The sequence below is a fragment of the Mirounga leonina genome, unplaced genomic scaffold, assembly GCF_011800145.1.
Source record: "Mirounga leonina isolate KUSES-001 unplaced genomic scaffold, KU_Mleo_1.0 Mir_174, whole genome shotgun sequence".
Classification (NCBI taxonomy): domain Eukaryota; kingdom Metazoa; phylum Chordata; class Mammalia; order Carnivora; family Phocidae; genus Mirounga; species Mirounga leonina.
Genome location: NW_023270451.1, coordinates 25,751,248 through 25,888,255, shown reverse-complemented (window position 1 = coordinate 25,888,255; position 137,008 = coordinate 25,751,248). Strand labels below are relative to the sequence as shown.

Below are 137,008 nucleotides of genomic sequence, written 5' to 3'. Positions count from 1 at the left end.
ATGGATGGATGGATGGATGGATGGATGGATGGATGGATGGATGGATGGATGACAAGAAGGGAGAGAGAGAACAACAGACATTGTATCACTAGATGAAAAGAAAGCAATCCTAAACTAATCTCAGGGGTTGCTCCTCATGTCTGCTGAGCTGTACTAAACTTTAGATTCAGCTTAGATTTATTGGTGGCCTGCTCTCTAGCCTCTGTGCTCCCTGGTTTCACCTACAAGATCCCATTTTATTCATGCAACAACCTAATGAGGCAGGAATTTTTATCCACCCTTTGCAGATATGAAAATTGGGGTCCAGAAAGGGAAATGTGGATGGCAGGGTGGTGCTTGACTACCATGATTGTGGTGTTCCCACTTTCCCCTTCACTGCCAACCCCAACTCAGTGTCCCCAGGCTGTGATCATCAACCCAGCCCGGGCTTTTGCTCTCCCAGCTAGTTAAATTACATTCATGGTAAAGTGTTCCTCTGGATGGTGTTTTTTTGGCTTCACTTAACTGCTCTAGCTGGCCAGTGTTATTTCTGGCTGATTTATATTTTCCCTTATGTAAGTAAAGGGGGCAGGATTGCTCCAATAAAATTTTATATGTGTTTCCTGCAAATGGGTAGCACAGTTGACATATCAAAGGTTCTGTGAGCTAGAATCGTCATTTTGTTCACAGAGCTCTCCGCGCTTGCTCTGCGGCCCCCACCCTTCACCACCCTCTCCTGACACAATTACTCAAAGATGGGGAGACATCTTTCTAGCCACACCTTCATGTTAAAAACACCTCAGCCAACTAACACCAACTAGAGAACAGTTGATGGCAATTACAGGAATATTAGCTACACTAAGTTCTCTTTAAATAGCATTTTTTTTCCTGACAGAAGCCAAGATATTTGAAATCTAACTTGGCATTCCATCCATAATTACTCTCATTGCACCCCTCCCCTAAATAATTCCCAAAGTGATATGAGTAAGGATGACATTGCAGCTGAGCTTGGTGTTTTCTTTTCTTTTTCTCTTAGCTGGTGTCTCGGCCATACCATTTTCTCCCCTCATGCACATATAGTCCATTGTTAGACTTACACTTAATAGCTGTTCTAAGGAAACAATGTGACTTGGCAAACTAGCCGTTGTTTCTGCCTCTCACTATGGGGCAAGGGAATAATGATACCCTGTGTCTTTGTGAAAATTCTGAGGTATGCTGTCCCCATTATCTTAGTCCCCAAAGAGGGCATATCTTCAGATTCATCATTCTTCATGTCCTCTGCTGCAGAGAAGCCCTCAAATCCATAGATTCTAGATGTTACTTGTATGGTTCATGAGTGTTTAGGCGAGCAATTAAATTAAATTAAATCATCCATAGTTACAAATGAATCCAATTAGAAGTCATTTATTGTCTTTATAAAGGAATATGCCATTATAATCCTTGAAGTGATGGGCTTGAAATATGATTTATATTTCTGGTACTTTTAAAATATGGCTTGATATAAAGACATTTTATTTATTTATAACTTTTCGGGAACATGCTCATTATGTAAAGTGAGGGGAGCTCCATTTTGACATGTGGATTGATTTCTGCCTCCTTTAGGAATGTGTTCCATTTTATAGTCCGAAAAATACAATGCTTTGAACCTGCCTTGCTTTTCGAACATTATCTGCAACCATTTTAAAAAATGAATGTTGTGCATATTTTTGAAATGGGAAGAATTATCTCATTGAGTTCCCACTGTATCAAATAGCATACAGAGATCAGGGAGGGTTGACTTCTATACATCTCATTTGGCTTTGCTCTGAGTCAGTTCAGATTCTATCTGGAAGTGTGGGCCTCCTTGAACTCAGAGAGCTTCATGGGACTGAAGAGCTTAAAACTGCAGGACCTGAGAAGGTGGGGTTTTGAGACAGACCCCTCTGTTTCCTAGGAGGGCCTCTGTCTTTGTCTGGCTCTGGCCTCAGCCAAGGTGTTGGACCTTATCCTGATGGACATGATGAGCCTTGCAGCCTCCTTGGAGACCACTTATGACAGTGCTTCCCAAACTTGCACTTGCATAACAATCACTGGGGGGTTGTTAAAACAGTTTCCTGGGCTCTGCCCCTGGGGATTCTGATTCACTGGGTCAGGGTTGGCCCTGGGAACTTGCATTTCTAGCCAGCTCACAGGTGGTGCCCATGCTGCGGGTGTGGGCACCACAATTTAGGAACCACTGCTCTGAGAGATTGAGGTCAGGCTTGCAGGGGTTGGTGGAAAGGTTCCATGGGTCTTGACTACTTTGGTGTTGGGGACAGGGTTGTAGGGAAAAGGGTAAAATTTACTCAGTTACATTCTACCTCTTTCAGCTTTATTTGGCATACTGTGGATCCACAGCTCTAACTTCCCACATTTACCACTGTTTTATGTGATTTGTGCTTAGAAGTAATGCTCATGGGCCAGTTATCTAGGAACTAGGGAAGTTTTGTTACTCCTGGATTACACAGATATGTCAGTTTTATAACTTTTTTTGAACTATAATTTACATACCATAAAAATCAGCCATTGTAAAAGTGATTCAAGGATTTCTGGTAAATTTATACTGTGCAATAATCACTGTAGTCCAGCATTAGAACATTTCCATTATCCCAGAAAGCTCCTTCAGAATCTGGTGCTTTTGACTGTTTATGAATTATGTTAATGACATATTCAAATACCTTTCCAATGCATAGTAATACTTTAAAAAACCCTCTCTATGTTCGCATTGTTTTAGATCCAATAGATAGATCGCAGGCCACCTGTTTCATTTGTCATTGGTTAGTCTTCATAGAGTTTTTTGTATGCCACTTGCCCAAAATAAAATAATTCAGCCAGTATTATAACATCTACTGTGCCAAGCATTGTTTTGCCATCTCTTAAAATAATGCTTCGTAAGTGTACTTCTCATGGTTTAAGAATATTCTCCAAGAGGGCGCCTGGGTGGCTCAGTTGGTTAAGCGACTGCCTTCGGCTCAGGTCATGATCCTGGAGTCCCGGGATCGAGTCCCGCATCAGGCTCCCTGCTCGGCAGGGAGTCTGCTTCTCCCTCTGACCCTCCTCCCTCTCATGCTCTCTGTCTCTCATTCCCTCTCTCTCAAATAAAAAAAAAAAAAAAAAAAAAAAGAATATTCTCCAAGAGTTTATCATAATTCAACAGCCATCATGTGCCAGAAGGTACACTAAAGGATGGTAAAGATGAATAATATGTGATTCCTGCCTTCAGGAGGCTCACAACTCTAGGGGATGACACAAAAATGCAAACTAATAAATATAGTAAGATTCGCTAGTTAAGTCCCCTATTACGCATCTTAGAATGATGGCAGGGGAAATGAATAGCATGAAATCCTGTAATTTTTTTGGCATAAGCTCCGTGACTTTCTTGCTCCAGAAATTGGTTTCACTGGCCCAGCTGAACTGTGCCATCCAAACATGTTGTCTCATGAGGGCCTTATCAGAGACAAAACCTTTTCTGAAGAAAATGCTATAACCAGAGCATCCCAGTAAAAGGATACAGTTTTAACAATGCTGGACCCGACAGTGGTGCATCATCTGATGGTCTGTGTTCCACAGTGAGAGTCAAGAATGGATTTAGTCCACAACACCTTTCCTATACTGCATTAGGTATTTTGGGGCACAATGAAGAAACAATTTCTTGTCTCACTGAGAAGACAGGACTTCTACACCAAGAATTAAAGCAGACGTGCAAACAAGTATTTGGTAAAGTTCTAAATTAAACGTAAGCCATACCCAAACATCTAGCACACATAGTGAATGCCCTGGGAAACGAGGCTTGCTTCCCCCAAAGCAGGACTGCCGAATGCAAAATGCCACATACACATCAGGGGCGGGCAGAACGCAGGGACGTTACAAAATGTTGGGTTTCACAGGCTAAATGCCACTGTAAGATAAAACATCAAGTTAAGGGGGGCTTGCTTTCCCCTCGTACATTTGGACTAGACTACCACTTATTTCTGTGTATTAACTAAACTTCTCAATTTAAATTAGCTGTATAGAGAATAAATGAGCTGGATCATATTAAGTAGAGAAGACTTGCAGTTTATTAGTTATATTGCTACATTTACTGGTGGTCACTTCTTTAAGCTTTCTCCATTTATGACAGAAAGGCAAGGCACTTAATTTCCTTGGAATGCTATGGATAATCTTTGGTGTGACCATGAAATAATGCTCTTTGAGAAGAAAAATGGGGATAGAGCTAAAAGAAAAAATGTCTTAACCTTAGCAATTTCACAGTTTCTTTTTTCAAAATCCAGTCTTTTCCCTAATTTTCCATACTTATGAATTGGGCATGATTATACATATCTACTGTCCCCTAAAACCTATCCCAGGTATGAGGATTATGGCGGTAGGGCCTGTCACACCACCCTCTTCCCTTTCTTTGGAGGCCACTGTGGGTGAGACCGTGTGTGCGCCCAGCAACTGGCGGGGTGGTGTGTCTGCTCTTCCCCAGACCTAACCACCTCTGGTTTTGAACATTAGGCTGGTCAGAGAGCAATGTCAGTCCTCCTCCTACTCCATGGCCAGCACCACAGGCACGCAGTCCAAATGACAACAGCCCTGCAATGAAAAGTAATACAGTGTTTTATTCCCTGGAAATGACAGTTGTCTTCCTTTCCACTGGCCTATTTTCTGTCTGTCTTTACTAATTTCTGTTTGAGCACCCAAGGGTGCAAATCAGGGGCTACAAGGGTGTAGGGTTTTGCATTCTGACTTTTTCTGGCATAGTGTCCTAATTCATAATTCCCTTTATCAAACCAAATGAGGAGGAATCAAATTCCCATCTCCACGTGACTGGGTGCTGCCCGACATCGGGTGGATACAGCAAGGTAGGAAAGACCACTGAGGTCTGCTATCTTTAACTGAAAATACCATTGCCACCAGCAAACAAGGCGTTTAATTAGTGCTCCTTGGAGAGAGCTGGCTTTCCTTCGTTGTCACGGGAGGGCCTTTCAAGCTCATGGGACTGTTCTTTTTTGAGATAGGCCCCCAAAGAGAACATGTGCTCTACTGAAGATCTCTGTGTTTGCAGCTGCCTCTCTCTTCCTTTGGTCATCACCCACTTTCCCCATGTTGGTCACAGGAAGTAACAGGTGGTGTCTTTATCATCCAGAAGCATTCCCATGATGTTCTTTTAGGTATTGCACAGTTGCACCTGGTTTCCCAAACTCCAGCAGTGGAGGTCTAGGGAATGTGAAGGCTGCCCCCGAAGTACAGTCACCTGACTCCTCCTAGCAAGGCCGTAGCTATCTCTGAGGGCTGCCCTAGATCTCTGGGAGGTTAGGGGGAAGGGGGAGTGGGTGTAGCGTATTTTTGCTGGAGATATCTTTAAGATACCTTGATATTCCCTATCAAGACTAGAAATAGGCTCATCCTCTCTAAATCAGTCTTGCTCCATAGTTTCCTGTTATGGCCTCCTACATGACTAAAAATGAGTTATTCCCTTTTTTAAAAGTTGTTCCCACTCTACGATCCAACCAAACTATATTGAGATCTCTTAAGTCTCAGTTTATCATGTCAAACTAAGCCAAGTGTTCTGCAGGCTAATTGCCCATGGAATTCAATTAATGTTAAACAGTAATAACTTGCGCGTTATCAACTCGCCTTGCTTGCAGTAATTTTATGTCTATAATAGATGCATTGATTATCTCATGATAATCTATGAGAGATTATGTATTAAAAAAACGGGAATCAGAAGTATACCACGATTGGCACATTATCTTAATGTTTCAGTGCCATTTTCATGAAAAGACTAAAGGCCTGTTGATGTGGGACAATTCCATCACCACTCTTCCATTACCCTGGCATAACCTCTTAGCAGCGTGTCCCACCAACATTTTCCGAGACGCTTTAAGCCAGATGGCAGGCACGTTCCTAGCCGCTCTCAGCAAGGAGGATAACCTGTCAGACATTTTCTTCGTGCTTTTGATACTCCCACCTGTTGGGGAAGGGAAAAAAGCCTAGGTCATCCAAGCCAATCCTCATGTGGAACTTCGATCCTCATGTGGAATGATTTATATAGAGAAGAGCCCCCAGCTTATGTAGAAATCACTTGCATCAGGCACTCATTGGCAAATATTCTCATCTGGAAAAGAATGTGGTTCTCTAATTGTTGTCATTCGGGAAGTTAGGGCAGGTGGTTCAGAGAAAGAGCAGCTGAAGGGGAGGCTCTAGTGAGGGTGAAGTGGAAGGGGGGTGTGGGGGCGATTTAGAGCCCAGCAGGAGGAGGGGGGCATGTCAAAGGCCTCCTTCCTCTGACGGGAGAGGGTGGAAGAAGGCAGGGACCCTGAGAAAAGAGGAGTGGCCAGGCCTTAGGTGCCAACCCTCCTCTAGGCCTGTTGCTTTGAAGCCTGAAAAGAGTGGCCACAGTATTTCCCTTGACCCGGCAGATTTGAAAAGATTCCTGCAGTGGGCACTGGAAGGCAACTTGCTTTCTCAGCCATTCGGTCTGATTTCTGAAATCACAGTGTTATGTCCTGCTTGTGTTGAAGCAGTGCGGTCTGAGGTTTGGGCAGCTTGGTGGGCCGTGCCGTCCATTGGAGCGGGGTACAGGTGTGGGTTAACACCGGGCTCGTTCCTCACTGAGCTTTAGGCCGTGGTTTAGAATTGTTCATCGGCCAGCCCACAGGGAGACACGGAATTCCCTAACTAGTTTTAGAGGCAGAGTGTAGTGGGATTTGTCTGACTGAGCAGCACGGCATCCTCCCTTTTCAAGAGGAGCTTGGACCCACCTGCATGCCGCGTGGCAGAGGTGGGTGTTTGGAAGGGGCCTGCATTCATGTTTTCTCTTCTCTCTCCAGAGCCTGTGAAGGCTGCCTCGGACCTGACTGCCTGGTTCAGCCTCTTTGCCGACCTCGACCCATTATCAAATCCTGACGCTGTTGGGAAAACCGATAAAGAACACGAATTGCTCAATGCATGAGTCTGCAGCCTCACGGTGGGAGCCCACGTGCCACTCCTCGGCCACACCCTGGGGGCACGCAGACGTATGAAGTGATCAGTATGCTGTTTTAATATTTACGTGCCATTTTAATAAAATGAGAGGGTCAGAGGCCCTGTTTATATTGGTATAATTATTTACTCTTATTTGGTATAAAGGGTTTGAGTGTATTCTCTGTGTGGATCTAATAATACAGGATTGTCCAGGAGCACTTTCCAGGCTGCCTGCTCTCCTGCCTACATCTGCATCATGGCTGCTGATGTGTCACTGGGATACCGTGAGATCCGAGCTCAAATCATAAGCCTGTTCTGTGTTAGGTTTAAATAGTGAATCCTGTCGCCTTAGATGGGCAGCGGGAGGCTAACAGACCTTAAATGCCTCCTCATGTACTCCCTGCCTCTGTGGCCCTTAGAGGGGGCTGCAGGAAGAGCCTCCCTTCCCGCCAAGCCACCTTCCAGTGAGCTCTGGGTGAAGCCCCGGCCACCACAGACACTCTTCCCCAGCCCTTGCCAGGTGGGCTGTGTTCTCACGTGGGCAGAGGGCTGGGCTGGAGTCCACTGCACGGACCTTTCTGTGGGAAACAGCCATAGCTGCAGATGCTAGTGTCTCCTGTCTTCTCCATGGCTGGAATTCAAAAGCATGTATTTCTGGAGTCCCTTGTGATATTAACTGTTTGTTTTTTTAATTAAACGGCAGAGATATTTGACATGCGAAGGCAAGTTAATAGAGTCTGTTGTGGGGACTCAGTGGGGGAGGTGCCATGGGCGTGGGGGCTGGAGAGGAAGAGGACAAGGACTAGTTCCACCTGTGTGAAGCTATTGACATGATCCCATCCATCGCCCACATGCAGTCCAGGGGAGGAGGGCATGGACTTCTGTTGGCTCAGGCAGAGATGGGAGCAAGTTTTGCATGTGGGCATGTAAGCGGTTCAGACACTCCACCCATGTGGAGCCCCCGGGGCTGGTGGCTCTCCTCCCTTCCCTGTGTCGCCTGTGGCCCTGAGTGGGGGCAGGGTTGCTGATTAGCAAGAATTGATCCTACATGCCCAGCTGGGCCAGGGAGGTCTCTGCTGCACTCTTGCTAGCTTCACTCTCCAGCTCTGAAAGGGTCTCCTGTGGCCACTTCCCCCAACACAAGAATGCGGCTTCTCTGCTCTCTGCGGTGTGCCCTCATGGAAGGACCTGGCCCCAGCAGTAGCCACTGTCCTCTGCAAGACAGCCTTGGGGAACTGGAAAGCACTCTCCTCCTCCTCCTCTGTGCAGGAGTAGACCTGAAGGCGAGTTGGGGCTGGGACTCAGTGTGTTATATGGCTGGTGTAGCTCTGCTCACTTCCTGGCCAGCCCAGACTGTCCACGGAGTCTGTTTGTAAGAATCTCACTGAATGACTCCTTAGCCTGGCACGCGTGGTCTTTGAGGATATCAGGATATAGTCCTAGGGCCCCCACCCACCCTCCCACACATACCCAGGAAAGCTTGCTGGATCCTTAAGCCCTTCCTCTCGATTCTTGGCGTATCATTTGCTGCACACTCCACCTGGGATGGCCCCCTCTCCTTACCCTCAGCTGCCATCACACTCCAACTCACCCCTCAGGAGCTCCTCACATCCCACCTCCTTTAAGTGTAGCACGCAGTTTTCCTTCAAGGAACCACCCCTCATCTCTCCTTCCTGCCCTTGTCTGTCTCATGATTATTAGCACATGCTGGGTGCTCTGCCTGGCCTGGGAGGCCTATGCGTATGCATCTGCCTCTAGCACAAGGTGTGGCAACCTCAGAGAACAGGGTCCCTGTTTCCCCAAATCTTCTGTGTCTCCCTAGTAATAACCACCCTGGAGTCACCTGGCAAGCACTGGACTCATGATTGCTGAATGGAGCTGCCCTGTGTGGAATGAGGATTAAGGACTCATCATTTCCTCCTGGGTCACATTTCCTTACAGCCATGGAAGCCCACAGCAGCCGCAGGAAGGAGACAAGCAGCGAAGCAGGAGGGGTGGACTTGCTCCATCCAGGCTGGAGGCACAGGGAGCTGGCTGGGGGGGGCTGGGGGGGGCAAAGGGTTGTGGGGTCCTTCTCTGTTGAATGGATCACTTTAAACACTAGCAGGTTGCATTTTAAAGTTGATCTGTGGGTGAAGGGGAGTGGAGGATTGTGGTAGTTGAACAGGCTTTGCTACAGGTAAAAGGAAAGTACTGCACATGGAGGCATTTTCTCCCTGAATTTTCTTTACCCATTTTTGTTTAAAAAAAAAAAAAATTCAATTCCGGTTCCCATCTGCAATGCACTTGGCCAGGCTCTTGATCCCTCTTGATAGGCATGTTTTGATCCTGGCTCGCACAAAGCCCCCTCGGCCACCTCTCTAGTTTAAGGAGAAGCAGCTGCTGGCTTGTTCTCTTATAAGCAGTCTGTGTGCCGTGCAGCTGGGGGACTTCCTTGGGGGCCCACCTCGGGGCCCCTCCCCAGCCGCCTGTAGAAGGGACTGTCTCTGGCTGGAGGAAGACAAAAGTGCCCCATCCCCTTCATGCCCAGTCTCACTACTCCCTCATTTTCATCCTGTGTCTCCAGGCTGGTCTGCACCACAATTGCGCTGGAACCCTCGGGGAAATTCAGAGAGCACCTGCTCCTTGAAAACTTCCCTGCCGTTTTAGGTGGTCTGCAAGTTTCCCTTCCCTTCTGCTGCCCCAGCCAATATAGAAAGAATATTCACATTTAAGGGAGGGAGCCAGAAACATTTCTTTCCTCCTTTTTTTTTTTCTCCCAGCTGGCATGGGCTTTGGTGCACTTTATAGATTCATTGCCTTCAAAATGTAATTTTAGAAATGTCAGGTTGATTTTGAGCTGTGTGAGAGTGAGAAAAGCATCCGTCAGCTTCAGAATTAGAAAGGCACCAACTTAGAATTTTTGTCGGAGGCTTATGCCCAAGGAAACGTGGTCTGCTCAGAGTTGGCAGCCCCGAGAGCCCTGGGTTGCCAGTGGGCATGTAGAGGGGTCTCCCCGTCATGCCGTGGCCAGTGTTACGTGGGGTGTGGCGCCAGGGCCGAGGCCCCCGAGGTGCCATGGGAGGCTGCCTAGCCATTTGGGTCAAGATGCCTTCTGCCCATGCCTCAGCTCCAGGAGTCAGTTAACTGAGCTCCATGCTTCCCTCTCTCAGACGCCACCGCCCAGAGACCCCTCCCTCGGGGCCGACCCTGGCAATCGCTCCGGGTTTAACTATTGGCACTATTGATTTTGCCAGTATACCAAAGTGCATCTGTCTTTGTGATTAGTGTCCTCCAGACAGGCCATGGCAGTCAGTCCTTTGATTCAAACCATCTCTAGTCCTCTGACTGGCACCATGCACAGTGCAGTGATGCTTTGTTGGAAAATAGACTTCAACTTGGAGCCAACTTCAGTGATTGGCAGTGGCTGCCAAGAATTCTGCACAGAGAAGAATCCTGATAAATGAGTGATGTTTGTGCTGGGATTAGGGCAGGGAGTGGTGGTAATCATGCTGTGTGTTTCCCAACACCGCATTAGACCTTGTCTTTCGTGGGGCTTTTAGAGTTTACTATTACTACTACAAGTTACAACTACTCTCCTCCTTCTCCTCGTCCTCCTCCTTTTTAAATAAATAACTAGGATTCCGGAACCCTGAGAGAGGGTTCTCAAAAAGTCTCAAAAAATGCCTAAGTGTTACAACCTAATTCAACTTAAATTCATTTAAACAACAACAGAAAATGAGGGTGGATTTATTTGCTCAGTTAACTAAAAGGTCTAGGTGTATGCTTCAGGCATAGGGGCTCAGGTGGGGGTCTCAGCAATTTCCCCCTCTTCAGCTCCCACCTTTGATTACCTCTGTGTTGCTTCATTCTAACAGACTTCTCATAAGGAGGCAGAATGGCCACCATGGTATCTCCAGCCAAAGTCTTGGAGTTGAGCCTGCCTTGAATCCTGTGTCCAGTCTTCAGTCAGCCACTGGAATCAAGGTGGGTGGGGGTGGGAAATAGGCTGTTTCCCCAGCTTTTCCTGGGCCTGTCCTGGAGCCTAAGCCTGAGAAAGGATGGTTCCTCTAGGGGAAGCTGTGCAGCTGATACCAGAGGGATAAATGGATCCCTGGGCAGGAAAATGCCATGGTGATCCACTCCAGTTTCCCCTGGAATGACTTTGAGGACACACTTGTGTATTGTTTCTGGAGGGGGTGTGGGTCCAGGAGGCTGAAAGAACTGGAATGTTTTCCAGAAACCTGTTGGAGGCCACCCCCAGCCCTGGGACTAGAAGGCCTGGTGCCTACTGTGCAGCTCTTTTATAGCTGACAGCCAGGACATGAGAAGGGACCACAGAGCTCTTTGCATCCAACCTGCTGATATCCAGATGAGAAAACTGAGGGACGTATTTTAAAAACTCTAATTTAGTGGGAAACCGGATTAGAACCCACATTGCCTAACTGCTGGGCCAAGGCTGCTTTTACTTCAAGGGGTTTGCTAGAAACGGAGAGCTGAAGAAAGGAATTCAAAGACACACAAAACTCCTTTAAGAGCCCACATCTTTTTTCTCCTCCCAACTCTGTCTCTCTTTTTTTTTCCTTGCCAATTATTAAACACACCTTGGGGGATGCACTCCAGGACAGTAGTGTAGGGCACTTGTGAAGAGTTTGGGTTCTGAAGCTGGAGAAATCTGTGGCCAAGCCTCCCAAGTTGAGGCTCCACCAGCTATTAGTCACAAACCCTCTCTGCACTTCTGTTTTCCCTTCCTCCCTAGTAGCATTGCCTCTAATGGAGTCATTACGGGGACTGAGTTGATGCCCCAAAGATGTGGCGCTGGGCTCCCACACTGCAGCACACAAGGGTGGCCATTCCCCTCCCAGAAGGTCACTTGCTTGGTAAACAATACTGAAGATAGGGAATGAGAAGCTGCTCTCTCTCCACGGCTTTCTGAGAGACTCTCCAAGCCCCATCTTCTGTCCCCATCCCTTATGAACTCGTTCCTAAGCATCACGAGAATGGCAGAAGCTAGTAGGAAGGGACTAGAAAGTCTAATGAGTAAGGTGCCCCGGATTTTTCCACAAAGTTGGACAGAATTCTGTGCGGAGACCAGGAGAAATGAAGTGGGTTCTCTGCCAGTTAGAAGGGACATGCTGCAAAACTTGCCAAACTTAAGGGTATTTTTAAAATGAACCACTACCCAGAGCACTGATCAAAAGGAACTGGGATGCAGAGCAAATTGGAAGTCTTACACACTGTTGATGGGAAAGCAATATGGAACAGCCACTTTGGAAAAGTTTGGCGGTTTCACATAAGGTTAAACACACCATACAACCTGGTCATCCTACACCTATGAATTCACCCTAGAGAAAAAAAAAATATATATGTTCACACAAAAACTTAGATGTGAATGTTGGTAGCAGCTTTACTCATAATCTCCAAAAACCAGAAACTCAAATATCCTTCCCCTGGTGAATGAGGAACCATGGCACATGCATCCATTGAGATCTTATTTAGCAGTGAACATGAAGCAACTATTGATTCATACAACCACCTGAGGATTCATGTTGCTATCATGTACCTCTGATATGATGCAATGAGAAGGGAACTTCACCTCTCTTAGTATTCTTTCCCAAAACTCATAACCCAGTCTCGTCGTAAGAGAAATATCAAACAAACTCAAATTGAGCGATGTTCTATAAAATACCTGACCAATGTATCTCAAAAGTGTCAAGGTCGTGAAAAACAAGAAAAGACTGAGAAACCACCACAGATGGGAGGAAATTAAGGAGGCAGGACAACCAAATGTTGTGGCACATCCTGGAACAGAAAAATATCAGTGGAAAAATGGGTGAAATCCAAATAAGTCTATAGTTTCATTAATAGTATTGTCCTAATGTTAATTTCCTAATTTTGACTACTATGTCAAAATACTATAGCTGTGCAAGATGTTAGCATTAGCAAAAGCTGGGTAAGGAACTTTGTACTATCTTTGCAACTTTCTGTCAATCTGAAAGTATTCCAAAATAAAAAGGTTTTTTGTTTAAAAGGCTATATCTGTGTGGTTCCATTTGTATGCCATTTTGGAAAAGGTAAACCTATAAGGATAGGCCTCAGGTCAGTGGTGGCCAAGGGTTGAGGCCAGGGGGAGGGCTGGACTCCCTCCAAAGAGGCCCAAGGAAAAGTTGGTATTGGTTGGAGCTCTTCTTCTTCTTCTTCTTTTTTTTTTTTTTAAGATTTTATTTATTTATTTGAGAGAGAATGAGAGAGAGAGAGCATGAGACGGGGGAGGATCAGAGGGAGAAGCAGACTCCCTGCTGAGCAGGGAGTCCGTTGCAGGACTTGATCCCGGGACTCGAGGATCATGACCTGAGCCGAAGGCAGTCGCCCAACCGACTGAGCCACCCAGGCACCAGGTCGGAGCTCTTCTGTAAATTATATTGGTGGCTACACAACTGTGTGCATTTATCAAAATCTATGGAACCCTACACTAAACAGGATGAATTTTACGTATATAAATTAATCCTCAGTAAGTATGGTTTTAAAGAAATGAAAGAAGGAAAGAAATTGAATTCTGGATCTTTCACCAAGTGATGCTGCTCTACCTGGTCAGTGAGTCTCTGAAATAACAAGGGAAGCAGAGAGACTCCATGGGTTTGCAGAGTTGGGAGTCTGCTCAGCTGGAAGGTCCACAGAAGATCACTCTATTCACAGTGTCCTCCTGGGAGGTGTCCACGATCCGTCTGCGGGTAAGTCAGGATAGGGCAGGCTGTGCTTCAGCAGCAAGTACTAAAAATCTCAGTGGCTTATAACCAGGAAATTTCCTTCCTTCCTCACTTATGCTCTATGTCCAGTGTGGGTCAGTGGGACTGTGCCCCACGAAGCCCCAGGGATGCATGCTGATGGAGCATCACCAGCCTATGGCTGATGACACAAACACTTGAGCTGCTTGGGCACCGCAGCAAGGAAAGGTAGAGGTGGAGTGCCATCACGTATTGGCTGTGCTGTTTCATCTGAAGAAAAACCCACTTTTCTTCCTTCCACGGCCCCCTGGCCAGAAATAGCCACATGCCTCACTGCCGGGGCCTGGAAGATGGGACAGCATAGATGGGGTATTTCATGAGTACTTCTATTTCTGCTTTAAAAAGGCTCTTGGGGGGCGCCTGGGTGGCTCAGATGGTTAAGTGTCTGCCTTCGGCCCAGGTCATGATCCCAGGGTCCTGGGATCGAGCCCCACATCGGGCTCCTGGCTCAGCGAGGAGCCTGCTTCTCCCTCTCCCTCTGCCTCTCTCCCTGCTCATGCTTTCTCCCTCCCTCTTTCTGTATCTCTGTGTCTCAAATGAATAAATAAAATCTTAAAATAAAATAAAAAGGCTCTTGGTCTTTAAAGCTGACTTTGAAAACCTTAAATCTAGTTTGGTCAAAAGAAACAATATATGTGTGTTAAAGGAGGGGGTTTTTTGGTGGGCTGTTTCGTTTTCTTTGTGGCAGACCAAGGTCTGGTAATAGTAGCAGTTCTGTCTTACGGGAGAAGAGGACAGTTCTGGGTGAGTGTCCTGACGAAGCATGTCAGTGACACGCACGTCCCACCTCTAAGCAGTCCCAGCTCCCATTCTGCTACAAGGGACATGGTCTTAGCTGGTAAGTCACGCTGTCAGACACAGGCCCTCCCGGTCTCAGCTGACTAGCTCAGGAAGCCAGTGTGGTGGGCCTGGCACAAGACCTTTTCACCCAGAAAGGAGTCAGAGTTTATCAGCTTCTCCCGCCTTTGATTCTGAGCTGGCGATGATATGAAGCAATTTGTCAGTTACAACAGCATAGATACCCAGATGAACAGAAGCCATGCACAGTTGCTATAAAGTGATAGGAGCCTTCTGAGTCATCAGAAACCGAGCAAGCAGCAGCAGAGGTGCAGTGTAGACAGATAACATGGGGGAGGAGGGAAGATGGGTAGTAGAGGCCAGACCGCAGAAACAGCCCAAGTCGCTTCGTCAGCACGGGCATCCCTGCTCAGCTGCTGCTCACCTAACTTTCTGGAGCCAATGGGACCTCTTTGTATTTTCCTCTGAAAAGAGAACTTCTGGTCTTAATATAATACCTATGTCCTGCCTTCTGATCATTAATTCGTAGAAAGCTGAGCCGAGGGCCCTACTGTTCTCAACATGCCCAAATGCTTGCTGTAGAGTGCTCAAGCATTTGGCCATATTCCTTGAACCAGTGCTCCCCTGGAGAACAGGATTAACCTCAGTTGAACTCTGAGGCGCCACAGACGCCTTGACCAACGTCTTCCTTTCTCCTCTACTCCTACTGCCTGACATTCTTGTAGCACTTCAGTGGTCCATCCAAGCACAATGCGATGCCCCTTCTCCCACGTCTGGAATACACCCCCGGGGAAAGATCTCAATGTGGATAACTGCTGGCCTTTGCAATTGGGTGAGTGACTTTTCTATAACTTGCCCTAGCAGAGAGCTGATGCAAAGTGCTCAGGAAATCTCTGAAGCCCGACAGGGGCCTGCATCCAGAGCCTCTGGCATCCAAGGAGGAGGCAATTGATTTTAGAAATGCCTCATCAGTAGAGGCTGGATCGTGTATCAGCTCTGGGGCTTCCTTTTTCAGCCACTTCCCAGGGACCTCTCTTACTGATTTTGGTCTGGGGTGTCTCCTTGCTGGTATTTCTGGACCTGGTCCGTGGTGCCCCAAGGGTCATTACCACATTTAGAGCATCGTCTGCTGTCCCCCTGTCCCCGGCACAAACAGAAGGCATTCTCAGGACACAGCACTTGACAGATCAACACCCTTGCTTCCATTCTCTTCCTACACTTCATTGCTATTCCGATGGCTGGGTTATAAACTCTTTCATCCCTTTTGTACTCTATTCTGGTCTAGGGATTTATGGACCTCTTAGCCTCAAGAGTTCTGTACATCCTCTGAGATATGTAATTTTTGTGTGTGTGAAAATGCACCTCTGTGGATTTTTTTTTTTTTTCCTGAGGAAATGGTCTAGAGCTTCCATAAATTCTCAAAGGGGGTCGATGAACAATAAAAGAACCACGCTAATCACAGGTTTCACGCTAATGCTGAGGGCACCAATGTGACTGGAACCTCCCTGAGCACTAAAAGCCTGCCTCATGCATGGGCCAGTGAGCAGGAGGTTCCTCTGGCCACCTTTCCCTGTGGGGAAGTCACAACCATCCTGGACTGTTCCCTCTCTCCTTGCCTTGAATGGCGGAGTTGGCCGGGCGCGGGCCTCCGCAAACTGAGGGCTATTTTTATCCTGCCAATAGGAGCTGCCATCCTGGGTGAGCTGTGACTTGGACTCCAGCTGGAAAGGAAGAAGCTAGCAGGGAGAGAACAAATCCTGACAACACACGACCCCGAGCTCTTGCTACCTGCATTCTGCCGCCCATCTGTTACCTGCCCTCAGAACCAGCCCCAGGGGAACCCTCGCTGCTTTATCTTGGGCTTCAAGGCAAGCCTGGGGTGAGAGAAGCCCAGAACCAGACAGGCTGGTTTTTCTGCCCTATAAACCAGGCCCGTGGTTAAAGACAAAGCACCTGGAAAAGACAGGAGTGGACCCAGGCTGGAGCCTGAAGTGTCCTGTCCTTCTGGCCTTGCCTTCCGGGTGTGGGCAGGTAAGGAGAGCTGGGCCCACAGGCGCGGTGAGCAGGGGAGACGTGGGGGTCTGTGGGAGAATGAGGTGGGAGGTGCACACTTGGGCTTTTTACATGGCAGCCAGGGTGGTGGGTGCCTGACTGACCCACCTGCTGAAGGCAAGGAGAGATGCAAATGACAGACAGTGAACAGCACAGGAAGAAGTAGGGCCATGCAGTGAGTGTCCTTGAGGACATTAGAGACAGAGATTTTTGGCTCATGGAACCATGTGTATGGTTTTACCACCTTCACATTTTCTGACCCTACATGGACTATAGAAAATAAAAATAGCTATTATCCATGGGGTGCTTTATGCCACACACTCTGCTACATGCACCTAAGTCCCTTTCATCCTCTTAATTACCCTACACAGTAGGAACTTTTGGCATGTTGAGTTCTATTTTTTGAATTACAATTCACATACCATAACATTTGTCCTTTTAAGGTGTACGACTCCGTGATTTTTGGTATATTCACAATGTTCTGCAACAATCACCATTATCCAATTCCAGAACACTTTTCGTTACCCCCAAAAGAAATGCTGTACCCATTAGCAATGACTCCCCATTCCAGCCTACCCCAGACCCTGACGACCACTAATCTACTTTCTGCCTTTATGGATTTTCCTGTAACAGACATTTCATATGACTGGAAGTATATATGGTCTTTTTTAACTGGCTTCTTTCACTCAGCATGTTTTTCAGGCTCATTTATCCCATCATTAAATTTATGGACATTAGAATTCTTTCCATTTTTTGGCTATTATATATGATGCTGCTATGAACATTTGTGTACAGGTTTTTACGTAGACACATGTTCTTACTGTCTTGGGTCCATACCTAGAAATGGAATGGCTGGGTCATATGCTTAACTGCCGGACTGTTTCCCAAAGTGGCTGCATTATTTTGCAGGACCGTCAGCAGTATGTGAGAGTTGCAATTTCTCCATATCCTCACCAACGCTTGTAACTACTTGTCTTTTTGATTATAACCATCTTGGTGGGGACAAAGGGATATCTCATTGTGGTTTTAATTTGCATTTCCCTAATGGAAGGCAGGTACTTGCCCTGCACTAAATTGTGTCTCCCCAAAGATTCAGATGTTGAAGCTGTTGGTTCAAATGTTGGGAACCCTGAAGACTCAATGTATTTGGAGATAGGGACTTGGGAGGTAATTAAGGTAAAATGAGGTCCTAAGGGTGGGGTCTTATCCAATAGGATAGTGTCATAAGAAGAGACAGGGGAAAGGCCATGTGAGGAGCTGTCTGCAAGCCAGAAAGGTTTTCCTAGAAACCAGACACTGCTGGACATTGATCTGGGACTTCCTGCCTCCAGAACTGTGAGAAATAAATTTCTCCTGGTTAGGCCCCCCAGGCTGGGTTCTTTCATTACGGCTAAAGCTGACTGAGAATGATTATCGCTATATTTTACAAATAAAGACTCCCACGCTCATTCTTGTCTGAGGGCCAGTCCTGGACCATATTGCCTTATACCACACTGCCTCTGGCTTCCAACACGCCAGAACAGGTGTGGCCTGTCAGCTGACCGAAATCACAAACAGCAACGTGCTGAGAGTCAGTTTGGTGCGTAAAGGGGAGAAACGTACCAAGAAAGAGAAATAAGCAAGTGTCTGAATCCCCAAGCGGCTTATGCAGCTACAGATTCAAAGATGAATGGGAGGAGCCAGATGCTACACTGGTGATTCTCGAGCCAAAGGACCCACTGCAGCCTGTCGAGGGCCTCGATCCCCAATCTTCTCTAATACAAATTCTGATGACCTCCATCTCACGTTCATCCATTTCAGACAATCTCTAAAATGAAACTAAAGAGCTCTCCATCAAGAGTGTATTGAGAAATATGGATCACATTCAAGAACAATCTCTTGGCCATTTTCAGGTTTCTGTCGTTTTCTAGATGAGGCAATTCAAGAAGGATAAATGACAGGACAGATTTCTGGGCTCTCTGGTGCCCACTTCATAAATCCATCTCAACTGATGGAGGGCTGGTGGAGGGCCACACTCCAGGGAATGCTCTGTCCCCTGAACTACAACTCCAGACTTCCCCAAACGTCATTCTAGACTTAAATAATTCAATCCTGTCTATGGGAGTATGAGGGTGTTGAGGCCATTTTTTTTTTCTGAGAAAGTGGAAAAGGCATGAAACTATATGTACATTTGGATTCTTCCATTGAACTGAGTTTACTCTTCCAGGTAGTCTCTCCAGCCACCTTGACTTTAAGAGATCTGCTGCTCATTTCCATTAAAACTCTATCTTTTGCTGCCATATCCTTTCTTTCCTACTTTTCTCCCCCCTCCCTTGATATCTGGAAATTAACATGCATTTTTCTCTCAAATTATAAGGTTTCTGAGAAAACTTAGGAAAACAGAAATGTAAATGTTAAGGCAAAGTATCCACAATCAAAGCATAACCACTTTAATTTTTGTACATTCATGTCTTTTTTTTGTTTTGTTTTTACTCACATATATATATTTTTACAAAACCAAGAGATCACACTAGTTTGTGACCTGCTTTTCACCCCTAGGTGTAAGTGCTACCGTGTTCTTGTTCAGAAAGGATGTACCGATTTATCCTTCTAATAGCAGATGTGAGAGTGACCCTATCCCCTCCACCCCCTTAACACTATCATCCTTTTTAATCTTTGCCAATTTAAAGGCAACAAATTATTGTTTTAATTTGCACTGCTTTGATTACTAGTGAGGTTAAACATTGATTTTCATGTTGATCACTTCCCTTGAATTTCTCCTCGTCTTTATAGGGACTAGGAAAAGCAGTCAGCCCAGTGCTATCCAGTAGCTGTTGCAGGCTGGTTGATGGGTGGACGGTGGGTGAGAAGGGAAGAGGATTGCCAGCAATGCTGCAGCAAGAAGGTCAGGCTGCTTCCTTGTCTTCTTTTATGAAACGTGACAGCAGGAATACCTACTCATTGGCAGGAAAAAAAAAATTAGGTATTTCAAAAGGACATATGAATATTGTGAAAGCTCGCCTCACACTCTCTTCCCCTTTCCCACAGGCCCTATTTCCCAGGTGTAACCATCTTCAGTCCCTCCTCCCTGGTTGTCCCCTCCCCCTGTGACCGTCCTCCTGCACGACCAGCTGCAATGGTCGTGGACTAAGGGGATTGATGGGGAGAAAGGGTCAGGGATTGGAAAAGGAATCCGTTCCCCATACAATAGCTCCCAGGGTGGTCACAGGGAAGGGAAGCAGAAGAGACCACACCAGGCTTTTGTTGGTAATCAAATGGGCAGATTAAGAGTGAGTTAAGATTACCCCGTTTGCCTTGATTTCGGTCCATATGGAAAATGGCAAGCTGTTTATTGCAGCACCTGAGCCGTGTCCTTTGTTAACTTTTGTCCCTTGAGTGTAACCCTTTTCCTTTACGAAGTGGAAGAGAAAACCTGAGAAATGGTTTGACTTTCTTGCATGAAGCCTCCTCCCCATTTGGCAGGTCCTGTGGAGCCCTGCATCCACCTTTTATCCCCCTTGCTTCCAGACAGTGGTTTGAAATAACATCCATTGCCTCCGGGACCTTACCCAATTCTTTCTAAAGGAATCATCAAAGTCTTGCTTAAAACTGATGCCAAGACTTGAGTGGAATTTATAGTGTGAAAGGGGACCCATTCCTTGTTATCAGAAAATCGTCTGTAGGAAAAGTGATCTAATTATTCAAATTCTTAGTGTTAAGAAAATGGCTGTTTTAAATGGGAGGGTCCATCACCAAACTGATCTGGAACCTTTGAAACAACCTTCCTCTCTTTGGGAGACGCAAATGCTTGTAAAATGGAATAGGCCATTTTAGAACCAGTGTGTCACCAGCCTCCCACTAAGGAAAAAAACTAAGACATTCGAGGTGGAAATAATTCTGTCTTGAGATTCTGCTTTTTCTTTTTTTCCAGCTTTGAAAACTGATCACCTGTCCCACCTCTTCTTGTATCATTTTCCATAGGGAATGCTTTTCTGCAAGGGTTTAACTTCTCCCCCTATTGTCTTCGATAAGATGGTTTAATATTAGACAAGATAACTTTTAGGCACATACAGTATATGTAACGTCGTGAGTTGTTCAAATAACAAACTCCTGTGTGAGGAAGCTTTGTCTTCAACCTAGTCCAACAGGGCTTTTTTGTGTGTGTTTTTTTAAGATTTTATTTGTCAGAGGGGCGCCTGGGTGGCTCAGTCGTTAAGCGTCTGCCTTCGGCTCGGGTCATGATCCCGGGGTCCTGGGATCGAGCCCCGCATCGGGCTCTCGGCTCCGCGGGAGGCCTGCTTCTCCCTCTCCCACTCCCCCTGCTTGTGCTCCCTCTCTCGCTGTATCTCTGTCAAATAAATAAAATCTTTAAAAAAAAAAAAAAAAGATTTTATTTGTCAGAGAGACAGAGTACAAGCAGGGGGAGTGGCAGAGGAAGAAACTGGCTCCCCGCTGAGCAGGGAGCCCGACACAGGACTTGATCTCAGGACCCTAGGATCATGACTTGAGCCGAAGGCAGACGCTTCACCGACTGAGCCACCCAGGCATCCCCCAACAGGGCTTTTTTCAAGAAGCGTTCATTCTAAAAAGGCACGCCTCACTTTCTGGACCCAGGGGACAGGATGGCATAAACAAGACCCTAGGTGAGACCTCCATGGCAGTAATGGGTCCGATGTGGGTGGAGAGAGGCACGGAGGGCACTGCTGTGTCGTATTAGTTGTCCAACCCTATGTAACAAATTGCCCCCGAACTCAGCACCTTAAAACAACAAACTGCTGATCTCACACGGTTTCTGAGTGTTGGGAACCCAGGTGTGGTTTAGCAGGCTTGGCTCAAGGTCTCTCGTGAGGCTGCAGCCAAGATACTGGCTGGGGTTGCACTCATCTCAAGGCTCAACTGGGGCTGAAGGATCCGCTTCCAAGCTCACCCACATGGCTGCTGGCAGGGCCCCTCAGTTCGTTAGCTGGCAGCCAAAGCTACTTGCCATGTGGGTCTTTCTCCACAGACTTCCTGAGTGTCCTCACAGCAGAGCTTCTCCCATAGCGAGTGATCCACGAGAGTATACGCCCAACACAGAAGCCTGTCTTTCCACAACGTGATCTTGGAAGTGACAGCCCATCACTGCTGCATTCCATTCATAAGTCCAGCCCACACTTCAAGGGGAGGAAAATGAAGCTATACCTCTGAGAGGAGTATCAAAAGAATTTGTGGACATATTTTAAAAACCACTGTGTGTATGATCCAAGTTGCCTATATCCAGTTTGCTCTTTGGTCTATAGCAAAGGTCAGTACATTTTTTTCTGTAAAGGACCAGATAGTAAAATATTGTTTTAGGCATCGTGGGCCAGACTGTCTCTATTGCAACTACTTAACTCTGCCAATGTATTGCAAAATAGCCATAGGTAATACGTAAGTGAGTGTGGCTTTGTTCCAGTAAGATTTTATTTACAAAAATATGCATGGGGCAGATTTGGCCATGGGCTATAGAGGTTATTAGAAGTCTGTTTCCTTGCCATCAGAATTCCAAAAGAAATTCATCCACAAGACATAGCTGTCTGAGCTGTAGCTTGAAATTTAATAGCAAGATAATAGGAAGACAGAAAGGCAAATGTGAGAGATTTAGGTGGAGAAAAACTTCAGGACATGGGATTCCAGTTGTTCTCTGGGGAAAAGGAAGAATTGGAATATAAAGGAAAAGAGCTGATTTGGTACAACATGAGACAAGACAGTGTCTTCATTCCATTTAATCAATGAAGCGGAGATGAGACAAGAAATCTGAGAAGAGATGTCCTCTAGACAACCAGAACCGGGGCAGGGGGGCTGGATGATAGCGTTCCGGTTCTGACTCAAGGTGTGAATTAAAGGACCCATCTTCACAAAGCTCCTCAGCTCCAAAGAGCCCAGAGTTCACCAGAGATGTGTGTGTGTGTGTGGGAAAGACTTGTGAGTCCCACAGATGGGGTCGAAGGGAGGAGCTGCTGGGAACACGTAGAAATAATGGAACTTCAGAGGGGAAGGGGTGGGGGCAAACATTTAATTTTGCACTGTTCACAAATAAACTTTAAGTGATTAGTTTTAGCTAACATAAGGCTAAGCATCTATAAGTTCTTGGACCTAATTTCCCCCTCCATGTTCTTTAGGTTTGGTTTTGGTTTGGTTTTGGTTCCTTAGGTTTCATTTTGCACATACGAACTTGTTCCCTCAGGGCTGTTTATATTAAGCTTATATGACTGAGAGTCAAGCAGAGGCGGAGCTGAGAATCCCACTTTTCCTTAACAGTCACCTGTAATGGAACTTTTAACCTAAGATAGTTTCCTGACTAAATTATATATCATCCTCAAGAAGGTGGTTGGTAAATCTCACCATTAAAAAAAGTTACATTTTACTTTTTTTTCAGCCCCAAACACAGCCACTAGTCATTTTTAAGTTAATCTTAAAGGTAAAATCTTAACAACCTCTTTGATGAGATGTGCTTTGGAAGGAACACTCTGCTGGTAAATTATTTCTCAAAGCGGTTTTTGCTCTCGGGCAGTGGCCCGAGACCAAAATGGGGCCTATCATGACCCTATTTGGATAACTGGGTATAACATCAACACTCCTTTGTTCTGTTAAGGTTTTCTCCCTCTTATCTCGAATCTAAACCTAAATAATGAGTAAAAAATAAAAAAAAAAAATTTTTGCTGCAGTTTTCTTTGCGAGAAATACCCTACTTCCTTTGAGGTGATGTCACTGAATTTAAACAAATTACTTCCATAAATAATTCCTGGGTATAAAATAAAGAGGTGCGGACAGTGTTTCCTCTCTTTAAGGTGCTCATAGCTGGGAGAGCAGTACAAAGACTTGGAACTTTAGTCATCCAGCTTCTTACCTTGTGATGGAAAGCATATAAATGACATGTCCAGAGGAAACCGGCTTGGAAGTCTGATCCAGTCAGAGTCCCTCTAGTGCCAGAGATGCAGGTCAGGAATTCAGTGAGCACTGGATATACTGCCATCACCCTGATCTGAGTCCATCTCTGTCAAGGTAAGATGCTAACAACCCAGTCTTTCCGAAGACATATGTGAACTATTCCAGTTTTACTAATAACTTTATTTAAATAAGACACAGGAACTTCTATACTGAAAAAATACAAAACAAAAGCCACACATTTCCTTGTGTAAAGCCATATTGTATGGTAACTCGAATACTGTTCCGCGCAGTGGCTAGAATTAAACAGTACAACTATATACAAAATTTAAACAATTTCTGACAAATTTCTACAGCTGGATGTAGGATACATTTGAGCTCAACAACTTCTGGGAAATTTACATGGCAAAGCATAAGCTTTAACACATTTGGTTCAAAACTTTAATATATGCTAAGAACAAATGTACAACACAATTAATATTTAGTTTCTCATGAGAAAATAAAAGCACATGTCACTATAAATACCATACATCAGATTTCATCACCAAAAAAGCATTCAGTCCAACTTTCAGAAATTGATTCTGATACTATTGCATCATATTTGGACAAAAGCAGAGCGTAAGATCAACACATTATGTAATGCTAAACCAGATATCAGAAGTTAATGGAGCTCATATTTATCTTACAGAACTAATAATTTTCTCCCTTTAACCATAATCTACAAAATATAGTATTTTCATCAAGGCCTGAGATTATTAGGGTTAAAGGTGTCTGCTGCTGAAGAGATTGTTTTAAAAGGTTCCCCTGTGAAAATGGCAAAAGTAAACTGAGTCCTTTTCCATGACAGTCTCCTACAATATAACACTGACTAATATAAAGGAGCCAGGATGCACCTTCAGGAGAGAATATTACTGCAAACTTTGGTGGAAAGAAGATAATTGGGATCATAACAAAATAATACATAGAATACATACACACGCAAACATATACATATATATATATATATATCACTTCTTAAAAAAATCAATGGTGTTGCTTTCTTCTCTATCACCTCTTCCTTCTTCAGCCTCCTTAGAAAATAAAACCAAGAAACCCCGAGGAATGACTGAAGGGAACTGAAACGTTCCCGTGACTGTAGGCACCTTATTCCCCTAATTCTTAAGAAAACGGTGCCATATGCTGTAGGTACAGATGAAACAACTCTATGCTTTACTGAACTAAAAGCAATGGAATAAAAATACAAAAACTTCCCTTTGCTTTTGGAAACTCTCTGTGCTGCAGAAAACAAAGTTTGAGAGTTGGGCTCTTCCACTGACCACTCGGGATTATCTAGGGCTCTCTTCACACAACTTCGTTGAAAATTCAGGTCTGAGTCTGCAAGTTCAAGGCAATTTACTTGGGTTTTTGCTTTACTTTGCACATCTGAAATACAGAACCATCCAAGATACTGTGAGGAGAGGCCTGAAGAGACAGCCGCAAAATGCTGCTTTTCTAAGTCCCCAAACAGCCAGCTTCCCGTGCAGCATTACTTCTGAGACCCACACATTCTCTCTCCACATGAATGCAACTAATGCACCTCAACTGCTCGAGAAAAACAATAACCAAAAGCGTGTCATTTGTAAAACCCTCAAATTAAAGAACTTCCGAGAGAGAAACTGAACAATATGCCTTTAGCTGAAACAGCATTTCCTGATGCTGATGGCCAACATAAACAGAAAATCTCACCCATCCCCTGTGAAAGTTCAGTTTTACTGTTAAACCTAGACTTTCTTGTTAAATTCCATCACACACAATTGGAATGTTTATGTACAGTCTGGTACCGGAGACACTTTCTTTGCAACATTATAAGTCATGAACTGAGCAACACCTGAACTTGTTTGAAAAAAAAAAAAAAAAAGCCACATTTACACATGTTGAAAAGTGAATTCAACAGTTGTTTTACTTGTAACCGCATGACAAAAATGATGTCAGACACCACAGATTTGCTGGTTCTCCTCATGTTCACCCATGTCCAGGATTATTGTTCTCCTAGGGTTGAATGCACTTCTTATTCTAAGAATGTGGAATGTAATGAGGAAAGGGAAATGCATAAAATAAGGAAAGGCAAAAGAGTGATGTTCCCTCTTTAGCTTTTTAGCTGTGAAATATTTAATATCCCAATATGATATACATTCCAAGTTACCTGAGTTTAGACTTCAACTGAAGTACCTGAAGCTAGGCCATAGGGTGGGCCCTGTGCAACTGTTGTGGCCATTTATTATTATTATTTTTTTGCATTGTATGTATTACAGAAGTTAGAAACAAACACCTGGATCAATTGTAAACATAATCCTGAAGTACAGTATTTTCCATAGGACAAAACACAGCAAGACATTTTCTATTTAGACAGGCAACTTTTTGATATAGAGCTTATTTATACTGACGAATTTGGAACAAAACACGGGACACAGTACTAATCTGTCAAACATACTATGAAATGCATAGTCTCCACTTAAAATGCTGAATGACACACACATTTTGCAAGCAGTACTGCTTTCCACAAAAACTGCTGAATAGGAGTTCCGTCCCTGCCAAGATCAGTGTTAAGAGATACTTTATGATGCTGATAAGTATTCTGTTGGTGGTGGTGGTGTTCCGAAAGTTTGTCACTCCATGCAGATAAGATGTCTGAGGTCTAGTTCCTAATCCGTGAAGGTAGGGTAGAGGCCAGCTCCCCCTTTGCTTTAGATGATCACATAGTTCTGAGCAGAGATGTGTTCCTCACCCTGCAGGTCCTGCAGGAGCTGCTGCTGCTGGGATGGCTGTTGGACGGAGGCCTCCAGGGCGCCCACCGAGCTGGTGTCATCAGAAAGAGACGTAAAGGAAACCCGGGAGGAGAGCTGCTCGACGGTCAGGGTGGCCAGGGCCGAGCTCTGGCCTGAGTTAGGAGAGTTCTTGAGCATCAGGTCGGAGGCAGGTAAGAGAGGGCCTAGAAGTTTTACAGGACAGAAAGCTGATCCGGTTGGGATGAAATTAACCTTGTTTTTGTCAGGACATGAAAAGAGAGGGGCTGAGATAGGCTGACGAGACCTAAAACCGTAAAACAAAATGACATTCACAATCACTAAAAGCTTCCAAGCTTTCTGACTTAGCTGGAGTTCTCTACAACAGCTACAATGTGAATGGCAGGGAATGAGTTAAGTGTACACAGAGGGGTAAACATCTTCCATAGCACAAGTCAGCTGGCAGACCAGGGACGTACACAGCACCAAGTGATATTTGAGACAAAATGATTTTCAAAAGGACGGGGCAAATTTTTTCAGAGATCATTAGTTTGCTTTCAATCATTTAGGAAGATGGAAAAACCTCCTATGCTTTAGTTAAAGATTATGCCAGGGAGAATGACCTTTTCTGTTAAGGAAAAGTATAATGGGAGAGGGATTACCTAATCATGTATTTGGTTTTAAGCATTTTCTCCTTTTTCTGCATCACTATACATACTTCTAACAGATCAGAAAAAAAAGGTTTCAGTAATTTCTCAAAGAGCCAGTCAGCCCAACAGAGCAGGGTTCTCAACCTTTCCTCCCTTCCCATTCCCAGGAACTAAGCCATCAACTCCTGCAATCCTGCAAGACCCGTCTCTGTCCCCTTCCAGGTCGCAAGAGTACAGCGGCCTCCCCCAGGCACCGCACTGGCACAAAGGGATGAGTGAGTCCAACAGCTACACAGCCTTTTCTTTTTTTTTTCCTGAGCCACTCTGCCAAGTATTTACAGCATGAACTTCGTTCCCTTTAATTTCTAATTTACGCACACTGAAATTTCAAAAAGAAAAAAAAAACACCGTGCGAATGAGAAGTCTACATTAAACGAATACACATGCTAGATGTGTCTACAGGGAGACAAGTTAGTTTCCTTCTGGCCTGTGGGATCCTGTCATAAGGCCGGCCACACTTGGATACTAACTTTGCCGCTCAACGCCTTCTCGTTAGCCATCCAAATTAATAGAGCTTTTGAAAGGAAAATTTGTCGTGATTAAAAAATAGATCTTTTAGGTCGTAGGGATGAATTTCCAGGCTTCTTTGTACTAGCTTATGTATTTCCAGCACACAGGCTCCAGTTGCCCACTAAGATCCCTCCTGCCTATTCAATTCCCTTTTCATAATTTGGTTTTGAAACACATTATCAGCTGGATGGAGTAGTTGATTCATCCGTGATCAACTGGTCTCAGTAAAAAGCTTTACAGCTTTGCGGATCCCAGCTGACAGAAAAGACATTACTTACGCCATTTCCTCAAAGACCTTCACTCGCTCACATCCCTCTGGGGGCTCCCGTTTGAACATGTAGCTGTTGTTTGGTTTGGGAGATGAAGCGTACTTGGGTAACGGTGAGCTACTCCCACTGTCTGTAAATTTAAAGCAGTTATATTAACTAGTGATTGAAAGCTCTTTTAAATTAAGTTTGACTTCCAAACAAGCAGCCTTTTGCACAGTTTATCCACTATGGCCCCTCTGCTTCCACCACAGAGCTTCCTTTATTGCAAAGCTATTACTAACACCCTCATGTAGTACATTTCTTAGAAATAAAAGCTTCGATGCAACAGCAATCTGCCATACCACAAAACATAAAAGGAGGTTATTTTGGTCCAGAAACTGCATTTTGAATAAAGTAGAGCTATAATCTGGAAAACAAATACAGTAGCATGTATTTCAAAATGTAAATGAATGGGGTAATATGTATAAATCATGCAAAAGAATTATAAGAGATTGTAATACAGGGTCCTCTAGGTTTTCTCACTGTCCCACCAATTTTAATTGAAAATTTTAGTATGTGGAATAATCATTACAAACGTTCTTAGCAGAAACATTATTTTTACTAAACACCATGAATAAATATATGCAGGGGAAAAAGAGGTTTACAACACATAATGTCTTTTTCCCTTAGCCCACTATGAAGAATAAAATTTGCTCAGAATTTCGCCTTTAAAAGATCTATAATAAAAGAATTTTTCCAGCAGTTTGTATTTTTGCTACGAGAAGCATGAGAAGTCTAAAAGCATCACTACCTAATACGTTTTCTTCATATTTTTGACCAAAAAAAGAAAATGGTCTATTCATGAAAAGCCATAAAACCTATATGTAATTTCTCCCTTTCCTACCTGGCAAAGGATTTTGGAAATTCAAATCCACCAAAATGTGTCATTATCTTTGTAAGATGCCAAGTTGTAAAGTCAGTCACATACCTGTATAAATACAATAGTCCCATTTAAACAAATTCTGACTTAATGCAAAAAAAATCCCCACTGCTAAAATAACTAAGCACATGATCTATTGAGATGTATGATTTTTATGTGTATTTTTGAAAGACAGCATTGCTACCATAATTACGCTTGTCACAATTTTGATGAGTTGCTTTAGTTTAGGCTACAGAACACAGCGCAACATTCAGAATCGGAGTAATAGGGATGTTTTTATCATCATTAATGAACTATAATACATGCTTAGAAAGTAGACTCTTGAGGCACATTTGGTGTCTTTGGTGAATGATTCAAAGAGCATCTATGTTAGTCTTGGGACTGGAGATGCGTGCTTACATTTAAATATGGCCATAACTCTGTGAAATCAGTGCCTACCAAATAATGAGGCCACACCACTGGGAAACCTAGAAAACCCCACAGTTTCTCTGTCACTACTGTTACGGATATTCCTACGGATTATACGCAGTCCTGTGGAAGGAAATGGGTCTTAGAATTAAGTTTGGTTTCTTCACGTGCCATTCGGATGTCAGGATTTTCTTAGATTAGACATTCATCTTACATTACTTAAACAAATGGGAGGCGGGAGGGAGAATATAATTTTCTCTCGTAGGTGGATGCAAAACATCATTAACCTGGCTAGAGTCTGAGTTTGCTGCTCTCTATTTGAGCAAGGCTAGACCGAAAAGATCGGTCCACAATCAAGCGGCGAGAACGAGGCCTTGAGCTCGGTGTAATACAGCCTGACCCCACTTTCCCATCCAAGCAGCAAGAAGGCCCATAGAGGCCACACAGGACAAAGGAGAGGTGACGTGTGATGCCTCCGTGGAGCTTCCTCTTGGTGACGGCACAACTGGCCTGAAGCCGTGGGCTCAGTGGCTGTGACAAGCCTTTTTGGACTGTTGGCGGGGGTGTGACCATGTCAGTGGTCGGGGACTCTCCCCATCAGCACGTCAGAAGAGTCATCTTGGCCACAGCTGCAGTCTTCGGGGCTCTACTTCTTTACTACGTCACTAGGCCGACCATAGGATTTCTCTGCTGACTCCAGTAACGGCTTCAAGGGCCTCTCCCAGAACTGAAAGCTAGATGTGAGTTGGGCAATCTGTAAAACGGATTATCTTCCTATTAACATCTACACTACATTAGTGTTTCTTCTTAAATGTGTTTCTAATTCCAGAGGTTTATATTTTGAGAGTTTTACCCACTTAAACATTCTTGTTCTTTTTTGGGGGTGGAGGGGGCTGATTAATGTTAAAAAATAAATAAACATACTGCTATCCTAGAAAGATAGTATTCAATACTATTATCTCTCTTTGCCTCTTCAATTTAAGAAGTTGGGTTTTGTTGTTGAGGATATTTATATGTAACATTTATTTGAATGTTTGGTGGTCTGGAAAGACAAAGCTTGAAAAAAAAATTGAAAGCATCAACCATTTTGTTCAATCTGGAGTTTTTTCCTCAGGTGAGTATGCAGTCTGTTAGAGGACGAAGAGGAACAGGGAGTGGAGACGCCCCATCTGAGATTTCAGCTCTGTCACTAGTTGTGTAACTTTGAACACAACTGCCTTTCTGAGCTTCTAGATAACTAAAGGAATTACCACTCCTAAATTCTGTGACATTTTAAATGGTTCTAACATACAAGGTATTTTTTTGCTTTACAAAATGGCATGATATAAAAACAACCCTCATAGGGGTGCCTGGGTGGCATAGTCGGTTAAGCGTCCGACTCTTGGTTTCAGCCTAGGTTGTGATCTCAGGGTTGTGAGATCGAGCCGCGCATTGGGCTGTGCTCAGCGCAGAGTCTGCTTAAAACTCTCTCTGCCCCTCCTCCCATACTCTCTCTTTCTCGCTCTCTAAAGTAAATAAATAAATCTTTAAAAAATAAATAAAAACAACCCACATGAACAACCTATTCTATCCATTCCAGACTTGGAGTCTAACTGATTCATTTGAAACTCTGTGTTGAATTTAATAAACATTTCAGTAACAGAACATAAATGTGAGGTAAGCATGCCTGCTCAGGAGATTCAAGATGAAAAATCTCACAGTAATCTGAATTCAATCCCTCTTATTCACACGCATGGTAAATTTTCACATTCTGTTATCTCTCAGTAGGAAGTAACTAGACCTGTAGTTCACATTAAGTGTTACTTTATGTTCTTACATCATAGCCAATGTCAATTAATAAAATGAAATGTAACAAATATGATTCTGCCTGTATTTATAACAGTCTTATCTATCTTTATAAAGAATCACCCAACTCTGAAAATCAGGAGTATGGAAATATTTTATTGGCTATTATAACAGATCATACTTACATATGTGTACCATATTTACCATTAAAATACAAGTAGCTTGTCAAATATTTTTAAACTCATGATAATGAATTAAAGCTTGGAAAAAATTAGAGACATTTTAAACAATGAAACTCCATATAGAAACAGTATTTTTTAAACTACATGTACTTTTATAGTTTAAGAGTTTTCTGAATTTCTTCTTATATACAGCCTTCATTATTTCTGGTATAAGTACGGTCCACAATTTCAGTATTAAAAAAATCGTATTATTCAGTTGTTATTCTGTGGGTAGGTATGTAAAATCTTTGCCATGGTTCTATTCTAGCCCGAAGTCTTTAGATGTGCTCTATCTCCTACTATCAGATCACTTTATCAAATTAAGTGAAATTAGTACTAAAACAAGCTATGTAATTATAGAGCAGCAGTTCTTAAGTCTGGTTTCACATTAGACTCATCAGGAGATGTTTCCAAAAATACCAATAAATACCACTGTCCAGACCTCATCCCTAAGATATTCTGATTTAATTAGTCTGGGGCTCCTCCCCAGCATGTGCTTCCCCTCCCTTTTTTTTAAAGCCCCTAGATGCTTTTAAAGCAGAGCCAAATTTGAGAGCCAATCATGAAAATGTCAAAACACTGGTTTGGAGTCAGGCTACCTTGCATGACTTCTACCAGGCCTGACACCATGACCTAGGAAAAGTCTGATCCCTTTTTTGATCTGTAAAATGGGACTAACCACTGATATGATAGCTATGAAAAATGGGTATAAAAGAATCAGGATAGCACCTGAAACAGTGAGCTCTCAATAAATACGACTGTAACAGTAGAAAGAACACGTCATTCCTAGTTTGCAAACTTAAAATGGTGAACCATTCAGAAATTAAGCAGCTATTCTACTTTCTCTCGGCAGAAGAGAAGAAGGAGAAAGTTATTCTTAAAAGATCCACACATTCTACTTCTATTCAGGTGCATAAAGGTAAGATTTGGTGTCTGGTGGGGAGGCAGGGTAATATCTGAATACCAGATTCCCCAGGTTAGATTGCCTAGCATAAACTCTACTGCTCATAAGGTCATCCTTCAGCATATAGAAATCTATTATCCTGAAATTCAAATTAATGTCTAAAGCACAGATTCTATAGATTCCTCTATGAAGACCTAACCAGGAGAATGTCCTTCTTATTCTATCTTCACAGCAGAGTAAGAGCCTGGGTGAGTGAGGATAGAGTTCCACCAAAACTATACTCAATGACAGATGAGGAACATAATGAAAAGTTAGCCAACAGAGTTAGATTAGAAATATGATTGACCAAATAGGACCTAAACAATTACCACTCTAGTATTAAAATTACTTCTTTTGAAATTATCAGCTGTAGTGTGGTTCAATGGCCTAATGTAATCAGGGGAACACAAAACTGTATAGCCTTTCTTGGCAACAAATTTTGGAAGCAGCCATCATTACCAATTGTATTGAAAGTGTGTTCAGTTAACTCCAAGACCAAATTGGGAACAAGTAAGGAGAAAATCTGTCTTTTAGAAATAGTCTCTAAGGTGTCTCTCAAGTTTCAAAGTCAACCTGTTATGAGAAGGTTACAGAATTTTAGTAAAACAAGACATCAGTTGTTGCTAATAGCTCCCTTCGACCAGCATGCAATAAAGGGTAAGGAGGAAAACTACCATCAGAACCTTCACTACTTAAGTTTTTGAACTCTCTTTCAAATAAGATTGTGTTGGGAATACTGGGCTTGACTTACATTCCAAATGTTTGGTTCCATTAATTAAATATTTGTCATATGGGGGGAGATGTTTTAATCACTTACTGTTCCCTTAGTATTCACTGAATTGATAACAATTTGTAAATTAAGCATACAAATCATAGCTGCTCCTTTATTTTTGTGTACTCACAATAAGTACAATCCTTCTTCCACAAACATAATCCTGATATGCAGAACAGGGCTTATTATTACCTCCAAATGTGAGCTGGAGTCGTTAATATGCTAACTACTCACTCTGAATTTGACTATCTTGACATGGCAGTTAAAAATGAAAGCAAATTACTGTATTGAACATAGTCCTCAAACCAATTTATGGACTAAAATCCTGCCTCTTGTAAATATAAATCACACTGGCTGTACTGAAAATAAATTTCAGATTATACAGAATATTTTATAGGTTGAAAAGTAAGGTTCTCAGGAAAATCATTCTGATATAATCTTAGTTTTCATACTCTTGAGCTTTTTAAATGGAAATATTTCCAGGGACATCAGTTTTCAAAAAACTAAAATACACTGTTCATATTAAATTGCTCCTAAAGTATCCTAACGGGGAAAAATAAACACTTCTAATAAATGTTTCACTCTGATTTTAAATGCTCACTTAAATATTTACTGAGCACTTAATTATGTGCAGAATAGAAGGCAAAGCAAAATGCTTTAAATGTTGTCTTACTGTATTAGGTAAAACTCAGTATTTACGTTTTCCCCCCCAATTCTTGCTAAAGAAAAATGGTATTATAATGTCTTTGGGCAGAAACCAACATAGAATCTTAAACTTACCACTGTTTTCTCCTTAAAGCCTGTTCCTTCTCTGATACTCAGTGCCTAATTAATGGTAGTAATCACCTTCTGCATCTCTCATACTAGAACTCTGTTAGAACCTGGCCTTTACCCTTCTTCACCTCATCCGTCCATCAGCCACCAGATGCTGCTGAGTCCTCTTCAGTCCCTGTCCTCCCACTCCTCTGTAGCCCCCAGTCTTGCTCTGTCCTGCACCTGTGGTTTCCCAGCTCAGGGCACAAAACAATCTGCTGACATGCAGGAATATTAGAACATTTATACATACTCACTTTCTTTCTTTAAGAATAAGAAAGTATGCTTTGCTAGTATATGTTTAGTTTGTGGACTGAATTAAATATATACATAACTTAGAAATATATGAACAGATTAAACACTGCTGAAAGGGCGTGTGATAAACCAAGTTTGGAGACCACAGGACTAGGCTATTTAAAGAGCACCTTACCTTGTCCTTCTACTGTCTCTCCACTTCTGTAGTTCCACCTGCATGTGGCCCTTAAAGATAAAGCTGGTCATGTCCTTTAGCTGATAAAGCTCTGTGCTTGGTCCTTCATTTCTCTTCACAAGGCCTACAAGGCCTCTTATGAAACAGTGGCCTTTCTACCGCTCTCCCCTCACTGCTTTCTGCTCCCCACCATTCACCCCAGAGTTCCAGCCACACAGTTTCTGACTGTTCTCCACACACCAGGACCTTTCACAGTGGAAGGCCTGCATGAGGCTATTCCTCCTGCAAGGGCAGCAAGTAGTCGTATGAGGTTCCTACAGAAGATCACTGTTGGACTCCAAAGAATTTAGGAAAGTGACTTCATTTTCTACGCCTCAGATTCCCCTTTCTTAAAATAACAACACTGTCCCTACTCATAGGATTATGGTAATATTATAGATGACAAAAGTAAAATCACCTGAGCACATTTAATCACTGTAACAATCCTATGAGGCAGGTACCATCATTATCCCTAACTTATAGAGGAAAACACTGAGATAGAGAGGTTGAGTAATTTGCCCAAGGACACGTGATTCAGTAATTGGCTGAGCAGGGATTCAACCCAGCTGTACCCGAGTTGGAGCTCATTACCGTTAGGCTCTCTGTCTCACTAAGTTTTGATCTATCTCAACTCTAGTGCCCTCACTGGAGATATGAGGAGGGGACTAGATAGATGATCGATCACATTCCTTCCAGTCTCACGTTCCATGCTTCTAACTAAAATCTCATAGCTCAAGTAACAGCCTCATTGGGCTTGCCTTCTATTAGTCTCACAAGGAGACACAGTGTAAGGAACGGCCTCTACGTGTTGATACTTCTTCTTAGAGGAACACAAAAGATAACAGGGAGAAAATTAAATAGATCCCCTTTTCCTCTAACTGATACCCTATTTTCTCCCCAGTCATGAACAGAGTGGAAGATGAGATGGATTTTAGCAAAGTTACTTCCTTTCACATCATTTCAATAGGGGAATTTGAACTTCATGGCTTCTTTTCCACCAAAGGCCCATCACTAAATTAGTATACTCTTAGTTGTTTAGTTCTATTTACGGTCTTGTTTTTTTGGTGATGGGGGGGGAGGAGGACATTATCACACCCTTCCTGAACATTCAAAAGCCTAAGACATACAATTTAATAACCTAAAGAAAAAGATACTGATATTCAACACAGCTATAAAAATATACCCTGAAAAATGGACATACCATAAAGAAAGGTCCTAAAGGAATACTCAAAAGACTCTCCACTAGGCACTACTCTGTGCCAGGCATTACCCTATTCGCTGAGGAGAAAGCAAGGAGCAAAATGAAGTTACCTGCTCCTACTGGAGCTTATATTCTGGTAAATAGATAATAGGAGATTAAGTGAAATATATATATGCAGGCATGTTAATAAATTTTGGTTTGTTTCTATTCTAGACTCTGGGTTGTCACTACTAGAACTGAGATGCATACTTACTAATTAGTTTTGAATTATAAATAATTACTCATCATCCATAGACCGCTAGCACAGCATCTGCCCTCAGGGCAACAGTGAACATTTTCTAAAGAGGGAAATAAGCATTTATTGGATGCTTCTTATGTGCTGTCAGACAATGGGAATATATATGATTTTACATATTATCTTGAAAGAGAGAATCAGGGAGATGATGTTAGGGACAGGATTCTAGATAGGTCATCATTAACCTATGGAATAATTCCAGTGTTGTATCTCTATACTCTTTGGGATTTTACCACCAAGAGGTTCTTCTAAGATAAGGCATCCTAGAACATCTCCTCCTATACATGAGGAGATTCTTTTGATAGAGAAAACAGACTCAGGCTCAAAAGCAGTGATTTTAAGATATAGTGGCTAAAAGCAGTATATCCAACATATTTATTTTCACAGAATAAACACAAAAAGTACCACAAAATCTCGGCTGATTGTAGGCTCTCTAGAAGATAGAGGGCTAAAGTCTGTTAAGGGCAAAGGTCAAAGAAGAGCCCTAGAGATACATGAGCCCTAGCGATAAATGCAAATAGAATTAAAATGTATGTAGAAAGGAATAAGATGATGTCAAAAAGAGTCTCTTTCAAAAGTCTGACTAGGGGCGGCCCTGGACCCAGAAAAGACAAGATAATACTTTATTTTTTTCTCCCCTACAACCAACGGATACTCAGTCCTAACACCCGAAGTTTAAGAATATTAATGAGTTCATCACAGTATGAGGTAAATAGGCCTTGGGAAACTCCATCCACATAACATACGTTGTTCTTGTGGGAAAATTCAGTTAAGTTCCAAGTACCCAACTTATGGACTCTTGGAATATGACGGTTAGTAGCTGGCCTGGGTAGAATGGTTTAGTTGACTTCATGATTAGAATAATCAGTGTTTCCACAATATCTTGCAAAATTGCAGAAGGTAGAACAACTGCCTAAGCAAACTGTGCCAAAGATCAACTCTAAGTGGCGGGTTCATGTCTTGAGCTTGTGGCTCGCCCAGCTCCACTCTGGCCACCATCAGGAGTGCTGGCAGAGCTGCTAAAAGAATATTCTGATGCTGCCATCTGTATTATATAAATGACTGTTTTCCTCCTTGCATTTTGGGTATGATAATGTAAAAAAAATTTAGGCTAACTCTTAGGGTATATTCTGAGGATGTCAAGATGAGAGCTCTTATTCTGGATCCTGAATTCTCCACATGGACCATAATGTAGGAACTGTGGTGGGTACTAGGTTAGTTAGCCTGACAACTTTATACATGTGACCAGGCTGCCTAGAGTCTTTAGGTCACTGGGAAAACCTAGCAAAAAAAGAAAAAAGAACAAAGGAATCCCAAGTCTGAAAACAGTCTCTTAATGGCTGGACCTTTCTCAATAGTCAGAGTGTTTTTGTCTTGGCACTGCAACTGAAATAGCCAAAGGAAAAAACCAATATACTAATCAACTGAAATTATTTTATAGGTCCCAAACTGTACATGGTTCATGGAAAAGAATATATGTTAGGAATAGGAAGAAGTATTGTTATCAAAATCAGAAAAAGGATAAGTATGTCACAGATGAGTATTAGAAAACTAATGAGCTCACCAGCACATCGCTCATGAGAGCATGTGTTCACAATGGCTACCCCTTCCCCTCTCGGGCATGCCTATCCAGGGGCCTAACAATGTCTGAGCTAGCTATTCTACCACAGAAAAAGTTTCTCTACAGGAACTGCAGAATATGTAGGTACTCCAAATATATTCGAGTTGATTACAAAATTATAGTATCAATGCTGTTTTCATAGTTAATAATACAAACCTATTCAAAATCTATAGCTTCCATTTTTTTCTTTACTGTAAAATGCAAATTATAAGACAGAATGAGTATCTTTAAAAAACACAAAATTCAGACTGTACATAGAGAAGTAATGAGTCAGAGACTATTTCTATAGTTTAAATGATATAACATATGTAGGTTTCGAAACTATAAAACTAACAACTCCCTCTTTAGTACCTTTGGTATTCTAAACCTACTTGTATAATAGTGTATTATTTGTTTACATTACTATTATTCCATATTAGACCATAAATTCCTTAAAAACAGATTTCACATCTTATTCATCTTGATTTTTCCACTCTCTAGTGGAGTACCTGACATACAGTCCACGTTCAACAAATGTTTCTTAAACTGGAAAGTTAAATACATAAACCTCCATTCCTGATCCTAAAATCCATACGTATGTGTACGTATAGACATACATGCATATATGAGAGGCAGATGTTATTTTAATTTTTTCTTCATAAAGAGGGGACTTGATTTATTTAAGAACTAGAAAGTTCACACTGTAATATACATATAGACATACATGCATATATGAGAGATAGATGTTATTTTAATTTTTTCTTCATAAAGAGGAGACTTGATTTATTTAAGAACTAGAAAATTCACACTGTAATATAAGGTCACCTATTTTTCCAGGGAACAGTAACATCAACTTAATCTTAATCACAAAGTAATGCTCAAAGCTAAATATGGTCAATATGTTAAGAAACTAGTGTCTTTTTTTTTTTTTTTTAAGACTTTATTTGCGAGAGAGACAATGAGAGACAGAGAGCATGAGAGGGAGGAGGGTCAGAGGGAGAAGCAGACTCCCTGCCGAGCAGGGAGCCTGATGCGGGACTCGATCCCAGGACTCCAGGATCATGACCTGAGCCGAAGGCAGTCGCTTAACCAACTGAGCCACCCAGGCGCCCCAAGAAACTAGTGTCTTAATTCCCAAGCTGAAATAGTCTTGTAGAAAACAGAAAAATGTCTAAAATGATTCTGAGATCTCCATAATTTTTACAGAGATTTTTAAAAAGTCACAATTAGCCACACCCAACACAATTTATTGTTTACTATGGACGAATGGTTGTGCTAAGTACTTTGCTACAATATCTCGTTAACCCCAATAATGATATGAGGTAGGTATTATCACCCCACTTTACTAAGAAATATTTTTTTAATTAGGAAAAAAACTGTTGGGTCTTAGAGATGAGCTGGACCAATGTTCTCATTTTACATCAAAAAAAAAAAAAAAACAAGAGGAACATAAGGGAAAAAAAATTTGTGTGATGTGGGCAGATATCTGGTATGGAAGAATAAAAAGACATAGAGGAAAATATACAAAAAAAGGAAAAGTCTTAGAAAAAGGTCTAACTTATCTAAGAAATGGTCAGAATTCAGATTCTTACACTATCTTGAAGAGACACCTACATTCCTATGTTCATTGCAGCATTATCCATAATAGCCCAAACATGGAAATAACCTAAGTGGCCCTTGATGGATGAATGAAGAAAATAAACACACGTGCACACAAACACGAACACACACACACACACACACACAGGAATGTTATTCAGCCATAAAAAAGGAAATCCTACCATTTGTAACAACATGAATAGACCTTGAGGGCATTATGGTAAGTGAAATAAGTCAGAGAAAAATACTGTATGATCTCACTTATACGTGGAATCTTAAAAAACATCGAACTTACAGAAATAGAGAGTAGGATAGTGGTTGCCAGGGGCCAAGGATAGGGGAAGATGACAAAGAGTACAAACTTTCAGTTGTAAGATGAATAAGTTCTGGGGATCTAAGGTACAGCATGGTGACTCTAGTTAATACTGTATTGCATACTTCAAAGCTGCTATGAGAGTAAGACTTTAATGTTCTCACCATAGCAACAACAACAAAATGGTAATTACGTGAGGTGAAGGATATGGTAACTAAACTTATTGTGGTAAACATTTTGCAAATCTATACATGTATCAAATCATTACACTGTACCCCTTAAGCTTACATATGTTCTATGTAAAAACATATACTGGCTTAAACTTGGATCTAAGTGAGTACCTTTTCTGAAATGCAGAAACCATGTATTTACCCGCCTCACTGCATACTGGCACACAGAGGCCCCGAAGGCAATCTCACGAACAGTTAACCAGAGTGGAACTCACTCATCACCTTCCTAATACACTTCCTTTTTGGTTCAGTGTCTCTCAGTTATCCACAATATTAAACTTAGAAAGAAGAAAACAAAACTCAAGAAATTAACTGCCTAGGGCGCCTGGGTGGCTCAGTTGGTTAAGCAACTGCCTTCAGCTCAGGTCATGATCCCAGGGTCCTGGGATCGAGTCCCGCATCGGGCTCCCTGCTCTGCGGGGAGCCTGCTTCTCCCTCTCCCACTCCCCCTGCTTGTGTTCCCTCTCTCGCTGTGTCTCTGTCAAATAAATAAAATAAAAATCTTAAAAAAAAAAAAAAAAAGAAATTAACTGCCTAGCCTTATTATTACTGCTATTTTTTACTTTTCCCAACTACACGTACTAATAAATAGCAAGAGTGGTCAACCTGAACTGCACTTATCCTTTCTACTGATATAACAAACACAGAATACAGGTTTTGGAATCAAGACAGACCTGTCTTGCCATTTACCACCTGGGTAGCCTAAAACAAATAACTATTCTTTAAATATTTCCAATGACCTTCAAAATCCTATGAGAAGCAAGGTGTCTTCTTGTTTGTTTAACTGTGAAACATCCATAGTATATGTTATGAGGAAGTGACTAAAGGTGTTTGCGCCAGTAGGATGATGCCTCAGTGAAATCAAGGTTCCCTCGTCTGACATTCTATGATCTATCAGGACTTCCCACCCGAAGCAAAGAGATGCCTGTGGTACTGCCTTCAAGACATCCGTAATGGAGACAGGAAGTGCACAAGGCTTGTCAATCAGGAAAAGGTGAAAAGCAAGCGGAGAACGGCTGAGATCCACCACAGAAAGGAAAGCAGAAGACAAAGTCCAAAGTAACTTCTATTTAACATCTCAGCAGAGTTAGGCATAATGATGAGTGAAAGAAGCCAGACACAAGAATACACATGCACCATTCCATTTCTGTTAAATACAATAACATGGAAAAATTAAATTATGGTGGTGGAAATCAGAACAGTGGTTACTTCCAGATGGAGAGGGAAGGGGGCCCGAGGGAGCCTTCTGGGATGCTAAAAATGTTCTGTATCTTCAGCTAGGTAGTAGTTTCGTGAGTGCATACATATGTAAAAATTCAATGGGCTGAGCACTTAAAATCTGGCCATTTAAATGTAATAATACCTCCAAATAAAACAAATGAAGGGGAATGACAGTCAAATGAGGACAAGGACCACAAAAATCCTACAAGATTCTGTCACCTTTACCTTTTTAAGTTTTAAAAGTCTGGTCGCCTACGGTGGACTTCTCTATGGTGAGAAGCAGTAAATGTGTGATACGTTCAGTGTTTCTTTGGAAGTGGCTAGGGAGGTAGAAGCTGGGCTATCTTTGCTGCCTTCTGTGTCTGGGTCTGAGGGGGCCAGCAACTGAAGGGAGAGAGTAAGTGGTGGCCAGGTGCCTGACACAGGGACAGGAGAGTCAGGGGAGACAGCTGAGGCCCGACAAGTAACAAAAATCCCAGAGGTGCCGCACTCTCGTTGGAGTTAGTTAACGATTCTTTTACATACCCCACCAACACGTGATATCTGGTAGGTACTTATCAAACTACCTACTTGGTTAAAAATATCCCCACCCTTCCAACAGAGTATCTAGAAATTACTTCCTCCTAAGTCGATCTGGGATGACGACATCGACCGTTAGGCATGCGCAGTATAACCTCTACCACAAGCATCATCAGCTCGGACAATACCCCGTGTGTCATGGGGTGTAACGCTGTGGGCACTGCATGGGATAGCTTTCATCAGCGGTCAGAACCATGCGCTGCGCTCCTGACACATTTATGGAAGATGTTTGTGAGAGTCACAAAGAAGGGGGCACGGGAAGCCGATGAACGAACCTACATTAACCAGTCCTTTACGACCCCACCCTTCCACCACAGGAAAAAAGGGATGCAATGGTCTGAGACGCAGAAAGGATAGCGAGCACGGCCCTACGACGAACCGTCTATCCCAGCGGCTGACTCCCGTCTCACCTTTATCACGCTCATAGAGCAAGTCTTCTGCTGAGCAAGGGCTACCGTCCTGGGACCCGGGGGGGCAGAAGGGGGAGACGCAAGGTGAGTGGCTGCTGCAGCTACTGCTGCGCTCCGGCACCGAGGGCGTCTGGGTGTCGATGCTGCGCGTGCTGCTGCTCCGGCAGTGGGCGGGCAGCGGCGCCCTCCGGCCGTCCGGGATCTCCACGGGCTGGAAGAGAAAGAGGCGTCACGCGTGGGAGCGCCAGGGCGCACGAGCAAAGGGCCCACAGCGGAGGCGGCACGCCGCGCGGCCGGCCTTCCACCCTCCACGACCGCCTCGCCGCGGCCGGGCTTCAGACGGCAAAGACACCAGTCTCCGACTGCGTACGCTGCCTCGACTGAGCGCGAAGCTTCCTTCGAGCCACTGGGGAAGGATAAGCTGTCCTACAAATTCCGTAGCTCTCTGGAGGTACCCGAGGCTAGCCCTTCCCGTAACGCCCCTCCAGGGTAGGGGAGTCCCCAGCGCCTACCACCGTGTCTGGCCCAGGCAGACACCCATCCAACCACCAGGTGCCGCGCGAAGTGCTCGAACTGCAAGAAGTCGCTCGGACTTGCTAGTAGGAAAAGCAGAATCGCATACTCGCAGGTAGAGATTTTTCTGTCTGTTCATTCTTTATATTTTTTAGAGATCAGAACAGAACCATGTTTTCCACTTCCTTTACAGATTACCCAAAATTTCTAATAAAGACATTTATTCTATTACTATTCCATAAAGGATGTTAATGTAACCCAAAACAATTCTACTGTTTTGGTATCCATCTATGTAGGACAACTCATAATTTGGCTTGGTTCTAATGCACTGTTCTGCGCGGCAAAAATAAGAAATAGAAATGAAACTATAATCACAGAAACATATATTTTAGACCCGAAGAGACCGTAGAGCTCTTTTCAGCCTCCTTACAAATAAAGAACCTACAGCTTAGTGCAGCTGATGTCATGCTGATTACATGGCCTCAGGGCTTCTGTCACAGCGGACCCTCCCTACTCTGCTTCGGCTGTAAAGATAAATCTTACTCCATTTTCCCAATCTGCCTACTAACAAAGTTCAATGAGTAAAATTCTATATATTAATCACTTAAAATATTTTGTTCTTATATAGGCAAGATTGCAAGGCTAAGAAAAAGTACCAATATATTCCTATACTCTTAGTTTATTTACAACTTATTTTCACTATTTACTGTTTTTACTCTGAGCTTTGTCATTTCAGAGTTTTCAGAAACACTGTCAGAGAGAAAAATGGAGTAAGATAAAACTAGGCAAGACTCAAGATGGATAATTTTTTCTATAACAAATAATCAAGTTAAGTGAAGGCTGAAACCATTAACTACTGAAATACAAACTGCATTTATCTACACAATGCTATTAAACCAAACCTATAGCATCGTCACAACCTGACAATGACTACTCTACTATAAAAAGAATATTCAATTATGTAAATATTAGTTCATTTTGTAAACAAATAAAAAAGTAAAACTTTCCAATTAAGGAAAGATATATTCCCAAAGGAATATTACTTTACTTGGTCAAATGCTAAGAAAATGTTACTTTATTTAAATTTTTTTCTTTCATTTAAATAAAGTTAGATTTTAATTACAACTCTGCACTAAACCTTAGAATGAACAAAGAATAAATCATTGGTGCAGGTGTTTTTGGACAAAATTGCCTAGCAGTATAAGATGTGTGAAGTTCCAGGGTAACCCATGAGCAAAGGGCATTTTCAAAAATGTATTTGAGGACTTCAGGACAGAAGTGTGTCTTAAAATTTAGATATATAAGTCAAGGAAAATGTTACTTTTTATAAAAGCGTCAGTACTGTTAATCAGTAAAAGAATGATGTATAGATTTGTAGTTAAAATACTTAAGAATCTGAGTTCTCTTTCATTTGTGTCCTTTTTGATAAACACAGTCTTTCTGTATTCCTTTTTCTTAATCTAGAACAGTAATATATATATATCCATTTCCTTAACCAACTTGTTTTGTTGGAAGGTTACAAGAATTGTAAGAACGAAACAGATTTTTAAAAACAACTATTCATACAAAATAACAATAGGAAATATAAAGGCTTAGAACACTGATACACTTAACAGGACAATTTTCTTTTTTTAGCTCCTGGCAGGTTCACTAATGGTGACATTTTGTTTATTAAAACTTTGGGGCACACTTAATTGTCAATCTAAAAAATTCTAAAAATCAGTATTTTAGTTGTAAGTGTGAAGGTTACCCTAGAGTAATTCTGAAATGGCTACTATGAAATTAGAATACGACTTATTTAAAAGCAGAACATATATATATACAAAATTTCATTTATTAAGTATAATGTACATTAAGTAAAATGTACATTAGTTTCAGGTGTACAACATAGTGAATTGACAACTCTATACATTATGAAATGCTCACCACAAGTGTAGCTACCATCTGTCACCATATAATGCTATTATAATACCACTGAGTATATTCCCTATGCTGTACCTTTCATCTCTGTGACTTACTCGTTTTTTTTTTTTTTTTTTTAAAGATTTTTATTTTTCAGAGAGAGCCAGCGCACAAGCAGGGGGAGCGGCAGGCAGAGAGAGAAACAGACTCCCCACTGAGCAGGGAGCCCGAATTGGGGCTCGATCCCAGAATCCTGGGATCATGACCTGAGCCGAAGCCAGATGCTTAACTGAGCCACCCAGGCGTCCCTAACTTACTGGTTCTATAACTAGAAGCATAGACCTCCTAATCCCCTTCACCCATTTCGTGCATCCCCCTCCCCCCTCCCCTCTGGCAACCACCAGTTTGTATTTATGGATCTGTTTCTGTTTGCTTGTTTTGTTTTTTAGATTCCACATATAGGGGAAATCATATGGTATTTGTCTTTCTCTGACTTATTTCACATAGCATAATATTCTCTAGGTCCACTCATTTTGTCACAAATGGGCAAGATCTTATTCCTTTTTATGGCTGAGTAACATTCCATCGTGTGTCTATTATATAATTATATATGCTTTTCGTATATTTTATTTTATGTATTAAGTTTATACATATTTAAACACACACACACACCACATCTTCTTTATCCATTCATCTATCAATGGACACTTAGGTTGCTTCTATATCTAGGTTATTGTAAATAATGTTACAATAAGCAAAGGCGTGCATGTATCTTCTTGAATTAGTGTTTTTGTTTTCCTGAGGCTATATTAGTAAGTTTTCTATCCTAGTACAGTTTTGTTTTGAAGTTCTTAAGGAATCAGCAAATATGTGACAGATTCTTTCATCCTCAAAAAATTAGATTTTTCACTAAAGTGAATTTTTTTGGAAAATTTCATTTCCTTACATTTAATGCTTTTAAACATTACTTAATGAATTAAGGAAACATTTTAATGATCAACAGCTAAGAGACAGCATAATTTCCAAAGAGCTCCTTTATAGTATGATAAGTACAAAATAGAATGTTAACATGAAACATCTAGGAAGAGTAAATGGCACAAATTTTTGGTAAGATAATTTTAGCAATATTCATCAAAATTTAAAACATACAAATGTTTTGATCCACCAATTTCACAAGAGTACATGTTTTCTAAAGCACTGCTTCTGATGAGAAAAACTGAAAACAATCTAAATGCCCATCGACAGAGGACTTCTAAGTTATGGTGCATTCATATAATGATTCACTAGATATTAGAATACACACAATTATCAGGAACGATATACAAGATATTTCCCATAATGCTCATATCTGCTAAGCAATACTGAGAGTTGAAAGAAAGTCTTACTTATTTTAATTGTATAAATATAAAATTGAACTGTTTGGATTTTGAAATTAAATCAGTTTTAAAACCTGCACATTACTTAAAGGAAAGACACACATTTGACATAAATTAAATCATTATTTTGGTTACCCCCCAAAAAATCACAGGGGTAATTAAGTCAAAGGCTACTTGATGTTTTCTTTTGTTGAGTATACATTTAAGATGTGGTCAAATATAGGTTCACATGCAGTAGTGTCCAGATTTCTTTTCTAGGATATAGGTAATTTATAAAGCATTTTTGGCAAATTCAAAATGGTTCAATGACCTAATCATAAGGGAATGTTAAACTAAAAAACTCTTAGAAAAAAACACAATTATCATTGTGACCTGAGATTAGGCAATGGTTTCTTAAATATGACATCAAGGGCGCCTGGGTGGCTCAGTTGGTTAAGCGACTGCCTTCGGCTCAGGTCATGATCCTGGAGTCCCTGGATCGAGTCCCGCATTGGGCTCCCTGCTCAGCAGGGAGTCTGCTTCTCCCTCTGACCCTCCCCCCTCTCATGTGCTCTCTCTCATTCTCTCTCAAATAAATAAATAAAATCTTTAAAAAAAAAATATGACATCAAATATACAAATAACAAAACAAAAACAACAGGAGTTCCTGGGTGGCTCAGCCAGTTAACCGTCTGTATTCAGCTCATATCATGATCCCAGGGTCCTGGGATGGAGCTCCCTGCTCAGTGGGGAGTCTGCTTCTCCCTCTCCCTCTGCCCCTCCCCCTGCTTGTGCATGCTTGTGCTCTCTCTCTCAAATAAAATCTTTAAAAAAAAAAAAAAAACAATAAATCAAACTTTATAAAAACTGAAAAAGTGTTTGTTTCAAAGGACATCATCAAGAAAGAATGAAAGACAACCCACAGAATGGGGGATATTTTCAAATCATACATCTAATAAAAACTTATCTAGAAAATAAACTTCATAAAGAATTTCTACAATTCAATAATAAAAGGACAAATAATCCAGTTTTAAAATGGGGCAAATGATCTGAATGGACAAATTTCCAAAGAAGATATACAAATGGGGAGTAGGAGACCTGGATTTTGTCTGGTCCCAGGAATTCAGCTAGATAGGGATCACACCATTCTGAACACCTACAAACTCAACAGGAGATCGAAGAAAAGAATAGCAACAACTCTCTGAACAGAAAAGTGACCACATTCTGGAAGGTAGGACATGCGGAGAAGTGACTCCGAGGCAATATTCGGGAGGATAGACGGCGGGGGAGGGGCCTCCGTCGGCCACTTCTGGCAAGTGACAGAGCCTCGGAGCACAAAATCAGAACTTTTAGAAGTCGGCTCTGCTGAGGGATGTCACTCCACTGGCTAAGCAGGGGGTGGAACCCTTGTGGGACAGTGTGGTCTCAGGACCCTCCGGGTCACAGAAAGACCGGGGGTGCCTGAGTGAGGCAGAGCTCCCAGGTATCGGAGCAGGGAAGCCAGCTGCAGAGACCGGAGCCAAGGCGCGGGCTCTCAGCTCGGGGTTGCCAAAAACTGTGATCCGCGGCACAGTCTGGCCACTGCTCCTCCAGCAGGGACCCAGCAAGTGACAGATCCAGGGAGACTCCCCTTTCTCCCCCAGGAGGAGCGGCGCGGGAGCGCACCGCAGGACTCTGCTGGGATTGGAGACTCCACATGGGGTCGTGTGCCAGAGAGAGAAACGCTCGGTCACAGTCTGGGTGAGCACGGAGTGCGGCTGCAGACAGGGAGACGGGAGTGATTAAATGCTTTTCTCTGGGGGCTCACTGAGGAGCGGGCCCCGAGTTCTCGGCTGCTCCAGGGTGGAGATTGGGAGGCCGCCATTTTCAATCTCGGCCTCCAAAGCTGTATGGAGAGCTTGCAGGGAACAAAAGTTCCCGAGAGCAAACCGGAGCAGATTACTTAGCCCGAAGGGCAAGGGCGGGGCAATTCCACTCCGGCAAAGACATTTGGGAACCATGGCAACAGGCTCCTCCCCCAGAAGATCAGCAAGAACAGCCAGCCAAGACCAAGTTTACCGATCAATGAGAACAGCAGAACTCCAGCACTAGGGGAATACTGCACACAGAATCCATGGCTTTTTTACCATGATTCTTTAGTCTTTCAAAGTTAAATTTTTTTTAACTTTTTTTTTTTGAATTTTTCTTTTTCCCTTTTTCAACCAACATCTTATCAATCCCTTTTTTAAAAAACATTTTTATTTTTCATTTTTAGAGTCATGTTCTATCCCTTCATAGTAGTTACCGTATTTTTGGCATATATATATATATATAAGTTGTTCTCTCTTTAAAATTTTGAGATACAGTTTCTTCTTTTTTTTTTTTTTAAAGATTTTATTTACTTATTTGACAGAGAGAGACACAGTGAGAGAGGGAACACAAGCAGGGGGAGCAGGAGAGGGAGAAGCAGGCTTCCTGCAGAGCAAGGAGCCCGAGGTGGTGCTCAATCCCAGGACCCTGGGATCATGACCCGAGCTGAAGGCAGACGCTCAATGACTGAGCCACCCAGGCGAACGAGATACAGTTCCTTCTAACAGATCAAAATATACTCTAAATCTCTAGTGTAAGGCTTTGTTCTAGTCTCCTGCCTGATCACATTCTCTCCCTTTTTTTTTTAAATCCTCTTCTTTCTTTTTTCAAACAACTTATCAATTCCTTTCATAAAATTTTTTATAATTTTCATCTTTACAGTCATATTCCATCCCTTCGTCATATCAACCCTTGTTTTTGTACATATGTAAGTTTTTCTTTCTTTAAAATTTTGGGAGGCACTTTCTTCTAACAGACCAAAATACACCCAAAATCTAGTGTGTGGCACTGATTTATGTGCCAGCCTGATCATATTTGATCATATTCTGTTTTTGTTTTGTTTTGTTCTGTTTTTGTTTGCTTTTATCTTTTTCTTTTTTCTTTCTTTCCCTTTCTTTTCCCCTGGCTTCAGGTCTTTTCTGATTTGTTTAGAGTATATTTTCAGGGGACGTTCTTACCCTGTTAGCATTTTGTTCTCTCATTCACCTATTCTCCTCTGGACAAAATGATAAGACGGAAAAAATCACCTCAACAAGAAGAAGAAGAGGTAGTACCAACTGCCAGGGACCTACTCAATACAGACTTTAGTACGACGTCGGATCTAGAGTTCAGAATCATGACTTTAAAGATACAAGCTCGGCTTGAAAAAAGCATGGAAGTTATTAGAGAAAGCCTTTCTGGAGAAGTAAAAGAACTAAAATCTAACCAAGTCGAAATCAAAAAGGCTATTAATGAGGTGCAATCAAAAATGGGGGCGCTAACTGCTAGGATAAATGAGGCAGAAGAGAGAATCAGTGATATAGAAGACCAAATGATGGAAAATAAAGAAGTTGAGAAAAAGAGAGATAAACAACTACTGGATCACGAGGGCAGAATTCGAGAGATAAGCGATACCATAAGACGAAACAACATTAGAATAATTGGGCTCCCAGAAGAAGAAGAAAGAGAGAGAGGGGCAGAAGGTATATTGGAGCAAATTATAGCAGAGAACTTCCCTAATTTGGGGAAGGAAACAGGCATCAAAATCCAGGAGGCACAGAGAACCCCTTCAAAATCAATAAAAATAGGCCAACACCCCGACATCTAACAGTAAAACTTACGAGTCTCAGAGACAAAGAGAAAATCCTGAAAGAAGCTCGGGAGAAGAGATATGTAACCTATAATGGTAGAAACATTAGATTGGCAACAGACCTATCCACAGAGACCTGGCAGGCCAGAAAGGACTGGCAGGATATACGCAGAGCACTAAATGAGAGAAATATGCAGCCAAGAATACTATATCCAGCTAGGCTGTCACTGAAAATAGAAGGAGAGACAAAAAGCTTCAGGACAAACAAAAACTAAAGGAATTTGCAAACACGAAACCAGCCCTAGAAGAAATATTGAAAGGGGTCTTCTAAGCAAAGAGAGAGCCTAAAAGCAACATAGACCAGAAAGGAACACAGACAATATACAGTAACAGTCACCTTACAGGCAATGCAATGGCACTAAATTCCTATCTTTCAATAGTTACCCTGAATGTAAATGGGCTACATGCCCCAATCAAAAGACACAGGCTATCAGATTGGATTAAAAAACAAGACCCATCGATATGCTGTCTGCAAGAGACTCATTTTAGACCCAAAGACACCCCAAGATTGAAGGTGAGGGGGTGGAAAACCATTTACCATGCTAATGGACACCAAAAGAAAGCTGGGGTGGCAATCCTTGTATCAGACAAATTATATTTTAAACCAAAGACTGTAATAAGAGATGAGGAAGGACACTATATCCTACTTAAAGGGTCCATCCAACAAGAAGATCTAACAATTGTAAATATCTATGCCCCTAACATGGGAGCAGCCAATTATATAAGGCAATTAATAACAAAAGCAAAGAAACACATTGACAACAATACAATAATATTGGGGGACTTTAACACCATCCTCACTGAAATGGACAGATCATCTAAGCAAAAGATCAACAAGGAAATAAAGATTTTAAATGACACACTGGACCAAATGGACTTCATAGACATATTCAGAACATTCCATCCCAAAGCAATGGAATACATTCTTCTCTAGTGCCCATTGAACATTCTCCAGAATAGATCAGATCCTAGGTCACAAATCAGGTCTCCACCTGTACCAAAAGATTGGGATCATTCCCTGCCTATTTTCAGACCACAATGCTTTGAAACTAGAACTCAATCACAAGAGGAAAGTTGGAAAGAACTCAAATACATGGAGGCTAAAGAGCATCCTACTAAAGAATGAATGGGTCAACCAGGAAATTAAAGAAGAATTAAAAAAATTCATGGAAACCAATGAAAATGAAAACACAACTGTTCAAAATCTTTGGGATGCAGTAAAGGCAGTCCTAAGAGGAAAGTATATAGCAATACAAGCCTTTCTCAAGAAACAAGAAAGGTCTCAAATACACAACCTAACCCTATACCTAAAGGTGCTAGAGAAAAAACAGCAAATAAAGCCTAAATCCAGCAGGAGAAGAGAAATAATAAAGATCAGAGCAGAAATCAATGAAATAGAAACCAAAAGAACAGTAGAACAGATCAACGAAACTAAGAGCTGGTTCTCTGAATTAACAAGATTGATAAACCCCTGGCCAGACTTACCAAAAAGAAAAGAGAAATGACCCAAATCAACAAAATCATGAATGAAAGAGGAGAGATCACAACCAACACCAAAGAAATAAAATTATAAGAAGATAGTATGAGCAACTCTATGCCAGCAAATTAGATAACCTGGAAGAGATGGATGCATTCCTAGAGATGTATCAACTACCAAAACTGAACCAGGAAGAAATAGAAAACCTGAACAGACCTATAACCACTAAGGAAACTGAAGCAGTCATCAAAAATCTCCCAACAAACAAAAGCCCAGGGCCAGATGGCTTCCCAGGGAAATTCTACCAAACATTTCAAGAAGAATTAATACCTATTCTTCTGAAACTGTTCCAAAAAATAGAAACGGAAGGAAAACTTCCAAACTCATTTTATGACTCCACCATTACCTTGATCCCAAAACCAGACAAAGACCCCGTCAAAAAGGAGAATTACAGACCAATATCCTTGATGAACATGGATGCAAAAATTCTCACCAAAATACTAGCCAATAGGATCCACCAGTACATTAAAAGGATTATTCACCACGACCAAGTGGGATTTATCCCTGGGCTGCAAGGTTGGTTCAACATCCGCAAATCAATCAACGTGATACAATACATTAACAAAAGAAAGAACAAGAATCATATGATCCTCTTAATAGATGCAGAAAAAGCATCTGACAAAGTACAGCATCCTTTCTTGACCAAAACTCTTCAGAGTATAGGGATAGAGGGTACATATCTCAATATCATAAAAGCCATCTATGAAAAACCCACAGCAAATATCATTCTCAATGGGAAAAACTGAGAGCTTTCCCCCCAAGGTCAAGAACGTGGCAGGGATGTCCACTATCACCACTGCTATTCAACATAGTATCAGAAGTCCTAGCCACAACAATCAGACAACAAAATGAAATAAAAGGCATCCAAATCGGCAAAGAAGAAGTCAAACTCTCACTCTTTGCAGACGATATGATACTTTATGTGGAAAACCCAAAGGACTCTCCCCCAAAAACTGCTAGAACTCATACAGGAATTCAGTAAAGTGGCAGGATATAAAATCAATGCAGAGAAATCAGTGGCATTCTTATACACCAACAACAAGACAGAAGAAAGAGAAATTAAGGAGTCGATCCCATTTACAATTGCACCCAAAACCATAAGATTCCTAGGAATAAATCTAACCAAAGAGGCAAAGGATCTGTACTCAGAAAACTATAAAATACTCATGAAAGAAACTGAGGAAGACACAAAGAAATGGAAAAACGTTCCATGCTCATGGATTGGAAGAACAAATACTGTGAAGATGTCAATGCTACCTAGAGCAATCTACACATTCAATGCAATCCCCATCAAAATACCATCCACTTTTTTCAAAGAAATAGAACAAATAATCCTAAAATTTGTATGGAACTAGAAAAGACCCCACATAGCCAGGGGAATGTTGAAAAAGAAAAGTAAAGCTGGCGGCATCACAATTTCTCAGGCTCTATTACAAAGCTGTCATCATCAAGACAGTATGGTACTGGCACAAAAACAGACACATAGATCAAGGGAACAGAATAGAGAGCCCAGAAATGGACCCTCAACTCTATGGTCAACTAATCTTTGACAAAGCAGGAAAGAATGTCCAATGGAAAAAAGACAGTCTCTTCAACAAATGGTGTTGGGAAAACTGGACAGTCACATGCAGAACAATGTAACTGGACCATTTCCTTACAGCACACACAAAAATAGACTCCAAATGGTTGAAAGACCTCAATGTGAGACAGGAGTCCATCAAAATCCTAAAGGAGAATACAGGCACCAATCTCTTCGACCTCAGCCGCAGCAACTTCTTCCTAGAAACATCGCCAAAGGCAAGGGAAGCAAGGGCAAAAATGAACTATTGGGACTTCAAGATAAAAAGCTTTTGCACAGCAAAAGAAACAGTTAACAAAACCAAAAGACAACTGACAGAATGGGAGAAGATATTTGCAAATGACATATCAGATAAAGGGCTAGTATCCAAAATCTATAAAGAACTTATCAAACTCAACACCCAAAGAACAAAGAATCCAATCAAGAAATGGGCAGAAGACATGAACAGACATTTTTCCAAAGAAGACATCCAAATGGCCAACAGACACATGAAAAAGTGCTCAACATTGCTCGGCATCAGGGAAATCCAAATCAAAACCTCAATGAGATACCACCTCACACCAGTCAGAATGGCTAAAATTAACAAGTCAGGAAAAGACAGATGTTGGTGGGGATGCAGAGAAAGGGGAATCCCCCTACACTGTTGGTGGGAATGCAAGCTGGTGCAACCACTCTGGAAAACAGGATGGAGGTTCCTCAAAAAGTGGAAAATAGAGCTACCATACGATCCAGTAATTGCACTACTGGGTATTTACCCCAAAGATACAAATGTAGGGATCCGAAGGGGTACGTGCACCCCGATGTTTATAGCAGCAATGTCCACAATAGCCAAACTGTGGAAAGAGCCAAGATGTCCATCGACAGATGAATGGATAAAGAAGGTGTGGTATATATATACAATGGAATATTATGCAGCCATCAAAAGGAATGAGATCTTGCCATTTGCAACGACGTGGCTGGAACTGGAGGGTGTTATGCTGAGCGAAATAAGTCAATCAGAGAAAGACATGTATCATATGACCTCACTGATATGAGGAATTCTTTTTTTTTTTTTTAAGATTTTATTTATTTGAGACAGAGAGAATGAGAGAGAGAGAGCACATGAGAGGGGGGAGGGTCAGAGGGAGAAGCAGGCTCCTTGTTGAGCAGGGAGCCTGATGCAGGACTCGATCCAGGGACTCCAGGATCATGACCTGAGCTGAAGGCAGTCGCTTAACCAACTGAGCCACCCAGGCGCCCGATATGAGGAATTCTTAATCTCAGGAAACAAACTGAGGGTTGCTGGAGTGGGGGGTGGTGTGGGAGGGATGGGGTGGCTGGGTGATAGACATTGGGGAGGGTATGTGCTATGGTGAGTGCTGTGAATTGTGCAAGACTGTTGAATCACAGATCTGTACCTCTGAAACAAATAATGCAATATATGTGGAAAAAAAAAAAGAAGATAGCAGGAGGGGAAGAATGAAGGGGGGGAATCGGAGGGGGAGATGAACCACTCTGAAAAACAAACTGAGGGTTCTAGACGGGAGGGGGGTGCGGGATGGGTTAGCCTGGTGATGGGTATTAAAGAGGGCATGTATTGAATGGAGCACTGGGTGTTATGCACAAACAAGCAATCATGGAACACTACATCAAAAACTACTGATGTAATATATGGTGATTAACAGAACAATAAAAAATTTAAAAAAAAAAGAAGATATACAAATGGCCAATAGCACACAGAAGATGCTTAACATCATTAGCCTTCAGGAAATGCATAGCTACACCATGAGAAGATACCCACACCCAATAGGATGTCTATAATAAAAAAGAATTACAAGTATGGGTGACGATGGGAGAAACTGGAACCTTCATACAAGTAAATGGTGTAGTACAGACACTCTGGAAAACAGTCTGGCAGTTTCTCAAAAGGTTAAACAAAGAGCTACCAAACCAGCCATTCCACAACTAGGTATATACCCAAGAGAAAGGAAAACATGTGCGCATGAAATCTTGTATATGAACTTCATAGCAGCATTATTCATAATAGCCAAAAAGTAGGAACAAGACCATGTTCATCAATTGATGACTAGCTAAATAAAATTCACACACTGAGTATTTGACAATAAAAAGGAACGAAGTACTGATAAGTGTTACAATATGGGTAAACCTTAAAAACATTATGCTAAATGAAAAAAGTCAGTTACAAAAGGCCAGGTATTGCATGATTCCATTTATAGGAAATGTCTAGAACGGGCAAAGCTGTAGACAGAGAAAGTAGATTAGTAGTTGTCTACAGCTGGGGGCACTGGAAGGAAATGAGGGATGATTGCTAAAGGATCAAAGTTTCTTCCTGGGGTGATGAAAATGCTGTAAAATCGATTGTGGTGATGGTTGCACAACTGTGAATATACAAAAAAAAAAAACACTGAGTTGTACAATTCACATGGCTAAATTGATGGTATGTGAATTATAGCTAATAAAGCTGTTACCAAAAAAAGGACTTTTAAGACAGTTCTAAATATTAAAGAAAAAAAAAGGATTCAAACATTGCACGTAACCTTACCTTGGACACTTCCTCCTTCCCATTATTTTCTTTAATGAATACCTTTTCTAATTCAGGACTTATTCCTTCTACATTGCAGGGCACACGTGAAACGGATGATTTTGGCACTGATATATTTGACAGCGGCATAGGGACTGATCTTGATCCAGTAGCCTACAAAACATAAGATAAGGTGGTGTCAAATTATTTGTGGCCAAAAAAACCAAGAAATCAAGAACTAAAGAGCACGGTAAATCTGAAAATGGAAACTCAAATGAGTGGAGTTATTTCAACATTTCAAATACAATTTATAAATTCAGAATCACATCCAGAAATTTAGGTTCTAAAGTAAGGAAGCTAAAAACTCTAGAGTCAAAATAATCCTTTAAGGTGAAGTGTAAAGGTATAATGGCATAACATATACACTGTTTCATTAGGACAGCAGACAGACTCTTCTGCACCGTTTCTTTTTCCGTTTGCTGTTTTTACTGAAAAAGCATAGTTGAAATCCTGTCAGTTAAGTGGATCATGTGGCTTTACTGGACAGCTCTATGTGTGTGTTTAAAAGATTTGTTTCCTTCACTGTTACAATTACCTTCTAGTATTTTTAATTTCCATTTTGAAAACCTTATGGATTATTAAATAATGTGGCAACAATACATCATGTTCAGTTCAGTGACACTCACTTAACAACTTTAAGGTTGTTTTCAAAAGTCTTTTGGAGAAGTTCTCAAGAGTTAACCACCTCTCACGGTTGTCACAGACAGTACCAAAAAGTATAAGATAAGCCTTTTAAAAATTTTAAGATTTTATTTTTTTTTAAAGATTTTATTTATTTGACAGAGAGAGAGACAGAGCGAGAGAGGGAACACAAGCAGGGGGAGTGGGAGAGGGAGAAGCAGGCTTCCCGCCGAGCAGAGAGCCCGATGCGGGGCTCGATCCCGGGACCCTGGGACCATGACCTGAGCCAAAGGCAGATGCTTAACGACTGAGCCACTCAGGCGCCCCTAAGATTTTATTTATTTGACAGAGAGAGAGAGAGCGCACAAGCAGGTGGTGTAGCAGGCAGAGGGAGAAGCAAGCTCCCTGAGCAGGGAGCCCGATGCGGGGCTCAATCCCAGGACCCCAGGATCATGACCTGAGCCGAAGCAGCCACTTAACTGACCGAGCCACCCAGGGGCCCAAGATCAGTCTTTAAAAAAAAAAAAAATCCAGTATATTTAACATACGGTATTATATTAGTTTCAGGCGTATAATAGAGTGATTCAACAATTCTATACATAACTCAGTGCTCATCATGGTAAGTGTACTCTTCATCCCCACACCTACTTCAAGTACTCCCCCCACCACCTCCCCTCTGGTAACCGTCTGTTTGTTCTTTAGAGTTTAGAGTAAGATAAGCCTTTTGATGCTCAAGAAACTTCTACCACAGAAAGGAAATAAGGAAAACAAAGATGAACAAGGTAAAAATAAAAATAATCATGTTCTCTATCTTAGTCGGAATGATTAAAGTTGATCCGTAGGATTCATAATGAGGTGGACTGCTAATCACTGATTAACACATGAATAATATTTCCTGTACTCAGTGCTGTGCTTCTGCCATCTGTGAACCGCTGCCTGCTAATGTCCTTTGTTATTGATGCACGAGATTTTTTCATATTGAAGTTGTACCTCTTTGTCATACATGTGCTGCTTACTTTAGTATCAGATACCTTTCAGTACTTTTATCATTTTTCATTTTTAAATATTTAACCTATCATGATTTATTTTTGTGTATGGTGTGAAGTAGTATGTTTTTTGCCACCCAGTAATCAAACTGCCAACATTTATGATTCTATATTTGATTTCCTTATGGATTTCTATATTTGATTTGATTCTGATTTCATTTCCTTAACAGATATTCCCTATACAGAGCTTCACTTTAATTGCTATTTTATAGTACATGTTGGTATCTTATAGGAAAAACCTTTTCAAATTTTTTCTATTAATTGGCATTAGTTTTCCATAGGACCTCTGAGAACAACTTTTCAAGTAACAAAACAAGTCCTTCTAAATTTCTGTTGGAACTCAATCTGTACATTAATTTCAGGTAAATTGCTATTTAAAAAATATTGAGTCTTCCCTTCCCATACATGAATGTGTTGGGACTTCCCATTTAGGTCTTGGTTTTGTATTTCATATCCTCAATAAAGTCTTATAATTTGCATATTTATTTTATGTCAAATTCTAGGCATTGTATATATTTTTCTTATATACGTGTTTGAGAACTGTAACATAACAAGTAACATATATTTGGTGTCTGTCCTGGTTCTTGACACACAGTTCCCAAAATTCTTGTAATTTCCTGAGTGATAGGTATGCTAGGGGCATCTTTTGGGTTCCCGTATTTGGTTTCTCACCCTGGAACTGGACACAGAGCCCCCAAATCCCTTGGAATTTCCTGGATGATAGAAGGAACAGTCTTCTATTCTAATGAGGTGACTCTTGAGGGGCTCCTGGATAGCTTCTAGTCAACAGAAAGATCAAGCCATGATTATAAGCTTGGAACTTCCAGCCCCACACATCCTCTGGAGGGGGCAGAAGGGCTGGAGATGGAGTTAATAATGGATCATGCCAATGTGATGAAGCCTTCATAAAAATCTCTAAACTATGAGTTCAGAGAACTTCCAGGTTGGTGAATACGTATCCACATGCCAAAAGAGTGGCACGCCCCGACTCCAGGGAGGCAGAAGCCCCTGCACTTGAGACCTCTCCAGACCTTGCCCTATGTACCTCTTTATCGAACTGTTCGTCTGCATCCTTTATTATATCCCTTATAATAAAAGAGTACACATAAGTGATTCCCTGAGTTCTGTGAGCCATCTAACAAATTATTGAACCTGAAGTGGTTGTTGGGAATTACTTTTTTATAGCCAGATGGTCAGAAGTACAGATGACAATCTGGGACTTGTGACTGGCATCTTAAGGGGGGAGGGTGGGCAGTCTTGTAGGGCTGAGCCCTTAAACTGTGGGGTCTGTGCCAACTCCGAGTAGTTAGTGTTATATTGAATTGTAAGACACTCAGCTGGTGTCTGGAGAGTTGGCAAATGGTATGGGAAAACCTCCCACACATGTGGTGTTAGAAGTATTCTAAGTAGAGGGTACAGTGGTTTACCTTCATTCATATAAGAGAAACTACCAATTTTTATGTTTACATTTAATCGTTTAAGTTCTCAGTTTTTTCTTTTTGTTATGAAAAATTATAATCATAAGCATAATTAAATGCTATACCATAATGAACTCTCATGTGCACATCATCCAGCTTCAAAAATTACCAACATCTGCCAATCTTGTTTCATCAAGTATCCACTTTTCTTCTGTTCTTAGATAATTTTAAAGCATATTCTAGACTTCATACTTCGCCTACAAATATTTCAGTATGTATGGCAGATAATTATTTTTATACCTAACCACAATGTCAAAAATTCAATGTAAATTAGGAACACCTGCCTAAGTCTTTTTTGTTAAATCAGCAAGTCAATAGATCTTCTATAAATGGGCTCTTACAGAAAAGGTGCTTGAAATAAACAGAGTAGGAATAAAATATATTATTTCTACCAGATAAGAAAAAAATCATACTTTGTCTCTATAATATTGCCTTTTTGAGAATTTAATATAATGAATCATACACTATGTAGACTTTTGCTTCTGACTTCTTTCACTTAGCGTGATGTTTTTGAGATTCAACCGCGTTCTCATAAGTATCAGTAGTTCCTTCCTTTTTACTGCTGAGTAGTATTGCATGGATATTATGAAATGTTGTTTTATCCATTCACCAGCTAATAGATATTTGTTTCCATTTTTTGACTCTTATAAATAATGCCTCCATGAACACTGATGTAAAAGTCTTAGTATGGACATATGTTTTTATTTCTCATGCCTAGATATCAAAGAGTGGAATTTGGGGGCTCTATAGTCAGTGTATGTGTGTTTAACTTTTTAGGAAAATGCCAAACTGTTTTCCAAAGTGGTGGTACCATTTTGTGTTCCCATTAGCAATGAATGTCTGTTCTAGTTGATCCACATCCTCACCAACACTTGGTACTGGCTATCCTATTGGTTTCAATGGTTTAGTTCATTCACTTTGATTTTCTAAATATAATCATATCATATACAGATAATGAAAGCTGTTTCTTTTTCTTACTGCTCTGTCCAGAGCCTCTAAGCCACTAGCAAGTAATATCAGTAATTATGGGCATCTATGACTTGATTTTTATTTTAACAGAAATGCTTCCAGTATTTTATTGTTAGGATCTCACTACACTTGCAGTAAGTCACATTAGGAAGTATCCTATTTTTAGTTAATAAGGTTTTATCACATAAGAATACTGAGTTTTTATCAAATATTGTTCAGCGTCTACTTTGACCTTCTGATGCAGTTAACTAAACTAACACCTTTCTTAATGCTGAATCATCCATATGTTTCTGAAACACCCTGTTTAGTTTTGTTTTGATTCACTACTTGGGTTTTTCTATACTACTGTATTTGATTTACTAAAATTTATATCAATATTTTAAGTGAATTTGGTCTAGAACAGCATTCCCCAAACTTATTCCATGGAAGTACATGTTCCTGGGGTGGGGGGAAGTTGGGGGATCCCCAACAGAACTCTAATCCTCAATTTCTTCTTATGTAAAATAGGGGTAAATATAGATAAAGAGATATAGATGGTTTAAGGTACTATTAGGAAGATTAAATGAGATAATGCCCATAGTTGCTTAATAAGTGAATGAGCTAGGATTTTAGTATCAATCATCCTTGAGGTGACTACACTCTGTTAGGTCTATTATTAAAAGAAAATTATGTATATGGAGGGGTGAAAAAACTTCTTGCAACAATTTAACCAGTAGTAGTAATTTAGTAGAGCTAGGGATTTATATTATTAATTTTTTAATGCTAAAATAATGGATCCCCCCTTTATAATGAACCCTTTAAAAGGAATTATTCAAATGTGGACAAGAAATTAGCCTACCTGAGTGTGATTGATTGTTACATGGTTGCCATGAAGAGGTGACTGACGATCTTTCTCCTTACCGTGCCGACTACTCTGTTTACTACGTTGTAGTTGCTGCCTCAGTTTGGCAATCTGCTTTGGGGAGAGGGGAGGAGAAATAAGATGAGAACAAAAGTGAATACCAGTTTTTAAGTACTTCTTATTTTAATTTTTGGATACTAATAAATCATTTTTTTCCTCACAGGTTTCAAGAAGAGATAATATTTCACTGCAAAGATTTATTCTTCCAAGTTTCTAGGATTAAAACTATCGAAAATAAGAGGTACAGACTTCCAGTTATACAACAAATAAGTCGTAGGGATGTAAAGTACAGCATAGGGAATACAGTCAATAATATTGTAATAACTATGTTTGGTGACAGAAGGTAACTAGACTTGTGGTAGTAACCATTTCAAAATGTATATAAATGTTGAATCCCTATGTTGTCCAACTGAAACTAATATGTCAACTATACTTCAATAAAAAATAGGCTATAAAAATGCTTCACTTGTACAGTTAAAATAGTGTTTTGGTAAACATGTAGACTAAATTTTTCCACATTATTTCAGATTTTACCTTTGTACACCATGAATATCTTCTTCTTTAAACACTTTTTATAAGGCAAAAAACTAGTATTTTGGATGCCAACTGATTAAAGTCAAAGCCAATACATTAATACAGAGACCACATTAGTTTCTAAGTTCCCATCTTAGCTTATCAATTACTAAACACTTCAAAATTGTAAATGGTATTAGCAACTCACTAGTATTGAATATCTTACTGTATGTTACTCTTTAGTCACTCAACTTTTATTTTACTTTCCAGTTTTATGGAGATATAATTTTGACATACAGTATTGTGGAAGTTTAAAGTTATTGAACATGTTGATTTCATACCTGTATATACTGCAAAATGATGCCACCATAGCATTAGTTAATACCTCTACCCCGTCCCATAATTACCATTTCTTTTTTTGTGGTGAGAACAGTTGAAATTTACTCTTTATAGCAGCTTTTAAATATACAATACAGTATTATTAAGTATAATCAAAATGCTATACATTAGATCCATAAAACTTATTCATCTTATAACTGGAAGTGTGTATCTTTTGACCAACCCCAATTTCCTCTACCCTCCCGCCCCTGGTAGCCACCACCATCACCACTCTACTGTTTCTATGAGTTCAACCTTTTTAGAACCCACATACAAGTGATATCATACAATATTTGTCTTTCTCTGCCTCACTTCACTTAGCCTAATGCCTTCAAGGTTGACCCTTGTTGTTATAAATGGCAGGATATCCTTCTTCCTCATGGCTGAATAACATTACAGTGGAGATATACACACACACATATATACACTACATCTTCTTTATCCATTCATCTGTTGATGGACATTTGCTATAATCATAACTTAGAGTGTATTCTCCTAAACGGAATGGTAACACTCCCAGGTTTATGAGAAAAGTCATTATTGCAATATGGCTTGGAATTCATTAAACTACTGGGTATTTACCAAAACAAAAAACAAAAAAAACACCACACACACACACACACACACACACACAAAACAAACAACAATGCTAATTCAAAGGGATATATGCACCCCTATGTTTATAGTAGCAGTATTTACAATAGCAAAACTATGGAAACAGCCCCAGGGTCTGTTGACAGATGAATGGATAAAGACAATGTGGTATATATACACACTGGAATATTATTCAGCCATAAAAACGAATGAAGTCTTGCCATGTGCAAAAAATGGATGGAGCTAGAGAGTATAATGCTGAAATAAGTCCGAGAAAGACAAATACCATACGATCTCACTCATATGTGGAATTTAAGAAACAAAACAAAGGAAAAAAAGAGACAAAGACAAACCAAGAAATAAACTCTTAACTATAAAGAACAAACTGATGGTTACCAGAGAGGAGGTGGGCGGGGGATGGGGAAAGCAGGGGATGGGAATTAAAGAGTATAGTTATCATGATGAAAAAAATAATTAAAAAAAAAACAAGATTACATATGCAATCAAATGGTGCAGTTAAGGGTCTGCTGAATTGAAAACTGTGCCCATTTCTGGTTTGGAGAAATGGCCCCCACACAAAGTCCCTTGGAATCACCTGGGAAATTAAAAACAACAAAACAAGACAAAACAAAAACAACAACAAAAAAACCCCCAAACTCACAAAGTCCTGACCAACGCAGATCCCTGTACCTGTCCCAGACTGATTTTTGGGGTTCTATATAGTCTCTGTGCATCAGCATTTGGGAGCCCTTGGTCCAGAGTGTTTGAGGTTATAAAACTGCAACCACCAGACCCATCTCCAACTGCGTATAGCCTAGGATGCCAATACTTAGCAGACAGAGGATTCTATCATGCCACTGCAGCACTGTGGGACACCTTCCTTAGAATTTATCGTAGCAGAATAAATTTTCTCAAAATTAAATAAAAGCTCAAAACTGGAACGTAAGTATTGCCAGAAGGTACACTTCTAACAGAAATAACTTATATTGAACACCAAACTGGTTGGAACTCAAAAAAAAAAAAAAAACTAATATATTTTAGATGATGTATAATCTGCTTCAAATATGCCAGACCAGGAGTAAAATATTCCTGAGCATTTTATAAGGGACTAATTGGCAATTTGGGGGAAGTTATTTAATATTGGCATTATTTTCTTTGTAGAAAAGATGACACTAATCAACTAACAGTTATTCCTTGAACACCTATAGTGAGCCCGGTTTTATATTACCTACTTAGGCAAAGTGTAAACACAAGTAAAGTCTGTAAAATACACTGATTTCCGCAAGGACATAAAGCAAAAATACAATGTATTTTAATATTAGCGAAATACTTACCTTGGATAACCATGGCAATAAAAAGCAAAACAGACAGTTGCTACTAAAGCCTATAAATGCTCAAGAGGAAAAGTATATAGGTTGCTAGAAAACTCATTTTTTATCTATGGCAAATAGAAGACAAACAGCATGGAAGGAAATAAAGCACCTGAACAACGGAATGGTTTACATTCTTTCTTTTATATTAAGATCCTTAGGTTCCTTCAGTTGTTGTTTTTTGGGGTTTGTTATTTATTTATTTTTTTAGATTCCTTCAGTTTCTTAAAAGCTCTTTGTAGCTTATGGACCTCTCATACAATGTTGTTGCAAAGATATACAAGTAAGATGATCTATGTTAATATTTGTGTTCCCTACTCTCTGTTGAGATGATGTAATATTTTTCTAGAGAACATTAATTTTCATGAGAAAAGGAATCAAAATTAGTAGGTAATCATTATAAATCAGGACAGATTATTCTCCAGGATAAAAAATAAATAGGATTTCAAATTGTACAAGTCATTTAATTAGGATAGAGGTATAAAATTAAGTGTTTTCTGAATATTAATGATGTTTCCGTGCTGTTTCAAAGCTGGCAAGAGCTTGTACAGAAGAGCCCATAATGCCTAGAGATTAATCAAGGCAATCTGTAATTTTTCATTTTAAAAATAATCTTCAAAAATAAATAAACAAAAATAATCTGAGAATGATCAATTCAAATCACTCTATTTTTAAAGGCTTTGAACCATCAAAGTAAGCCAGAGAAGTTTTTGTTCTTAACAGCCTTAACAAATCCCTGAAAACAAAAAGCATCCATCATGGTATACACCTTACTTTGCCTGGAATACCCAGGTCAACTATGCAACCTTATAGTTTTCACATAACATTGTTCATCTCTGAAATATTACATAGCTACGTTGTTTTCAATTCAGTAGAGATTAGGGTAAATGGGAGCCCATCTTCCTAAACATATGTACTCAGATTACAAATTTTAGTCAAGAACTATGTAAAATGAAAGCAGGACACCGTAAGTCCTCCTTTGCTTCGGAACAAGGTGGTCCCTGTGCTGCTTACAGCCACATTCAGAAGAGGGGCAGGCCTACATAACAACGGCGAACACTGTCATCTTCCATACTTTTGTTTAGAATGTCCCTTCTCTTTTTCCTATGATGCTCAAGAGCCCATGGCCATCTGAAGCCAGTGGAGAGTTGACTTTAGAACCAGTGGAAGGAAGACACAAAGTTGTCTCTGGGAGGAAGGGGCAGATGGGCAATACTCCTGCCCCACACACATACACACAACCCGTCCCATCTCATCCACAGCTCTGCAGCTCTGCCCAGGACAGCCTCTGTAGGCCCACATTCTATCACACTGCGCAGAAGCTCCTTGTCCTCACTTCAGGGGATCTACCCACCCCAGTCACTAAGATGAAATGCCCACACAACCTTCATTTACAAAGCGAACATTAAGCTTTACTGACTTGATTTTTTAAACTAAACTATAGATATATCTAACTTTGTGTTTCTAAATACTCATTAGCTACTCTGTGGCCTTAGAAAAAAAAATTAAGAATGGACCTTGAGGGTATTGTGCTAAGTAAAATAAATCAGCCGAAGAAAAATACTGTTTGATCTCACTTATATGTAGAATCTTAAAAAAAAAATTCATAGAAACAAAGAGCAGATTGGTGGTCGCCACAGATGGGATGGGGGCAGGAAATGGGCAACAGTGGTCAAAGGGTACAAATTTCCAGTTACAAGATGAGGAAGTTCTGGAATGTAATGTATAGCATGGTGACTACAGTTAATACTGTACAGCAATTTGAAAGTTGCTAGGGGAATAGATCTTAAAAGTTCTCACTACACACAAAAAAACTGTAATTATGTGAGGTGACAGATGTGTTAACTAAGCTTATGGTCAAATCAGTACACTGTATACCTTAAACCTACAAAATGTTATATGTCAATTATAGCTCAATGAAGCTGAAAGAAAAAAATATTAAGAGGGAAGGAGAGAGGAAACTCTTTAAACATGAAAGGGGTTTCAAGCACATGAGCTCCAAGGTTTAAAAAAGCCAGGGAATAAGTGACCCTGGGTCACAAAGAAGAAATAATAAGTGTAGAGGGAAGAATTAGCATAAATACAAAGAACTGACTAAAACATCTGTGAAACTAGATGAAGAAAAATCAGAGACTGGCCCCACTTAAAATCTGAGAACTAGGAATACATTTTATTGTGAATTTTTGGAAACCTAATTAACATCGTGCCCATTCATTTGCTATTTCTGTCCTGTTAGTTTCCCCCACTATTGTTAAAATTTAAAAACAAAATAAAACAAAACTCAGCCTCAAAGACTGGTTGAGTACCTTCGCCTCAGATACTGAAAGGAAGAGAAAGATTTCTCACAATGAATTCCACTCCAGAGTAGGCCAGGGAAATGAGAAATCTTAACTTAAAAGGACTAAGAGCTAGCAGTAGGAAAGGAAGCAGGGTTCTGGGGCTTTGGGAAGAGAAGAAAAAAAAAAAAAAAGAGAAGAGAGCTAGTTTAAAACCAGGAAGGAGGCACTATGCCACCTTTATGTAAATTACCTCATTCATTTTTTAATAAAAGCGTATGAAATAGGTACTATTATCTTCCCCATTTTATAGGTGAGGGAAACTGGGGTAGAAGGTTCAAAAGCTTACTAAAAGTCACACAGTTAAGTGCTGAAACAAATACTTGAACTTAGGAAGTAGAATTCCAGAATCTGCTCTCCTAAGCATTATTCCCTACTGTCTAAAGAAACAAGTTAATAACTTACAGGGAGACAACAAAATCTTAGAAAAATTTGACAACTGCTAAACTAACAACAACAACAAAAACACCCTGAAACAGCTATAAAAGATATTAACCCAGCATTTTTTTCCGAAAATAAGTTTGAGAAGTCATGAATTTCAAGCTGTCGTTCCCTTTTATATGAAAAAAAAAAGGAATATGTGACAAACTTTAGTGTTTATAAAGATCAAGTGTCTCAAAACAAAGGTTCTGGAGTCCAAAAACAAATTTAACATATCCCTTGTCAGTGTTCAAAGGAATTTAACATGCAATAGTGCCTAATCTAACACCAAAAATAAAAATTTAGAACTTCCTATAATTGCTCCATAAATACAAATAATTAGAGTTATTTTCCTGTTTTTTTAAAGTGCCAATAGGCAAACCCTAATGAACTAATTGCTATTCATTCAGCCCCATGAAATGAACACAGGCATATGCAGGCACAAACATCCATAAAGAAAGAACACAGATACATGCAAACACATATACATGCAGAGGTCACCTGCATGCACATCAACCCTTGCATGCCCACAGACAGACATACCCTACTCACCACGTGCATGCACACATAAACCTGCTAACCCAGGAATAGAGGGAGATACTCCCACATACAAATTCATCCCCACAGATACAGCTAGCTTTGGGACTTTTATACATGTAAGTTTTAATACAGAATTATATTTACAGCCACCAATAAGGCATATTTGTCGAGAGGCATGTAAATAACACCACCAGACTAACATTTAAAAAACATTTAGTTCACAAACCTGCTTGATCCCATGAAGTTATTATATTTACTTTACAGATGATGACACATTATCAAAAATAAAATACCTTACCCAATGTAATGTAACACAGCTAATGAGTGGCAGACCCAGTCCTCTAGCCTTTAATTTATAACCTCTTTCTATTACCTACCAATGCGGCTGGAAGTAATTCTATGTTAATGTTCAACTGCAAGTAATTACCAGTCACTGTGTATTAGCTCATAATCTCAACCACTTTGCAAAGTAACTTCCTTTCTTAATGTTGAAGATATTGCAAGATGTGAAACTGAAATAAAGATGAACAAAAATTTGATGAAGCCGTTAACATACTAACCTACTGATCAGTGTCTATTTTTTTGACAAGCAGTTTGTATGACCTTAAAAATTCTTCCTATTGGAGCCAATTTTAAATAATGAAAAGATTATAAAACATCTTTCTAATTCAATTTAATATGGATTTAGACAGACTTTATTAGATAAATATTTGTATTTTTTAAAAGTTTATCACATAATTCCTTTGAGTTCAAAGGGATAATCAAAATTCTTCAGACTGTTGTCTTTTAGGTCCAGAGAAAATACTATTGCAATTATTTCCCCTTGGTATAATATGATAAAAAATTTTAATACCAAAAATTAACAAAATGTTAGGGCAGAAGGTATATAAGGAAACTTCTATTTTGCTTACTTAAAAAAGGAAGACCACATCAATAATATGTATTTATCACAGTTTGATCAGATGTGAGAAATATCCCTAATCATTTCACTTACTGCTCTAGATGGTTCCATCTAAGAAAAACTATCTTACTAATGAAAGAAAAGCTTATTGGTGAGGTAAGGAAGCAACCCATGCTTTTTCCTTATTTCCACTGAAGACTTAAGAATGGCAAACCCCTTTTTCAATTTATCTCTATGAAAATCAGAGATAGTAAAAAAGAAAAATCAAAACAACAATACAACAGTATTATTTATGTTCTTTCTTGGAATGTCACCCTCTGGGATAAAGAGCAGGTTTGCTAACTGCTTACTATAAAAATAGTGGATTCCCCCAAGCTCTGTATTCCTCTCCTATAATGTGCCCTACTATATGTGCATGAATCCATTTGGGCTCTCCCCACTACCCCATGGGACTTGATTCAGGGGAAATAAGGCAAACTTGATAGTCTTGATACTTGCTGTGCTGGGAATAACAAAGTCCATTGGCTCTAATTCAGGCATTTCATGCCTTCTGCCAGCATCCGTGAAATAGTAAAAGACTAATTTATTACACTGTAAGTATGAAAAAGTAAAACCCAAGACCTGAGAGGGAATACTTCTCAAATGAAGAAAAAGGAATTTTTTTTTAAGATTTTATTTATTTGAGAGAGAAAGAGAGTAAGAGAGAGAGCACAAGAGGGTAGGGTCAGAGGGAGAAGCAGATTCCCCGCTGAGCAGGGAGCCCGATGCGGGACTCGATCCCAGGACTCTGGGATCATGACCTGAGCCGAAGGCAGTTGCTTAACCAACTGAGCCACCCAGGCACCCAGAGAAAGGAATTTTAAGAAACAACTTGGAAAGATCGATTTATGTTCCCTACAGATAAGGGGACATGATGGACTGGTATCTGACTTCTACTCTACATACTGAATGTATGAGAGTTTACCAGGATCCATTTAGGAAATCTGAGTGAAGAGTTGTGCATAGTTGTCTTTGGTTCTACATAAGAGGGCCTCCTAGAGCAGTAAGCTGACTCAGCAGCTGAGAAACTGAATGTTATTTCTATGATTCTAGAGGCTAAGGATGGAGTAAGGGACTTACAAACCCAGAAAGACAGAACAGTAGGGAAGAGATGTATAGCAACAAGGGATCTCCAGAGACTCCATGAAATTACTCTCAAAGAAAGTCAGTTTTAAAAATCTGTCAAGCCCAGGGGATGTAAAGACATCTTATAATATATATAAACCAGTCAAGGAGCCACATTTCTATTCCCCTTACCTCCCCCTCGCTCCGGAACTCTAACTCCAGAGGAGTGAGGAAGAAGGTGAGCAAGAAACAGAAGGGGAGGTTCCCTGATCACTTTACCAAGGAAGTCACCCAACCACAGTAGGCCCTAACTAGGATAAGGGGAGTAGCTAGAACCATAAAAGCTGCTGGAATTTGACTATTTTAAGAAACTAGAAAGCATGCTCGCTCAAAGGGACCACAGGGGTGTAAGAGTGATCAGATTCTAGTTTTGCACCATGGGCAGGAGACGAACTTCTCTCACTCAATAAGGACAGTGGGAGTTAACATAAAGTCCTTTGTGATTATTCCTTAAGGTCTTAGTTGTTTTTCCCAATGTGTAATTAAGTTCTTTAAGAAGTAGACTGTTTCTATTGTTTCTTTTGAAATTCGAGATCCTTCACAGGCTATTGGGCATACAGTCTTACTCATTTGATGTTACTCCATCAACAAATCAGTGCTACTGAATGCTGATGATATATGCTAAACCATATCTTCAAGATTTACCTTTCTTCTCTTTTACTCTACTAAACATACAAATGAAGTACCATAAAAAGTGATGTTAATTAAACCCTTATCATTTACTTACAGACTCCTTAAATCCTAGTTATGCTTTATAAATTAACTTTAAATTGTGTTTTATAAGCAGGGAACCACATTTCTAACAGGTGGAAAAGCGCATTTGCACATTCGCTTAGTTGGGCTGACAACCGTCCAGCGAACATAACTCAAAGGAGGAAAAGTAGTCTTTTCATAAAGGAAAATGCCTCACTTGGATTAGCTTCCTTAACATGAACACAACCCACAAGTTCATGTATAGTGGTATCAGTTATAATTTCTGACAAATGCATTGATAATCTGCCATTTCTTTCCTAATTGCAAGAAAGTGTGAGTGTGTGTCCTTGATCTACAATTCCATTACACTATACCCAGGGGGGTAATTTTTTCTTTGTCTTATTTATCCTCCTTGAAACTGGTGGGCTTTTTCAATTGCTCTCCAAATATAGCAAACTTTCAACCTTTAAAAAATTTCTCTTTCCCGATGCTTACAAAATATTCTTACCTCCTGGAACCCTTAACCCAGTCTATATTCCATGTTTCTTAACTTCTCTTTCATGTTTTCAACCTCTTTATCTTTTTGTTCTATATTCTAGAAGATCTGCTCTTCCAGACTGGCAACTCTCACTTGAGAGTTCTGATTCACTAATTCTCTCTTCTGTTAACGTGAATTTAATCTACCAAAGAGTTTTTTGTTTTTAATTTCTTCAATTTTTGTTATTTACAAGATTTGTCATCAGTCCTTTATCATTCTGCCTGTTCTTGTTTATTCCTTATTGCCAGTTACCACTTCATTTGAAATTCTTCTTTTTCTAAGATTTTATTTATTTATTTGACAGAGAGAGCACAAGCAGGGGGAGTGGCAGAGGGAGAAGCAGGCTCCCCTCTGAGCAGGGAGCCCGATGTGGGACTCAATCCCAGGACCCTGAGATCATGACCTGAGCCGAAGGCAGACGCTTAACTGACTGAGCCACCCAGGCGCCCCCCATTTGAAATTCTTACACCTTCTTATACTTAAGTGCTTTTTTTGAGATTGTGTTCTTCATCTTATTTCCTTGGATGTAAATGATCCTATTTGATGTATCTGCTGTCTCTTGTGGTAACAGATTTCCTCACATGTCCTAAAATACTTGCCTGCAAACACACCTTATGTGGAAGCTTTATCCTTTGTGAGCTCTTTCCTGCCATGTTGTTTCATGGTTGCTCACACTATCCCTCTGGAGTTGCACAGATCCAGAGCAGGTCTTAAATTAGAAAGACTGGGGCTTTGGTTCCACATGGGTAGAGCTCTATTCCAGATGCCACATGCACACACAACATATGGTTACTATTTCCATTTTTGCATAGTTGCCTCTTTGGCCCACAGGAAAACACCAACAGTGTCAGGTGGAGTTACTTCAGGTCTAGTTTTACAGCCTAGAAACATGGTCCCAGTTCTCTGCTTTATGCAGACAGCCCAGTTCCAATCTCCTACCATTTGTAAGACACACTTGGCATTCTTAAAATGTCTAGCAACCTACACTCTCTTACATTTGGCTTAAAAACCCACTTTTTAAGCCCTGGCCCACATGGCCCAGGTTTCTGTGAGCCAGACAGTATCAATACCCACCCATTACTAAGGGTTTCTTGTCTACTCATGGTCTGCAGGGATTTTCTTTGTCTTAAATGTAACTAGAATGTAGTTACTTATTTCTCTGAAAAATTTTCACATCACATTCTCATAAACTTGGAGCAAAGTGGAGACAGATTATACAGGTGCTTTCACTGATATTTTAATCTGAAATCTTGATTCAAATTATGTGAGGGGGAGAATATGTATGTGATTCAGGAAAAAAGGATGGGTACTACTTTTGACTTTGATCCTATTTCAAGGAAGCAGGTCAAAAGTTATTTTTTAATTAGCACAATTTTAGTAGTATTCAATTTTTAAAAATACGACTTTCAAAAATACTTTTGGCTTTTCATAATTTTCTCAAATTCCAATTCTGTCATCTATTACAACTATTCTTCTTTTCACTTTTTGTCTTTACCAACGTATTCTTATCATTTGCTAGCCTCAGTTATATATCATATAGCACTTGGTATCTTCATGGTTCACCAAGGAAAACCCACCAGTCTTTTATATCTATTCCTTTTATATTTTTCATCTTTACTGAGATATAAGTTACATTCCCTTAACTTCATTCATTGTAAGGGTAAAAAGTCAGTAAGTTTTAATCACTAGAGCTGTAGAGCTGTACAACAATAATCACAATGCAGTTTTATAACTTTTTCATCACCCCCCCGAATTTGCCTTGAGTCTGTTTTTTTGCAGGACTCCTCCCAGCCACATGCAACCACAAATGGGCTTTCTCCCCTTTCTCTAACTTTGCCTTTTCTGGCATTTCAAAATTAAATGGAACCATATAATATGTAGTCTTAGTCATCTCACTTCTTTCACTTAGCAGGGATTGGCAAGCCATAATCTGAAGGCCAAATCCAGGCTGCCATGTGTTTTTGTAAATAAAATTTATTGGAACATAACCAAGCACATTCCATATTGTTTATGGCTGCTTTCACACTACAACAGCAGAGTTAAACAGTTGCAGCAGAGATTATAGGGCCCACAAACCCTAAAATATTTACTATCTGGCCTTTTACAGAAAAAATTTGCTGACACTTGACTTAGTAAAACACTTTTGAGGTTCATTCACATTGTAGCATTGTTGATATTCAGTGTATTGTTCCTTTTTCATTGCTTACTAGTATGTCATTGCATGAATACACCACATTTTGTCTCTCCATTTACCAGTCCATCGATATGTAGACTCAGCTATAACATTTTGTATACGTCTCAATCTAGACAGGTGTTCTCAGTTTTCTTATACAGATTCCTAGGAACTGAATTGCTGGGTTATATGCTAAGTTTCTGATTAACTTTAAAAGAAACTGATAAACTGTTTCCCAAAGTGGCTGTACCCATTTTATGTTTCCAAGAACATCTGAGGGCTCCAGATTCTCTTTATCCTTGCCAACACTTGGCACCGTCGATCTTTTAAATTATAGTCACTGTATTGGATGTGTAGGTGTATTTTTTTTATGGTTTAAATTTGCATTTGCCTAATGACTAATAATGTTGAACATTTTTTCATGTGGTCATCTGCCATCCATGCATACATCTTTGGTGAAATATTTCTATTCAATTGTCTTATCCATTTTTAAGTTGGGTTGTCTTCCTATTATTGATCTGTAAGAGTTCTTTATATATTCTGGATATAAGCCCTTTGTCAGATATAGGATTTGCTAATATCTCCTCCACTCTGAAACTTGTCTTTTCATTCCTTAGTGGTGTCTTTTGAAGTATAAACGTTCAATTTAATGAATTTATTATTATTTCTTTTATGGCTTTATTCTTGGTGTTGTATCTAAAAATACCTTGCTGACTAATACAAGGTCTTCCACAAGTCTTATAATTTTAAAGCCTATATTTAGGGCTATGATTAATTCTGAGTTAGTTGTTCTCTATGGTGACAGTCAAGGACTTGTTTTTTTGTTTTTGTTTTTTTTTTGCCTTATATATGGAATATAATTATCCCAGCACTAATTGTTGGGAACATTGTCCTTCACAATTGAATTGTGTTAGTACTTTTGTGAAAAATCAACTGACCATAAATATAAAGGTTTATTTCTGAATTCACGATTTTGATCAACTTATTTATGTCTTTCTTTTGCTAACTTCATTAATGTAAATCTATAAGAAATAGAAGAAATACTGAAATTATGTAATTTAAATATTCCAAATTTCTTGTTTTCAAAAATATTTTGGGGGTGCCTGGATGGCTCAGTCAGTCAGTTGAGCATCTGGCTCTTGATCTTGGCTCCAGTTGTGATCTCAGGTTCATGAGATCAAGCCCTGCATCTACAATCAGCAGGGAGTCTGCTTCTTTCCCTCTGTCCCTCCCCATGCCCTCTCTAAAATAAGTAAGTCAATCTTTAAAAATAAAATTTTTTGGCTACTCTAAGTCCTTTGCATTTCCACATAAATTTTAGGATTAGCCTCTCAATTTCTACCAAAAACAAACAAACAAAAACAACCATGGGAATTTTAATAGGGATTACAATGAATCAATTTGGGGAGAATTACCATCTTAATACTGAGTCTTTCAATCCATGAACAAAGTAAGTCTTTTATTTATTTAAATCTTTAATTTTGTCCAGCAATGTTTTGTTGTTTTTAGTATACAAATCTTACATTGCTTTTGTTAAATTTATTCCTAAATATTTTCATCTTTTTAATAAATTGTTTTATTTTTTGGACTATTCCTATCTAGTATCTAGAAATATAACCGATTTCTGTATGCTGATCTATCCTGTAACCTTGCTGAACATGTTTACTAGTCTAGTACTGTGTATCTCCATATTTCTTAGCAGTTTCTAAATATAGTTTCTACAGGTTTTCTGTAAATAAAGGTAGTTTTACCATTTCCTTGACAGTATGGATGTCTTTATTTTTCTTGCCTGACTGCACTGACTAGAACCTTCTATGCAATACCAAATAGAAGTAGTGACAAGGCGACAGTGGATGACATTGCCTTGTTCTTGATCTTAGGAAGAAAACATTCTGGCTTTCACCACTGAAATGAATGAATATGAATATGATGGGGTGCCTGGCTGGCTCAGTTAGTACAGCATGCAACTCTTGATCTCAGGGTTATGAGTTCAAGCCCCATATTGGGTGTGGAGCCTACTTCAAAGAAAAAATTAATAGGATGTGAGCTGTAGGGTTTTTGTGTTTTTTTTCCAATAAATGCCCTTTATCACACAGAGAAAGTTTTTTTTTTTCCTGGTTTGTTTAGAGATTTTTATCATGAATGGGTGTTGAGAGTTTGGCAAATGCTTTCTCTGGACCTACTGAGAGGATTATATGGTTTTGTTCTTTATTTTATTAGTGTTTTACATTAATTGAATTTTAGATCTTAAACCATCTTTGCATTTCTGGAACAAATCCAACTTGCTCATGGTATATAATCCTTTTCATATGTGGCTAGATTTGGTTTGCTAATATTTTGTTAAGGATTTTTGCTTCTTTGTTCAAGAGAGATATTGATCTGCCATTTTATTTTCTTGAGATGTCTTTGGCCTGGCTTTGAAGTCAGTTAAATTGGCCTGACAAAGTAAATTGGGCAGTTTTTCCTTCTCTCCTATTTTCGGAAAGAGTTTGTGAAGAATTAACATTACTTCTTTGAATATTTGATAGAATTCACCAAATTTGATCCTGGGATTTTCATTGTGGGAAGATTTTTAATTCCTTATTCCCTTTCTTTACTTATTAGAAGTCTATTTCTATTTTCTATTTGTTCTTAAATTAGTTTTTACAATTTGTCTCTAATAACTTGTGTCTAAGAATTCATCCATTTTACCTTAGTTTCTACAGTGATGACATAAAATTGATCATAATATTCCTTTTTTTAAAGATTTTATTTATTTGACAGAGAGAGAGACAGAGCAAGAGAGGGAACACAAGCAGGGGGAGTGGGAGAGGGAGAAGCAGGCTTCCCACAGACAGGGGGCCCGATGCAGGGCTCAATCTCAGGACCCCGGGATCACGACCTGAGCCGAAGGCAGATGCTTAATGACTGAGCTACCCAGGTGCCCTGATCATAATATTCCTTTATAATACTTTCAAATTCTGTGAGGTTGGTAGTAATTTCACCCTTTCACTGCTGATTTTGGTAATCTGTGTCTTCTTTTTTTGGTCAGTCTAGGTAAAGTTTTGTTAACTTTGTTGATCTTTTCAAAGAACCAACTTCTAGTTTCACTGATTTTTCTCTAATATTTTTCTGTTTGTTTGGTTTCTGCTATATTCTTTATTAATTCCTTCCCCTGCTTGCTTTTGGTCTGGTTTGCTCTTCTTTTTCCAGTTTCTTAAGCCAGAAGCTTAGGACTGATTTAAGAGTTTTCTATTTTCTTATATATGCATTTAAAGGTACATATTTTCCATGAAGCACTGCCTTATCTGCACACACAAATTCTAAGTTTTTTGTTTTCATTCATTAAATATTTAAAAATTTCCCTTGTGTTTTTAGTTGACAACTTTTTGGGGCTTTCTAAGATTTCTGTTACATGATTTCATCTTTTGCACTCTATTGAGATTTCTTTTATGGCCAAGCATATGGTCTATCTAACCTAGAGAATGTTTCCCATATGTTTGAAAAGAATGCAGTTGCTGGGTGGAATTTTCTATATATGTCAGTTAGGTCAAGTTGATTGATAATGTTGTTGAAATCTTCTATCTTCTTGCTTATTTTGTGTCTAGTTAGTTGTTCTATCAAGTATTGAGAATGGGGATTGAAATCTCCAATTATTATTGTAGAAACTTTATTTCTCCTTTCACAGTTTCACTTTATGCATTTGGGGACCATTGTTAGATGTATACACAATTTGTGATTATTATATCTTCCTGATGTATTGACCTTTTTATCATTATGAAATGTCTTTGTCTTCAGTAATACTTCTTGTCTTAAAGTCTATTGTGTCAGTTAAGCTTTCGTATCATTAGGTGTGCTTCTTACAGACAATATATAGCTGAATGTTGTGTTTTTATCCAGTTTTGACAATCTCTGCCTTTTGAGGAGAATGTTCAGTCCATTCATATTTAATGTAATTATTATGGTTGGATTTACTTTTGCCATTTTCTTAATTATTTTCTATTTGTGTCACACCTTTTTTATTCCTCTGTTCCTCCTTTATTGCTTTCTTTTGTGATAAATACTTTTAGTGTACCATTTTAATCCTCTATATTTTTTACTTTCTATTTTTTCAGGGTTAGTTTCTTAGCAACTGTTCTAGGGATTATAATTTGCATCTTAATTTATCGTAACACTTCAATATAATAATTCCAGTAAAACAGAAACTATACTCTAGTACTTGTCCATTTCTCTGTCCTTCTTTTGTACTTTGCCATATATACATTTCATGTATACATGTCATAACCCAACATAACAGTATTATAATTCTTGCTTTATATGATTATATGTATTTTAAATGTGCAAAGTGAGAAAAATATATCTACAGACTCTTTTATATTTACCTAAACATTTATCCTACTCAACACTCTTTAAGTTCTTCCTACAGATTTGAATTAACATCTGGAGTCATTTCCTCTCAGCCTGAAGAATTTCCTTTGGTTATTTATTATAAGACCATCTAGCGGCAGGAAATTCTATCAATCTTTGTTTATCTGAAAATAATTCACCTTTAATTTGAAGACTAGTTTTTCTGGATACTGAATACTTGGTTGACTTTTTTTTTCTTTCAACATTTTGAATATGTCAAGCTTTATGGTCTCTACTGTTTCTGATGGGAAGTTAGCCATTAAAGGTATTATTAGTTCAGTTCCCTATGTGTTAATGAGACATTTTTTTCTTCCAGCTTTCAAGATTTTCTCTTTTCCTCTGGCCTTCAACAGTTTAACTATGATGTGTCTATCTGGGTTCTCTTTGTGTTTTCCAACTTGGGGTTTGCGGAGTTTGAATCTATAGATTGTTTTACATTAAATCTGGAAGGTTTTCTACCATGGTTTCTTCATATATTTTTTAACTCCTCTTCTCCTCTCCTAGCCCTCTCATTATGTGTATGTGTATCTAATGTGTATTTAATGTTTTCTCGCAGGCCTCTGAGGTTCTGTAGACTTTTCTGCCATCTTTTTCTCTCTATTCTTCAAGGTATATAAACTCTATTGACCTATATTCAAATTTACTCATTCTTTTTTTGCCATGTCAAATCTGCTATTGAGCCCACTGAGTGAACTTTTAGTTACTATACTTTTTAACTCTATACTTTTTAACTCTAGAGTTTTTGTTTCTCTTTTATAATAATTATCTCTTTGTGGAAATTCCTTATTCATTGAGTCACTGTCACCCTACTTCCCTTTAATGCTTTAAACACGGTTTTCTCTGGTTTTTTGAACATACTTATAATTGCTGCTTTAATGTTTTTGGCTGCTAAGTTCAACATATGGAGACACTTAGATACAATTTCTAGTGATTTTCTTAAGTATGGGTCATATTTTCTTATTTCTTTGCATATCTCTAAATTTTATGTTGGATATTGGACATTTTAAATAATACATTATAGCAACTCTAGATTCTGATTTTCCTTGAGGGTGGTTGTTGTCTTATCTGTTTGTGTTTTATAGTATCTTGATGAACTAAAAGTCTGTTTCCCCTGCACTGTGTGGCCACTGATGTCTCTACTCCATATCCCTGACCCCATTTTTCTTTTTAAGGTTGTCTTTTTAAGATCTTTTCAAGCTGGTCTCCAGCGTTCACCTTAGTGTCTGACTAAAGACCAATCAGAGATTTTATTCAATTATCTCAATCCAGTAAGGCTTCCACTCCCAGTATGGGATTTATGTGTAGAATGAGGAGTGCATTCAAAGTCTGAGCCTTTCACAAGATGGCCCCAGATTTTATGACCACTAGGCTTGCTTGAATCTCCTCTCCACATATTTCCTAGGTTCCACTGACCAGTGATGCATGGGTGGCTTATGCCCACTTCATTTTCTGCTGTGCATATCTACAGCCTCCAGTCAACCTGGGATATGTCGTGAACTTATCAATCCCCCATGACTATCTTATCTCCTAGAGCTCTCTATAAAATCCTGCTACCTCATGAGTCTGTTACTTGCTACAAACTGGACTATACCTCTCACTCAGTTAGCTCAGACATTCCTTTTTTAATAGTGCATATCACGTGTTGCTGTAGTCCAAAACTTAACTACGCCAAATCTTGGTTATCACTTTGAGATTGTATTTACCTCTGAGATAAAATTGCAAGTTCATATTTTTGTTATTCATATTCCAGGCAGAGATGTGCAACTATTTTAGACTAGACATATGAGACTCACCCTCCTTTCTTTTTTGTTGCTTCTGGGAAGAACTCATTTTGTGCATATGTGCTTGTGTACAGTGTATATAGAAAAGTTGAGGATTTCTCTACATCAATAAAATAAAGAAGCTACTAAAAATGTAGTAAAGTCACAGGCAAAATCATGCTAACAGACTATTCAGTCTAGACTCCACAGTGTATGAGAAATACTGATAACCTATAGTATATGAAAGTAACGCTAAGATGACATATGAAAAATATTTGAGAGAAATGTCAATCTTTAGCCTGAAAAATGACGTGTTGCTAGCCTTTCAAATATTTAATGTAGACTTACTTAATACTGATACAAAAGGCAGAATCAAACTTAGGGGTATAATTTTGAGTTCAATATACAAAATAAACTAATAACTTAAGCTAAAACAATTGAACTCATTTGGTTCTTTTGCAAAGTGATGAACTTCTCTCACTGAGAATGATCATAATAGACTAGATGACCACATTTTTAAGGAGTGTTTATTTAGGAGATGAACTAGATGACCTTTCAACTCTAAGTTTCTGTAATTTTATAAAAACAATTATATAAGAATTTAGATGGATAAAAATAACATTATCATGGAAAATAATCCAAAGCATACATAAAGATGATCATAATTTAGGTTCTGGTAATAAAGGAAAGAGTCATAAAAACTATTCCTAAAAGACAGGGATTCTACTGCACTACTGGGTCTCAAAGGGCAACAACATGTTGGATATTACAAAAAAGCTATGAGAAGCAGAAAAAACTTTTCAAAAACAAGAGAGCTGAAGTGGGAACAGAAGATGGCTAAAAGGAACAAGATAAAGAGACTGTTACATAAAACCAGACTTCACTCTGGAAAGGCTCAAGCTGAATGGGTACATAACAAACATTTATAAATGATAAGAAGGGCACAAATAAAGTAAACTCAGACTTGTTCACCCAAACCTGGAAGACAATGCCTAAACTCTGAAAGAGGTAAGGTTAGCACAAATAAAGAATATATCATTGTATTCGTGAAACAGTAAGATAATTTGCTAGGATTAAAACAGGTTATAAGTTGAAACAGAAATAACTTACCTCTTTTAGTTGATCAGCACTCCCCCATGATGCAGAACGCTGATGTGACCTCTTTTCTGCTCCCTCTTCTGCCCAACAGCTGGGTGTCTTTAATTAAAAAAAATAATAAAAATAATAAAATAAGGAACTTTGTCTCTACTTCTTAATCTCACAGCAACTAAAACATATTTCAAAATCTTAGCACATACCAGTTAAGGGTTTATACTAAATACTAAAATCCCTTAAATGCTAAGATTTTCATGACCCATGAAATGTTTAAAACATTCTGTCATATTATGAATTAGATATGATCAATCTACAACATCTCTGAGTAACGTTAGTCAAACATTTGTTTTTTGACATTAACATTAATAACAAAGTTATCAAATAAAAGAGAATTGTGAAGATACACATATTGGTGCTTTTAAAGAGACTGCCAAACTAAATATAAAATGGCATTTCTACTAAGTAAAATAGATGGAAATGAGATTAACAGAACTAGCTCAGAAGCAGTGGGATTACAGATGACCTACATGTCAAATATCTAGCTAGATAAAGGGTTGATTGTACTATTCTTCCTATACTCAGGAAAGAGTGTTAGCAATAGTATTCTTTTTTGAAAAACATCCAGCATCTTTATTTATTTATTTAAAAAAAATTTTTTTTTTTTAATTTGACAGAGAGAGACACAGCGAGAGAAGGAACACAAGCAGCAGGAGTGGGAGAGGGAGAAGCAGGCTCTCCGCCAAGCAGGGAGCCCGATGTGGGGCTCGATCCCAGGACCCTGGGATCATGACCTGAACCGAAGACAGATGCTTAACAATGGAGCCACCCAGGCACCCCAACATCCAGCATCTTTAAATGAAAACATAAAATTATAATAATGAAAAAGAAAAACATTAAGCTATATAAACTTACTATAATCTGAAGCAATACATCTTTTTTAAAAAAGAACTTGAGCTACATGTCAGAAAAGAGAATTGTTTTTACCTAAAACCTCATTTTCAATAATTTTACCAGTAACAGACACTATATATACCCAAATGTAACACAAAAGACTAAATCAAATAGCAAGACTATTTAGGAGTTGCTTAAAATATCATTCTTAAGATATGAGAAAACAGTGTAATGCAAATTAGGGAAAGTAAAAATCACTAAAGACAGACAAAGGATAATGATTAGGACAATAAATATATATGGCTTTAAAAATGACTCATTGCATATTGAAAAAAATCAATCCTTATGTTGAGGTTGATGCTATATGGCTTCTTATGAAGAAGCCATCAGTTCTACTTTATAGAATTCAAATGCTTGCGAACAACTTTTTGAATAATTACCACCTCTTAAAAATAATAATATCCCAAAATAAAACCAACAGTCAAATGATAGTTGAATAAAAACACAAACTGGTTAACCAGTTCAAATATCAAAGTGAAGCTATTTAGTGATAACAGAGCAAAATAGTTTATTCAGTTGACAAGTTCAAGGATAAGAGGTATCACTATATCAAATAAGCTGTTTTCAAAGAACTAAGTTATTAAAATTTCCTAAGTTCAGGCCTAGATAAGTCAAACTTCACTGAAAAAATTTAGCACGCCCTCTACCAAGTAGTCGTATCTTTAATAATGAACTATTCTAAAGTTATTCAGTTATGACAGTTTATCTTCGTCAAAGTTTTTGAGAATTTATATGCCTTATTACTTTTACTTTTCTACCAAGTGTAAGCATTACTCTTGTCAAAATCAAATGATTAAGGATCACAAGGTTTAAAACTCAAAAGTACATTTACAGAAAATGAGTGAAATTTTGGGTATGTTCCATAATTATTTAACAATTACATTTATAACAGGAATTATTTTCACTTTGGTACAACTCTAACTTTTTCAAAAGACATTTACATAAACTATATCTCCAACTTAGAGATAAATCAATAGCCACAAAACTTTTACAATTGTCTTAATACTACTAAATATGCCAATGGCAAATGAAACTACATCTGAGGTCTCTTATCTCACAGATCTTTTTTCTTCATATTACCATACTTTTCTTAAAACTGAATGTGAAAACCTATTTGATTATTTCAGAGTGTAGTGTTATTTATACACAAGAAATAAAAACTAACTACAAAATAACATTTATGTTCCTGACATCTAGCTAGTAAAATAGGTAGTTTTTTAAGAGTGCAAAACCATTAGAAGACTTCTCAGTCATGTGGCTGCAGAATTACATGCATATAAATTGTTTAAATATAATATCATATTATCAACTTTTCAAAAAAAAAACTCCCCAAAAAGTAATTTCATTTTAATCACAGCAGTTTAAAATAAATAGTATGAAAAATGCTCTAGTCTGCAAATATATTCTATAGACTACGTTGTCCAATAAAACAGCTACTAGCCACATGCAACAGTTTAAATTTAAATTAATGAAAATGAAATAAAACTAAAAACTCAGCTCCTCAGTAACACTAGCACATTTCAAATGCTCAATAGCCACATGTGGCTAGTGGCTAGTGGCTGCTATACAAGACAGCACAGATGTGGAACATTTCCATAGCTGCAGAAAGTTCTATTGAGAGCAGTGTTTTATACATTTAATCACATATTTTGAACAAGTTATTTTAGTCAAAGCAAAACCAAAGGACGGCTCCTTGGTTTATTAAATCTACGTAAAGTTCATGCTTGTGAAGTCACAGAAGATGAACTAATTTGTATCTAATTTATTAAATCTGAGGATCTGAGAAATGCTTTACTATTTAAATACATAATCAACACAAAGCAGCAGCAGTTCTTTCCTATCAGTAAGCAATTCCTTCCGACTGGACTGTCCACTGATCTAGAGTAGAATTTTGTGAACTGTGCTACTTATAACATGCTCCTGGATGTTGGTAAGATATAGATAAGAGCTCAATGGTCAAATTAATTTGGGAAATACTGTGTTTCATACCTTCCCATACTCCATGTACAATGCAATTAGCATTTCAAAAATTCAAATACACACACTTTTAAAAACCTGCTTTACTTTCTCTTATTTATATAACCCCAGAACACTTATTTTACAAGCAGACTTTCAACATCTTCCACAGAGAGCTTAGAAAGAAATCTAATCCTCAATAATTGATGTTGTATATAATTGCTTGCTTTTCATTCACCACACTTAGGGGATTCTTCCTTTCTAGTTGCCTCCACCTACACTACCAAGGAAGAGAAAGTAAACCTTTTGTACACTTGAATAATGCAGAACCAAAGCCATTTCTAAGACTGTTGACCAAAAGGTAGTTGGCTAAAAAAAATTCCCTCTATGTGATAAGGATACCTATATATGAAAAAGTCCATTTTCTATTTTCATCTCTCAGAATTGTCCAAAGTCCAGCCCATGAAGCTTTCTCTCCAACCCTCAGGTCCATCCACTACCTCTTGGTTTCCTATGTGAGGACCTCTTCTTCTATGAGTGAAATACACAGGAAACAAGTTCTATTGGCACGGGACCATACACTCATTAAAAGAATTTTTTTATGAGAAGTTTTAGGTCCACAGCAAAACTGAGAGAAAGTTACAGAGATTTCCCATATACCCCATCTCCCCGCTTCATGCACAGCCACCTCTCATCAAAGTGGTACATTTGTTGCAAACTGATGAACCTACCCTGACCCAACACTATCACCCGGAGTTCAGTTTACACTAGGGTTCTCTCTTGGTGGTGTACATTCTATGGATGTGGACAAATGTATATATGACACGTATCCCACTAGTATAGTATCATACTGGGTATTTTCACTGCCCTAAAAATCCTCTGTATTCTACCTACTCATTCCTCCCCACATCCCCTGATGCCTAGCAACCACTGATCTTTTAGCTTTCTCCTTTCTGGCCTTTTCCAGATGTCATGTAGTTGGAATCATAAGGTAGGGTCACATTTCCAGAGTGGCTTCTTTGACTCAGTAACATATATTTAAGGTTCCTCCATGTCTTTTCACAGCTTGATAGTGCATTTCTTTTTAGTGCTCAGTAATATACTGTTGTCTAGATGACCAACTTTACCTATCCGTTCACCTATTGAAGGATATCTTGGCTGCTTCCAAGTTTTGGCAATTATGAATAAAGCTGCTATCAACATCTGTGTCCAGGTTTTGTGTGGACAGAAGTTTTCAACTCCTTTGGGTAAATCCCAAGGAACATGAATGCTGGATGGTATGAAAAGGCTATGTTCAGTTTTCTAAGAAACCACCAAACTGTTTTCCAAAGTGGCTGTAGGCTATTGCACTCTCACCAGCAATGAATGGGAGTTTCTATTTCTCTGCATTGTCATTGTCCTGAATTTTGGCCATTCTAATAGGTGTGTTTCATTTGTATTTCTCTGATGACAAATGATGCAGAGCATCTTTTCATATGCTTGTTTGCCATCTTTCTTTGTGAGGTATGTTAGGGTCTCTGGCCTATTTTTTAATCACATTGTTTGTTTTCTTACTGTTAAGTTTATTTAAGAGTTCTTTGTATATTTTGGATAACAGTCCTTTAACAGATGTGAATACTGGGTAATTTTGTTATATCTTTATTCACAAACTAGCAAGAGCAAATGTGCTTTCCTGCTTTATCAACTTCAAAACAGATTAAATGAGCTCCTAGCAAGAAAGTACACTTTCTCAATATGCAAGAGCCCAAAGCCACTTCCAAAACCCCCCACAAAATCAAAAAAAACGAATCACTTCATAAAATTCTTGTCATCTTATTTAAAACCTAAGTAAAACTTTTTTTTTTTTAAGTAAACTCTATGCCCAACGTGGGGCTTGAACTCACGATCCCGAGATCAAGAGTTACATTCTCCACCAACTGATCAGCCAGGCACCCCTTATGTAAAACTGAAAAATCTATTTTTTGTACAATTAATCTTTGGTCTTGGAATTTAATGTAGTTTATAATCTATAATAGAAATATGATTCCTGACTGCTAATGATTTTACAGTACTTAAGGAGATGATCCTTAGTATTAAAGTACTGATCAACTTGGCAAGAAATGAAATGGAATTACATGAAAATCAATGATACTTAAATTAATAATTATGATTGTAGACTGATTTTAAGTTATAAAAAGCTTTACAATAGACAATTACAAATCATTATTTATAAATATATCATTTAGAGTTTGCTTTTCCCCACTAATAAAAAAATGCTTAAACTTTTATAAAACTTTTAACTTAAAAAATTATTTTGAAAAGTCTATCTTGATGAAGCATTAAAAGGAGCACAAAAAAGATTATATGATTCTACTATTATTACCCCTTGTTCTTCTGGTAACAGTATACAAATACAAATAGCTTTATAATTAAGCATAAATATAAATTGCTGTTTCACTTGTTAACAAATAATGTAGAAAAGGAAGAGTTCAGCTGCAAAAGCTTAGGAATTAGTGACAGCAGCAGTTACATGCTCAGATTTTTTGTCACACTTCAATTATATAGCAAGTTATGTGCTCATTAGGTTAGACCAGTTTCAAAGTGTGGTCTGCAGATGAGCAGCATCAGCCTCATCTGGGATCATGTTAGAGATGCAAATTCTCAGGGTCAATCCCAGAATTACTAAACCTGGAATTCTTAAGAAAGATGTGGTTCACCAACCCATGTTCTAACAAGCTCTCCAGATGATTGTGATGCAAGCTAAAATTTGAAAACCACTATTAGACTAAGGAAATAAAAATGAGTAAGAAACAGATTCTGCACTCAAGGTGCCAGACTGACTATATACCCACACTTTTTCCTTGTAGGCTAATATCCATTAACAAGTATAATATCAATTTGCATATAATTACATCTTTGGAAATTAACATAAGCTAAGCTAATGTAAATATCATTTGGAGCCATGTGGAAAGTTATACTGATAGGGAGAAATTTTTCTTTTTTTTTTTGAAATTTTTCTTTACTGAGGAACATTAAACAGTAGTGCCTAGCAAGGATTAACATGCCTGAGTATTTAAGCTAAATGTATAAAATCTGTTATCTAATTAGGCCTCAATATGCTCAAAACACAACTGAATGATAATCTGTGAAGTAATGGTTTGTGATTTTCCAGATCAGTACCAAGGAATTTATTCAGAAGACTTAAGAAGCTATATTTCTTGGGGCGCCTGCGTGGCTCAGTCGTTAGGCGTCTGCCTTCAGCTCAGGTCATGATCCCAAGGTCCTGGGATCGAGACCCGCATCGGGCTCCCTGCTCCACGGGAAGCCTGCTTCTCCCTCTCCCACTCCCCCTGCTTGTGTTCCCTCTCTCGCTGTGTCTCTCTCTGTCAAATAAATAAATAAAATCTTAAAAAAAAAAAAAGAAGCTATATTTCTTAAGCTTAAGGTGAGGGGGAGGGAGGGTGTTGGTGAACTGCAATTTCTGAAAACAGGAAATACCACAGAAATCAACTACTGCATATGATAAAATGAAATCATCTGCCTTACTCTGTAAGAAATGCTAATTTGAGAAAAAGCAATCATAAATGTGCCAACAACCTTAACAATATTCATAGTAATTCTATTTCCAAGAATTAATCTGAGATGTACACCCAGAGATGCACTGGAAATAAATGTCTATCAGTAGGGAAATGAAAAATTGTGGCACATTCTTACAACATAAAAACCACTGCACATGGACTACAATCCCACTTTAGGAAACAAATACAAAGAGAAAAAGACTAGAGAGAAATATTTTGACCTATAAATAGTGAGAATTCTAGATAATACTATAGTAAATCCATAATTTATTTTTTCAGCTGAATGAGAAAAAAATCAGGAAAAAAAGACTTAAAACCATGCTTAGGAATATTTAGTGTCATGGGAAAATGCTAGGACTTATTAAAAAGATTACAAAACACTATCTATCATATCATCTGAATTCTATTTTTATTTATTTTAAAGATTTTATTTATTTATTTGACAGAGGGACAAAGCAAGAGAAGGAACACAAGCAGGGGGAGTAGGAGAGGGAGAAGAGCAGACTTCCCGTGGAGCAGGGAGCCCGATGCGGGGCTCAATCCCAGGACCCTGGGATCATGACCTGAGCCGAAGGCAGACACTTAACGACTGAACCACCCAGGCGCTCCCCGCCTCCAAATTCTATTTTTTTAAAAATGGCCATATTTTTTAAATGTAAATAATCAAAAAAGGATATATATCACAATGTTAAAAAATGGCTATGTCTGGATATTAGGAATACAGGCAACTTATTCTGTGATTTTCAGTATTTTCAAAATTTTCTACAATGACTACTGTTTTCAAAAGTAGAAACAGGATTTTAGAAAAATAATATAACTATGCTATAGAATTGGTAAGTATGGCTATATGTTACACTGAGAAAACCCTCCTAAGTTTAGACACAAATGTCAAATCTATTTTGGAAGACAGGTTACACATAAGTTACATGTAAGTTAGAATGCTAGTATACATTACATTAAATATTTTTCAGTAGACTGGTTTCTTTTGACTAGGGGATTAGGGTTTTCTCCAAACTCCAAGGATCTAAACATAGATCACCAGCTATCAGCTATGGGAACAGAGTTGGGGGACCTCAGATAAGCAGGAACATTTAATGTTTAGAGTAACTAAAAAGTGAAGGTCATTGAAATGTCAAATACTCAGAAATATTAGTGGAAAGTTATTGATGAAAATACTGACAGGAAGTTATAATTTAGTTTAGATATGCCTTTCATGGTACACTTTAATTATGTAAGGGAAAAAATATCTATAAAAATGTTCTGAAAAAGTCAAATACAGAGCTATCATATGATCCAGCAATTCCTAGAGAAACAAAAACATGTGTCCACACAAAAACTTGTACGCAAATGTTCACAGCAGTACGTCAACTCATGAATGTATAAATAAATTTTATTCAACACCCTGGACTATTAGTTAGCAATAAAAAGGGATGAAGTACTGATACATGGTACAGTATGGATGAACCTTAGAAATACTATACTAAGTAAAAGAAACCAGATACGAAAGGCCCCATATTGTATGAGCCCATTTATATGAACTGTTCAGAATATACAAATCTACAGAGGCAGAAAGTAGATTTGTGGTGCCTACGGCTGAGAGAAAGAGGATTCAGGGAAAACAGTGACTGCTAATGAGTACAGTGGTTTCTTTCTGGAGTGATGAAAATATTCTAAAACTGATTATGGCAATGGTTGCACAACCCTGAACTTAATATATTAAGAAAGAAACTGTACACTTTAAATAGGTGAACTGTATGGTATATAAACTATATCTCAATAAAACTTACTAAAAACAGTTAAGTCAAAGAGGCAATTATAAATCAGCCTCATTTTTCAATTAAAAAAAAAAACCATGTACTGCTGAACCTGAAAGGCTCAAGCATTATTTGCATTTTCTCAAAAATAACTGATATTTTCTGGCATGCTTTTCTGGCCAAGTTTCAAATCACAAAGAGGTACTAGTCAAGAAATAAAACAGAAAAGGCCAGGAGGGATTGCACATTAATAATCTATCCAGTTAGGTTTCTCAAGTCATGTTGAGAACATTTAACAAAAAAATTAAAGATGTAACATAAAATAACGTGTACACTGAAAATACTATTCTCTGGCTTCTTATAGAAACAGAGTTACTAACAGACTCTTGACAAATAACCAGCTTCTGCTTTAACCAAAAGGAAATGGTTATGTGAGGAATTAAAAGTATAAACAATATTTCAATTTATTACTTGGTATTTACACTTAACAATACCCTTTCTGACCAGTTTTATCACTACTATCGGGAAGAGATTTAAAGTCAAATGAGATCTAATTTTCAGTTTTTAGAGAGTATTACAATGTATTAATTCTTTGGTGTTATAATCGTTTTTTTTTTTTTAAAGATTTTATTTATTTATTTGAGAGAGAGAATGATAGACAGAGAGCATGAGAGGGAGGAGGGTCAGAGGGAGAAGCAGACTCCCTGCCAAGCAGGGAGCCGGATGCGGGACTTGATCCCGGGACTCCAGGATCACGACCTGAGCCGAAGGCAGTCGCCTAACCAACTGAGCCACCCAGGCACCCTCTTTGGTGTTATAATCTTTCAAATTACAATTTACCTTGGTTGCTGGGTTTCAAAAAATTGATTCCACATGTAAAAAAGTAAAAGCAATTTTACTTTTTAAAAATAATATTCCCAAACACTTTAAATAATATATTTAACAATCACATTGGAGTATAACTGCCTCTGAATTATCCAAGAGATGAACTACCTTTGTTGCTCCTTGATACCTTTTTTTTGCTCTTATATTTATTTATTTTTTTATTCTTATGTTAATCCCCATACATTACTTCATTAGTTTTAGATGAAGTGTTCCATGATTCATTGTTTGTGCATAACACCCAGTGCTCCATGCAGAATGTGCCCTCCTCAATACCCACCACCAGGCTAACCCATCCTCCCACCCCCTTCCTTGATACCTTTTAACATTTTAAAAAAAACCTCTCATGCCTGACAGAAAATCAGCAACGTAAGTGACTGCGAGAGGTCTTCCAAAAATATTTCCCCACCATTCCAAAGTCATAAAAACTAACAGTGCTCAACTGATGGCATGAATATCATCAGTGGGATACCTAAGTGATGATGAAGGAAGCAGTTTCCTTAACAGTCTATCTCCACTTTCCCATACCTGGACCCACCAACCTGAAGTGCCATTTCTTACTTGTAAGACTGCACAGCAGCAAACAGTAGCTACTTAGGACTGAGTGCATCCTGACCTACCAGGAGCTGTTTATTGAGTTCCAGACCCCTATCATGCGGCAGAGTTAGCTGTATAATTTCTATGCCATTTCCTACCAATTCAGACTTAATGCTCATAACTGCATACCAATTGTTGATACTAGTAATAATGACATTTTCTGTCACTTAATTCACTATCATTATATTTAAGCCTCCTGACAGTAAAATATTATAGATTCTAATACAAAGGCAACTAACATTTACCAATATCTACCATGTCCTAGATACTATCCTAGAAGCTTACCATGGATTATTTTATGTAATCCTCACTGCAGCAGGTACCAGCGTTATCCCCTAAAAGCTATGAGAATTCCAACAGCAATGAAAACTGTTTTTACTCGGTTCATACCAATGTTTCCTATCCCAATCATTCATTTATACAAAGTAGTTATTAGTAAGTTGAAAGGCATGTTGCTTTCTCATACTATGCCCTTGGCTATTGATTTAATTCTTAAGTTCTTAAAACTTAATGTCACTAACCAATGTCTAAGTAAATGCTAATTATTTATTACTATTATAGGATTTTTGACAGAAAATTGATGGCCTAAAAGATATAAAAAGAGAACCAATGTACCAGACAACAAAGGTCAAGATTATAGAGTAGGAGGGTTGTTCCAAATAAATACAACCTATCATAATTTTACCTACAGCTAAATTAGGGGTAAAGGTGTTGGGGGAAGAGACTAAGGAAAGCAGGTTAATTTTGCTACCTGTTAAATATTTCTGATAATGGGAGGAAACCCAAGTACTACATGGATAACAGGAATATGGGAAAGGCTCTTTGCTAAAAACATTTTACTTCTGAATCAAGTGACTTTACTACCTATTGAAAATTAATAAGTAGAATTTTGAGTTTCTGATAACTTTAGAGATAGTGTTTGGAAATGACGAATATTAAATATTTTAGCCATGGGTTTTAGTTTTTCATCAGTACAGCTGAAGATATTCTTTTGGCAACCAAAAATACTACTCCCTAAGTTAGGAACATGTGGACTTCCATGTGGACTGTTAAACTCTAGGATTATATGATCCTCTGTCTCTGAATTAGCTCATAGCTGAAAGTGAGAGTAAAGGTGATCTTCAACAGGAATCTTTATACACTCACTCGACAGCCAGTTAGGGACCAGCTCAGTAAAAATAACAACTTAGGTCCCTGGAACACAATCTAAGAGGCCACAACGATCAAATCTTTAGACCTGTTTCCATTTCCAGAGAAGCCTCCCACCCCCCAAAATAGTTCCATCAACTGCTGCTTCTTAAACAAACTTGTTTAACAAGGACACAGGAAACCCAAACAGCTGTATTAAGCATGACTTTTGGTCAGGAAATGAGTTTTTGATCAGAGTGGTAAAACTGAAAGTTCTCTTTCATATCTATTACTATTTGAGGTATATCATCCACTCCTTTGATTAAATTCCTCCCCAGCCAAGCTCCTTTCACAAAGAGAGGAAAAGGACAGATTATTTTAAATGTAATTTCAACAGCAAAAATTTATACATTTTAGTTCAGAGTTGCTGACTTTATCAAATGCGGCTAAAGCCAATGCGAAGTACTTATTGCAGATCTGATTCTTAAAAATAAATAAAAATAGGGGTGCTTGGGTGGCTCAGTTGGTTAAGCATCTAACTCTTGATTTCACCTCAGGGTTGTGAGATGGAGCCCCCCGTTTGGATTCCGCACCGGGCATGGATCCTGCTTAAGATTTTCTCTCTCCCTCTCACCACCCTCCGCTCTGTAAATAAATAAATATAATAAATAAATAGATGAATGAATAAATAAATTTGTAGAGAAAGAGGCTGGCATAGACTTAGGATCATAAAACTCCATATATTCAAACTTAATGAAATTAAGAAAAATAAATTAAAATGCTATTTTATGTACTTATTGGCATGTTTAAATGTTTCATACTTCAAATTTTGTAAATTAATTTTAAACAATGAAATACCAAAGAAAAACATCATCTGGAAAATAAAAGCAGAGTATGCAGAATTTCACTTAGGATCTAACCATCCCATCTCTTACTCTTCAAAAAATACAATAGGTAAAGGAGAAAAATTCTGAAGTCTTCTCTGATACCAAATTTGGAAGGAAAATGAATGAGGGGAGTAGATAGGACATCTAAGTGGAAAGATTTATATATGGTAAAAGCTATTCTCACCTCAATTGCCCATCAGAAATTTTTTTTAAAATATAGGGGAAAATGGCAGAGGACTCCAAAATAAATAAATAGATACAAAGACAAATAAATAAATAAATAGTGCAAAGCTAATTATTTCCAGCAATAAGCAAGATTTACCAGAACAGAAAGACAAAAGACAAAAACAAACTAAGAAATAAAAAAACATGGGAAAGAGGTGGGAGAAAGGAGGAAGAAATTTCCTTTTGAAGTTCCCCTTTTCTAGCTGTGAATTTACAGTGCCAAGGCCACTATCCAAACATGCACCTATCTTTCGCTCTCTGCTGGTAAATGTAAATAGTAATAGCAATTATTTATTGACACTTAATGTGTTGATCCCTATTCCTAGCATTTCAAATACATTAATTCAATTTAACCCTTATGATAATCCTATGAGGTACAATATCCCATTAACAAATGAGAAAAGTGAGACACAGAGGTAAAGTAATTTGCCCAGAATTACAAAGCTGGAAAATGCTGGAGCCAAGATTCAAAACCAGTTTGATTCCAGAATCAGAGGTCCTGACCAATGAAGAATGAATGAATGAATGAATGAATAAAACAGAGTTTTCAATACTAACTTATATTATGAAAAGCTTAAATTCAGGGGAAAAATATTAATCAAGATACAGAGTATTCTATAATAATAAACAATGCCAACCAAAAGGAAAATATAATGGACATAAATCTTTATACATGTATATTATTAAGATATATAAAGCAATGACCACTGGAAACATACATCAACAGAAATTTTAACTCAATAACTGCTAGCTTATGATGGAGCAAAAAGACATAAAGGAGCTACATGGAAACTGAATAACATAATAAGGTTGAATTAATATGTAATGAATTAATTCTGTATCTAAAAGTAAAGACTATGCCTTGTTTTCAAATACCCACAGAACATTAAGAAAAAAACCAATCTTGTATTAGGCCACAAAGAAAATTTCACTGCAGTTGACACAGATATATATTTTCTATTTTCTAAATACAATAGAGCTAGAAATTAAATTTTTACTCAGAAAAGAAATGTTAACCATTTAGAAGTTAAAAACAAAATAAAAAGCTCTCATATACTAAACAGGGTATCAAAACTGAAACTACACAGTATCGTGCAAATGTGAATAATGGAAACATTATATACTAGCCAAAGCTGGGCTCAGAGGATAAATCTTGGCATAAAACAACTATATTACTGAACAGAAAATATCACAAATACAAAAATTAAGCATTTATCTCTAGAATTGAGAAAAAATATATATATATACTCCAGGGAGTCAGAAGAAAGGCAATGAAAGAGCAAAGTCAGACAGCAATGAACTAGAAAAAAAGAAAAACAGGAAAACAAATTTCAACACTTAAATTTTTTAAAAATACTATATAACCTAATTTAATACTATATAACCTAATAAATTTAATCACTCAAAACACAGATATGCAATATAAGTGAAAAAAATAACTATAGATATACAAGAAATTAAAAGACTTATACAAGAATATTTTGTGAAACTATGCAAATACACTTGGAAAAGCTGGATGAAATGGATTATATTCAAATGAAAATATTGAACAAAATAGAAACTAAAAGAAACCAAGAGCCAAAGGGGTGCCTGGGTGGTGAAACTGGTTAAGCGTCCAAGTCTTGGTTTCTACTCAGGTCATGATTTCAAGGTCCTGAGATTTAGCCCCATGTTGGGCTCCACTGGGATCCACGCTCAGTGCAGAGTGTACTTACAACTAGTTCTCCCTCCCCCTCTGCCCATCCTCCCTGTGTGCGTGCACTCCCTCTAATAAATAAAAATAAAAATCTTAAAAAAATGAAAAGAAACTGGGGTGGCTGGCTGGCTCAGTTGGTTAAGCGGCTGCCTTCAGCTCAGGTCATGATCCCAGGGTTCTGGGATCGAGCCCGCGTCGGGCTCCCCGCCAAGTGGGGAGTCCGCTGCTCCCTCTCCCTCTGCCTGCCGCTCTGCCTACTTGTACTCTCTCTCTCTCTCTCTCTCTGTGTTAAATAAATAAATAAAAATCTTTAACAAAAAAGGAAAAAAGAAAAAGAAACCAAGATCCATGGAAAAAATTGAGATTTTACTAAAGAGTTACAATCTGAAAACATACTAGTCTAGTTAGCTTCACAGGTAAAATTTTTTCAGACTTAAGTAGCAGATAATTGGGATGGTATTTTCACCATTTGTGCCAGAGCACAAAGGAAGGAAATCTTGCAAAATCTTTTTATGAAGCAAGTATAACACTAATCTAAGGATTACATTATGAAAAAGAAAAAAGTTCAGACCTCATTTCTGAATTCTGAAAACAAACATAAATATTAACACTTCACTTGCCGCTGTATATTTTATTCATTTATTTTTAAAATCTTTTTTTTAAGATTTTATTTATTTATTTGACAGAGAGAGACATAGCGAGAGAGGGAACTCAAGCAGGGGGAGTGGGAGAGGGACAAGCAGGCTTCCCGCTGAGCAGGGAGCCCCATGTGGGGCTCGATCCCAGGACCCCGGGATCATGACCTGAGCCAAAGGCAGATGCTTAACGACTGAGACACCCAGGTGCCCGCCATTGTATATTTTAAAAAGAGGACTCCATAAATAGCGTTTATTCCATAAATGTAGTCATGACCAATTATTAAGTAATCTATTAAAGAAATTCACCATCTTACAGATTATGAGTCAAGATAACATACTCTTTTCAATGATGAAATATTTCACATGTAAAGAATCCCTTCCAATTTAAGAAGAAAAACAATTAGTAAAATAAGTATGTTTGATGCTACTCCTGTCAGAGTGAATGCACCAGCTCTTTAAGTTTATTGAGATATAACTGACATATAGCATTATATTAGCTTCAGATGTAAAACACGATACAATATTTGTATATGTTGTGAAGTGATCACCACAGTAAGCCTAGCTAACATGATCACCACTCATAGTTCCGGAAATTTTTTCTTGTAATGAGAACTTTTAAGATTCTCTTTCTTAGCAACTTTCAAATATGCAATACAGGATTTGTAACTATAGTTGCCATGCTGTACATTACATCCCTAGACAAACTATTTTATAGATAATTTTATTTTCACCCATTTTGCCCACCCCCCCCAACTCCCAGCAGCCATCAATCTGTGCTTTGTATATTTGAGCTTTTTTTTTAAGACTCCACATATAAGTGAGATTATATTTGATGTTTGGCTTTGTCTTTATTTCACTTAAATATAATGCTCTCAAGGTCCATTCATGTTGCTGCAAATGACAAGATTTCATTCTTTTTTATGGCTGAATAATATTCCATTGTATACACATAGCACAACTTCTTTATCTATCTGTTGATGATCATTTAGGTTGCTTCCACACCTTGGCTACTGTAAATAATGCTCCAATGAACGTGGGGGTGCATGTACCTTTTTAGGTTAGTGTTTTTGTCTTCTTTGGATAAATACCCAGAAATACAATTGCTGGATCATATGGTAGTTTTAATTTTTTGAGGAAACTCAAAAAACTTTTTCCATAGTGGCTGTGCCAATTTATATTCCCACCAACAATGCACAAGTATTTCCCTTTTTTCACATCCTGGCCAACACTTGTTGTCTCTTGTCTTTTTCGTAACAGTCATTCTGACAGGTATGAGGTGATATCTCACTGTAGTTTTGATTGTATTTCCCTGATCATTAGTGATGCTGAGCATCTTTTCATATTCCTTCTGGTCAACTAAATGTCTTCTTTGGAAAAATGTGTATTCAGATCTTCTATCCATTTTTAACTGGATTGTTTGTTCTTTTGCCATTGAATTATAGGAGTTCTTTGCTATTTTGGATATAATTTGTAAATATTTTCTCCTGTTCAGTAGGATGCCTTTTCATTTTGTTTATGGTTTCCTTTGCTATGCAGAAGCTTTTTAGTCTGATGTAGTCCCACTTGTTTATTTTTGCCTTTGTTGCCTTTGCTTTTAATGTCAAATCCAAAAAATCATCACCAAGACCTATGTCAAGGAGCTTTGTTTTCTTCTAGAATTTTTTATGGTTTCAGGTCTTACATTCAAGTCATTAGTCCATCTGAGTTAAACTTTGTGTATAATATATGATAGTGGTCTAGTTTTTCCAACATCATTTATTGAGGAGACTTGTCCTGTCCCCATTGTATATTCTCTCCTTTGTGATAAATTGATGATATATGCACGGGTTTATTTCTGGGCTCTCTATTCTGTTCCATTGATTTATGTGTCTGTCTTTATACCAGTAACACACTATTTTGATTATAATAGCATTGTAATATAGTTTGAAATAAGGATTTCATGATGTCTCCAGTTTTGTTCTTTCTCAAGATGCTTTAGCTATTGAGGGCCTTTTGTGGTCCAATATAAATTTTAGGATTGTTTGTTCTATTTCTGTGAAAAATGCCACCAGAATTTTGACAGGGATTACACTCAATCTGTAGACTGCTTTGGGTAGTATGAACATTTTAACAATATTAATTCTTCTAATCCATAAGCATGGAATAGCTATTTATCTGTGTCTTCATCAATTTCTTTAGTCAATGTCATACAGTTCAGTGTACAGTCTTTCACCTCCTTGGTTAGATTATTTCTTACATATTTTATTCTCTTGATGCAATTGTAAATGGGATTTTCCTAATATGTCTTTCTGATACATTATTAGTGTAAAGAAACACAACAAATTTCTGTATATTTATCTTGTATCCTGCAACTTCATACTGAATTCATTTATTACTTCTACCAGTCTTTTGGAGTTTTCAAGGTCTTCTATATATAGCATCATATTATCTGCAAATAGTGAGTGTTACTTCTTCCTTTCCAATTTGGAAGCCTTTTATTTCTTTTTCTTGCCTAAGTGCTCTGGCTAAGACGTCCAATACTATGTGGGAGAGAGAGTGGGCATCCTTATTTTTTTCCTGATGTTAAAGAAAAAGCTTTCAGCTTTTCACCATTGAGTATGATGTTAGCTATGGGGTTGTCACAGATGGCCTTTATTCTCTCTCTATACTCTATACATTCTCTATACTCATTTTTTTGAAATTTTTTTTATCACGAATGTTGAATTCTGTCCAGTGCTTTTTCTGCTTCTACTGAGAAGATCTAATAATTTTTATCCTTCATTTTGTTAATGTGGTGTATCACACTGAACAATTTGCAGGTGTCAAACCATCCTTACATCCCTGGAATAAATCCCACTGATCATGGTGTATAATCCTTTTAATGTATTGTTGAATTAGGTTTGCTAATATTTTGTTGAGGTTTTTTTGCATCTAAATTCATCAGGGATGTTGGCCTATAATTTTCTTTTGTGGTGTCCTTGTCTGGTTTTGGTGCACCAGCTCTTTAAAGCTTCTTCCCATAGTAAGTCTCATGGCCAAACTTAACTTTAAGTGGGCAGAGAAGTAAAATTCTACCATGTGCCATGGAGAGAGAATGTATATATTTGTGAAAAGCCCTCATCGCTCCATACCTGGGAATTCAGAAGAAACACCTCTTCTTATTGCTCGAAACTATTTTTACTGTTTGACCACTTTATAAAAACTATATGCATTATTTTCTCATTTAAAAACATGCTCACATTCAGAATTTTAAATCTGTCCAGAGATGAAGTTTTAAACTATATGGTGAAAACTGAGAATAAATACTATTGTCTGATTACTGTAACCTTAACTGCAAGTTCAATTTTAAGAGTTGACAATAATTTTTTGTTTAAAAAAAGGTTGTATCTGCACAGCTAATGTATTAAAGTAATATTAAATTCCACAAATGGGTTTTTAGTTTTTATTTCTATTAAGCTACACAGATTATTCTAATAAGCTGGCAATGATCCATGTCTTCATTGGCCTTAAACATGTGAACCTGTCTCTTTTAGTCCTCAGAATAAATGCATGATTCTGCAAATTGGGTATTGTTAACTTCAGTTTATAGAAAAGGAAAGTGAAGTTTGGACCACATGACAGTTAATTCAGTGGGCCATGATTATTTTCCCAACACATTATTTAAAAAACTGCAAACATGGGGCGCCTGGGTGGCTCAGTTGGTTAAGCAACTGCCTTCGGCTCAGGTCATGATCCTGGAGTCCCTGGATCAAGTCCCGCATGGGGCTCCCTGCTCGGCAGGGAGTCTGCTTCTCCCTCTGACCCTCCCCCTCTCATGTGCTCGCTCTCTCTCATTCTCTCTCTCTCAAATAAATAAAATCTTAAAAAAAAAAAAAACTGCAAACATAACCCAGTTTACTGAAAAAAAAAAAAAAAAAAAACCACCAAAAACAATAACAAAAAACTGCTTAGTGAGCACTCATAAGGTCAACAGAGTCTATATGTAACACTTTGCTTTATTTGCTTCATCATATATCTACCTATCCATCAACTGATCTTATTTTTGATTCATTTCAAACTAGGCTGCAGACAGCAGTACATTTCACCTCTAAACAGAGTTCAATTATTTGTTTACTGCTCTATATTTTTGAAATTAAGTTATACAGTAAAATGCACAAGTGTATACTTGCATATGTTTGACAAATGCATTCACCCACATAACCAAACCTCTATCAAGATATAAAAAACTTCCATTATCCCAGAAGGTTCTCTCATATTGGGCCTTGATTTGAACACATGATCCATCTCCAAAGTCCACAGTGTTTTCCACAACACTATGCTACTTCTTTCTAAAAGGTCCAGTGTGTAAGTATATTAAACATTAAGAATTTTATTCCTAACCTTCAATAATTAAAGTAGTTGAAATATGGAAATATGAAAGGACGAAAATACTAGAGACATCCTCCACCAAAACCAGACAGCCTCAATATTTAATATCTGTAGTAAACAGATTGTACTACACTCCCTCCATTGACTTCCCCTAAATAAACAAAAACTTCTACTTGCCTCCCTAAGAGCTCAAGAGTTAATCCAAGAAGAATGGATGTGACCAAAAAAAAAAAATTCATATGTTCATCTCTTGTATCTTTAATTAAACCAACAGAGGCTTGGGGTAAGACCATTTCTTATGCTTCTGAAGCAAGCAAGGTTAAACGCCATATGCTTTAACGGTTACTATGAGAAGCAGTGGGGAATTGGAGAAAAAGCAAAAGCTTTGGAATCAGCCAAATCTGGGTTCAAATCTCTTCATTTATTAGCTATCTTAACAAACTACCTAACTTCTCCATGCCTCAGTATCTCATCTGTAAAATGAGGCCTATGTTTTACCTTCCTTTCAATGTCCTTTCTCAAATAAATGATCTACATGGAGATCCAGGCAGACCTCTGCCCTGGACCTCAAGTTTTAGGGGGAACTGCTCTGGCCCTCTTCTAGTCACACCCCTCCTCACAGGTGAAGAGACCATGGGTCCAAAAGAACATACACACCATGAACCCACACCTCTGCCACAGCCTATGCCCTGGGTAATCTAGACCCAGGAATTCCTTTGCCTAAACAGAGTAGCCTCGCCTCCAAGGTCTGAAAGAACCTATTCCTTGGGTCTCACTTGCTCAAGGAATATGAATGAATCATGGATTTGACGACTGGGGGGTTGAAACATTCGTGTGAAGCCATGTGAAGAGAATGGTGTGTGGGGTAGGAAGAGATATGGGTTTAGGCTCAGAAGGCGGGATGGGCTCAACACATGCAGACACATTCTGGCATGTAAGTCTGAAGAATCCAACTTCTTAGTTCAAACCTGAAGTTCAAGGTCCATATGAAGGCTGAGAATGATGGACAAACTAACTTGTGTTAGAAACCTGGCTCCAACACTTTCTAGATTTACGATCCTGAGTTTTTGCTTCCCCATCTGTGTCATCTTATAACATTCTTGTGAGAATTAAATGAAACTCAGGATATAAAACACACAGCACATGATCCATAGTCAATAAATGTTAACCCCCTGCCTCCTTTTCCTGTTGCTTCCAGGTGAATACATTAGTTTTCTCTCTTTCCCTCTGTGCATTTCCAAAGACTAAGTCCTTGGTCTCTTGACCTTTCTTTATGTTCCATGTCTACACTTTATCACACTTGTGAACCCAACTCCTCCAGAAAGGTGGTCCTGAATTGTCTGTGTCCATTTCTAAGTGTCCAGGCCTACATCTCTAAGTTTTACTAGTTATTTCTACTTGAGAATCCCACTGCCTACCAAATCAAACTGATCCTTTTCCTCACAAAGTGAAGAATGGAAAGCAAAAGACTGGGGATCGCATAAAATACTACAAAGACAAAATTGATAGGATGAATGATAAAGAAGCTGATTTCATGGTTTCAAGCTTGTCTGAGAAAATTACAAAAATTGAGAAGATTCTCATAAATCATGTCCAAAATTTTCTCCCTTTTTCCTTCAGACATGAAGCTCTAATCCTTCCATTTTCCTAACCCATGAAGCCCAAAATCTTCTCATTCCTTTGGATTCTCTCACATTTAAGTGCTCTGTTCATCAAACATCTAATTATATACTATCTCCTATTACTGATTTTCATAAATTTACATCCTATCTTCCTAACTATGCTGCAAGTTCTTTAAGGCCAACAACCATCTCTTATATTTTTAGTGTTCTTCATAATGCCGATTGACTACTATTATGAAGATATGGTCAAGAACTCAGAAATCATAAATTAAGATGTTTTCAGATTTTTCCCGGACTTGGAAGGAAAAGCTTCTCAAATCAAAAAGGCTGGGGAACCTTCCACACATAGAAAAAGTGTGACAAACCATGTGTTAATACTTTGTAAATTAGGGCACCTGGGTGGCTCAGTTGGTTAAGCGACTGCCTTCGGCTCAGGTCATGATCCTGGAGTCCCGGGATCGAGTCCCGTATCGGGCTCCCTGCCGAGCAGGGAGTCTGCTTCTCCCTCTGACCCTCCCCCCTCTCATATGCTCTCTCTCATTCTCTCTCTCTCAAATAAATAAATAAAAATCTTTAAAAAAAATACTTTGTAAATTATTTCCAAGAACTGTGTAAACTTTTCTCCAAAGATTATTTCTATTTTCTCATATAGATACTAGTTATTATATTAATTTGTTAAGCAATTCTTAAAACTATGTCTCAAAAACCGTGTACTACAGACTGATGTGCTACTTATTAAATTTTAAATACTTTTAAAACTTTTAAAACCCAAATGACAAAAAGCAATTAGTCTAAAGTTTATTTTTTTTTATTTTTATTTTTTTAAAGATTTTATTTATTTATTTGAGAGAGAATGAGAGAGAGCACATGAGAGGGGGGAGGGTCAGAGGGAGAAGCAGACTCCCTGCCGAGCAGGGAGCCCGATGCGGGACTCGATCCAGGGACTCCAGGATTATGACCTGAGCCGAAGGCAGTCGCTTAACCAACTGAGCCACCCAGGCGCCCAAGTCTAAAGTTTATTAAAAGAAATGGCTTCCGGGGTGCCTGGGTGGCTCAGTTGTTGAGCGTCTGCCTTCGGCTCAGGTCACACAATCTCAGGGTCCTGGGATCGAGCCCTGCATCAGGCTCCCTGCTCCGTGGGAAGCCTGTTACTCCCTCTCTCACTCCCCCTGCTTGTGTTCCCTCTCTCACTGTGTCTCTGTCAAATAAATAAAATCTTTAAAATAAATAAATAAATAAATGGCTTCCTTCTTTGGTTGAATACACTATATTTCAAATTTGGAAAAATTTAATGAAATTACATTTTCTTTAATGTGATCAAAACAGAAGAACTGCAGGATAATAAAGCTGATTTTGATTTGCTCTTTTTACCTGAGTAGCTTTATCTTTCATGCACGAAGGGTAATGAACATGAGGATCCCGTGGCCACTGTCCTGTGAGGTAAGGTCCTGTTATCGTGTCCAAAGAAGAGGTTCGTCTGATTGTACTAGAGTTTCGAACTTGCTGAGCTTTTGGCCTGTCCACTATAAAAAGTGAAAAAAAAATGAGATTAGTCACTGACAAATTACATAAAATTTAAAATTATTTAAACTTCATAGCTTAAAGAGAATGTTGATTTTCCCTAAATATGTATTTACCCTAATAGCTCTCTTATATGACCTGATGAAATGTACAGACCCTCTCTGAAGGAAAATATGTTCACATATTAAATCTTGCATATCCTTCCAGGGCTGTTACAGATGCTATGAAGCCCACCCATTTTAGAGACCTATTCTAAAATCTACCGATCATCTTCACTGCCATTACTTTAATTAAGACTCTCTCATGTCTCACCCGGACTGCCAGTTTCCTAACTGCTATCTCTGCATCCATCTCAATTAAATCTTACAGGGATACCTCCCAACACCACCAAAGAACATTTCCATGGTTAATCATTGTCTTTAACTTAGAGCCTGTACTTTTCACAATTTGGCTCCCATAGACCTCAGTGTTTAATGTCTTGCTACTCCTCTAGAAATCCACGTTACCTACAAAGTGCCAAATGAACTAATTGCAGTTTCCCAAATGTAAAACACTCCCTTGCCTGCCTCTATACATTCTATTATTTAATGAGCCTTGAACGCTTTCCTTCTTTGTTCAGTTGACAAACTCTTATCTCCCTGACCAGCTCAGGTGTCACACCAACTCTGTGAAACCTCTCCCAGGGCTTTTCTTTCTCCATCTCTGTCTTTAGTTTAAGATACATGTGTCCAGCTCTGCTTGCATGGAACCTTAAGTTTGTCTTTCTCCCCAACCAGAACATAAGTTTAAAAGTCTCTACAAACTGAAAAGGAGCCAATGCTCAATACTTATTTGATCAATTTATTCACAGCTACACAAAAATAATGGGTATAAAGAACTCTATATTTTAATTCAATTTCCTCATTTATGTATGAAGAATCTGAAGCCCAGAGGGATAAAACTGAATGGTCCAATGAAAGAGAACTGCTAACAGGAGACAGAGGTAAAAAGGAAGATCTCCAGACATTCTATACCATTCAATCAATCTACTGTAACAATCTACTTCTCTCCATTTGGATACTCTAAGTACCTCTGTTGAAAATTAAAATGATCATAATGAACTCTGTAGTTTCTTTACAAAGAAATTATAGAGGGTTTTTCATATATACATCCCCACTAATTTACCATCGATGTGCTTTCCTATAATAAAATCCCTTGAATTACAAGCTCCAAGGCTCAGTCTTATTCAGGGTTATAGCTCACATCGAACTAAAATGCCTTGCACATTACAAACAGTCAAGAAACATTTGTTATTGAACGCTGTCCTTTAACTATCTTCCTGAAGCCAGAATACATAAGTAGCTTTCATCAGACAACAAAACACAGCATACTTTGGTGTTACATTACTTACGTATCTTAAAACTGCAGTTTTGATTTCTTCTTTAACCCAAGAGAGTTAGAGAAGATATAAAAATTACAGATTTCCTCCCTATCTTTATTACTTAGCTCTAATTTCATTTCACCGTGGGCAGAGAATTGAGGATGACCTATTTCTATCTACTCTGCAATTACCTGAATTTTCTTTATGACCAAAAACATGGTCCATTTTTATAAACATTTCATGAGTCATGGAGAAGATATATTTTCTGTTTTCAGAATATATAGCTCTTTGTCTTGTACATCAACTGAAATAAAAATATAGAATACAGGAATAATATAATTACCAGTGGATCTGTCACAGATTTAGAAGAGAACTCTCAAATTTCTAAACTACTATTGAGAACTAGTAATTCTCTTTCTTTCTTACAATTTATTTATTTGAGAGAGAGAGAGCACGAGCACGGGGGGAGGAGCAGATGGAGAGGCTGACAAGCAGATTCCATGCTGAGCATGGAGCCTGACACGGGGCTTGATACCAGGGACCCTGAGATCATGACCTGAGCTGAAATCAAGAGTCAGATGCTCAACCAACTGAGCCACCCACATGCCCCTCTTTCTTGCAATTTTTTATCATTTATATTTTAGTTCTATGTAATTTGACACATACTGATTCATGATGTCATCATCATGGTTTGCATACTTCACCATTATAATCTGTTCCATTTATCACTTTTTAAACTCTTTCAAATTAAACATTATGACCCCCTTCTCTCTCTATTATAATTTGCCTGGTATGCCTATTCTTTAATTTTCAATTTCTTTCAATCATTCTGTTTATTTATGTCTCTTGTATACAGTATATAAACTAGGCTTTTTGAAAAAAATACTTAGTATGCCTTATTGAAGAAAGTTAATTTATCCCACTTGTTATTGCTATAATAAATTTAACTTGTCATGTAACTTTTTTCTTCCTATTTGTAATGCTTCCTTGCTACATGTCCTCTATTTCACTGTTTTTTCTTCTCTCTTCTTGTTATAGCTAGTATCTATGCAGACTGTTTATAGTAGTAGAAGTTATTTCTATTAATTCTTTCAAGTATTTTTTTTCTGGCTATAAAAGCAATACCCACAAATACTAGCAACTCTGGGAAACATGTCTCTCATAATCTAATTTATAATAATTTGTTTAAAATTTTTAGAAGTTACTTTATATTCCCTCCACCAGGAGGACACAAAAGACAAAAACAGATTATCCCTTTAAAAAACCAACATTTATAGCAGTACACTACTAAATTAAAAAAAAAAAAAAAGGTCCTACATAAAGGTCAGCTATAACCAGGAAAAGAAGAACCATTAGATGTGAAAAACCCGTGCCTACACTTAAATTGCTCCCAACTATTAAAATGCTGTATGTACTCTACTTACAGCTATTAAAACTTCGCCTAACTTGGAAAACAAACTATTGGGTCCATTTTAATGTTTTATAATGAAGAATCTATATAAATAGGCCTCTTAGTCTATATATTTTAATTTCTATTTAGTAACTCTTACTATTTAATCACTGGACTTTTGCCTATCACTCTCAAAAGATCACATGTTCTCCTCTTAGTATCCATTCTCTATGATTAGCTACTTTGTCAGAACTGTGGTCTTCAAGCCATTTTGACTAAGTACTCCTATTGGTAAATAGGTAAGCATGTAGCAACATGTGTAGTCATTTATTTATAAATGTGGTATGTACTAAATTACTAATATGCTAAATATTATAAAACAGACAAAACATACATGATATGGAATAAAAAATTAAAATATACATGTATAAAAAACAAATTATGTTTTCTCCTTGTATCTCAATAGATGGCCTCACTCACTTTAATGGACTGAAACTGGGTGCTAGACTCAATGCATCAATTGGCTACTTAGCTCTAATTTCACGTTTTACTACCCTACTGCTTAATTGAATTAAGAATGTGTAGATAAGCACCAGACATTACCAACACCAAAACAAACAAATAAACAGGTCTGCCTTAAAAAGAAAAAATAAGTTAGGACAACACAGTATCCATATCTTGTTACAAGATTTACTCTACCAGTCATCATTTTTTAGGAAATTAAAGTATATGAGGCAAATATTCTTGAAAGGTCTTATTTCAATCATATTCTTTAAAATAAAGATTCTCACCACAGCTCACAACCAGGAAAATTTCAAAGACATGGTATTATTAATTTCCACATTTTTTGAAGTGTAAAAATTCAGAATAGGTTTGAAAACTGGCAAGGAGAGCTTCTTCCAGGATATGATTAGTCATAATAACCCCATCTATCAAATATCACAAAAGCCTTAGATTTAACAAAAGGTCAATCATAAACGATGCAATTCTATTCCAACAAGATGACCTGTTACTATTATCCAAACTATCATGGCAATGAGTTAGTTTTTAACTGTCTCAATATCTAAGCCCTGATTCTCACAAATTTTTGTTTATTTATTTCATGGTATCATCTCCTACCAATTCAGGTTTTACAATGTAGTGCAATAAGGAAAATCAACACTGGTTTTGCATAATTTATATACTCAACACAACAAATTGTTTATTTCATGATTACAGTTGTGATTAGAATATGTATTTAGTTTTGAATCGGGTAATCACAGTATTTCTCTACTAAATACAAAATTACCTCAATTCAAGTTAGATCAAACAAGAGGACACCTTATGAGCTAGAAACAAGCATTACTATAGACAATCTTTGAATTAATTTACAAGAGCTTGAATAACTTAATAGAATTGCTAAAATAAATATTGAATTATACTTATGTAAAGTATGAAAGAAAATCAATTAAATAAATACTATCATTACTTAAGGTAAAAAGGCATCAGAAAAACAGTATCTTCGTAAGTGGTGAAACCAGGTAATCATTATTACTAAAGAAAACTTGCTAAATGTCTACCATATGGAAAGTACTGTTACATGTACCAAGGGAAATTACAAAATAAGTTTCAGACTCTCTTCAAGGAGTTTATATACTGGTTGGGGGAGATATGATACATATAATTAAACCATAATATAATGCCGTATATGCACAGCAAGTGCACACCAATGAAGGACAGGAAGGCAAAAAGGCAAAAAATAAGTTACTCAGCACGTAGCAAGAATATAGCTCTCCAATACACCAAAGGAGTAGTAAGAGTTTTTGCCATGCTACTTACCAGTCCTGTTGCTAATACCCTTACTTAAATATTTGAGGATAAAATACAGAATAATTAACTTCAGCAAAAAAAAAAAAAAAAAGGAAAAAAATAATCACATCCATTTCCAGTACTATCATCCTTATATCAGAACCAGAAAATGACTGTTGATAGCAACAATCTGTAGAAAGTCTTCCTCATTACATTCATCTACAGGTTGCACTTTCCAGCCCTTCTTCGCCTCCCTGAATAGAAAGCCACATGGCAGGAGCAGTTGGTAGGCCTGGGGCTCCTCAGGGACCTACTGAGGACTGTACAAAATAATTCTTGCTCTCTAACAACCAATTGGAAATTCAACTTTAAAGTAATAATAATGAAATAGGTTTAAAGGCAAGAAGCTATATATTAGGTAACCCTAATAGCATTTGAATTTGAATAGCAAACTAAGCACTGTTTAAAATAGGCAAAAACCTGCCAGAGTAATGTAACATGATGTCAAATTAATTAATTAATTTGTTACCAACAATTTTTACTTTAGTGGCAATGCCTGAGGATTGGCTGGTTAGTGAGTTTGGAAATCTCATGACTTAAGCTAATCTGCAGTGGAAAACAAAGTAAAACTTCCACAAGTTAAAAAAAAAAAGTTATTGGATATTGGAAACTTAAAGAACTTCAGCTACAGAATCATATGAAACAAGCCACCAGATCTTCCAAACTAACCTTACTAAGTGGCAAAGATGATATATTTTTGAGTGCCATAATGTAGCCACACAGAATGTACACCAACACGCAAAATAAAAAAGTGCTCATATTCTTTCTGGGGCTATTAAAACACTCCAACCTTTTTCGTACTACATTCAATCTACATAAGCAAGTAAAAATTGTCAGTCCTCTGTGTTTAACTCTCAATTGATGAATATTTACCAAAGCTTTCCATTTACACTTATTACACAAAGCACATCTAAACTTAAAGCATTTAAATAACTATTTAAAACTTTTTTGAAAAAGAGCTATTACTCCTTCAACCATTGTGTAATGACAATAATTCCATGAAACTTAGCCGTTATAATACCATGAATTAACTGCTTCTTACTTTATTTAAAATCCATCATGGATTACAATCGTAAAGAATCTTCAAACCATGCAATGGAGCAAAATGCTTATGACAACTAAGTATTAATCCAATTTTTCCAGTTGTCTGTATCACAGAACTCATAATAACTAGTTTTTCAAATGTCCCATTAACACTGCTAGCCAACAGTATCAAAGCATAATGATATTTTGTCTTAAATTTAAGCTTCTGACATGTGTAAAATCTTTTTATCATTTAAGTTACCATAGTAAAAATAATCATGTTTATCACTTAACCCTGTTAACATTCAAAATGAAAACAGTCATTAAGTCCCATTTATGCATGTGTGTATGTATGTATATGCCTTAAATTACCTAGTATTGATTAGAACAATGTTAAAAAATGTTTTAAAAAACCGGCAATGCTTTTTAGCCACTACAACGTTAACACCTGGGCCTGTCTGAGAAGTAAAAGAAGCAGTTTTTTAGTATTTCATCTAGAAATGAGATCTTGGGAGATCCCAGAATATAAAGACATAAGACCCACAGGCAATTCAATGGTGGACTAAGCGACAGAACTCAAGGATGGGATCCTATACGGCTTTCTGTATAAGGAGCACCAGGCAGCTTGTTAAAAACTCAAGTTACCAGGCCACACTCCCAGAAGTTATAGGGTGGAACCAGGTATCAACATATTTTTTTATTTTATTTTATTTTTTTAAAAGATTTTATTTTTATTTATTTGACAGAGAGAGAGAGAGAGTGAGAGAGAGAGCACAAGCAGGGGGAGTGGGAGAGGGAGAAGCAGGCTCCCCACTGAGCAGAGAGCCTGACGCGGGGCTCGATCCCAGGACCCTGGGATCATGGCCTGAGCCGAAGGCAGCCGCTTAACCGACTGAGCCACCCAGGTGCCCTCAACATATTTTTTTAAACCAAACTAGACTGATTCAGATGCATCATAAGGGTTAGGAAACACAGAAGTCCTAAAGCAATGCTTCTCAAAGTGTAAGACTTATTAAATATGCTCATTTCTGTGCCCTATTTCTTATCAACCATGTGAGACTCTCTGGTAGTGGATCAAGAAATCTGAATTTTTAGTAAGCATCTCAGGTGACTCTTAATGCTACTAAAAGCTTAAGAACCTATGTCTGAAGGATTGGTACTAGACCCTTTGGAATTGTAGGTGCTCAAAAATAAAATCCTTTTATGACAATAACTTACTCCCATTTAAAGGCACTGAAAGTTTGACTACATATACCTAAGGAAATATCCTGCTGCAAAAATATCACCCAATTCTTTGAAATCGGCTCCCAGCAGCTAAACTTCTAGAATCTAATACTTTTTATTTTTATTTATTTTTCTTAGAGAGAGAGAGAGAGTGGGCGTGAGTGGTGGGGTGGGGGAGAGGCAGAGGGGTGAGAGAGAGAACCTCAAGGAGGGAGCCCAGGGCTCAATCTCACAACTCTGAGATCATGACCTTAGCTGAAATGAAGAGTCTGATGCTTAACCAACTGAGACACCCAGGCACCCCTAGAATCTAATAAATTTAAACACTCATCATCTCCTTCAAAAGGTCACTTTCTAAACGTAGTGCCAGCCATGACATAAGAACCTTCAAATTTTAATACAGAGCATTCTAGGCAGAATGCTTAGGGGCACCAGAAAGATGAGATAACAAAGTTCAATATAGCTTCTTTTGGACAGAGACCTTCCCACCCAAACAGGGCATTTTGCATGCAAATAAAAGTTAAGTACAATAAAATCTACTTCCTGAAAAATATGAGGAAGTCTGAAAAAGTATATTAAGTAGGTTCCCTTATAAAATGAAAGTCCAAAAGCAAAATTAAATCAAATATATAAGCAGAGTAAAATTAAATGTTAATAATTAATTTGATTAAAGCATCTAGGCCTGAGTTTATTAAACAACCTTTACCAGAAAATCAATGAGCTTTTCATGATGTCTAACTTAACTCATTCATATTACAATTTCAATCTTCATCATTGAAATCAAAATAACAAATTAAGAGCCAAGACTGAAGACATTAAATTGTCTTTTTCAACTTGAAATGATACAGTTTCTGATCTAGTGGAGATCAAGAACAACCATAAATAAATACAGGCTGGAAATATTCTTCCTACTGGCTCACTGAGGTTAACCATAATTTTGCTAAAGATCTGTTGTCAGAGGTTTGCTTCAGTATTTCTGTAATAAGACCTCTTCCTTGAGAGTTATAGTTTTAAATTATTATCACTGTCAAAGAGTTTCTCCTTGACCAAACTTTAGTCAGGCTCCTCTGAATGATTCTCAAGTAGGCCCTAACTTTTGGGCTTCCATGTTTATCTCTGCACTGTCCAATTTTAGAAAGAATCCCCCATCCTCATTTTCTGATCACCCTTCATATCTGATCAGGTTTCTCAACCTCCACCCCCCCCCCCCATGTGATATCTGATCACCCTGGCCTACCTTTAACAATAATCCTGTGAGGTCTGTTTAGCCAGAATCCCTCCTTACCCTTCCTCCATAGTAATTTTTCATCCACTAATACTCACCCGGCTCCTTGCCTAGAAATCCCTACTAATCCTTGTATTTTATATTTTTATAAATTTATATTTATAATTTTTTTCCCTCCTTATCCTTCCTCCATAGTAATTTTTCATCCACTAATACTCACCCTGCTCCTTGCCTAGAAATCCCTACTAATCCTTGTTGTATTCAGAGTTTGAGCCTAATCTCTCTCCCCCATTCCAAAACTCCATGGCAGTGGTCCCTACACTACATTCATTCAGACATGATAGTCTCTCTGAATGAAGTTTGGCTTACCTTTAACAAGTCTCATAAATAATTTTTTCTTTAACATCACTAACATTGAGTAATTTCCTCCTTACCTGACAGTTATAGAGAATGATTTTCAAAATAAATTAACTAAAAAAATTTTTAACTGTATAACCAATAATTAAAAAATGTAGAAAGGAGACTAGTATACTTCTCTAGCCAATCTAACATACATTAATATTGGTCATCTAGTAGAATTATTACTAGGTTCAGTTTTCCAAAATCAGCATTGTCCAGGGACTTTACTAATGGCCTTTATGGGTCTTTCTTCCTTGACATATATATAAGAATATGAAAAAACATTGGCCACATAAAATCATGAAAATTACATAAATTTCAGATAAGAGAAAGGAAGGACACGAGATCTGAACATGCTATCGGAAATCAAACTAAAGGGCAAAAACTGAAGCCCTCTTAGTGTGGGTAGATTCTGAAACACTAATCAACCAGACCTGGAATTCTGCCACGGAGGCAATCTAGAAAACATGCAGAAATGACCATATGGCTGCCCTGCAGAAATCTGGAAAGGAACCAATCAAGAAGTTGACAAGAGAAACAAACATGCTTCTGACCAAACGAAGCCTGACACAGCCTGTAACCTGAGGTCTGTCAAGAAAAACAGTTTTTAAAAAAATGTAGTCACACAGCCATTTAGGAATGACTCCCTGGGTTATAGCTCACTCAATCAAATTTGTGTCAAATGGCACATAAATTGAGATAAGACATTTGGAGAAAAGCCTTCAGCCTGTTTTCAAAGGAAACCCAAGAGAGTATCTTTTTGAATCAAGGTTATAAAAAAAACTTCACTAAGATCACCATAAAGCCTGGTGACAAGCAATGGAAGAATACACAACAAAGTAAGATGGAGCTCTGACATTTGGAATACATCTACAAAGTAATTACACATATGACAGATAAGATGCTAAAGATGTTTGGGTTCATTTTTTTCTGGTGGCAAAATAATAGTCCTTTATTTTTTTATTATTTTTAAAAAAGATTTTATTTGCCAGAGAAAGAGAGAGTGTGTGTGTGAGAGCACAAGCAGGGGGAGCAGCAGACAGAGGGAGAGGGAGAAGCAGGCTCCCGACTGAGCAGGGAGCCCGATGCAGAACTCAATCCCAGGACCCCCTGGGATCATGACCTGAGCTGAAGGCAGATGCTTAACCGACTGAGCCACCCAGGTGTCCCAAAATAATAGTCCTTTAAAGAACCTTGGTGAAGTCATAATTAGTAGAAGGTTCATAAGCTTATGAACTTCCAATGAATTCAATTCATAGAGACTCCAAACATCTAAATCCATTATGACCAATGGGCTTAGACACTAAAGAAATAATCACAACATATTAGAAACTATAAAAGAACCAAAATAAGATGGTCAAAGGATGGAAAGTAATATTGTAATCGAAAGGAAAGCAAATATTCTGTAATCAGAAGAATGATTCCACAAAATTGCTCTTTAAAATTTTGTTTTAAAGAGCAAACTTCCAGTTAAAGCTTTGGTAAAGCTTAGAAAAAAAATTTTTTTTGCATCATTAAAAATTTTATTTATTTACTTGTTAGAGAGAGAGAGAGAGCACAAGCAGGGGGAGCCTGAAAAGCAGGCTCCCCACTAAGCAGGGAGCCCAATGTGGGGCTCAATGCCAGGGTCTTGGCATCATGACCTGAGCCGAAGGCAGATGCTTAACTGACTGAGCCACCCAGGCTTCCCAACACTTGGAAAACTTTTAACCAAATGAGGTAGATTTACTATTATATCCCAATTTAAAAAGAGAAACAAACAAGTCCCTCTTTAATACCCATCAACCATTTAACCCAATCCTCCCCCACTCCCATGCCCTCTCCAGTAATGCTTAGTTTGTTCTCTAGAGTTAAGAGTCTGTTTTCTGGTTTGCCTCTTTTTTTTTTTTTTTTTTGGATGAACACTGGGTGTTGTATGTAAGTGATGAATCACTAAATTCTACACCTGAAACTAGTATTACGTTGTTTGTTAACTAACTGGAATTTAAATAAAAACTTGGAAAATGAAAGGGGAAAAAAAGAAAATAAATGTTATAAAGTGAAAAAAAAAAAAAAAAGGCTACAAAATGAATCATATTTTGACCACAGTGTAACAACCAATATTACTGATGAACCCTTGATTTTTAAAGTAGGGAAAAACTTCCCCCAAATTGTGATATATAACAAAGGCATTTTTCCTCAAAGTTTACCTTTTAATGAGGGAAAAGGAAGAAAGTCACAAACAGAAAAAAATCCATCCATCTAGAAGAGAATACTACCAGCATTTTTTCAGCTACTTTTATTTGGAATGTATGTCCATAAATTCAGTAATTCTCTCTCTCTCTCTCTCTCTCTCACACACACACACACACAAACACACCCTCTCTATATATGTCCAGGAACAGTTTCACTTCATAATACTAACATCTTATTTTTTATTTTAGCATTATGGCAGGTTTCTAATATATGTAGCATTTTCTCTCCATTAGGTAGAGCAGTAAGTCAATATTCAAGACAGTTCTTCATATAAAAGTTATGTCAAAACATTCCAAAAGCAGAAAATATGGTAGCAGAAAAGACTTTAAAGCTCCCTGTGACAACAGAGCAACGAAACTAGCCAAACCAAAGACTCACGGACAGCATTTGCAACATAATAATGTCACAAAATAGCCCCACAAAAACTTCAAATATAAGTTAGTAGGGACAAAGATTCAGAAATTAACCATCATGTTTTCAGCATCTGTGTGAGAGGCAGCAGAAGGAAAGTATGCGGGCTTCTGAAGATCCTGAGAACAAAAGAACACCAATCACCAGAAGGTAAATGTAAAAGGCCAATCTGAGAACAGTAGCCAAAATTGGGAGGGGGTTCTACAGGAGTGCAAGGGGACACCAACTGAAGAAAGTCTGAAGTACTGGAACTATATGACTAGTCTCAAACCTAACAAAAGCTGCTTCCAACAGAGTCCAACACGAAAGAGAAAATTACTGTGAGTCTAAGCTAAACTGAATGTTACAGGGACAATACAAGCAAAGGGAAAATTGAGATAAAGTTGGGGAAGGTAGTCAAGGAGGGTGGTAACAGAAGGAAGAGATTTTAAGTCATTTTATAAAAACAAGAAGTGAGAATACTAGAGTTCTGAGGCTAGAAGAGCTATCCTGAATGAGGTATCCCTCCTAAAAGTACAGGAAAATTCATTTCCCTTAAATTGTGAGCAAAAAAAAAAAGCTAATTAATCCCACATAATTATACCATGAGGGAAAATGGCACAAGGAATAAATGATGGTCTATGGATAATGAAAACATGCAAGAAAAACATGCCCACATAGGATGAAAATTGTAAACCAGTAGGTCAAAACTAGCTAAAAAAAATTTTTTTTAATGATAGAAGCAACGAAAAATCTCAGAATTAGAAAAATCAGAAGTGATGTGTTTGAGGGCAAGGAAGATAATAAAAAGAGAGGTGACCAAACTCAGGAAAGACTTAGAAACCTAAGAAAAATTTATTTCAGGAATGAAGACTAAATTACAAAAAGCACAATGGGCAATGCCTTAAAAGAAATAGAAACAGAACATGGAACACAAGACAAATTTTATACTTATCAAAAGATTTCAAGAGAAAATGATTAATATGTAACATAAGCAAGATGATCCAACATGTTTAATAGGAGTCCCTGAAGGAAACCAAAGCAACTAACCAAAAAATACAGAAGCACCTGGGTGGCTCAGTCAGTTGAGTGTCTGACTCTTGATTTTGGCTCAGGTCATGATCTCAGGATCATGAGATGGAGCCCCATGTCAGGCTCTGCGCTCAGCATGGAGTCTGCTTGAGATTCTCTCTCTCTCCCTCTCCCTCTGCCCCTCCTCTCCCCTCCCCTCCTGTGCTCTCTCAAAAAAGCAAAACAACAAAAACCTAAAAATCTCTAAAGTATATGTGTGTGTATACATATGTGTATGTGTATATATTTATTTATTTATCTTGAGAAAATTATCCAGAACAGCCTACATTGAACACATTTTAATAAAGCTAAAGTGACCTTCAAGTATTATAGGCACAGATTAAAAACTACAGCTGAGTTACTGCTACATAAAGTATGGAGAACACAAGGAATATTGTTCCAATGAGTTTTTCCTGAAGAATCTACCAAAGACTAAGCTTCATACAACCAACAGCTTGGAAAGGAATTAACATAAAAACTGCTAGGAGGTATGAGCCATTCAGGTAGTAACTTTGAAAGGACAAGGGAGCAGCAGACTGCCTAATATTGCTAAGGCAAGTCTTCTATCACTACACAAAATAATGACCGGAGGAAATCTGAAATTCACAGTTATCCTCTTAGCATATTTGAATCTAAGACTATAAATTTACAGAATAGCTGCAAACCAAATGTGAGTTAATTAAGTTCCTTCTAGAACCAGATACATGTATTTTTAAAATTTTAATATTCTTCTAATATTGTGATTGTGGGGACTCCGAGAAAAATTGAAGCTAGCCTTAGAGAGGTACACTTTCTTCCTAGGTAGCCTGGTAAAGAAATGAGCTCTTGCCTAACCTAGAGGGGAAACTACCTGAAATGGAGCATCCACAGTCACTCCACTGATAGGATTTTTGCCTATCCCCTCCCTCCAGAGAGGGCAATCACAGATTCAAGTTTCCAAGTGTATCTTATGGAAGCCTGCAGCAAGAACCAGGAAGGGATCAACGGACAAGAGTTCCTTTTATGGGAAAAGATAGGACAAATGGAATGGCAGGGCAATGGACTGAGGGGTTTGAAGAGTCATGTGGACAAGACAGGACGGAAACAAGCCTTGAAGAAGACCTCTCCTTGCAAGGGGCTAAATCTAGAAGGGACAAAAATAACCAGGCTCTTTTCACACTATCCCGCCATCTACTGGGTATGTCAATAAAGAACGAAGAGTCTTAAAATAATTTTCAAGGCTGAGAAAGAATTGATTATGACTACTAACATTATGGGATCAAGGTCTTACCACCACTAAAAAAGGACAAATTATACCATGTAAAATGAAATCTTTGGAAATCTGTATGACAACTGTAGTTCCTCTGATTCTGGAAAAGCTTCTGAAAAAAAAAATTATCAGCATTCCAACCCCTTATTTGAATTAAGAATGAATATAACACAAAAAGCACTACAGTCTCCTAGACCATTAAATATTTTTTCTCATGATATCTACACTGAATATTTCTAAGAATTCTAAACCCAAATCTATTTTAACATACAATTTATAAACAAAGGTAAGATTTAAGCACTTAAGTCTAAGCTATAAACACTTTGCTTAGGTAGTAATAACTATAGATTAGCTCATAATAGCATAATAATAGGTTAACTCCATGGTTAAATGTAGAAGTTAAGAGTAAAGGCCTAGAAAGAGAGTTAACTGCTTAATCTCAATGAGATATGACTGCCAGGAAAGCAAATTTATTGATGGTAGGCAAATGATAAATGGAAATCTATACTGGAATATGTGTGGATATCACTGATCTGCTTAATGAAAAAGAATCTAATAAATTAAACTTAGTCTATGAGCTGTATTTTCCCCCACATTGTGTCCCCCAGTCCAGCAATGGTGAATATGTCACTGACTGGCAAATACACAGCTAACTACACTTCTCTATAAACCCAGAACCAATAGGCTGAACAGAATGAAGGCTTCAGAAATAAGGAAACACAGATGTTTATTCTAGCATTTTCTTTCCTAAATATTGACACCAAAGAATCAAATATGTAGCTGTGAAGCAGTAGTTTATCCAAAATTGGATGCTTCATTAAAGTTGGAAATGGCCAAAAGCTGCAGGAAACATCCTGAAGGAAAATGTCTTATACAAATGACACCTTTGTCGAGGCTACGGAGTAAAACAGAACGTGGTAAAAAACCAGTTCTGTGTTTGCATACAGAACACCTTCCACCTCAACAATTCAACAAATATTGTGCATAAAAGGTTGCCAGGAAATGCTGCCAGGGACTGAGAGCAACTTAAGAAAAAATAAAACTACTAGTGGCATGACTAAGTGCAGGGGAAAAGTGTCATAAAATATTTTAGAATAGCATGATATTTTATTCCTCTAAAATAGCCATAGAACTGCCCACAGAACTGGCCATAATCTTAGTCAAAAATAGTTTATTGATACTGATTGAACTGTACTTCAGTAGGCACTGCCTAGGACCTACCAATGGAATAAAGTCACAAAGTTTCAGAGTTTATTATATTAGATCTGAATTATTTTTTCCCTGAAATGATGAAATAACAATGTTCAACCCAAGTGCCCAAGAACTGAGTGAACAAATATCAGACTATAGTTTTGGATACAGGTTGAATCATTAACAATCAATAACAATTCTATTCTATCTGAATAGAATAGCTGGGACATTTGGAATCAAAACCCTAACAAACATCTCCAGATATACTGGAAAGACTCATCTCAATGTGGGAGGAAAACCAACCCAGATGAAGCCAATTACACAAAGAAGGTGGGTCAGTGGATTTATATTTCCCATTTCTCTACGTTCTTTCCCTCTTTACCTCTGGTTAGAATTTTTTAAATCCTGGGGCGCCTGGGTGGCTCAGTCGGTTAAGTGTCTCACTCTTGATTTTGGCTCAGGTCATGATCTCATCGTCATGAGATTGAGCCCTGTGTTGGCTCAGCATGGGGTGTGGAGCCTGCTTAAGCTTCTCTCTCTCCCTCTGCCTCTCCCCTCCCTTGCTCCTGCACTCTCTCTAAAAAAAAAAAGTGGGGGGGCGCCTGGGTGGCTCAGCCAGTTAAGCGTCTGCCTTCAGCTCAGGTCATGATCCCAGGGTCCTGGGTTCAAGACCCGCGTTGGGCTCCCTGTACAGCGGGAAGTCTGCTTCTCCCTCTCCCTCTGCCTGCTGCTTCCCCTGCTTGTGCACGTGCTCTCTGTCAAATAAAAAAAAAGAAGAAGAAGAAAAAGAATCTTTAAAATCCTTCCTATGTAGTGGTGAGATACAAGTACTGAACAATATATGTCTGAACATTATGAATAATGCAGTTAACTTATTTTTGATAGAGATATCAAGTCACTCACTTACCTTTCTCTCCTTCCACCTATATTTTAGCTATTGTACTTTCACTTAATAAAGAAAGAAAAACCCAATAGCATTCACTAATCTGTTTAGTTTGTACCTAGTTCGTACTTAAATGATTAATGAAAGACTTATCTACCAGAGATTGATTCCATCCCACCAAAAGTAAGGCTTTTGTCTCTCTCTTTTTTTTTTGGTTTCTCTAACACCTAGCACAAGAAACGTTTGCTGAACTTGTGGATATCATTTATCCATCTTCCCTTGGCCTTTTATGAAATAAGTATTAAAAAACTGGAAATCACCTGGCATATATTCTGGACCTCCTTACTGAAGACTTTTTAGAAGAGCCTCAAATAGAGTAGCTCCATATTTCTTTTTAATATTCTGTATGTGAGGCTCATCAAAAAAAAAAAATCATTGTGAATAAAGTACAACATAGTGACAAACACTCGAATTCAGGTCCTACTGTCATCCTATTTTCCACATCTATTTTTATTTTTTATTTTTTATTTTTTTAAAGATTTTATTTATTTATTTGACAGAGAAAGACACAGCGAGAGAGGGAACACAAGCAGGGGGAGTGGGAGAGGGAGAAGCAGACTCCCTGCCGAGCAGGGAGCCCGATGCGGGACTCGATCCAGGGACTCCAGGATCATGACCTGAGCCGAAGGCAGTCGCTTAACCAACTGAGCCACCCAGGCGCCCTTTCCACATCTATTTTTAAAAGACTAAAATTTCCATGCTCAGGTATTTCACAAACAGGTAATTAAAATAGGTTCATTCAGTACAAAACTCTTGATATGGTGTATATTCAAGAACTATGTTTGTATGAAATAAGACCATTTAATAAATACACTAAACTTCTTGTCCTGCCAAGCACCCTGGGAGACCATGGACTTATTTTTAGAAGGCTACCATTGTGGAAAACGTCTCTGAACTTTTCTGAAGATGGTCTTTTAAAACTGTAGTCAAAGAGTAGATATAGAATCTTTAGTTATTGAGAATACACAGAAAATTATGTAAAAATACATTCCACCAAGGTCACACAATCAAACTTGATACAGTATTTCTTGCATATTGACACAAGTACTGATAACAATGAACCCCACTTGCCGAAGTGTTGAATCAGATGAGAATACAGTAGATCTTCCAAGGTGAATTTTCAAAGTAGTCCTAGTAGTAAAAGCTGGTGGACCACCTTTCTTTAAACTCTGAGATGCAGTAAAGTTGGTAGCACTAGCATCTACAATTATCCTTGCGGAGAGTTTGGGCCAGATTTTACAATCTCACTAATTATCATCATAAACTGTCACCACAAGGAGGGTAATCTAACTTAATCTAATTTAAGGTAATCTATTGTACCCTACCCTGACAAGGAACATGTATTCAAAGTATGGAGCTATAAAAGGATAACACCATTAACAATAAAAAGTGAGTTCAGTTCGCAAAGAACATGAGGTACATGACAGAGGGTGCCAAGATGAGTCTTTTATGCCAAGCTAAGGATTTTAAACTTCAGATTTTTCTTTTTTAAGAAAGACTGTACTTATAGCAGTATGATGGCTTGATTAAAGATGGGAGGTTTTAGGGACAACAGTACAAGCAACAATAATTAACATGGAAAGGATGGAAAGCAGCCACCAGATTCAGGACATAATTCAGAGGAGATGGGACAAGATACAGTGATGAGCAGGATGGGAGAAATGAGAAAGGAGGAAAAAGTTAATGATTACACTGACAGGAAGTAAGAACTTAACCCAATGATGCCCTGGGTCTGAAAGTCTTAATCAAGGTTGTGTTCCATAGTGCCAATTAGCAAGTAAAAGAAACCATTCAACTCCATTTCTGTACCAAATCTCTGAGTTTAAACTTAACTCATTTGATATTCTTTACCTTGATAACTGTACTCCTAATCATATCTTATTATATATGAATAATTAGAGCACATGACTCAAATTTGGAATTATATCGGGTAAAAGTTATTAATAAGTTATTGTTTTTCTCTCAGTAGCATAGAAAAATAGGCCACGTTTTAAAAGCATGTTAACTAAGAGAGTATGATATATTCCACGCTGTGAAACATAGGATGAATACACTTTATTTTCTTTTAAAGATTTTATTTATTTGACAGAGAGAGAGAGAGCACAAGCAGGAGGAGAGGGAGAAGCACGCTCCCCACTGAGCAGGGAGCCCGATTCTGGCCTTGATCCCAGGATCCTGGGATCCTGACCTGAGCCAAAGGCAGATGCTTAACTGACCGAGCTACCCAGGTGCCCCAGCTGAATACACTTTATTTATTTATTTATTTATTTATTTTTAAAGATTTTATTTATTCATTTGAGACACAGAGATACAGAGAGAGAGAGAGAGAGCATGAGCAGTGGGAGAGGCAGAGGGAGAGGAAGAAGCAGACTCCCCGCTGAGTCAGGAGCCCGATGCGGGACTCGATCCCAGGACCCTGGGATCATGACCTGAGCCGAAGGCAGACGCTTAACCATCTGAGCCACCCAGGCGCCCCCTTTTTTTTTTTTTTTTTTTTACAGATTTTATTTATTTGAATACACTTTAAATTAAAACCTTTTATACAGATGGTAACAAGACTAACAAGAAGATAAAGAGCATGAGCAAAACAACCAAAGACATTTATAATGATGTGACAACTTGCAGAATGTAAGGATAATGTCTATTTTAATTTGCTATACACAGGTCCCACTTAGAATACCCTCTCCTGTCTGTAGAAATGCAATTACACCTTTCAGTGCTTGTTTAAACTTTGAAATTAAATACCAACATAACCTTCTGCTCAAAAATCACAAAGCCAACTTCAGAGAAAATTATCATACATTTGTTAATAAAATTAAACCGCATATAACTGGGTTGGCATTCTAAACTGTTAGATAATTTAGAAAAGGGAATTTATATTTGAACTGATTAATATGTTTCTCCAAACCAACCCAACAAACTTATTTTTTTTTACCAAATAACCCTGAAGTAAACAGTTTAGTCAAAGAAGTCAGCATTCAAGACATGCCTCCAGGAAGGAAATATAACTGTAATATGATAAATAGCAAGTTTCCCCATAATCACAAGGGAGATGTTTAGAATTATACCTAGTTATATGTCCACTGCTTTCCTCTTTCATGAGATAAGCCAAATCCCTAAGTCACTACCACCAGTATATTAAAAGTACTTGAAGTATTGTGAAAAGATGACCATGAATCTCTACTCTGTATGGAGAAAAGTATCAGGAGCCAGTGATTACCCAGTAATTGCTGATAAATGAATGTGAACTTAAGGGACTTCTTTTACATACACACACACATACACACACACACACCCATTCCCATACTGTATAGACCTTCAGAATGAACATATTAGTTGGTTAATTAATTTCCTGGTCCATAAGTATATAAAGAAACTAAGTTAAAATCAGCCTATAGTAATATACAATTATAAATGAAATCATGATCCACAGCACTAATCATCTTTCTAGTCTAATTATGCTTACTTATTGCTTTGTCTTCTTGACACTAGTAACAGTGGAAGACTTTGTGGAAGTTTTTCATGAAGGAAGAAATACTTCCTCCATGAAGCTGGTTAGAAACAGTTTGCTAGGAAATTATAACTGAATAACTTCTTTTTATAAGGACAAAATATTCCAGAAAAAGCCTTGGAATATTTATCTAATTTAAAAGCATATCTTTCCACAGAGAATTTTGTGAGACATAAAATCATTAGTGCATATGAGTTCTTTCCCTTTCAGGGGTTAGTTGAATACCAAATTTCTTAGATCTTTAAATTCAGACTAGAAAGGGAATGGAAAATACCTATTCATGCTCATTTGTAACAACGTCTTAGGATATTTGTTAATTCTGCTAAATGTCAGTAGAACATTTTATGCAGCAATGAGAAATTACACTATTCAGTAATGTTTTTACAACCTCAGATGAACCTCAACCTTGTGCAACTGACTTCCTAAAAAGTTTGTGTAAATAACACTTTGGTAAATTGAATAATTTTACTTGCACGTAAGTTAGACATTCTCTAAAGCAAATAATTACCCCAAAATTCACTCTACAGTTAAAATTTTTTTACATTATAATGCAGCACAAATTAATATGTAATTTACATTCTCCTTACTTGGAGCTTAGTATAATCATGATCTTTATGAAAGACTGTAAAAACACTTAGAATTTTAATTGAAAAAGCCCATCGAATTTGGGGAATGATAACTTTAGTTTCTCTAAATTTAACAGCTTTACAAGCTGATTCCACACAGCCTCAACAGGCCAAAATTCACTTAACAGAACTCTCACTGTAACCTAGAAACTCACTCTGTAGTAGTGTATTCTCCATCTTTCAAAATGTGGACTGTCCTGACATCATCCATCCTTGTCCTACCTATTTCTACCAGCAGGAGCACCCAGCTCCCATTTCATATGAAGGTTTAAATCAGTGCTTTTCCAACCTTACATACTACCACTGAATGATAGGCCCTAAATGAAGATAAAAGCCATCAGTTCCCCAAACATTTAGGGATTTTAGAAAATGGCAACACAAATGTAATCTATTAATTTTCATCTTTGCCAGATACCTATAAGACTGCATGTCATAAAAATGACTGTTCAGTGATTTGAACCCTTATATACCCAAAATAAATCTCTCCTAATTCCTATGTAAAGATTTATCAAGTGTTTGCTGCAGGGCTTTCTAAGTACCAGCCACTATGCTCCACACTGGAACACTAAAAATGACAAGGTGCTATTTGGTGAAGCACGCACATCCACCAAAATTACTCTGAATACAGAATTACAGAAACATTAAGACAATGCTTGGAGGAAAAATCATAAGTAAACTGTTAAAGTCTCTAGAATTGCTATATTAACTATGGGAATGATACAGTCAGTCTCATCGAAAATTCAGCTACCATAATCTATATTTACTTTCTTTTACATTTTGAAGCACTTAATTCAAGAATGGAATAGTGATTTTAAATGACACAGCAAATATTAACAATAATTTATTTCATTACTTTTCCTATGCCTTCCTATTTTCTAAAACTCCTACATACAATTTTACATGGTTTATTATATGGTTATATTCAGGGATTATAAGAATTTCTTCAATGCTCCATAAACAACAACAACAAAAAAACTGACCCAGAACATACACTTCACCTAACATCTGTTTTACCATGAAATTAGGTGTAATACTTACTCCATTAAATGGGAATATCTGTATAAAGATGTTATTTTTGACCACTTGGCTTAGCACAAAGTAGAACAGGACAACTGTCTTAAAGATTAACTAATATAACCAAATACTAATACTAAAGACTTTAAAGCTAATAATTCTTTAAGATAAAAACTTTTATGAATAGATAAAAATGAAAACTGAATTCTGAGTATAGTAAAGACAAATAAGTCATTGTGCATTCAACCAAGGTATCAATTACTGGTAATACAACATATGAAAAGCTTATTTTCCATTCTCTTCTAGCTCAATATAGCAGATATTTAGCCAAAGCCAAGTTGTACTCATTTCAATAGTCTCACAAGCTATCAGTGTCCAGGTATCACCACACATCATTACTACATACTACTACATTTCTATACAAAAAGTCACATCCAGCAATAACGTTCAGAATACCGAGAGGGTATCTGGGTATATGTGTGCACAGAAAGTGTCAATGATGTAATCCTAGGCCAACTATAGCAGAATATTGTACATCCATGCAAGAATGTAAGTTAGACCTAGATATATTATAGAAAAGCCACAGAAGGAAGGTCTCCTAGGCTTCATCTAACGAAAGAAAACACATATAAAAAGAGTATTTGGTATTCAAGAAATACCAAAAAGTTCAACTTAACTTAGAAAAGCAAGCAAAGGAACATAATTCATATGTGAAGCCCAAAGCTCAGAGCAAAGAGTGGGTTAAAGTCTTGGCAGATTTTAAATGAACTGACTTCATTGCGAAATATGAATGTGAGCATATCAACTGTACCTAGAATATGTATTCTGTAAGGGTCAGAGTTTCTCAGATACAGTGGGGACTCAAAAAATATTTATTGTGTAAAAAAAGGAGGAATTCCATTAGTTTTACTCACCAACATATTGCCAGCAACTAGTACAGTAACTGAAACATTTCTTGAATGAATGAACAGTTATGGAAATTACATTAAAGCTACATTAAACTTTGGCCATATGTTAACCAAAAAGCCAAAGAGTAAGCAAATGTGACTGACTAGAGGTTTGGTTTGGTTTTGTTTTTTAATAATGGGTCACTCTGGCATGTAAAGGATTTTAAAATGTTTTTTAAGCCATCTAATCAAAATATTGCAGAATACTGTAGTTTTCAAAAAACCTTATTTCTGAGCACAGTCTAATTCCCCACTTCTAAGAAACTAATGAAACTGCATTTAGCAATGTTTGCTAACCTCTATTTAGTAAATGTTAGACACTTAGTCTAACTTACAGCTGATTCTTTTCACAGCAAGATATCAGATTGCCTCCAACTATACTTTAGAAGAAAATGACATTGTCACAGAACCCTCAAAGATACTGAAAAAATATTTTGTTTACAGACTACCAGCTCATATATAAACAAATCTGTATTTCACTATGATCTTTTTGTACCTTCATGGAAAGATCCCTGCACAGGTATACATGAGACTAGCAAAGTTTTTTATGGCTAGACCTGATGTAACCCTGAGCAAGTGAGCCCTACCAGTTTTTATTATCTTCTAAGATCGAAATATTACTTCACTGATTCAACTTATAAACTGATGTATTTAACTAGAAAAGTTAATATAATTACAGAATATCATGAAAAACTCAATCCATCACACAGACTCTATACAACACTTTCAATATCATAACAATAAAAATATCATTTCTAATGTTACTTATGAAATGGCTCATGTTCCACACTGACTATTAAAGAGAGCTTACAATAAGCACAAATGACACTGAAAAAAAAAAAAAACACAAAACCCCAAATCACCATGGAAGAGATTATTAAAATGGAGCTCAGAATATCTTTTCTGGATCACATCAGCAAACCCAGAGAAAGTGAAAGATTTCAGGCAGTTATAAGTTGAGAAGATAGTGCACCTTGTTGTTTTGCCATGAGAGTGATATGTAAAAAGGTACTATTTTTTTTTAAAAGATTTTATTTATTTATTTGAGAGAGAATGAGAGACAGAGAGCACGAGAGGGAAGAGGGTCAGAGGGAGAAGCAGACCCCCCGCCGAGCAGGGAGCCCGATGCGGGACTCGATCCCAGGACTCCAGGATCATGACCTGAGCCGACGGCAGTTGCCCAACCAACTGAGCCACCCAGGCGCCCCTAAAAAGGTACTATTTTGAATGCTGCTAAAATATCAAAGGATGGCAAGAGTAAAGAATCAAGTTAGGGATGAATGGAGCCTTATGATGCTTTATTAGACATGTAAAGTTTAAACTGTCAAATAAGAAAATACAAAAGACCTTATTCTATCCAGATTTTGAGAATTCATACGAAAGGCAGTTTTAAAAAAATGAAATCTAAATTCTGCTTTAACAAAGTGGTAGATCCTTTTAGGACCAAAAGGAAGGCTTATTAATGGCATAATAAGATTTTGAAATGCTACGACATTCTTATATGCATACCTGAGGCCTGAATCATTGGGAATACTTGCAACTATTTTAAGTTCTGTGGACCCTAGAGTCTAGTCCCATTTAGCTTTCTCTTCACCCAACCCTCTAATGCTATTTTTGGCCTTTCTCTGACTTAACTGTATAAGCAATGGGATAACCCATTATGCTTGCTTTCCTGTCCCATAATGAACTGGGTTCCAAAAGCAACTCTCAGTTAACTTGAAGTCGAGACTTAAGAGTTATATGGGCCCTCTGGGCCTTATGTGCATGCTGCCTGACCTTGGGCAATTACTTAACTTGTAGGATGTCATTTACACAGAGAAGTTATAAAAGTACTTTACACTAGGTTTCAGTGAAGACTAGTGGCTGACATAAAAACTCAATAAATGATCATTTTACTAAGAATTATCTAGTCTATACAACAGTAATCAAAACAATATGGTACTGGTACAAAAAACAGACACATAGACCAATGGAACAGAACAGAGAGCCCACAAATAAACTCAAAGATATATGGTCAACTAATCTTTGACAAGGGTGCCAAGAACACACAATGGCACACAAAATGACAATCTCTTCAATAAATGGTGTTGGAAAAATTGGATATCCACATGCCAAAGAATGAAATCAGACCATCTTCTTATTACCAAATACAAAATTAACTCAAAATGGGTTAAAGCCTTAAAAATAAGACCCAAAGCTGTAAAACTCCTAGGAGAAAATAGAGGGAAAAATCTCCTTGACATCAGTCTTGGCAATGACATTTTGGATATACACCAAAAGTAAAGCAACAAAAGCAAAAATAAGTAAGTGGGACTACATCGAACTAAAAAGCTCCTGCACAGAAAAAGGAAAAAAAATCAATAAAATGAAAAGGCAAGCTATGGAATGGGAGAAAATATCTGTAAACCATACATTTGATAAGGAGTTAATACCTAAAATATATAAGGAACTCTTACAAATCAACAGCAAAAAACAAAACAAAAAAAAACAAAACAAAAAAACAACCCAATTAAAAAATGGGCAAAAGAGTTGAATGGACATTTTTCAAAGAAGACATATAATGGCCAACAGGTATGTGAAAAGGTGCTCAACACCACTAATCATCAGGGAAATGCAAATTAAAATCACAATGAGATACCAGCTCACACCTGCTAGAATGGCTATTATCAAAAGGTAAGAGATAAAAAGTATTGGCAAGGATGTGGAGAAAAGGTAACACTTGTATGCCATTGGTGGGAACGTAAATTGGTGGGAACAGAAAACAGTATATCTATGTAGAAAACCCAAAAGACTCCACCAAAAAAAAAAAAAAAAAAAAAAAAAGGAAGAACTAATACATGAATTCAGCAAAGTGGCAGGATATAAAATCAATGTACAGAAATCTGTTGCATTTCCATATACCAATAATGAAGCAGCAGAAAGAGATATCAAGGAATCAATCCCATTTACAATTGCACCAAAAACCATAGGATTCCTAGGAATAAACCTAACTAAACAGGTGAAAGATCTGTATGCTGAAAACTACAGAACACTTACAAAAGAAATTGAAAAAGACACAAAGAAATGGAAAACCATTCCATGCTCATGGATTGGAAGAACAAACATTGTTAAGAGGTCTATACTACTCAAAGCCATCTACACATTCGATGCAACCTCTGTGATTCAGCTATAGCAACTTCTTACTAGACATGTCACCGGAAGCAAGAGAAACAAAAGCAAAAATGAACTATTGGGACTTCATCAAGATAAAAAGCTTCTGCAATAAAACTAAAAGGTAACTGATGGAATGGGAGAAGATATTTGCAAATGATATTTCTGATAAAGGGCTAGTATCCTATCAAGCTCAACACTCAAAAAATAATCCAGTTAAAAAATGGGCAGAAGGCATGAACATAGACATTTATCCAAAGGTGACATACAGATGCTAACAGACACATGAAAAAACGCTCAACATCACTCATCATCAGGGAAATACAAATCAAAACCACAATGAGATACCACCTCACACCTGTCAGAATGGCTAAAATTAACAACTCAGGAAACAACAGATGTTGGCAAGGATGTGGAGAAAGGAGAACCCTCTTATACTGTTGGTGGCAATGCAAATTGGTGCAGCCACTCTGCAAAACAGTATGGAGGTTCCTCCAAAAGTTAAAAGTAGAACTATCTGAACTACCGTATGATCCAGAAATTGCACTCCTAGGTATTTATACAAAGGATACAAACATACTGATTCAAAGGGGCACATGCACCTCAGTGTTTATAACAGCACTATCAACGACAGCCAAAGTATGGAAAGAGCCCAAATGTCCATTGGCTGATGAATGGATAAAGATGTGGGGTGTGTGTGTGTATGTGTGTGTAAGTGTATGGAATGGAATATTACTCAGCCATCAAAAAGAATGAAATCTTGCCATCTGCAATGACATGGATAGAACTACAGGGTATTATGGTAAGCAAAATAAGTCAGAGAAAGACAAATACCATGTGATTTCACTCATCTTGGAATTTAAGAAACAAAACAGATGAACATAGAGAGAGGGAAGGAAAAGTAAGATAAAAACAGAGAGGGAGGCAAACTATAACAGACTCTTATTAAAGATAGAGAACTGAGGTTTGCTGGAGGGGAGGGGAGTGGGGGATGTATTAAAGGGTGATGGGCATTAAGAAGGGCACTTGTGATGAGCACTGGGTGTTATATGTAAGTGATGAATTACTAGATTCTATTTCTGAAAACTAATACTACTCTACATGTTAACTAATTTGAATTTAAATAAAATCTTGGAGGGAAAAAAAGAACAGTATAGAGATTCCTCAGAACACTAAAATTAGAACTATCATATGATCCAGCAATCCTTCTTCTGGGTATATACATCCAAAGGAAATGAAATCAGTATCTTTTTTTTTTTTTAAAGATTTTATTTATTTATTTGAGAGAGAGGATGAGAGGAGAGAGAGAGCACATGAGAGGGGGGAGGGTCAGAAGGAGAAGCAGACTCCCCACTGAGCAGGGAGCCCGATGCGGGACTCGATCCCGGGACTCCAGGATCATGACCTGAGCCGAAGGCAGTCGCTCAACCAACTGAGCCACCCAGGCGCCCTGAAATCAGTATCTTAAAGAGATATCTGCCCTCCCACATTCATTGCATTATTCACAATAGCCAAGATACAGAAATAACATGAATGTCCATTGATGGAGGAATGGATAAAGAAAATGTCACACATGCGCACACGCATATTATACAGCCTTTAAAAAAAAAAAAAGAAGGAAATCCTGCCACTGGCAACACAGATGAACCTGGAGAACACTGTACTAAATAAAATAAGCCAGACACGGAAAAATAAATACTGTATGATCTCACTTACAACTGGAATGTAAAAAAGTCAAATTTATAGAAGCAGAGAGTACAGTGGTGGTTTCCAGGGTCTTGCAGGTGAGAGAAAAGGGAAGATACAGGTCAAGGGTACAAACTTTCAATTATAAGATGACCAAGTTCTGGGTAAATAATGATGAATACTACACAGCACAGTGACTCTAGTTAATAATACTGTATTGTATACTTGAAATTTGTCAAGAGTAGATCTTAAGTGTTCTCATCATACACCAAAACAAACAGTAACTATGTGAGGTGATGGATGTGTTAACTAGCTTGACTGTGATAATCATTTCATGGTGTATAATAGATAAAACCATCATACTGTACTTTAAATATTTACAGTTTTTATTTCTCAGTCATACCTCAATAAAGCTAGGGGGGAATACTTACAAAAAATTATCTAGTTTAATAACCTTACTTTTCCTTTCAGAATTTTTTCTCTAACCAAAATCTTAAAAATCCCACCTCTCACTTCATTTTTAAAAAATTTTATTTATTTATTAATGAGAGACAGAGAGAGAGAGAGAGAGAGGCAGAGGCAAAGGGAGAAGCAGGCTCCCTGCTGAGCAGAGAGCCCAATGCGGGGCTCCATCCCAGGACCCTGGGATAATGACCTGAGCCGAAGGAAGACACTTAACCGACTAAGCCACCCAGGTGCCCCCCCACCTCTCACTTTAAAGATAGAGAAAATAAGATGTCAAGAGTTGGTGACTTGCTGTAAGTCAAATGTTAAAACTGAAAATAGAACCCAAGTCTCTTAACTCCAAATTTAATATTTTTCCAGTATACCTTTTTGTTTCTAAGACTCTTATAGTACCATTTAGGAAATAACCTGGACTTTAATGTGACTATTCTGGAGAAAAGAGCTAGGTTATTCTATTAAGGAATAACGTAGTCACACATTGCTTCATTCCACTTTCATCAGAAAAAAGACAATCTTGGGGCACCTGGGTGGCTCAGTCGGGTTAAGCATCCAACTCTTGATTTCATCTCAGGGTCATGAGACTGAGCCCTGTATCGGACTCCATACCAGGCATGGAACCTGCTTAAGATTCTCTCTCTCCATCTCTAAAAAAAAAAAAAAAAAAAAAAAAAGACAATCCCAAAAGCAAATTTATAGAATCAGTTATAGGGCAACTCTAGTTGTCAGTCAATGCTCATTCAATCTTATATTCAATACGATCTATAATAATTATTTTGTTAGGTAAGTATTAATAAAGCTAAACAAGCCACAAAGAGTTCACTTATGTTTTGTTTGTTCTGCTTAAGAAAACAAGTGCATGATACCTTTAGAAAGTTTATTTCTTAGTAATGTAAAAGTTAAAATTAGCTATATGGACTATTCACAAAAGTTCTCCCTGTGGTTATACTGGCTAAATAAGGAGTTATTACTGTCAGTAGGTGGTAGGTATTTGATCTTTAGTAACACTAGGCAGCAAGTTGTAGCAGTTTATGAAACATTCAGATGTTTAGTAGATTTAATTTTAATGACTTGTTAAGACAATTTTGGACACTGATTTTGCCACACAATAGTGGGTTTCACCAGTTTCTTCCATTCATCCTTATTTTTGGTGAGCCATCATTAAGGTACACCATGGTGGCACTTCATTAAGCTACAAACATTCACAGTTCAAACCCACAAATTGCAGTGATAACTTCTTAGCTCTTGGGAGGGCTGAATTAACCTAGCACCAGTTGCTGAGACAATCACTTGAGACCAGTCTCTGCTTAGTGATTCCTGAAGCATTCATTAGTTTACCACCATGTGTAACTAACTTCTAACATTCATGGAGAAAAGTACTTCTCACTATGATTCAAGGACAGCACAAATTCTAGATGGGAAGAGGGCCAGAAACAGTCAAGTTCATATCCCTGAGTCCTCAGGAAGAAGGATTTCTCATTTTCTTGCCCTCTCTCACACACACTTATACTTTTAAGAACAAATGGGGAAATACGACCAATCCATATATATTCTGTTCCGGTTACATTCACCATCCCATGTCTTACATGTTTAGACATTCTGAAAATGTCAAGGCACATCCTAGCAAAGTGTAATAGTGCTGTGAAAACAGAAAACCTATTCTTTAGTAATTCTTCTAGCTCAGAAATCACAGCTGGTCACCAATATCAGTCTTTTTGAGTTAGGAGCAATGGGATAGTCTTGTGGAATAAACGCTAGATCTGGAATCAGAAGATTTGCACTTCAAATGCACTTCCTTGATAAATGAACATATACATTGCCTAGTGTATAAAAAAGCACTAAAATGCTTTCTTCCTTTCTACCTACAACTAGAGACACAACATAATACAGGGGAAGTTACTCAGGTATTCATGAACTTGCCTCCTCCTGTTATTTGCCTCAAAAACATTCCTTTGAAGTAAACAACACTGCTTAAAGGTATCTGCCATGTTTGTCCCTAAACCGAAATACTGGAGAAGTATTTTTCTCTACAATTGTTCATAACGTAAGGAAAACCCTTATTTTCTTTCTTTCTAATCTGTTTTGCAGAATAAGCACAAATCTTACTCTTTCAGAATCAGCCGGATGATGGGTGGACTCATGGTCAGTTTAAGGGGTCCAGATAAAGGGTGGAGGGAATTTCTGGGTCTTCCATCAGTTTCTCAGGCTCCCCATTATTAATAGGTGAGTAGTGTTATCTCTTTCCTCCACTTTTGGCAAACTCAATTAAAAGACTATCAGTCTCAAAATCAACCTCTTGTTAAAATACAAGTATAAAAGGACAGAAACAGCACCACTGATTCGGTTTCCTTATCATTTAATAACAAAATTATATACTGAAGACAAAATACAACAGCGCCAGGCACAGGTGCTGTGGAAAAGCCTGTCTTGGTGGCGGTGTCCAGCAATTTTAAGCACTGGAGAAAAGACTGAACTAAAATTAAGACTATCATGGCTGTCAGTATATACTCTTTGGCAGACTATTAGCGACATGTGAAAGTTTTGATAAAACAGGTGTCTAGAAATTTGTTTAAATTTCAGACTTAAGAAAAACCTTCTCCTATTAGCCATTTATTGAACACTACCATTTATTTCCATTGTTATTCATTGCCATGGAGCCCAATTATTTGTTTTCTTATTCACATTTAGTCTGCATTATCACAAATAAAATAAAGACCACAAGGATGTCATTACTCTTCAGCATTTCCCAATGCATAATTCCTAATTTGCATTAAATCCTCGAAGAAATGTACACTGCAGTGAATGACATGTCCTTCTGTAATAAGTACTGTAAATAATGAAATAATCTTTAGCTCAATATACACACACAAAACTACACATACAGTTAAATTGACCAAGGTGCTTTTATATATCTTAGGTATACGATATTCAATATGCTTAGCATACATTATTTGAGAGGAATATAATCTTTGAACATAAGACAGTAGTTTAAGAAGAAATAACTCCTATAATTTCACTTATCTATTTAAGTGAACTAGAAATCTTATGCACCATAACTGATGGGAAAAGCTAAATAATCAATGCTGCTGATACTTAGTGTAGTTCTCAAAGGCCTAAAACCTTTCTCAAAAACCAGTATTTGAAACCTGTCATTTTAGAAACAAAACAAAACAAAACAAAAAACCCTACAACTCTTAACTATTTTTACTCAAGTACAGGAAAGCTTTGAAATAATTTCCTCTAAGCACTCAAAGAAAATTAATTTTTAAAGAGGGGGCCAGGAGAAGGACTTTAATTTCTAAGAATACCCTGAGAGGTAACTTTGTATGAAGAGAATGTCTGAGTATCTCTAAAAACTGAGGGGAGAAAAAAGTAATTAAAAATGTTGCATTCCACAAACTGAGCATAGCATAAAAATGACTCAAAAGGGGAAATTTAATGAAAAGATTAAAAAACTGAAAGCAAATTAATTGATTAAAACACAAAGACATACACGTACACATTGCATGAAGTCATTCAACATTACATGCTGGCTGGCTTTGTATTTTCTTTTAAAATACAATCATAACTTCTTAATGCATAAAACAATAAAGCTCTCAATAATAATCATGAAAAATTCTAATCAAATTTCACTCTAGAGTTAGTCAGTATTCTGCTAGCATATTAGGCCTAAATAAATGTTATGTTAAACCAGGAATCAACACATGCTATTTTCCATAACAGGAGCCATATAAATTACAAGCTCTTCCATGTTTTTTTAACTAGATTTGGTACACTTAAGAATCAGCAGTATTCTCCATCCAGAGTACTCTAATGCAACTGATTTTGTATCTTTTAGAATTTATAATTCATCCTAATGCTCAATCCTTTAAAAAAAAAAAAAAAACCACAATAGGATCTGCTACTTACTATCTTATCTTGCACAGTAAAATTGTGAGCATTTGCTAGGTTTCTAAATCCATAGGTTTTGCTCTGAGGTTTCAGAAAAAAGCAACTTTATTTTCTTTTGGTTATTACATATGATTTTAGCTTACAGATGATTAATTTTTAACACTAACATCCTGCTATATTCTCATTTGAGTAGTCCTATTTATTTCAAAGGTAGACTTTATGTATTACCATTACAAAAAAATAACTATTTGCATAATACTTTATGATTTTACATCTATTACAAACACATCACAGGGAGCCTGAGGATGCATTCAGCAGCTTGTCATTCACCACTTCAAGACCCTTCAGAACCAAACAAGGGGGAGGGTGACATTTTGCTAATGGCAGAAGTAAAGAAATGAATATAAATAACAAACCTTGAGGTTTTAAAAAATACAAACAAAAATATGCATAAACAAGATAGTTTTAATTTGTAAAAGTCCAGGTAAAGATGTATGTGTCTTCTGTTATGATACCCTTTTAAATTATCTAAAACTGTGCTACAAAAATAAAGAAATTGCCATCTTGTTGAATTTTATAAACTAATATATTAAAATTTGATTGTACCTTTTACAGAATTCAGCTTTTCCTCAGCTTTGTGAAATAATCTGAGTATCCTTTCTTTATTACTATGGATTTAACCCTATAAATATGCATAGTAAGAATGTTTAAGAGGGAAATAATGATCCAACATGTTTAGAAATCATGTTGTTCCATAATTTCTTCTTGGTAAAACAATTACAAAGAAAAGTGTTTAAAGCTTCTGTATTTTCTTCCATAACCACCAGTCCAGATAAAAAAAAAAAATACTGAATGCTCAATTATGACATCTCCAGTCTAAATGCTCATAGCACTTGAAGCTTTTTGTAAACAATATGCCTCTATACTACATACATATCCCTTGAACCACCATCTACTTAACATTTTTAAATGTAGTTTCAAATGCAGTGTAACACCATCTTACACACACACACACACACACACACAGAGGAGTGTGCAGAAGAGGAAGGAGGTGGAGAGCAAGAAATGGAGCACGTTGTTGTTTTTCATTCATGCAGTATAGTGATGTCAGCGTCTGCAGCGGCAGCGGCCACGGCGGCAGGAGCCTTGACCTGTGGAGGCTAAAATCCACTGAAGTCAGAACCTCACAGAATTCAGAAGAAACTGAGTAGATAATGTTTGAAAAAATGTTCAAATGTTCATAGAATGGATTTTAAATGGCTAAACAGAATAGATTAGTTGCACAGTTTTAATATGGGTAGAGAGGAGCACGGCGGGATGTGGAGAAGTAACATAAAGGTAATATAATCAGGGAACTGGGGGCTCAAGAGCCTGCATTCAAAATCCCTTAAATGTAAGAAACTGACAAAACCACCTGGTGTTAAAGACAGCAGAAAAGCCTCTTCTATTCCCAATACAAGCTCTGTAGTGATGCAAATCTGTCTGCTGCACAACCAGACTCAGGGAAGTGTTTTCATCATGATTACATTAAAATTGCATTAAACTCAGATATGCCACACTACAACAAGGGGGATAGTTTAAGCCTGATCACAAATTTCATTAAAACTACTTTATGATGGACCATGTAATTCTTAAGCAATTAAGGCTTTTGAAGGATGCAGAAAAACAAGTTGTACTATGACGTGTTGTAAGATGTTAGTGTTTATCAACAAAAGGGGAGCAGGCACTAGATGGCCATTATACTGTTGCAGCAAATACTCTTACTTTGCCCACAAAACCCTCTGTACACAGTCTGAAATGCTTATTCTATGGCTGTTACATTAGTCCCTAAAAGAAAATCCCAAAACTCAATCTATGCACTGTTGAAGTTAAATCACTCAAAAATTTCTCTAACTGCTGCCTTCTATTTGTTCTTTTACCTCTCATTTCATATAGCTCCAGAAAATGTGCAAGGGAGCTGCATATGGCATTAATCTGTTAGAAAATGGTGGCCTTTTCTATAAAATACAGCCAAAGATGTGTGTTCAGTTGTGGTCATTATTAGGGCGATCACGTTGTTTTCATTCATTCATTCAGGATTTGCTGGAGGATGTCAGTTTCTGCAGCAGCTGGCTTGACCTGGGGGAGGAGTGGGGGAGCAAATTCCTCCTGGTGCATACAGATTACAGGAGGTATTTCTTGGTGCTCATGTACACATACCACTGCACTACATCCTACTCTGCCACACCATCAAGTGGTCTGAAAACAAGTGCCTTAGCAACATGCTAATTACCAGCCAGAAATATTAAAAAAACACCACCACCAAAACTGCAATCCATCATAACATAATCACTTTCTCCAAGTCTAGGTCTTTCATTAAAAAGCTCCATTAAAAAAAAAAAAAAAATTTCCACATACCACATCAACGTACAGAGCTCCACAGTGTTTCCCTTCCAAGCAGAGAGTTTTCCACTCGGTATGATCAGTTGTCTCCACAATGCTGCTGCAGCAGCAGCATCTGTAGCTCTAGCCTGGTATCTAATTATATTAGCTACACCACTCTCCCTTATGAGCTTTAAGTCCCTGTTTTGGCTAATCTTCCTCTTCTCCCCCAGGACCCAACTAGATCATGCACTGTGTCCCCAGACATAAACAAAACCAAACCAAACACAAAACATTAAGGGAAGCCGACAGCATCTACTAGCTCACCATTACCTTTGACACCTAACAAAAAAGAAACTTGAGATCCTTTAACAGCTCAACTGAACTGTTAAGTGTACTTAAAAATGGAAGGAAAAAGTGAGCACACTCCACAAATAGGTCTTCAGAAATTTACCATGAAAATCTTGAGTTGGGCATAGACGATTTTCAGCGAAGTACTGCTCTGATGCATATGACTATATAAAGTAGAAAAAAAGAGACCAAAAAAAAAAAAAAAACCCACCAAAACACTATACACTTCAATTGCATATCCAAAACTGTCTCTTCTACACATCCAACAGATATCCTCATAACTAATGCCATCACCCTTCCAAAAAAGAAGAAATATATATATCCCAGTAGTCACAGACACGTTAGGAACTTTGTAGGAAAGCACAAAGAGGCTGTGGATTACAACCACCACCTTATCGGCTGCCAGAGTTTGTGTGCGTGTATTTTTAAGTGTTTCGCCCAGCTCCTCCTTCCCCTGCTACCAACAGCAAACACATGAGTGAGCTAATCAGCTCACAAACTGAAAAACCTTTCGATGCAGGCGAGTGATGGAAGATAAAATCTGAGGGGCGGCATGTGGGTCAAATAAAAGTTGCTTTTCAGTTCGCTCCTCCAAGCCCCGCAACGACCGCAGGGAGGTGAGATTCCCAAAGCCACTTTCACACCTTCGATAATGCACTAGCAAAGAGAAGCCCGGAGAGGCTGAAGTTTCCACGGAGGGAACCGTCGGGGAAGACGCAGCCCGGGAGGACGGAAGGGTTGGGCTCGCTACCTCTGCACACGGGCGAGCCGGGGCTCCGTCTCTCAGGTGAGTTGCTCCTCCGGTGGTTCTCGGGGGACCGTCTCGGGCGGCCCTTGGCCCGCGGCGCCTGCTCGGTCGGGGCCGCGGCTGCGGCCGGCGGCAGCGTCGGGCTGGGCGGGCTGGGGCCGCGGGCCGCACCGGGCCCCGGGAGGTTGCCCAGCGAGGCGGCGGCGGCGGCGGCGGGTGCGCGCGTGGGACTGTGCTGGCTGCCCCGCAGGAGCTGGTAGGGCACCGTGGCGCGGATGGGCTGCAGCAGCCGGCCGGCTCCCGCAGCCGGGGCGCAACCCACGCCGCCGCCCGCACCGTTCCCGTTGCCGGCGGAGGGGGCGGCGGGCGGGGAGCCCGCGGCGCTGCGCCGCATCCTCTGCGGCGGGGGATGAGGGGTCTGAGAGGAACTGGAGGAGGAGGCAGTGGACATGGTGGCTCCGAGGGCCCGGGACGACGCCGGCCGACACGGAGGCGCAGAGCGGGAGGCGCGCGAGCGTGTGGGAGCCGGCGCGATAGTGCGTGCGAGTGTGTAAGGGGGAGGGGCGGGGGTATCGGGGAGGAGGAGGAGTCTCTCGGCTCCCCCTTCCCAACGCGCACCCCCGCCGCCTCGGCGAGGGGGGGAGGGGAAGGCTGCGAAAACAAACGCCCAACGGCCCCAACCGGCGGGCCGTGCTCGGTGTGGCGGTCACGGCCGGGGCCGCGAGGAGCCCGGAGCCGCCGCCGCCCCGGGCATCGCGCTGACAGGGGAGAGGGGCAACAGTCCGGATCACGCAGCCTCGGGGGCCGCTCGCTGCCTCGCAGGGCTGCACGCGCGGGATCGCCCAGCAACTGCACGCAGGCCCGGACCCCTGCTTCTCGGGATCGGGACAGGAGGAAAGGGCCTCGAGGTGTCTCGCTCTCCGCGGATCCCGCGCCACCGCAAACACCGCCGCCGCCGCCTCCGCCTGCTCCTCACTCCAAATGGCAACTGATTTCCCCACCCGCACCCCGCCCCCGGCACCGCCTCCCGGCCCTCGGACCCGGCAGCTGCCGCAACGAGCATTCCCATTGGCTCCGCCGCTCTCCACCAGAACTCGAGTGATTGGTTGGGGAGTAGGAGTGAGAGGAGCACTCGCCAATGAGAGTGGTGCGTGCTACTTTGGAGGCGGGGCGTGAGGGAGTAGAAGAGTGAGGAGGGGGCTGGATGTGGACGCAGGGAGAGGCGTGAGAGTTGACAGCCTTTGAGGTGAGAGCGAGAGTTTGATTGGGCTGCCGTAGGAAAGTGGGTCCGTGCGTGTCCTGCGTGTGCCCCGACACCCAAAGACAGACGCACACCCCGGTAAGCCAGTTGCGAGGGCTCCACCCTCCTGCGCCGATTGTACAACTTGAGATATACGACACTTAAGGCTAACTTTACTTTGCAAGGACACCTGTTCTGTTGGGACGTTTTAGAGTTGGAACCAGAAGAATCCATCCCTTCCCCTCTAACTATAGTAATTTGAGTTTTTGTGGCAAGTAGACTGACTAATGGATCAAAAGAACTTCAAGGCATCAGAAGCAAAGTCTAGAAGCTGGCCTGAACCAGGGGCCAATATTTTTATAAAAGTCTATCCTTAGATTTGTAGTTATGCAGTGAAAAGAGAATCCAATCTTAGGTTCCAAGACAATAACTGAATTGCAAGGGTTAACAAGGAATTGTACATCATTACACCATCAGTTAGATATATTAATGGAGGGCACCCTGTTGCCTTTCCCCAGAAGCAGATGGCCTCTTGGGAGAAATAAATACCAGACTTAATGTAACAATCCACTGTGGTAAATTTAGTTTTTATTCTGCAGTGAGACTGAAGAGATATGAAGATTTTGGATTACTATCAAAAACCTAAGTTTACCCCATAGTAAACCAAGGTTTTAAACCTTAGGCAGAAAAAAAATAAATACACCTTAAGCAGGAACAGTTAATTTAAGGGTCTACATCAGATACTCTCTATTAATTTCCATGAGATAATGAGAGAGAAGTGGATTTTCAGATTGGTCTACTCTTGGTGTCTGCCCACACTGACAAGTTTCCTTTGATTTTAGGCACTACATGCAGGGTTTAGTTTCACTTAGAGGAGTCATCCCTCTCTGCTTCCTTGTGCTCTCAGTCCAAAAAGCATACTAGCTTCTATAAAAAGTAGATGAAACCCAGTAAAAATTCAAGAATTGCATCCAGTACTTCCCATTAAGAACGGTGGTAGTTCCTCACTTTATCACACACTAGAATAATAGCTAACATTTAATGAACGTTCATCATGTGCCAGCCACTGGTCTAAGAATGTTTTATGTGTTAACTCATTGAGCTCTACTATAATCCACAAGGTAGATATGTTCTCAGCTAACGCACAAAAAAGTTAAATGTCTTGCCTGAGATTACTTAGCTAGTAAGTGGGGAGCTAA

General features: G+C 38.5%; 2 protein-coding genes across 8 annotated transcripts in view; one reads left to right on the top strand and one right to left on the bottom strand.

Moving 5' to 3' along the window:
* The window catches only part of ICA1 (islet cell autoantigen 1), a 155,892-nt gene extending 146,382 nt beyond the window's left edge, over positions 1-9,510 (top strand). For all 7 annotated transcript variants that reach the window (XM_035020622.1, XM_035020627.1, XM_035020623.1 and 4 more), the window contains one exon: positions 6,813-9,510. In XM_035020622.1, coding sequence (XP_034876513.1) covers positions 6,813-6,934 — 122 coding nt within the window. In that variant the 3' untranslated portion in view covers positions 6,935-9,510. The remainder of the gene's footprint in view (positions 1-6,812) is intronic.
* Positions 9,511-23,618: 14,108 nt separating this feature from the next.
* Positions 23,619-135,275, bottom strand: GLCCI1 (glucocorticoid induced 1; the record flags this gene model as incomplete). The annotated part of the gene is made up of 8 exons (XM_035021392.1): positions 23,619-26,513; positions 27,705-27,825; positions 41,474-41,684; positions 54,599-54,751; positions 59,590-59,706; positions 78,529-78,615; positions 100,125-100,276; positions 134,573-135,275. Coding segments are annotated over 8 exons (1,890 nt in total), but the record flags the coding sequence as incomplete, so codon positions are not given.
* Positions 135,276-137,008: the final 1,733 nt, after the last annotated feature.